The sequence below is a fragment of the Bubalus kerabau genome, chromosome 2 (assembly GCF_029407905.1).
Source record: "Bubalus kerabau isolate K-KA32 ecotype Philippines breed swamp buffalo chromosome 2, PCC_UOA_SB_1v2, whole genome shotgun sequence".
Taxonomy (NCBI): domain Eukaryota; kingdom Metazoa; phylum Chordata; class Mammalia; order Artiodactyla; family Bovidae; genus Bubalus; species Bubalus kerabau.
The window spans coordinates 203,356,240-203,475,789 of record NC_073625.1 but is presented as its reverse complement, the minus strand read 5'-3'; the positions used below and the strand labels follow the sequence as shown (position 1 = coordinate 203,475,789).

General features: G+C 44.3%; 1 protein-coding gene and 1 long non-coding RNA gene across 2 annotated transcripts; both read left to right on the top strand.

Annotated features, from left to right (window-relative positions):
* Nucleotides 1-404: 404 nt before the first annotated feature.
* EFHB (EF-hand domain family member B) lies at nt 405-64,660 on the top strand. The gene is made up of 13 exons (XM_055570029.1): nt 405-1,325; nt 17,118-17,180; nt 18,414-18,557; nt 19,562-19,742; nt 22,081-22,191; nt 28,370-28,499; nt 40,525-40,608; nt 41,201-41,268; nt 46,261-46,415; nt 54,271-54,478; nt 57,321-57,533; nt 59,315-59,496; nt 64,296-64,660. The coding sequence occupies exons 1-13, from the start codon at nt 405-407 to the stop codon at nt 64,467-64,469; spliced, it is 2,634 nt and encodes an 877-aa protein (XP_055426004.1). The 3' UTR covers nt 64,470-64,660.
* A 42,652-nt stretch (nt 64,661-107,312) lies between these two features.
* On the top strand, nt 107,313-111,097 carry LOC129645067 (uncharacterized). Its single transcript, XR_008711160.1, has 3 exons — nt 107,313-107,390; nt 108,712-108,752; nt 110,852-111,097. It is a non-coding gene; the product is annotated as an uncharacterized LOC129645067 (long non-coding RNA).
* Nucleotides 111,098-119,550: the final 8,453 nt, after the last annotated feature.

Sequence of the window (119,550 nt, the reverse complement as noted above, 5' to 3'; positions counted from 1 at the left end):
AGACAGAGGGCTGTTCATTCCTCGAACAGGCCCTGTTAACAGTGAAGTCAACAGGCCCGCAGCGGGGAGGAGACCCCTGGCTGAACCCGCCCTGAGGGGACCGCCTTCTGAGAAGTTGGGCATCATTTGCTCTAGAGCCCAGAACCACATATTTCAAGTAATTTTCTTGCCCTCCAGTCTACTAAAGAGGGGTGGAAGGAGAGGGTAAGAGAGGAGGCAAGGATAAGGAAGCAAGAATGAGGAGAGATGGGGGAGAGAGAGGAGGGAAGAGAAGGGCGTGGCTCGCGCACAGAGCTGCGCTCCAAGCCCCGCCCCCGTTTCCCAGGTAACCGGGTAAACAGACCTTGTCTCCTCTTCCCTGCGAACCCCGCTAGGTGTTGAACGGGCAGGGACCCAGGGTGGAGATGTGCTCTTTTCTGAGAGTGCCGTCCCCCAAAGGGATGGAGCCCTCCAAGGGGTTAGGAGCTCCCCTCCAGCCCGGTACAGCTTATCCCTCAGAGATGAGTGCCCTTGGACCGGGAATGACGGTGTCTGGGAGGAAATCTCCCCTGAGCATGGAGGTGGGACTCGCCCTGGAAGGAAAGGATGACTTAGAAGAGAGGAGAGTCTTCATGGGAACAACATCTCCCACGGAGCTGGGGCTCAGAGTGGGCTTAGGAAAAGATTTCCCATGTAGTAAGACATATGAAAAGAGGATGGCATCACCAGAAATAAGATCTCCATCAAGCAAGGGGCTTGAACTGAGATTGAAAAGACAGAATATTTCTAGGACCTTCATGGATGGGAGTAATTTAGGAGTCCACAGGGTCTCAGCCTCACAGGAAACAAAACCTCCTCTGAGTGCGTTGCCCGGAAGAGTGGGTTTAGAAAAGGAGCGTTTTCTGGCAGGGTATTGTCCAGGAAGGGTAACACAGCCTCCACTGGGCCAGGCGTGTGAAAGTCCACAGGCTTCAGGGGGCAGGAGATGTCCTATGACTGGTGACCCTGAAGGGTTCGGGGCGTCAGTGAGCAAGCTACCTGCTTTGGGGATGGAGTGTAGAGGGGAACTGGGAGGAGAGTCCACCTGTGTGGTGATGAAGCCCAGCGCAGAGACAGAGCCTCCTGTGGAGGTGGACATGGGGCTCACCCGCCCAGAGGAGCTGGCTGAAATGGAGTTTCCAGAGCCCCAAATGGGCTTGGTGATAGAACCTTCTGCATGCCAGTTGGCCCAACAACCTGAGGAGCAAAGGGAAGCTGAGAACACTGAACCAGGAGTAGAACCTCCGGATCGCATCAGACCCATATACTCTGGGAAATGTTTTGATCGGATGCCTTGCTGGCCAAGTGTAAGTTTTTTTCCTAACACTTTCCCCCTTTCTTCTTTGACTTGCATTCCATCCCTCAGTCTGCACCTTCTCAATCTTCTTTCTCCAGAACATGTTGTATCCGAGTATTCACGTAGCTTTTTTCAGAAACATTTTTCTTTTTCCATTCATTATTCTGTGACTTATTTGTTCTTTCAGATAAGACTTGTGACCATTATGCTGGGTCCAGGGCACTAACAAATGAAAAGCATGTGGTCCCTACCCTGTGGGTTTAGGTTGTCACTCCAGTGATGAAGACGATAACTAAACAAATATTATGTAGATGTCTATATGAATAGAAAACAAATGTGATTCTTCCTTAATAGAGGTTCACTGTAAACATGGAGCTCAATGGAAAATTTGGACAGTTTTGTTTGCAGGAGATGGGAAAGCCTTTACAGAGCCAGGAGTACTGGAGCTCATTTAGAAAGGGGCTTCCTTGGCCGTCCAGTGGTTAAGACTGCGACCCCAGTGCAGGGTCACGGGTTCAATCCCAGGTTGGGGAATTAAGATCCTGCATGGACTGTAAGGAGACCCAACTAGTCCCTCCTAAAGGAAATCAGTCCTGAATATTCTTTGGAAGGACTGATGCTGAAGCTGAAACTCCAATACTTTGGCCACCTGATGCGAAGAACTGACTCATTTGAAAAGACTCTGATGCTGGGAAAGATAGAAGGCGGGAGGAGAAGGTGACTACAAAGGATGAGATGGTTGGATGGCATCACTAACTCAATGGACATGAGTTTGAGTAAACTCCAGGAGTTGGTGATGGACAGGGAAGTCAGGCATGCTGCAGTCCATGGGGTCACAGTTGGACATGACTGAGTGCCTGAACTGAGTCCTTAAAAAAATGTGTCAGTATTTGTCATTTGGGAAAAAGGGTTGAGGCACCTTGAGCCAAGAACGGCATATAGCATGGCCAAAACTTCTTGAGTCGGGAGGTATAAACAATTCTGTTTAGCCAGCATAGCGGTAGGAGATGAAGAAGAAATCGAAAGGTCCACAACGCAGGAGTAAAACGCGTGGGAGAGAGCAATGGTGGGTCTTCACGAGGGAGGAAATAAATACAGTTTGCTTTTTGTAAAGATATATGTGTTATCAATAATAATGGTGGACTGGAAGGGAAAGATATTGGATAGTTAGGCTATTTCAAGGTAATGATGGCCTGAAATGAATGCAGAGTTAGAAAGAATGGATAGGAAAGAGCCATTCTGAGAAGCTTTCAGGAGATGGTATTGTTAAGAACTGCCATCCGGTTGTGGATCTATGTGGTGAAAGACAGGGAAGTGGATGGACAACTTAGGAGTTTCTCTGTTGATAATGAGACATTTTCCGGTTTGGTGGCCCATGAGTATCTGGTGAACACCTGGAGCTTGCAGTCCTGAGTGTGAGACGTCTGCAGGGTGCCAGATGAAACAGCCAGGGAGACCAGCTGGAGCCGTGGGTGGGGGTGGGATGAGAAGGTCTGGGCAGGAACCTTGGGGAACATGTGAGACTGTCAGAAGAAGGAATGTCAGCTAGGTAATTATTTTATTTTCTTATTTTTTAAACATTTTGGCCTTGCCATGTGGCATGTGGGATCTTAGTTCCCCTACCAGGGATCAAACCTGCTCCTCCAGTGGAAGCGTGGAGTCTTAACCACTGAATCACCAGAGACGTCCCAACTACATGAGTTCTTGAGGACAAGGATTTTCTCATATTTATCGCATAGCTTCATGCATATCACAATGCCCAGCTTATAGTGGCCATTCAGTAAATATATGTTTGATAAATAGGAGGAGGGCTGGATGAGTGAGTGGGATAGAAGGAAAAGACAAGTTGAAGAGGGTGGTATTGAGGAACAGAAAGGGAGCACCCTTAAAATGTTCCGGGAATAAAGGAGAGATAGGAGAACACAGTTTCGCTGAACTGGTCACAGGGATTCTGCAGAATTTTCTCTTTCTGCATCTGCAGACTTCTGTTCCCCTTGGGGCTCAGGGCGTTCTTTTGCCTCGGACCCCTTTACTCTCTGCTTCCTTCGTTGGGTTTCCCCAGCCACTCTCTTCTCACTTGGCCGTGCCTGCTTCTCCTTTCTGGATGGGTTCTGCAGTCTAAGGCTTCAGACCTGACCTCACGTAGGAGCGGAGACCAGCTTCCGGTTTCAGAAACAGGCAATTCTAAAACCCCTGCTTCCCCCTACCTTTCACATCCTCCTTTCTAATTGTGAAAGGATAGGGACGAGAGCTTCAAGGAGAAAGTGACCAGCAGTGTTAAAAACGTCTGTGATAGGGGAAATAGAATAAAGATAAACCAGCTTTGGACATTAAGGGAACTAGTGACATTGTTAGAATTCAGATTCCAGTATACTGAAGAGTGAAATTAGAATTAGAGAAAAGTATTGTGAATTTTTTCTCCCTTGAAGAAGTGTGACAGTGAAGGGAATGGAGTAAAGATTCCGTTTAGGGATACATTTGTTTAGTGGATCGGGAGGGGAGTTTGAGATAACTCCAAGGAGGTGATGAGCCTACCCTAGGTAGGCAGGAGGGAGTGAAAATGGGATCACAGGCAAGAGGAGAGATGAGTTAAGACTAGAAATGAGACTCCTTTAAAAATACATGTGTAAATATTAAAATATCCAGGGTTTCCTTGGTGGTCCAGTGGTTAAGACTTTGCCTTCCAATATAGGGGGTGTGGGTTCCATCCCTGGTCAGGGAGCTGAGATCTCACATGCCTTGTGGCCAAAAAAGCCAAAACATAAAACAGAAACAGTACTGTAACAAATCAATAAAGACTTAAAAATGGTCCACATCAAAAAAATCTTAAAAAAATTGAAATACCTGCTTTCAGTATAAAACAAAGATAATAACACGGAATATTGAGAAAACAGGAATGGAAACACACATAAGCTCACTACCGTAACACTGTGCCTACTGGCGGAGAAGGCGATGGCACCCACTCCAGTACTCTTACTTAGAAAATCCCATGGATGGAGGAGCCTGGTGGGCTGCAGTCCATGGGGTCGCTAAGAGTCGGACACGACTGAGCGACTTGGCAGTAGCAGCAGCGTACCTACTGGCACTTCATTGCATTCACATTATCAGATCAGATCAGATCAGTCGCTCAGTCGTGTCCCACTCTTTGCGACCCCGTGAATCGCAGCACGCCAGGCCTCCCTGTCCATCACCAACTCCCGGAGTTCACTCAGACTCACGTCCATCGCGTCAGTGATGCCATCCAGCCATCTCATTCTCTGTCGTCCCCCTCTCCTCCTGCCCCCAATCCCTCCCAGCATCAGAGTTTTTTCCAATGAGTCAACTCTTTGCATGAGGTGGCCAAAGTATTGGAGTTTTAGCCTTAGCATCATTCCTTCCAAAGAAATCCCAGGGTTGATCTCCTTCAGAATGGACTGGCTGGGTCTCCTTGCAGTCCAAGGGACTCTCAAGAGTCTTCTCCAACACCACAGTTCAAAAGCATCAGTTTTTCGGTGCTCAGCTTTCTTCACAGTCCAACTCTCACATCCATACCTGACCACTGGAAAAACCCTAGCCTTTACTAGATGGACCTTTGTTGGCAAAGTAATGTCTCTGCTTTTCAATATGCTATCTAAGTTGGTCATAACTTTTCTTCCAAGGAGTAAGCATCTTTTAATTTCATGGCTGCAGTCACCATCTGCAGTGATTTTGGAGCCCCAAAAAATAAAGTCTGACACTGTTTCCACTGTTTCCCCATCTATTTCCCATGAAGCGATGGGACCAGATGGCATAATCTTTGTTTTCTGAATATTGAGCTTTAAGCCAACTTTTTCACTCTCCTCTTTCACTTTCATCAAGAGGCTCTTTAGGTCCTCTTCACTTTCTGCCATAAGGGTGGTGTCATCTGCATATCTGAGGTTATTGATATTTCTCCCAGCAATCTTGATTCCAGCTTGTGCTTCTTCCAGCCCAGTGTTTCTCATGATGTACTTTGCATAGAAGTTAAATAAGCAGGGTGACAATATACAGCCTTGACGAACTCCTTTTCCTATTTGGAACCAGTCTGTTGTTCCATGTCCAGTTCTAACTGTTGCTTCCTGACCTGCAGGATTATTTCCCCACTATTTTTCTGTAAAAATAGTCTATGAAATTCTTTAGGTATTATATGTCTTAGAATATTTCCTTAGGATAGAGTCTCAGGAGAAGTCAAAGGATGAATCTTTTTCTGGTTCTTATTGCCAAATCACTTCCTGTAAGATTGTAGCACTGAATTTTAAAAATTAATAATGATTTGTAAGGCATTGTTTTAATTCAAATTTATTTGATTTATAACAAGACTAAAAGCTGTTTCGTATGGTTGTTTTCATTTTTTTAAAAAATCCTTACATCTGTTCATCTTGCTGAGCTCTAATTGGTCTTTATTGCTTCCTGTTTCTTTTGGATTTACTGGGCAGACGATCATATTGATGCTGTGGCCTTTCCTTCTTTGATGTTTACAATTCTCACTTTAATTTCCTATCTCACTACACTTCCTATGATCAATAATACAATATAGAAAGTCTCTTTTCAGACTTTAATGGGAATGATTCTAATGGTTCACCATTAAGTATTATATTTGTAATATCCATCCCCAGTTTGCTAAGTATGTTTAAAAATCAGGAATAGAACTTGAGCTATGAAGAGCCTTCTCTGTGTTTGTTGAAATACATCTTTTCTGAATTAGCATGGTTAATTTTCTAATAGTGAACCATCTTCATATATTTAGGCTGAGCCCTACTTGGTTGTGATATATTATTATTATTATATACTCTTGGATTTTATTTCCCAGATATTTACTAGGATTTTTGTATCAGTTTTTGTTCAGTTGCTAAGTCATGTCTGACTTTGCGACCCCATGGACTGCAGCACGCGAGGCCTCTCTGTCCATCGCCAACTCCCAGAGCTTACTCAAACCCTTGTCCATCGAGTTGGTGATGCCATCCAACCATTTCATCCTCTGGTGTCCCCTTCTCCTCCTGCCCTTAATCTTTCCCAGCATCAGGGTCTTTTCAAATGAGTCAGCTCTTCGCATCAGGTGGCTATAGTATTGGAGCTTCAGCTTCAGCATCAGTCCTTCCAATGAAAATTCAAGGTTGATTTCCTTTAGGATGGACTGGTTTGATCTTGCAGTCCAATTGGACAGAGTTTTCCTTTTTGTGTTATCTTTCTCTAAGTTTGGTGTTAAGGTAATGCTAATATGTGAAAAGGATTGGGAAGCCTTCCATATTTTCATTTTCTTTATACTTGCAACAGTTTAGATATTATGCATATTGTCTACTTCTTGTAGACTTTGTAGAACTCATGTAGCTGAAAGGAAAAGAACAGGGGATCCCCAGTGTGCTCCCCGAGGGGTGGGATAGGGAAGCATTTGACGCCCTTGAGTTCATCCAGCCTCAGAGGAGGGAGGAAGTGCATGTGGATGGGGTCAAAACCCATGTTCAAGTTTGGCAGTGAGGACAGCTCAGATGGAAAAATCTAGCTGCTGAGCCTGCTGAAACCAGTCCCTGAAGACACCTGCTTTCCATCAGGCCATTCCAGTGTCTGGGGGAGGGATGTGTCTCTGTAAGGACTCCCGTCCTGTGGCTGCAGGCGAAGGTCTGCCCTGACGGATTATGAGACTCCCGGGGCCTTCTTGTCCTGAGCGACTAGTACACTGAGCCCTGAAGTACAAAGAGGAGAAAGGAAGGAACGTTACAAAGAAAAGTTTAAAAAAGATTCTGTTGTCTACAATGACTAGACAGCATGTTAGGTGCTGCTGCTGCTAAGTCGCTTCAGTCGTGTCCGACTCTGTGCGACCCCATAGACGGCAGCCCACCAGGCTCCCTGGGATTCTCCAGGCAAGAACACTGGAGTGGGTTGCCATTTCCTTCTCCAGTGCATGAAAGTGAAATGTGAAAGTGAAGTCGCTCAGTCATGTCCGACTCTTCGCGACCCCATGGACTGCAGCCTACCAGGCTCCTCCGTCCATGGGATTTTCCAGGCAAGAGTACTGGAGTGGGGTGCATTGCCTTCTCCTGTTAGGTGCTAGGGCTGTGCAAAGATGAGAAATGATTCAGTACCCGCTTTCAAAACACTCTTACAACCCAGAGTCTTGTGACCAACAAACCAATGATTTTACACTGTGGTAAATGTCATGCAAAGAGATGCCTTTTTTCCCTCCTTGTTCTACACTAAGAGAAAGTGAAAGTGTTACTTGCTTAGTCATGTCTGACTCTGCGATCCCAGGAATTGTAGCCTGCCAGGCTCCTCTGTCCATGGAACCCTTCAGGCAAGAACACTGGAGGGGGTAGCCTTGCCCTTCTCCAGAGGATCTTCCTGACCCAGAGATTGAACCTGGGTCTCACGTGTTGTAGGCAGATTCTTTACCATGTGAGCCACAAGCGGAGCCCCTGATGGCTATTCAGGGAGTGGGTAGAGGCAAAGGGGTTACCCATTCTAAATCTTATGAGAACCTGATAATTGTGCAAACCCTGGTACTCAAAAACAAGTCACAGGGCTTCTCTGGTTGCTCAGTGGTAAAAGAGTCTGCCTGCCAATGCAGGAGACACAGGTTCAATCCCTGGTCCGGGAGGATCCCATATGCCAAGGAGCAAGTAAGCCCACGAGCCACAACTATTGGGCCTGTGCTCTGGGGCCCGGGAACTGCAGCCACTGAGCCCACGTCCAGCAAGCACTGAAGGCCCAGCCCAGACGCCGTTCACTGCAACGAGAGAGGCCACTGCAGTGAGAAGTCTGCACCGCAGCTAGAGAGTAACGCCTCTCACTGCACCTAGAGGAAAGCCCAGCACAGCCAAAAATAAATACATAAATAAAAATTTTTTTTGAACTCCTAATTTTTGTCTGAATTTGCAAAGAGCCAATTTGGGCAGAATTCTCAGACGTGGATGGTTTCATTTGCATGATGGGTTCAGGGTCTAATGGGCAGAAAGATTGATGCTCTCACTCCTCTTTTTTGATGAGATGTTCAGAGTTAGGGACAGTGATCTATGGTAAGACAGTTATCTTGACCAAGGGAGAGATGGAACCCTTGTATTAGCCTACCCTGCATTAGGAGAGTGGACGACTATGGGCTGGTGGATCTTTCACAGCTGAAAATGGTCTTGTATCAACCTTCCTGAGTTGACCTGAATCTTGGGAACCAATGACGTGAAGTGACGGGGGACTTGGTCCCTGAAACCTGTGTTTTGAGGGCTGACTGACGAGGTGGCCAAGTGAGGTGGCCCGGGTGTGGCAAGGACGGAGTGCGGAGCTGGTCAGCGGGCTGGGAGTTTGTTTGCGCACAGAGAGCCTGAGCAGGCAGGCAAAGACAGGATGGTAGGAGCCAGGCTTCTTACTGGCAGAGAAAAAAGTCACAAATACAAAAATGAGAAGGTGGAAGGAATCCTGCTGTGTGACTTGTAATTGGAGGTATCAGTGGAAACTCATGGTGTATCTGCCTATCTATATCTAGATAGCTTTACATTTATAGAGCTTTATTTATTTATAGGGCTTCCCTGGTAGCTCAGCTGGTAAAGAATCCGCCTGCAATGCAGGAGACCCTGGTTTGATTCCTGGGTCAGGAAGCTCCCCTGGGGAAACGATAAGCTACCCGCTCCAGTATTCATGGGCTTCCCCAGTGGCTCAGATGGTGAAGAATCTACCTGCAATGTGGAAGATCTGGGTTTGATCCCTGGGTTTGGAAGATCCCCTGGAGGAGGGCATGACAACCCACTCTAGTATTCTTGCCTGGAGAATCCCCATGGACAGAGGAGCCTGGTGGGCTACGGTCCATGGGGTCACAGAGTCGGACATGACTGAGCAACTAACCACACATTACGGTTATATCTATAGCTATGTCTATATTCTTGTCAATGTCTAAGCTAGATACATTTAATTAAATAGAATATTGTAGAACTGATATAGCTGCGAGTGTGTGGGGGCGTGCATATATCACCCATTTCCTAACTTCATCCTCTAAGAGGATCTAGAAGTAATGTTTATCTCGTAGCAATGAGCACACCAGAACCTGGATCTTGATTTCTAAACATCATTCTCTATTAAAGGGAATCAGGACTCTGGGGGAATGAGGACTCTAGGGCTGGTGTATTATAATATGAACTTGGAACACTTTTGAGAACCAAAAAGTAAGAAAATGCTCAAAGAATATTGCAGATATGTCAAAGTGGTGCAGAAACAAGTCTGAAAGGGCTCCTGGAGGGGTTCCACCAAACTATTATACTTTGAGCATTCAATACCATTGCCACTGAATAAAGGGGAAGGGGGGAGGGATAACTTCGGAGTATGGAATTCAGATACACACAATGCCAGGCATAAAACAGACAAACAAGGACCTGCTGATAGCACAGCCAACTGTAGTCAATGCCCTGGGACAACCTATTATGGAAAACAATGAAGTGAAATTTATATATAAAAAGGAATTTATGGAAAATTTCTTCATGAATTGAACATTCATAAGCATTTTATGAATTGAAAATAGTTAATATATATACATAAACTGAATCACTTTGCTGTAACACAATATTGTAAATCAACTACTTCAATTAAAAATTGCCATTGAATAAAATAGAAATCCAGGTACTTAATACGGATATAAAAACATGAATGATTAAATAAATAGTAAGGAAAGAGAGTCTCCTTTCAGTTTAATTCCAGTTAATAAATGTAGATGAAATGATGGAATTAAAAAATGACACTTTGGCAACCATCACATAGTAATGGTTTAGACAAGACTTATCAGCAGGTGTTGGAACAGCAGGTAACAGTTTAGGGACTTCCCTGGCGATCCAGTGGTTAAGAAGCTGCCCTTCCACTGCGGGGGTGGCCAGGCGGGGCTGGCGAGGGGGCAAGTTCGATCCCTGGTTGGGGAACTAAGATCCCACATGCCGAGTGTCGTGCCAGGTTTAGTGAGGGACTGGATATTTACAAAGAATATTTTTTTTAATTTGTAGTAGATTCACAGTGTGTTAATTTCTGCTTTATTGCAAATTTACTCAGTTATAAATGTATGCAGTCTTCTTTATATTCTCTTCCATTGTGGATTATCACAGGATATCGAGTACAGGTCCCTGTGCCATAGAGTAGGGCCTTGTTTATCCGTTCTACGGGATAATTATTGATGACAAACTTTACCGAGGAAAAACCTAGCAGGCTTTACTTCTTTAGGGAGCAAGGCTGACCCCACCAGCCAGCGGACAAATTGACCGCGTTTGCTCCCTAATGAAAAACACAGCGTTCTTTCTCTGATGTCCCTGACAAACATGTATAACTTTAATCATAAGAGAACACTAGTCAAACCCAAACTGAGGCACAACGAAGAAAATAACTGGCCTATACTCAATGTCAAGGTCACAAAAGACAAGAGAACATTAGGAACCGTTCCCAGCCGAAGAAGACAGAGGAGACGTGAGACGTAAAGGCCGTGCGTGTGTGCTGGGCGCTGTGGCCCCGGGGCCTGACCGCCTGGGGCCCACTGGGCAGCGGACGTAGGGGCAGGGGCGCCGGCTGACCGCCTTGCCCCGGGTGGCCTGCGGCGTTCCTTCTGCAGGCTGCGCTCCCGGTGACACAGCCTGGCAGGGGCCCTAGATCAGAGCCAGTTTGCCCAACGCAGACCCCTGGGACCACGCCCTGGCCTTGCCCGAGTGTTCCCAGAGCCGTGCTGTGATCCAAGGCTCTTCCTTCCTAACGCCTCCCCCTGCCCTCCCTTCACAGGGAACCTCCCTGCCCACCCTGCGCCCCCCGCTCCCCCCATCTGTCACAGATGTTCTGCTTCTCAGAGGAACGAACCAACCAGTCATCACTCTGCGCCCCTGGGTTTGCTCCCTCTGCTGGGAAGGGCAGCACTGGGGCCCCTGGTGTTTGAATGAGGTCTTTACAGTAAATACTCTCCTGAGTTTTGTGGCCTGTAGTATTTTTTTTTTAAGATAATAAACCACGAGGAAAAAGAAAATAAAAGAGGAGACAGCAGTTTTAAAATTATCAACATGTTTTGGAAAATAGGAAGATGGCGATATGGCCACTGATTTTGCATGCGGAGGTGAAATCTGCCAGAAATCAGGTAGTCATTTCTACCTGAAATGATCCTATTTGCCCGGAAAAAGCCCCGAGAAGCTCAGCCCGCGCAATCAGATGTAGTAAAGCTGGTCCCCTCCTTCGCCCCCGTCTCCCACGATTCCCACCTCTCCGCACCAGCTCGTGCTCCCTGCTACCGGAACCGTGGATTTATTTTCCCAGAGTGGCTTTTGGCATCAAAAGACACCAAGATGAAGATAAGGCAGGGGCCAGAAAGGAAACGCGCACCTTCTGTCTGCGGTTTCCCCAGCGCAGCCCGGGCGGCCAGAGGCAGGGTGGGGACCACCCTCTCAGCCGCAGGCAGGGTGGAGAGACGGGGCATAGCGGATCAGAGGAGAGACCTGCTTGGGTTCAATATCTGCCGGTATGTGAGCCGTGTAACCCTGTCGCTCAGCCTCACTGTGCCTCCGTTTGCTCACGACGGGGCTGATAATAGCACCTACCTCCTGGAAATCATCCTGAAGTGAACTAACACACAGGCAGCCCTGAGAACAGCGTCCAACATAGATGCTGTGCTTTACAATCGGATTACCACCGTTACTCTTCTCTGGAAATTCTGAACAACCTAGAGGAAAAAAAAGACATTGGGGACTCTACTGAGATAAAGGCAGCCTCATCATCTGATCACTTTACAGGAAAGTCCAAGACTCAACAAGCCCTGTAACACAGTCATCTCTGGGGAGCCGGAAACCGGGTGAGGATCAGAGGCCAGCTTGAAGGGAGGGGCCAAAACAAGCAAACAGAAAACCCAGACAGAACAGGGAAAAGTAAGCCCACAGGAAAGTTAGTCCAGAAATAAAAGAGGTTGCACTTGTAAGACAAGATTGGAACTTTTAAAAGAACAGCCAAGGAAGAAGGAAGAACATTTTAGAACATAATATAAGGTATTTGGATAGTCTAAATAAACATTTAGCAGAGGATTGGAGGATGCAGTCAAAGACATCTCCTAGACATGAAAGCAAATGCCCTGGAGGCAAAAGGGAGAGACTCAAAGTGGATCATTGTCCCATTTCTCAGGTTGGGGGGTCACTAGTACCAGCTGAGCACCCCCCCCCCAAGACTTTAGAGCTGGGGAGGAGAACTTAAGGTGGCCATCACAGCTGCTCCTGTTTTTTAGTCTGTTTTTGGCTGCCCCGGGTCTCCGTGGCTGCACGAAGGCGTTCTCTGCTGCAGTGAGCGGGGCTGCTCTCTGGCCGTGGTGCAGCTCCTTGCCGGGAGCACGGGCCCTGGGCGTGTGGCTGCGCAGCTGAGGTGCCCGGCTCCACCGCTCCAAGGCGCCTGGGATCTTCCTGAGCCAGGGCTCCAATCTGTGTCTCTGGCATTGGCAGGTGGATTAGCAAACACGGAACCACCAGGGAAGTTCCTGCTCCTGTGTTCTGGCCTGGTTCTGCATACACTTGAGGCTCATTTTTATTTCTAGTGCTCTTGTAGCTGTTTCCCTTCTATTTGACATTGTTTATAGACTTTTTGATAACCCCTCATTGCTTTCTTTTGCTTAATAAAGCAATACATATTAAAATATTGAGAAAACAACACAGAAGAAAATAAAAGCACGTGTAAGTTCAGCACTGCAGCCATGAAATGAAGACACTTGCTCCTTAAAAGGAAAGCTATGACAAATCTAGACAGTGTATTAAAAAACAGAGACCTCACTTTGCTGACAAAGGTCTGTCTAGTCAAAGCTACGGTTTTTCCAGTGGTCATGTATGGATGTGAGAGTTGGACCATAAAGAAGGCTGAGCACCAAAGAAAGCACCGAAAGCACCAAATACTTTCGAATTTTGGTGTTGGAGAAGACTCTTGAGAGTCCCTTGGACTGCAAGGAGATCCAACCAGTCCATCCTAAAGGAGATCAGTCCTGAATAATTATTGGAAAGACTGGTGCTGAAACTGAAACTCCAATATTTTTGCCACCTGATGCGAAGAATTGATCCATTGGAAACGACCCTGATGGTGGGAAAGATTGAAAGCAAAAGGGGAAGGGACGACAGAGGATGAGGTGGTTAGATAGCATCACCAACTCAATGGACATGAGTTGGAGCAAACTCCGGGAGATCATGAAGGACAGAGGAGCCTGGTGTGCTGCAGTCCACGGGGGTCATGAGATCAGACATGACTGAGTGACTCAACAACAACAACAACAAAGGTCACCACTCAGAAATGGCAATCACAGCTCACAACTTGTTGTCTCTGCATTATGTGCGTATTGCCAACAGAGATGTGAGTCTGTGAATTTGTACAAAACAAATTTATATCTCTGTTTTAAATTCATGTTGTCTCATGAGCATTTAAAATGGTTTATATACATGGTTATATACATGGAATGGTTTAAACCATTCCATGATAGCATATCATTTGAAAGTAACATATTTTATTTAACCATTTGCCTATTGTTGCATATTTAGCAGTTTACCTATACAGTTAAGACAGAAGCTCATTTTGTTTGTCTCTTACTGTACCACATGAGAAATTACACAACAGATTTTCACCAAACTTGGGGAGCATGTTTGGGATTCGCTCAAATACACAGATTCAAAATGTAGGCTATGAAGAAAAGAGTATATTCATGTCTTGGAACTTGACAGAGAAACGATAGGGAAGGGAAAATAATTTTCCTTCTACCTTTCTGAGTTCTAGGCTAGAACCTTCTGTGATGAAAGACATTAACAAGAGAAAGACAAACATGTTTATTAACATGTATGCCTCATGTGTACACAGGAAAACTGAGTAAGCCCAAGATGGCTCAGGCCACCACTTTAAGTACCATTTAGCTAAGACAAAAAAAAGATGTTAACAGAGAACTATTTCAGTATCCTGTGATAAAGCATAATGGAAAAGAATATTTTAATATATATATATAACAGTAATTTTGCTGTACAGCAGAAATTAACACAACATTGTAAATCAACTATACTTCAATTTAAAAAAAAAGCTCATGTAACTATGAGAAAAACAAAAAAAGAATTGGTGCAAAAAGAAGGCCAGCTGTGGCAGGTTACCAGGGAAAGTGTGGTAAGCAAGGGGAAGGTTTATTCCACAGTTTACACTGGTATCTTCTCCATTGATAAGAGTTTCTGGACATTTAGATTCAAACTTCTCTTCCTCATACAGGGGAGGAGACATGTTTACAGTGATGTCTTTTGTAAAATTCATGCAATCCTTACAAAAGGGCAACTTCTACTCCATTTTCAGAGCTTCTCTCATGTCTGCTATTTATTAAAGTGATTGGTTCAATATAATCCTTATGCCAAAGAGGCATATTTGGGGGTGGCGAGTTCTGCATCCTTCATACCTCAAGCTGATGAGCGGTCATCCTTGAGAACAACTGAAATAAGAAGAGCTCTGTGACTGGAGGAGATGGACACATGTATTATGACGCCTCCACAGGCGGGAATCAGATATGATGGCCTCCATCTTTGTGCCCCTGATCAAATGACCTGAGGACATCCAAACCTGATTATAGCCACTGATTTGGAGTCAAACTGCTTTCCAAGTGGGCAGCTCTGGGAGGAATATCAAGGGTATTTCTGTCCAATAAAATGTTTGCATGATGGAAACCTGGAATATCTGCTGTCAAACACTCGAAGGGAAGTGGATGAGGGACAAGCAGACTCAGGCCATGGACGGATGGACCTGTCAGTCCAGCCGTCCTTCCTTCTGTCTCTCTAATCGTCTGTCATCTGGACAGTAGCTGCCCTGGGTATCCCCAGCTTTATGAAGTAATCTTTCCATTAAATATTTAAAAGAATGGTTGGCACTTATGTAACATGTATTGTAAGAGAAACTTTATGTTCCCTGATACTGCTGGGATTTCTTATAATTCCCAGCTGAATTAAAAAATTACTTGTATCTCAAAATTAAAGGAAATGGAAAAGGTCACATATGTCTCCTCTCTCTTTCCCACCCTCTTCAGCTCGAGTTAGAGCACAGTCCCTCTCCCTTTTCACACAGGACTCTTCTACCTTTGTGCAGTTATAAGTAGAATTTACTCCAGGTCTGGCATTAAGGCTGGGCTGCGTGTCACTGGCCAGTTCTCATCCTGGGTCCCTGGCTCTGACCTCACTGTTTCATCTTTCCCTCCACTCACTTTTTGCTCAATTTTTCTTTTCTTTCTTCCTATTTTATTTTATTTTTTGTGCCATACCATGCAGCATGAAGGATCTTAGTGTCCCAACAAGGGATCACACTTGTGCCCCTGCGTTGGGAGCACAGAGCCCTGACCAGTGGACCATCAGGCAAGTCTCCTCTCAATCTGACTAGTCATCTCCCTTAACCCTTCCTTAGTCTGTCCCATCAGGAGCTCCTGCTTGCTTTGTTGTTGTTGCTTTAGTCGCTCAGGTGTGTCCAACACTTTTGCAACCCCACAGACTGTAGCCTGCAAGGCAAGAGTACTGGAGTGGGTTGCCATTTCTTTCTCCAGGGGTTCTTCCTGACCCAGGGATAGAATCTGCCTCTGCTGCATTGGCAGGCAAATTCTTAACCACTGAGCCAGGAGGGAAGCCCCATTCTTTGGCAAAGCAGTTAAATTCTCTGTCTGAGCATGTCTGTGGGCACCCTCTTTTACACTCAGATGTCATCAAGATACTCTCTTAATCTTGTTGGTTCTCCCTCTAAGAGGAATTCTGCAGTTAACGTTCATCTTCATAAAAAACTCCCACCTATTCATCTGTATCCATCTGTCTATGTTGTCACCCAGCCATCCCTCATTTATCTAATCAGTCTACTCCTGTACAGTCATCCCTCCACCCAACTCTCAGCCTCTCTGCTTTTCACCTATTCTTCCCAGCCGCCTCCAGAAACCTAGAACACTCTTACGGGAAGTTTCTTTCTCTCGGTTTTTTAAAGAGAAACTTATGCTTTGCAAAAATAGCTATCAGCTGCCTTGACATGATAAAGGGGAAATAGATACGAGATGCATGGCTGGGAACGAGCAATTATAATCTTTGCTTGGGCAAGAGAAGGACAGATAAGACCCAGATTAGAAATAAGTGAACAAAGCCAAGTGAGGTTAGGACCATTCATAGAAGGAGCTTGGCCAGGGGGGACACGTTCCCATATATCAAAAGCTAGGGTGTTGGCGGAAATATACCCGTAATGCAAACACACGCATGCACACTCAGAAATGCTTATCGTTTGTGTTTAGCTTGAATTCAGTCACAGTCCCTCTGTACTGATGATAATAAAGTGAAAGTGAAGTCGCTCAGTCGTGTCCGACTCTTTGCGATCCCATGGACTGTAGCCTACCAGGCTCCTCCGTCCATGGGATTTTTCCAGGCAAGAGTACTGGAGTGGGTTGCCATTTCCTTCCCCAAGGGATTTTCCTGAGCCAGGGACTGAACCCAGGTCTCCTGCATTGCAGGCAGACGGTTTACGCTCTGAGGCACCAGGGAAGCCTGTGATGATAGGACAGCTGATACTTAACCTGTGAACTGTGGCAAGGTATTTCTGAGAGTGGAGTCCCTTAGCAGGTTGCAGAGTTCAGAAACTGCAAAAAAAAAAAAAAAAAAAAAAAGGTAAACTCAAAATATACGTAGCACCTAATGTTTGTATTATACCTTAGGATGGTTTTAGATCTGATATTTGTTTTTCCTGTTTTTCTGTTTGTGTTAAGTAGTTGAAGTGTTAGAAGCGTTGGCCAAATTGGAAATACATTGCTTTCTTCAAAACACCCTCCCTGTACCTTCACAATGACTGATTACTTCTCTTCTCTCCTTAGGCAGGGAAAGTTCTTCCGATTGGATACAGAGCTGCAAACTGCTTGACAGAAAGATTTCCCAGGGTGAGTGTTTTCAACATGCATTTGTGTGAATCTAAGATAAACAACATTCAACATTCCTTATGAGAGTTGCATAACTTTAATGTGGTCCATTTGGATTTTTTTTTTTTTTTACTAGAAGACCTTCTGTTGAGTGTGAATGAGGAAATGAAAATCCCAGGCTTACGATTTCCAGCTCTACGAAAACTACTAGAGTTTTCCATTTATTTAGATTGGAAATAGTCTTTTATGGTCGGAGAAGGCAATGGCACCCCACTCCAGTACTCTTGCCTGGAAAATCCCAGGGATGGAGGAGCCTGGTGGGCTGCAGTCCATGGGGTCGCTAAGAGTCGGACACGACTGAGCGACTTCACTTTCACTTTTCACTTTCATGCATTGGAGAAGGAAATGGCAACCCACGCCAGTGTTCTTGCCTGGAGAATCCCAGGGATGGGGGAGCCTGGTGGGCTGCCGTCTACGGGGTCACACAGAGTCGGACACGACTGAAGCGACTTAGCAGCAGCAGCAGTCTTTTATGGTATTCTTCCTAACTTAAATACTTCCTGGTTGTTTTCTAAATATGACTTATTTTTATTGGAGTATAGCTGATTTATGATGTTCTGTTAGTTTTAGGAATACAGCAAAGTGAATCATTTATATATATATACACCTATATCCACTCTTTCTTAGGTTCTTTTCCCATGAAGGTAGAGTTCCCTGTGCTATACAGTAGGTTCTTACTGGTTACCTATTTCATATATAGCAGTGTGTATACATTAATCCCAAACTCCTAATTTATCCTCCACCTCCTTTCCGCTTTGGTAACCATAATTCTACATCTGTGACTCTATTTCTGCTTTGTAGATAAGTTCATTTTATCATTTTTTTAGATTTCAGATATAAGGCATATCATGAGATCTGTCTTTTTCTGTCTGACTTACTTCACTCAGTGTGATAATCTGGTGTGATATTTTCTAGATGTAAGGCATATCATGATATCTGTCTTTCTCTGACTTACTCAGTGTGACAATTTCCAGGTCTATCCATGCTGCTGCAGCTAAATATAACTTTAAAAATATGCTGTTTATTTCCATTAAACAACTTTCAAGATGCTTTATTATTGGGTGCTGGAGCTCCCCAGGTACTTGTTATACTCATGTAATGAAAGATGTTCCTTGATTGGTATAGATCAGTCTTGCTGATATCAATCAACTGTATTTGATGATTCATTCTATTTTCTTCTCTCACTGTTGACAGCTAATGACCCCACCTGAGGCAAAAAAATTTTTCAACTTCAGATATCCACCCGCTGGAGCCGAAAGAGTATTTTACGGCAGAGCAAATGATCCTCAGATCGCACCTTCCTTGACACACGGAATAAGATCGAAAATTTCGATACCGGTAACTTCTTCTCTGTTTTTCCCTGTATGTTCTTCACTTCCAAGGGGGACAATGCATAAATGAAGTGTTAGTGAAATCATCACTTCCAACCTCCTTCCCACTCTTAATGAAAAAATCCAAGCAGCAGTAGGCAAGACAGTGAGTGCGGGAAAGTCAACGGCGTAAGCTCCAGACTTCGTATTGTCCCCTTGGATGATACAAGCTGAGCCACACTTCATTTTCCCACGGTCAAAAGGGGTGGGCTTCCCTGATAGCTCAGCCGGTAAAGAATCCGCCTGCAATGCAGGAGGCCCCAGTTCGATTCCTGGGTCAGGAAGATCCCCTGGAGAAGGCCTAGGCTACCCACTCCAGTATTCTTGGCTTCCCTGGTGGCTCAGCTGGTAAAGAATCTGCCTACAATATGGGAGACCTGGGTTCGATCCCTGGGTTGGGAAGATCCCCTGGAGAAGGGAAAGGCTACCCACCCAGTGTTCTGGCCTGGAGAATCCCAGTCCAGAGTCGGACACGACTGAGCACTAACACGTGCACTTTCGTGGTGAAGAGAGGTGCTCTCAAGGTTCAGTAAAGCGTGGCGAGGACAGAGGCTGGGTGCCGCTGCTGGAGACCTCAGCGCGCTGGTGCGTGCGCTGTGTGCACGCGGGGTCTCCGTGTTATCTGCTCCGGACTGAACGGACAGACCCTGGGCAGAAGGCCGGCTCTTGCACCTGCAGGGAGCCTGTGGGGCTCTCGTGGCTCTTGTGCTCGTCATTCCCACTCCTCTGGAATATTCGAGCTGCGGAACCAAGGAGCTGCCCTCATAAACACTTTAGCCTCAGTGAAAAGTCACGTTTTGATGCGTTTAAGCTGCACAGTCCCAGTGTGATGGTGGGTTTGAAGGTGAGCCAAGGCAACGATCATGAAATGCTTTTCCACTTTCATATTCTCTGCTCCCTGGCTGTTGAGTTTCAATGTTCAGATTTCTTTCTTTTTGGTTGTTACATCTTTGCTTTGTATGACTTCTTTAGGCAAAGGTATTGATCAACCCACAGCCTATAACAACGTTTCAACAGAAAATGAAAGATAAAAAGGAGTCAGTATATTTTAGCAATCAACGGGCACCGTTAGGAAAATCTCATGATCAGACACCAGGATTGCCTAAAGGCCTGGACATACTCAATACGACATTTGGGACGGCAATCGTCAGAGGTAGTGAAAACAATGGGTGGGATGGAGTGATAAAATGTTTTCTTAGAAAATGGGATTCAGTATCCTGTTGGGGTTTATTTAGTGCTGGTGCAGAAGATGTCAAGAATGAAAAACAGGATCATAGCAAGAAAGTTACTCTTAGACCCAGAGGCCTTCGAGTGTGTCAAGGCCGTGTGTTCAGGCCGTGAGTTCAGGGTTTGGAGAGGAGGTTCAGGGCGCAGAGCAGAGATGGTGCAGATACAGGAAACAGACTCAGGAACGCCGATGCTGGGACCAGCTGTGAGGGCTGCCATCCTTCCTCCTGGGCACCTACTGATGGGTTTTATTTCCACCAAGGCCTCTGATATGCTCGTAACTCTCAACTCTTTTTTAAAATTTTCTTTTTAAATTGAAGAACAGTTGATGTACAAATGTTCTGTTGATTCCTGCTGTACAGCAAGCTGATTCGGTTGTGCATGTATATACATTCTTTTTTGTGTTCTTTTCCATTGTGGTTTACCCCAGGAGCTTGGATATAGCTGCCTGTGCCATGCGACAGGACTCTGTTCCTTATCCACCCTGTTGTAGCAGCTGGCATCTGCTAATCCGAAACTCCCAACGCTTCCCTCCCCCAGACCCCTCACCCTTGTCTGTTCCCTAGGTCTGTGTATAACTCTCAACTCCTTATGAAACTTGGTTTCATACCATAGACCACAGAACAGATAAGTTTGCTGAATGCTGCGTACAACACTCATTCATACCAGTCCACGCTGTGTACCTGCTTCCTAAGCGAACAGGCAGTGTCAGGGCAGACTCCTCTCTTATCTGGAGAGGGGGTGGCGCATGTATTTCCACAGCCGTCTCTCCTCTGCCTCCCTGCCTCTTGTCCCTTGGGTACTTCCTGTAAACCCTCTCACTCTCTGCCTTTTTAGGTCCCTTACCCTCCCCTCCAGATATCATTACAGGGGACCTCAAACTCTGTCTTTTTAGCATCCTGCTGAGAGAGGTGCTTCTCTCTTTGTCTTTCTGCACCTGCTGAGGCTTTGCTCCAGGAACCTTATCTTTCTTACCAAAAGGTCCATTAGGATGTTTTTTCGTTCACATAGTAGTATCTGTTCTGGAGATAAATTATGCCTTTGTCTTTGAAGGCAAAATCTGCAGTCGTACTTTATTATCACATATAAAGTTAAAATTTGTTAATATTTGAAATATTAAAAATGTATTTTAGAAGCGGTAATTTAAAGATGAATAAAAAAGCTGTGTGTAATAAATATATCAGTAGTTTCCAAAATAACTCTATGGTATTGATTTCAATTTTTCAGTAAATTTACAACTTTAGAAACAATAAAAAAAAAACAAAAGATGTAAAATATCTTTTTTCCTTTTAAATAGGTTAAAAATTGTATTTAAGCAGACAGAACATTACGGAATTACAGTACTTATATCATAACTGCTATCTAGGATTAGTTCATTTAATATGAAAAGTAGTCACTTATGTATGTAGTAAAAGGAATGCTCCAGAACACGTGTATGTGCATTAATAGGTGTAATGGTTCCTACATCAAAAGAGAAGTACTGCTTTACAGGATTATTCTGAGCAGGACCACCTTCCAATATTCTTAACGGTTTGTTTACAGACCCGAATTCTTGGCATACAGTCCAAAAGAAAGAAAACACCTCAATATGTTGTTAGGTATAAAGAGAAAACTGCAAATGGAATTATATTTAAAAATCATTCCAGGAAACAATAAAGACAAAATAATTCGCTGTATATAAAGCCAGGAACTACCAGTCCTGGGAAAGCAGCTATTCAACAAAGACCTCCTAGCTCTAGGTTTGGGGCCAGAAGGAAGGAGAGTTTCTTCCCAATGCCAGTGATTTCCCTGGCACCTTGGGCCAGTTCAAAGATGGATATTCACAGCTACAGATTCAGGATGCGCGCTGTAGTCTATAGCTGCCCAAATCTGCATCAAGGCATCCCCACAGGGCACCAGGGCTTATGAAGCTGATTTGTGATTCAAATTTGCCTAGATCATCTTGGAAGTCTGGAGCAAACTAAAACAAAAATTATCCTGTGATTCTCAAAATTGGGAAATTAATTGGGCTTGGCATGTGGCTCAGGACGACCAAAGTGGTTAACATTCTTCAGAACCCTAGGGAGGGAGCCTGTTCCAGTGGGGGTCCCTGAGTCCGTAAGGCCTGGGCTGCGCCCGTCTCGGCATCAGTCTCCGCGCGCTGGTTCCCCGCCCGTGTAGCTTATGCACTCAGCACGCCTAGTTTGTCATGTGCTCTAGTCAATTTAAATGTTACAAAGAGATGAAAAGTAGCTTAAAACTGATTTCATTCATTCTTTCTTCAGAAATGTCCGCTAGAGATATGGTGAATCCACCGAAACCCTATAAAGAGGTATTTGAAGAAGCGCAGGCAGGCCACAATCTGTATGTTGTATCTCACAACGATTATTTTGTGGGTAAGTTTCCTCCGGTGTAAAACAGAAGATGGCACTCAGACTTGTGAAGAGGGAGACGATGAGGCTAAAGATGGAATGCCTGCTTGTGCTGTAGAATAATTCTAGGAATGCATGCTAAGTCGCTTCAGTCCTGTCTGACTCTGTGTGACCCTATGGACTGGGGCCTGCCAAGCTCCTCTCTCTGTCCATGGAGATTCTCCAGGCTAGAAGATCAGAGTGAGAGGCCATGCACTCCTCCAGGGGATCTTCCGACCCAAGGATTGAACCCGCGTCTCCTTTTGTCTCCTGAATCGGCAGGCGGGTTCTTTACCGCTAGCAACATCTGGGAAGCCCAACTTATAAGCTTACAAACACTGATAGCTGGGCACATATACCCTTTTAATATGTATGAAAGTATATATCATTAAAACAACGAAAAGAAGCAGTGAAGATGAAATGTTATGTAGTCTAATCCTGTGTGAGTGGATTTAGGCTTAAAAGAATACCATTCTTATTCAAATATCAAGATTATTCTAAGTGCTTCACTTTATATGAGGAATATTAGTTACTGGTCAAGTGCAGAAATTTTCAGATCATGAAGTTTAAGGCATTGCTTACCACTGATTATCTTTCAGACCTTGAATATTTTACTTATCATCATCTATTTTAAATTTCTTAAATAGGGAGGGATGATAATGTTGTGCAGATGAAGTGAGTGCCTGCAAAATACCAAGCATGGCGTCTGGAGCACAGTTAGGGCTCGGCAATACTACTGTGAGCATCAAGTGATTGTGACTAAAAGTCGCTTATTATTAGAACTGGGGCTTCCCAGGTGCGACAGTGGTAAAGAAAACCTGCCTGCCAATGCCGGAGACATAAGAGACGCGGGTTCGATCCCTGGGTCGGGAAGATCCCCTGGAGGAGGAAATGGTAACACACTCCAGTATTCTTGCCTGGGAAATCCCATGGATGGAGGAGCCTGGTGGGCCCCAGTCCACACAGTCACAAAGAGTCAGACAGGACTGAAGCGACTCAGCTTGCGTTACTAGAATATTCTAGAGCATAACCAAGAGCACTGGGTGCTTAAGTGCTGTAAGTTACAAGTTAATTCTTGACCTGTATGAGCTAAGTAGAATTTTGATCTAACAGAGGATTGAGAATTAGACTCTAATACACGTCCTGAGATCAGCCCTGGGATTTCTTTGGAGGGAATGATGCTGAAGCTGAAACTCCAGTACTTGGGCCACCTCATGTGAAGAGTTGACTCACTGGAAAAGACTCTGATGCTGGGAGGGATTGGGGGCAGGAGGAGAAGGGGATGACAGAGGATGAGCTGGCTGGATGGCATCACTGACTCGATGGACGTGAGTCTGAGTGAACTCCGGGAGTTGGTGATGGACAGGAGGCCTGGAGTGCTGCGATTCATGGGGTCGCAAAGAGTTGGACACGACTGAGCAACTGAACTGAACTGAACACGTCCTGAGAATGGAGAAGGGCATGGCAAGCCCACTCCAGTATTCTTGCCTGGGAAATCCCATGGACAGAGGAGCCTGGTGGGCTCCAGTCCAGGGGGCTGCAAAGAGAGGAACACGACTGAGCAACGGGGCACACTCTCATGTCCTGAGAGGGTGGATGGGTTGCGCCCGATTCACCAACTGGTCAACTGCCGAGGTCCAGCCCCAGCTGATCCAGGGTATTCGAAGGGGAGACGGCTTCGGGGAGTACACTGGCTTTACTTACGTATTAATTAGAAATATAAAGAGTTATAGAATAAGGATAGCTCAGTAGGAAAATTCAGTGGAGAAAAGAGGCTGAGTAGCTTGGTTTACGCGGGAAAGCAATAAAACTTCAAGACAATAAGCTTGCACCACTTACATAGGCTGCAGGCGTCCTTCTGTTCTCCAGAAGGAGAGGAGACACTGAGGCCTCCCTGGTTGGATCTTAGAAGCCCAGGCAAAGTTAGTAAGCTTGGCGGGCTCTGTGCTCCAGATGGAAAGTCAGCCAGAGTTTGAGAGAGAGAGAGAGACATGGGGAGACCACTATTTCGAGGAACTGATCCCAATTCTTTATTTTCCATGGTCTACTTTTATACACTGAGATGTTATGCAAAAGTCACGCAGGGTCAGCAGTCCTGACTTTTATTAAAGTCAGGTGCTTCATACAAATGTATACAGAGGTCTTAGGGGTGTTACATCATCTTCGGGCCAGGTGGGCCTGCTGACAATTTATGACCCTCTCCTTGTGACAGACGTCAGTCAACCAGAACACTTATTTCTCCAGGGGTGATTATTTTTGAAACATACGCCACCTTCCAAAGGTACCAGATAAAGTTACATTCCTATAGGGTGAGGGTGTAGTGGGTTTTAATTAAGGAAAGAATTTGCTTAGCCTAAGGTCCAACGTGATTAATATCAAAGGTTAATACTTATTTCTTCTATATAATCATTAATGTGTATAAGGGCAGGGGATGTGGAGACTTAGCAGTAAACATTGGCTGAACAAATGAAAAACCCTTCACCAATACAATTTCTAATCAGCCCACTATACTTATACGAATAGTTTTCTAACTTCTCTAAAGAACCTGTTTTTAGAAGGTTTAAAGCATCTCGTGCCTCTCACGGTTGGGAGGCTGTGAGCAATCACATGTGGCCGGACAAGCCTGTCAGGCAGGCTAGAGAACCTTCAGAGGAGTTTGTAGGTTAAAACACTCCTGTCACACCCAGGAATTATTATTAACTGGAGTTCTAAGTTAACTTCTTCTCCGAAAGAGGTGGTGGGGGACAGCCCCCCGTAAAGTCAGAGATGTAGGTGAGAGCACAAAGTAGTAAAGTAGGCAGACTCTGGTTTTGGGGGGTAGATGCTTGAGAATTTACAGGGGGACTCCTGAGGCTCAATCCCGCCTTTGCATATGTCGAGCCTCTTTCCTTGTGACCTTTGCCACGGGTGGAGGTCCTCACGCCGGCTCCCTGCAGTCAACCTTAGTTAGAAGCGAGACTCGCCCTTCAGGGCAGTAGGGGCCCCCCTCTCTGTCTTACTTTTCTCCCCACGGCCCTTGGATCCTCTTCCTCTTGAACCTCCCTGACAGCCGGGCTGTCTCCCAGGCCCTCTGCTCCATGCGCAGCTTCTCTTGGTCTCTGCGGGTCGTTACATGGACCCCGGGCCCCGGGTGGGCTCCGTCTTCACTGTGCTCCAGACCCCGGGCACACGTGCTCCGGACCCGGGCCCTGGGCGGGCTCCACCCTCCCGCCCCGCCCCGGCTCCTGGCCTCGAAGGCCTCTCTCCCGCCCGCTGCACCCCCGCTTCCCCGGTTCTCTCTCCTTTTCCTCCCTCTTGTCTTTTGCCTTTATTCTTCCTTCCCTCTATTTATTGTGAAAATATTTTATTGCTTTTTGGAAAAAGTTTAGCATCGATAGTACTGTCTAATCCAATGTCGTTTAATGGTTTTAAAAAGAACCGTATCAATGAATATATATAGAGACAACCTTTCAGAAGACATCTAAAATGCAGAAGATATTAAGAAGAGGTGGCAAGAATACACAGAAGAACTGTACAAAAAAGATCTTCACGATTCAGATAATCACAAAGGTGTGATCACTCACCTAGAGCCAGACATCCTGGAATGTGAAGTCAAGTGGGCCTTAAGGAAGCATCACTATGAACAAACCTAGTGGAGGTGATGGAATTCCAGTTGAGCTATTTCAAATTCTGAAAGATGATGCTGTGAAAGTGCTGCACTCAATATGCCAGCAAATTTGGAAAACTCAGCAGTGGCCACAGGACTGGAAAAGGTCAGTTTTCATTCCAGTCCCAAAGAAAGGCAATGCCAAAGAATGCTCAAACTACTGCACAATTGCACTCATCATCTCACACGCTAGTAAAGTAATGCTCAAAATTCTCCTAGCCAGGCTTCAGCAATACGTGAACCGTGAACTTCCAGATGTTCAAGCTGGTTTTAGAAAAGGCAGAGGAACCAGACATCAAATTGCCAACATCTGCTGGATCATGGGAAAAGCGAGAGAGTTCCAGAAAAACATCTATTTCTGCTTTATTGACTATGCCAAAGCCTTTGACTGTGTGGATCACAATAAACTGGGGAAAATTCTGGAAGAGATGGGAATACCAGACCACCTGCCCTGCCTCTTGAGAAACTTATATACAGGTCAGGAAGCAACAGTTAGAACTGGACATGGAACAACAGACTGGTTCCAAATAGGAAAAGGAGTTCGTCAAGGCTGTATATTGTCACCCTGCTTATTTAACTTCTATGCAGAGTACATCATGAGAAACGCTGGGCTGGAAGAAACACAAGCTGGAATCAAGATTGCTGGGAGAAATATCAATAACCTCAGAGATGCAGATGACACCACCCTTATGGCAGAAAGTGAAGAGGAACTAAAAAGCCTCGTGATGAAAGTGAAAGTGGAGAGTGAAAAAGCTGGTTTAAACTCAACATTCAGAAAATGAAGATCATGGCATCTGGTACCATCACTTCATGGGAAATAGATGGGGAAACAGTGGAAACAGTGTCAGACTATTTTTTTGGGCTCCAAAATCACTGCAGATGGTGACTGCAGCCATGAAATTAAAAGATGCTTACTCCTTGGAAGGAAAGTTATGACCAACCTAGATAGCATATTGAAAAGCAGAGACATTACTTAGCCAACAAATTTCCATCTAGTCAAGGCTATGGTTTTTCCTGTGGTCATGTATGGATGTGAGAGTTGGACTGTGAAGAGGTCTGAGTGCCGAAGAATTGATGCTTTTGAACTGTGGTGTTGGAGAAGACTCTTGAGAGTCCCTTGGATTGCAAGGAGATCCAACCAGTCCATTCTGAAGGAGATCATCCCTGGGATTTCTTTGGAAGGAATGATGCTAAAGCTGAAACTCCAGTACTTTGGCCACCTGATGCGAAGAGCTGACTCATTGGAAAAGACTCTGATGCTGGGATGGATTGGGGGCAGGAGGAGAAGGGGACGACAGAGGATGAGATGGCTGGATGGCCAAAAAATTAAAAAAAAAAAATACAGGCTACATAGAAATGTATAAAATACAAAGAAAATCTTCTAAAATCCCCAGTCACAGATGATAGTTTGATGTATGTTTTTCTTTGCCGTTCAGAGAGGAGTGTATGTGTTTATGTTGTCTTTTCAGGTCAGTTACCAATATTATATTTTTCAGTGTTATAGAAATGTATTGTTCATCTATCTTTGTGAACACGGTTCACTTCTTTAAGACTCAGCCCTAGGTTTCTGAAGCTCTGACTCTCAGAGCCCTGCTGCCCCGCTGAATCGCACCCAGCCTGCCCTCGCCCGCTGCACCCGCTGGGTGTGAGACTCCCATCCCCGCATCCTCCCCAGTGACGAGCTTTGCCAATCTTTAGTTTTTGCTCAACTGAGAGACGAATTGTGACTGCATACTATTTTGCTTCCATCATTTGGGTCACTAGTGACACTGAATAGCTTTTTCCTTATCATTTCATAAGCTTTTGTGTGCATGCATGCTCAGCCGTGTCTGACTCTTTGCAGTTCCGTGGACTGTGGCCTGCCAGGCTGCTCTGACCAGTAACCTTCTAGCTCACCTCTGGTTTCAGTCTTGCTTTCTTATCTATAAATAGAGAACTAACACCACATCATACTTGAAGAAAACACAGTATTAGATCTTAAAGACCTCCCTGCTAGGTTCTCAGCCCTCAATTACCCTTCAAATGTCTCTGCGATTAAGTGATTATAATGAAATGTGAGGGTTGTAATGCAAATCTTAGTGAGAGCAACTCTAAAGTACCAGCCTCTCGGGGCTTCCCCGGTGGTCCAGGCTAAGACTGGGGCTCCCTCTGCGGGAGGTGGGGGCGGGGAACAGGAAAGTAAGATCGACCTCTCAGATCTTGGCGGAGGGCAAAGCACCACTGGGGGCAAGACGCCCCGCAGCACTTCCCCTGAATTCTTCATTTGTATGTCGTTCTCTACATCATCTTTCTCCTTTCCGAGAATCTACTCAAGGAACTCTCGCTCCACCGTCTCCCGGCTCTCGTGGGAGAGTGCCTCTGTCGTCTGTTGGGAGTTCCTGCGCTGTTACAGTTTCCCGTGCTGTTACGGTTTCACTCTTTCTCCCACTGGCATATTCCTTGTTACTGAGAACATCATGTGCCTCTTGCATAAAGCTGTGTTGCTTAAGTCAGAAGTCTTCCCTTTTCTTTTCTTAGGAGAAGCAAAGAACCGGAAGTATGACTCGTCAAGTTTTCATAGATTTAACTTGTATGGGATCCCAACACCACATTTTAATGATGGACGAAATATGGCAAAAACTTTACACTGGCTTCATGAGCTACAAATGTAAGTATGTTGTGTCTTGGAACAAGTGTTAGATAAATGGCATATAGACTTAAAAAGTAATTAAACTTGTCTTTTTAAGGGGTAAGGCATTGACATGGTTCAAACATAAAAATAATATAAAAAGATACACAGTGATGTGTCTTCTAAACTATCCAGTTCCCCCAGAGATCACCATGATACTGGTTTTTTGTTTGTCTGTTTTTGACCATGTGGCTTGCAGGATCTTATTCCCCCACCAGGGATCGAACCCAGGCCCCTTGAGGTGGAAGCACAGAGTTCTAACCACTGGACAGGCAGGGAATTCCTTGTGTGTGATTCTGAAGTTATTTCATGCCTTTTCAGCAGATAAGAGGACTTCCCTGGTGGCTCAGACAGTAAAGCATCTGCCTACAATGCAGGAGACCCAGGTTCAATCCCTGGGTTGGGAAGATCTTCTGGAGAAGGAAGTGGCAACCCACTCCAGTATTTTTGCCTGGAGAATCCCATGGACGGAGGAGCCTGATAGGCTACAGTCCATGGGGTCGCAAAGAGTCAGACGTGACTCAGCAACTTCACTTTTAGCAGATCAGAAGACATACATGAATTTTTTTTATCTATGGGACCCACCCTACTACGTTCCTTAAAGATCGTGGACTTTCGGGTAGATTGTCTCTACAAAGACAGCATGTAATTGACATGTCATCTATCCTTCAGCTTTCTTTAGTAGTTAGGTGGGCACCTGAGCATCTGACTTAACTCTTACAAACTGTGACCTGTTTACACTTGCATTCTACACTTGACTACTTTCCTAAGATATTAAAATAAGTTTCCTTAGTTTTTCATTTCCTGTTTTATATCTAAGGCAACAAACAAAGTAAAATCCTCTATTTCCTACTGTGCTGAAAAATATCAGAGGATTGAAAATGCTGGTGTAGTGGGTTAAATAGTGGCCTTCAAAGATGTCCACGTTCTAATTCCAAGAACCTGTGACGGTTATCTTCTATGGGAAAAGGGTCCTTGTAAATGCAATTCAGTGAAAGCTCTTGAGATCATTTTGGATGATCTGTGCATGTGTGCTAAGTTGCTTTAGTCATGTCTGACTCTTTGCGTACTGCAGCCCTTCAGGCTCCTGTGTCTGTGGGATTCTCCAGGCAAGAATATTGGAGTGGGTTGCTGTGCCCTCCTCCAGGGGATCTTCCCCACCCAGGGATGGAACCTGGGTCTCTCATATCTCCTGCATTGGCAGGTAGGTTCTTAACCACTAGCACCACCTGGGAAGCCCCTGGATGATCTGGGTGGGGCCAAAATCCAGTCGCAAGTGTCCTAATAAGGGAAAGGCTGAGGGAGACCCCACGTCCAAGGTAAGAGAAACCCAAGTAAGACGGTAGGTGTTGCGAGAGGGCATCGGAGGGCAGACACACTGAAACCATAATCACAGAAAACTAGTCAATCTGATCATACGGACCACAGCCTTGTCTAACTCAATGAAACTAACCCATGCTGTGAGGGGCCACCCAAGATGGGTGGGTCATGGTGGAGAGATCTGACAGAATGTGGTCCACTGGAGAAGGGAATGGTAAACCACTTCAGTATTCTTGCCTTGAGAACCCCATGAACAGTATGAAAAGGCAAAAAGATAGGACACTGAAAGAGGAACTCCCCAGGTCGGTAAGTGCCCAATATGCTACTGGAGATCAGTGGAGAAATAACTCCAGAAAGAATGAAGGGATGGAGCCAAAGCAAAAACAATACCCAGTTGTGGATGTGACTGGTGATAGAAGCAAAGTCCAATGCTGTAAAGAGCAATATTGCATAGGAACCTGGAATGTTAGGTCCATGAATCAAGGCAAATTGGAAGTGGTCAGACAGGAGATGGCAAGAGTGAACGTTGACATTCTAGGAATCAGCAAACTAAGATGGACTGGAACGGGTGAATTTAACTCAGATGACCATTATATCTACTACTGTGGGCAGGAATCTCTTAAAAGAAATGGAGTAGCCATCATGGTCAACAAAAGAGTCTGAAATGCAGTACTTGGATGCAATCTCAAAAATGACAGAATGATCTCTGTTCGTTTCCAAGGCAAATCATTCAATATCACAGTAATCCAACTCTAGGCCCCAACCAGTAACGCTGAAGAAGCTGAAGTTGAACGGTTCTATGAAGACCTACAAGACCTTTTAGAACTAACACCCCAAAAAGATGTCCTTTTCATTATAGGGGACTGAAATGCAAAAGTAGGAAGTCAAGAAACACCTGGAGTAACAGGCAAATTTGGCCTTGGAGTATGGAATGAAGCAGGGCAAAGGCTAATGGAGTTTTGCCAAGAGAATGCACTGGTTATAACAAACACCCTCTTCCAACAACACAAGAGAAGACTCTACACATGGACATCACCAGATGGTCAATACCAAAATCAGATTGATTATATTCTTTGCAGCCAAAGATGGAGAAGCTCTATACAGTCAACAAAAACAAGACCGGGAGCTGACTGTGGCTCAGATCATGAACTCCTTATTGCCAAATTCAGACTGAAATTGAAGAAAGTAGGGAAAACCACTAGACCATTCAGGTATGGCCTAAATCAAATCCCTTATGATTATATAGTGGAAGTAAGAAATAGATTTAAGGGCCTAGATCTGATAGATAGAGTTCCTGATGAACTATGGACGGGGGTTCATGACATTGTACAGGAGACAGAGATCTAGACGATCCCCATGGAAAAGAAATGCAAAAAAGCAAAATGGCTGTCTGGGGAGGCCTTACAAATAGCTGTGAAAAGAAGAGAAGTGAAAAGCAAAGGAGAAAATTAAAGATATAAGCATCTGAATGCAGAGTTCCAAAGAATAGCAAGGAGAGATAAGAAAGCCTTCCTCGGTGATCAGTGCAAATAAATACAGGAAAATAACAGAATGGGAAAGACTAGAGATTGCTTCAAGAAAATTAGAGATGCCAAGGGAACATTTCATGCAAAGATGGGCTTGTTAAAGGACAGAAATAGTATGGACCTAACAGAAGCAGAAGATATTAAGAAGAGGTGGCAAGAATACACAGAAGAACTGTACTAAAAAGATCTTCATGACCAAGATAATCACGATGGTGTGATCACTCACCTAGAGCCAGACATCCTGGAATGCAAAGTCAAGTGGGCCTTAGAAAGCATCACTATGAACAAAGCTAGTGGAGGTGATGGAGTTCCAGTTGAGCTATTTCAAATCCTGAAAGATGATGCTGTGAAAGTGCTGCACTCAATATGCCAGCGAATTTGGAAAACTCAGCAGTGGCCACAGGACTGGAAAATGTTAGTTTTCATTCCAATCCTAAAGCAAAGCAATGCCAAAGAATGCTCAAACTACTGCAGAATTGCACTCATCTCACACGCTAGTAAAGTAATGCTCAAAATTCTCCTAGCCAGGCTTCAGCAATACGTGAACCATGAACTTCCAGATGTTCAAGCTGGTTTTAGAAAAGGCAGAGGAACCAGACATCAAATTGCCAACATCTTCTGGATCATCGAAAAAGAAGAGAGTTCCAGAAAAACATCTATTTCTGCTTTATTGACTATGCCAAAGCCTTTGACTGTGTGGATCACAATAAACTGTGGAAAATTCTGAAAGAGATAGGCATACCAGACCACCTGACCTGCCTCTTGAGAAACCTATATGCAGGTCAGGAAGCAACAGTTAGAACTGGACATGGAACAACAGACTGGTTCCAAATAGGAAAAGAGGTACGTCAAGGCTGTATATTGTCACCCTGCTTATTCAACTTCTATGCAGAGTACATCATGGGAAATGCTGGACTGGAAGAAACACAAACTGGAATCAAGATTGCTGGGAGAAATATCAAGAACCTCAGATATGCAGATGACACCACCCTTATGGCAGAAAGTGAAGAGGAACTAAAGAGCCTCTTGATGAAAGTGAAAGAGGAGAGTGAAAAAGTTGGCTTAAAGCTCAACATTCAGAAAACGAAGATCATGGCATCTGGTCCCATCACTTCATGGGAAATAGATGGGGAAACAGTGGAAACAGTGTCAGACTTTATTTTTCTGGGCTCCAAAATCACTGCAGATGGTGACTGCAGCCATGAAATTAAAAGACGCTTACTCCTTGGAAAGAAAGTTATGACCAACCTAGATAGCATATTAAAGAGCAGAGACATTACTGTCCCAACAAAGGTTCGTCTAGTCAAGGCTATGGGTTTTCCAGTAGTCATGTATGGATATGAGAGTTGGACTGTAAAGAAGGCTGAGTGCCGAAGAATTGATGCTTTTGAACTGTGTTGTTGCAGAAGACTCTTGAGAGTCCCTTGGATGGTAAGGAGATCCAAAAGGAGATCCATCCTAAAGGAGATCGGTCCTTGGTGTTCATTGGAAGGATTGATGATAAAGCTGAAACTCCAATACTTTGGCCACCTGATGCGAAGAGTTGACTCATTGGAAAAGACTCTGATGCTGGGAGGGATTGGGGGCAGGAGGAGAAGGGGACAACAGAGGATGAGATGGCTGGATGGCATCACCGACTCGATGGAGATGAGTTTGGGTGGACTCCAGGAGTTGGTGATAATCAGGGAGGCCTGGCGTGCTGCGATTCGTGGGGTTGCAAAGAGTCAGAGACGACTGATTGAGTGAACTGAACAGAGGGAGATTTAAGACAGAAGAAGAGAAGACATATGGAGGAGGACCTGATGTGAAGATGGAAGAGACGAGAATGATGTGGTGTCAAGCCAAGGAAGGTCAAAAAATGCTGGCGGCCTCCAGGTGTTGGAGGAAGCGATGAACAGGTTCTGCCCAGAGCCTTCGGGGGGCATGTGGCCTCGCTGTCACCTCGATCTCAGACTTCTGGCCTCTCGATCTGTGACAGCATACGTTTCTAGTGTTTTAAGCCACAAGCTTGTGGTCATTTGTTCTCGCAACCCCAGGAAATGAATATACTGGACCTGCATTTCTGTACATTCAGTGGTGGGAGGGGATTTGTTTTGCCCTCTGCCCTCTGTTTAAAAAACATCGTTTTTTGTTTATAACTTCTTGACTACTTTTTAGTGGCGTTTTGTTGACTTACAGTCTTGTGTTAGTTTCAGGTGTGAAGCAGGGTGAGTCCGTTACGCGTACACCCACATGTAGGTTCTTGTTTGTTTAAGATCCTTTTCCCGAATAGGTCGTTGGAGAGGGCTGAGTAGAGCTCCCTGCGCTGCAGGGCAGGTCCTTCTCGGTCCTCCAGGTTATAGGCGGTAGTGTGTGCATGTCAGTCCCACCTTTCCAGTTTACCCCCTGCTTTTCCCCTGGTGACGTTCGGTTTGTTTCCTCCATCTGCTTCCCAGGTGGCGCTAGTGGTGAAGAAAGTGAAAATGAAAGTCGCTCAGTCGTGTCAGACTCTTTTCGACCCCATGGACTATACAGTCCATGGAATTCTCCAGACCAGAGTGCTGGAGTGGGTATAGAACCTGCCTACAAATGTAGGAGACATAAGAAATGTGGGTTTGATCCCTGGATCAGGAAGATCCCCTGGAGGAGGGCATGGCAACCCGCTCCAATATTCTTGCCTGGAGAATCCCACTGAAACAGGAGGCTGCGAGCTGCTGTCCATGGGGTCACAGAGAGCCAGACACGACTGGAGCAACGTAGCTCGCAAGCTCCATCTGTGACTCCACTTCTGTTTGGTTGAGTAAGTTCATTTGTACCGTGTTTTCGAGCCTCTCTGCCCTCTTTAAAGAATACACTGCCCTCCTCCAAATTTCCACAGGCCCCGGAGGGCATACACTTGGCCTTCCCGCAGACACCCAATCCGCCTGCTCACTTGCTTGTCTGACGGCTGCGATGGCAGCTCCCAGTTCCGGAGGTGAAGTGCGGGGCGCTTCATGTGTGGTTGGTTTCATCCTGCCAGCAGCTGCAGGACGTAGGTGCGCTGTCGTTTTTAGCCTTTCCATTTTATAGATGAAGAAACTGAGGTGCAGAGAAGCTAAATCCTGTGCCCGAGGTCACGCAGGGAGGTGCCAGGGGTAGGGCTGAAACTGGCAGTGTCTCTCCAGAGGCTGCCCTTACCACTGCCCCGAGGCTGTAGGCACCGACTCTGTGATTGCAGGCCCGAAACTGGGATTCCCATTCTTCCACTCCCTTATTACTTAATATATGAGTTTCTGGCATTTGAATTATTCAAAGCAATAATGGTAAAGCACAAAGAGAAGAAATTCTTTCCTGGGTAGCCTTTCCCTTCTCCAGGGGATCTTCCCGAGCCACAGATCGAACCCTGGTCTCCTGCATGGCAGGCCTTTTATATCATCTGAAGCACCAGGGAAGCGCTTCCATATTTTATAAAAACCATAGGAGACAGTGTTTTTTTTTTTTTTTTTTTAGGATATAGAAGAGCTCCTAAAACAAACATTCATTAATTTATTACTATTAAAGTGGTTAAAACATACATAAAGGAAAACATGAAAAAATTATTTAAATACTTGACTAGATCAGTTCAGTCAGTTCAGTTCAGTCCCTCAGTCATGTCTGACTCTTTGCGACCCCATGCACTGCAGCACGCCAGGCCTCCCTGTCCATCACCAACTCCTGGAGTTTACTCAAACTCATGTCCATTGAGTCGGTGATGCCATCCAACCATCTCATCCTCTGTTGTCCCCTTCTCTTCCTACCCTCAATCTTTCCCAGCATCAGAGTCTTTCCAGTGAGTCAGTTCTTCGCATCAGGTGGGCAAAGTATTGGAGTTTCAGCTTTAGCATCAGTCCTTCCAGTGAATATTCAGGACTGATTTCCTTTAGGATGGACTGGTTGGATCTCCTTGCAGTCCAAGGGACTTCTCCAACACCACAAGAGTCTTCTCCAACACCACACTTCAAAAGCATCAATTTTTTGGCACTCAGCTTTCTTTATGGTCCAACTCTCATATCCATACATGACTACCGGAAAAAGGATAACTTTGGCTATATGGACCTTTGTCTATAAAGTAATGTCTCTACTTTGTAATATGCTGTCTAGGTTGGGCATAGCTTTTTCTTGCAAGGAGTAAGCGTCTTTTAATTTCATGGCTGCAATCACCATCTGCAGTGATTTTACAGCCCAAGAAGATAAAGTCTCTCACTGTTTCCACTGTTTCCCCATCTACTTGCCATGAAGTGATGGGACCGGATGCCATCATCTTAGTTTTTTGAATGTTGAATTTTAAGGCAGCTTTTTCACTCTCCTCTTTCACTCTCATCAAGAGGCTCTTTAGTTCTTCACTTTCTGCCATAAGGGTGGTGTCATCTGTGTATCTGAGGTTATTGATATTTCTCCCGGCCATCTTGATTCCAGCTTGTGCTTGGAGTTAAGCATATTCATTTACAGCTCATTTTTTTGTTTCTACCTTCTTCTTTTTTGTGTCATTTATTTTTAATTGAAGTATAGAAAGAAAGAAAGTGAAACCGCTGAGTCGTATCCAACTCTTTGCGACTTCATGGACTTGTAGCCCGCCAGGCTCCTCGGTCCATGGGATTCTCCAGCAAGAGAACTGGAGTGGGGCGCCAGTGCCTCCTCCAGGGGGTCTTCCTGACCCAGGGATCCAGCCTGGGTCTCCCGCACTGCTGGCAGAGGCTTTGCCGTCTGAGCCCCCGGGGAGCCCAGCTGAAGCATGGTTGGTTCACAGTGTTATCTTAGTCTCAGGTACTCAACAAAGGGACTCAGTGATACATAAATATGTGCACATATAAAATATACATTCTTTCAGACTCTTTTCCATTGTAAGTTATTAGAAGATATGGGGTATAGTTCCCTGTGCTAAACAGGGCCTACAGTATAGCATCAGGAACTATATTACCTGTTATTTTTACTGGTTACCTATTTTAAATATAGTATGTAGTATGTATATGTCAATCCCCAATTCCTCATTTATACCCCCGTTCCCCTTTGGCAACTGTTAAGCTTGTCTTCTATGTCTGTGAGTCTATTTCTATTTTGCTTAAGTCTTAATGTGCTATGCACTATTCAACGTACATTTGCCTTACTCTTAACTTTTAAGAGTTACTGGGGATATATACTTTTTAAGGGATATATTTCCTTCATAAAATTACCTGTATCTATATTCTGCTTATGACCTCTGGTCAGAAGAATCAGTTAGAATCTAGAAATGATAGACTCGTGTGTGTGTGTGTGTGTGTGTGTGACTGTGACGGGCACACAGGCTTGACTGGTGAGGGAATGCGGTGAGGTGTGTCGTGGTTACAGCTGCTGGTTCTCTGACATGCACGGCTGCTCGCAGATAGTTCCTGATTCTCCCAGCAACATGTTCTAGGCAGTGTTAGGCTGAGACGCGAGGGCTGCGTGGCTTAGAATCCTCCTTTTTGCCATCTGGCATGCTCCTAATCAAGCCCTTGGAGCTGGTTTCAGATTGTGAACTTTATACGCTCAAAATATGGCCTTCAAACTGCCTTTGATTTATTCTGACTTTCCCCCATTGTTCTTTTTCTCTCTTTTGAACTAATGGGAAGTAAATAAAGAAATAAGAGATGAATTACGTTATCATTCATCTTCTGTTTCTCCACAGTGTCATTCTTCTGCAGAAGTTTATTTAGCTCTGTATTTCTCCAGCACAGGAAATAGTTTTAAAAGCAAAAGGAGTTTAAGAATTTTAAGTTCACTGTTTTTAGTCTTAGCAGAACAATAGAGGTTTATTAATTTTAATGGTATTAAGTAGTGGTGTTGTAATTTTACAGTTCTCAAAAGAAATTCTTACTCATTTAATCACAGTGGCGGAAGTAGTGAAATTATATTACAGAAAATTAGCAAAATAAAATCGAATCACCCGTAATCCTGTCACCTTAATTCAACCTTTATTATCTTTTTCATTTATTTCTTTCTACTGTGGCTTCCTGTGTTGATTTTTGCATACCTTTTGTTTTGTTTTTGCATAACTTTAATCAGAGTGCAATTCCATTTTATATCCTGTTTTGGCTCTTAACATAAAATAATTTTATATGGCTGTGTATTCTTAATAACCAACATTTAGAATGCACACAGAGTGTGTTCTTGTTAATGTGATGTGATTAATCACCTTCCAGGACTGAACACTCAGATTCTTTTCTTTTTTTCCCCTTATAGTCAGTGAGACTACAAGCATTTTTATAAATATAATTTTTTCAGACTTTTAATTTTGTGGATTATCTCCTTATGATTGGTTTTCAGATGTGGATAAGAGGGTGAATATTTTTATGCTTTTTGAATCATATTGCCAAAATATTTCTAAAAGAATTATCATCGCTTGCACTAGCAATCTGCAAGTGTTTTGCCATACTATTTGCCAATGTTAGATATTCTTTCTTTCTCTCTCTATATATAGATATGTATTTAAATATGTACTATGTTAAACATGATATTTTGTTGTTCTTTTTATTTCTTTTGTTACTGTAGAGTATAAGTTCTCCATATATTTGCTTACTAGTTGTAAGTTGCTTATATCCTTTGGTTATTTATTTCTTTAATGCTTACTTTTCTGTTATAAATCTTAGGAGTTATATGAATGATATTAACACTTTGGTTTTGTTTACTGAAAAATTTGTGTTACCTTTAAATCAAAATTTTGTATTCTGTTACTTATCTTTATAAAGGAATATACATGATAAAAGATTGAACACATAAAGCTTTCTTTTTAGCATATACTTTCTTTTGAAATTGGATTTAGTTTTTGATGATCCAAATGATCATGGCATTTTGCATGATGTACTCTGCGTATGAGTTAAATAAGCAGGGTGACAATATAGAGAGCCTTAACAATATACAATACTCCTTTCCCAATTTGGAACCAGTCTGTTGTTCCATGTCAAGTTCTAACTGTTGCTTTTTGACCTGCATACATATTTCCCAGGAGGCAGGTCAGGTGGTCTGGTATTCCCATCTCTTTAAGAATTTTCCATAGTTTGCTGTGATCCACACAGTCAAAGGCATTTGCATAGTCAATAAAGCAGAAGCAAATATTTTTCTGGAACTCTCGTGCTTTTTCGATGATCCAACTGATGTTGGCAAATTGATCTCTGTTCCTCTGCCTTTTCTAAATCCAGCTTGAACATCTGGAAGTTCACGGTTCATGCACCGTTGAAGCCTGGCTGGGAGAATTTTGAGCATTACTTTACTAGTGTGTGAGATGAGTGCAATTGTGCGGTAGTTTGAGCATTCTTTGGCATTGCCTTGCTTTGGGATTGGAATGAAAACTGACCTTTTCCAGTCCTGTGGCCACTGCTGAGTTTTCCAAATTTGCTGACATATTGAGTGCAGCACTTTCACAGCATCATCTTTTAGGATTTGAAATAGCTCAGCTGGAATTTCATCACCTCCTCTAGCTTTGTTCATAGTGATGCTTCCTAAGGCCCACTTGTCTTCTCATTCCAGGATGTCTGGCTCTAGGTGAGTGATCGCACCATCGTGATTATCTGAATCATGAGGATCTTTTTTGTATAGTTTCTCTGTGTATTCTTGCCATCTCTTCTTAATATCTTCTTCTTCTTCTGTTAGGTCCATACCATTTCTGTCCTTTATTGAGCCCATCTTTGCGTGAAATGTTCCCTTGCTATCTCTAATTTTCCTGAAGAGATCTCAACCACAGTTTTGGCTCCGTCTCTGGGTGCTGGTGTGCACAAGGTTTGTTTGAATCCTCCAAGTGTCTCTGTTGGGTATGGGGTTTGATTCAAAACGTGATTTCACCCCTCCTACTGTCTTGCTGGGGCTTCTCATGTGCTCTTGGATGTGCGGTATCTTTTTTGCTGGGATCCAACATTCTCCTGTCAACGGTTTTTCAGCAGTGAGTTGTAATTTTGGAGTTCTCGCAGGAGATGACTGCATGTCCTTCTACTCCGCCACACCTTTCTGCTCCTTGTTTCCGGCGAGCTGGAGTTTGCTGCTCAGGTTGGACTCAGCCCGGGTTCCGCGTCTCTGGCTGGCCAGGGAGGAGCCTGCAGAGGAGCACTGGTCTGAGCGGGCGGACGTGGGGTCGGCGGGCACCAGGGAAGCAGGGCTCTGGGTTGGATCAGCGCTGCTGCGGAGGGCCGTGCTGGGCTGAAAGTGCCGCGCCAGGAGACCGAGCCGCGCACCACCTCCGACTCGCTCTCCTTCTAAAATGACCAGTTTCACTCTTCAGAGTATGGATGAAGCCAGGCTGGATGAAGCACAAGCTGGGATCAAGATTGCTGGGAGAAATATCAAGAACCTCAGATATGCAGATGACACCACCCTTATGGCAGAAAATGAAGAACTAAAGAACCTCTTGATGAAAGTGAAAGAGGAGATTGAAAAAGTTGGCTTAAGACTCAACATTCAGAAAACTAAGATCATGACATCCAGTCCCATCACTTCATGGCAGATAGATGGGGAAACAGTGAGAGACTTTAATTTTAGGAGCTCCAAAATCACTGCAGATAGTGACTGCAGCCATGAAATTAAAAGACGCATGCTCCTTGGAAGAAAAGCTAGACAGCATATTAAAAAGCAGAGACATTACTTTGCCAACAAAGGTCCGTCTAGTCAAGGCTATGGTTTTTCCAGTGGTCATGTATGGATGTGAAAGTTGGACCACAAAGAAAGCTGAGTGTCGAAAAATTGATGCTTTTGAACTGTGGTGTTGGAGAAGACTCTTGAGAGTCCCTTGGACTGCAAGGAAATCCAACCAGTCCATGCTAAAGGAAATCAGTCCTGAATATTCATTCGAAGGACCGATGTTGAGGCTGAAACTCCAATACTTTGGCCACATGAGGTGAAGAACCGACTCATTGGAAAAGACCCTGATGCTGGGAAAGACTGAAGGCGAGAGGAGCAGGGGATGACAGAGGATGAGATGGGTGGATGGCATCACTGACTCCATAGAAATTAGTTTGAGCAAGCTGCGGGAGTTGGTGATGGACAGGGATGCCTGGCGTGCTGCAGTCCATGGGGTTGCAAAGAGTCAGAGACGACTGCGCGACGGAAATGAGCTGAACTGACCCAAATAAAACTACGGTATTCTTCACTATATGTATATTTGGTAGCCAAGAATACTTTGGGTAATACAAACACCTGACTATTTTCTAATTTTATAGGAAAAGAGGAGCTAAGATTGTATCCAAGAGAGTTGATGATTTCAAAGAAAAGTTTCAACATAGACTTGGAAGAGTTTTAGATCCGTAAGTTCATGAGTAACTTAAAATTGATAATGTTTTTGGATCAAATTTACAAAGTACTCCTGTCATAAATTTTGCTTTGTGTTCTATTAGAGTCTATCTGTTAAATAAGAATCATCCTTTTGTGTTAATCAGGGAACCCTGTTAGCCTCCTAAGAGCTTGGGGTTCCAGAAAAGTACTGAGTCTCCAAAACGGAGAGGGCATTTGGAAAAGAAAGAGGAAGAATTTTATGTAAAGCTTTATTTCTAGGATCTCAGAAATTTAACTTATTGTGTTACATTTTCCTCTCCTCTCTCTCTATAGATAGAGTATGTTTGTATACATGCATGCTTCCATAATTCTACTTTGGGACCATGTTCTGTTTTTTCTTTTTCCATCTGGGCCTTTTCACTGAAAGCCAGTGAAAGCATTCAGCCGTTGCTAATGTGAGTTGGAGATTAGAGAAAAAAATCTGTTGGAGAACTTCTGTTTGATCTTTATAGTTTGGTTATAGGAGAAAATATAGGTGATTAAAAACGTATGGAAAACATATTTTAAATTCCAGGGATGCCATGTGGTGGGAATTTTCACTAAAGAAACTTTTTTCTTTGATAGCATTGCGGAAACAATGAATGTTCTCCCAGACCACACATTTGGGGCTTGTCTCCACCCTGAGGACTACGGTAAATATACAGTTTCTTTTTAAAAAGCAAACAAAGACAAAATCCTGCCCCCCCCCCCACCCCGCCGCCCAAATTATGCAGTGAAGTTCACCATCTCCTTCTCTCAAAGCTTCCAATTTTAAAGGCTTAAAATATATTAACATTAATGAGAACAATTTGTAGCGCAAGAAAGAAGCAACATTGTCCTATTATATTTGAAACAGGCACAGTTTAAAGTCCTGGTAATGAATTCCTTAAGTGTAGTTAAGGCTTAGAACTTTATTTAGAATATAAATAAAGCCTATATTAAACAATCAACAGTGAACTGAGGCAACTTTTTAATGAATTCAAATATTGTACCGGATCCTTGCACTCAAAATGTGGTTGCAGACAGGCAGTGTTGGTGTCCCCGCAAGGCTCTTAGAGATGCAGACTCTCGGGTTCTACCCTCAGACCTCTTGGATCAGAAATGGCATTTTCACAACATTCCCAGATGAATTGTAGGGGCATTCAGGTTCCAGAAAGCACTGTACAACCACACACTGAAGAACCACTCTTCCCACCAGGCGATCAACGAATCAGTCTATGAAGTAGTGGAAGAAACTTACCAGGGTCTTGTCTTTAGTGCTAAGTGATCTCAGTAGCAGCCTTCTCCAGGCAAAACTATTTGAAAGCTTATTAGGGTTAAGCTGTATATTAGTGGTTTTCAAAATATAGTCTGCAGTCTACCTGCATTAAAATCACCCATAGAGTTATAGAGTTTATTAAATATGGATTCCTGGGACCCATGCCAAGATAATTCTGATTCAGTAGGCTCTCAAGTACACACTATGGAGAAGGCAATGGCACCCCACTCCAGTACTCTTGCCTGGAAAATCCCATGGATGGAGGAGCCTGGTAGGCTGCAGTCTATGGGGTCGTTAAGAGTCGAACAAGACTGAGGGACTTCACTTTCACTTTTCACTTTCATGCATTGGAGAAGGAAATGGCACCCGCCCCAGTGTTCTTGCCTGGAAAATCCCAGGGATGGTGGAGCCTGATGGCCTGCTGTCTATGGGGTCGCACAGAGTCGGACACAACTGAAGCGACTTAGCAGCAGCAGCAGCAAGTACACTAAATTTTAGGAACCTCCCAGGTGGTCGGTAAAGAACCCACGTGCCAATGCAGGAGACAGAAGAGACATGGGTTTGATCCCTGGAGGAGGGCACGGCAATCCACCCCAGTATTCTTGCCTGGAGAATCCCATGGACAGAGGAGCCTGGTGGGCTATACAGCTTATAGGGTTGCAAAGAATCAGACACGACTGAAACGACTTAGAACACGCACTGAAAGGGTGTTAGCTAAAGTCTGCTCACTAACAAGTAAAATAAATACTTATTTGCTAATGCAACATGATGTTCTAAGCATGGTGAGTCACCACATTAGGAGATCATACTTTTTTTTAGATCAACTGTTATGTGTTTAATGGATGTCTGCCCATCTTAGAGGCTCTGGTAAGGAGTGATTTAGGAAATCCATCAGTTAGTCTGAAAAACAAGTAGATAATCATGGTCAGCTGCCTACTTGAGGGCAGTTTCATGCTGGGGGTGCCCCAACTTGCTGTCTGTTTGATGCCTGGGGTCTTGTGCACAGTGCGTTGTTTTCCAGGGGTTTATAGCATGAATCAATGAATCCAACACATAGTTTATCATGTTGAGAGTGAAACACAGACAAAGTTTCTAATGCCCTCCTCCAGGAATCGAACCTGTGTCTCTTCTGTCTCCTGCATTGGCACGTGGGTTCTTTACCACTAGGGCCACCTGGGAAGTTCCTAAAATTTAGTGTACATGAGAGCCTACCGAATCAGAATTATCTGGGCATGGATCCCAGGAACCGGCATATCTAATACACTCTATGGGTGATTTTAATGCAGTTGAGCTACGTGATAAATTGAGTGACAAGATAGTGTTATAAAATGAAAGGAAGAACTCTGCCATTAATAGTTTATAAAGTATGCACGTGTCAGCAGCAGCCTTGGCAGCATACGCTGTAACTGGGAAAGAGGACTCTCAGTCCTCTCTAGACTTTTCACGGAGCTCACGGATGCACACAGACTTGACCCTAACTGTCCCTTGTGACTACCGTTAGGTTAATTCACGGTGTCTGTTCTGCCGAAAGCTTGAGGGTCTGCCTGCTTCTGAGGACACGTAGGCTTTTCTACTGGATCTGGATTACTCCCTTCCTCTTGCTTGGGGAAATAAAGGCAACGACACAAAGAATGCCTCATCCCCAGGCCTGGGGTTGTTGGTTCTGTTAATGTGCCTCTGGAAGAGGGCCCGGGCTGCGTGCCGCTCCCAGAATGCACCCGGGCAGGGGTGACTGAGGGGGCACCCAGAGCAGGCGGGCAGCGGGGCATCACGGGAGCTGGTGGCAGGCAGCGGGGCATCACGGGAGCTGGTGGGGCAGGGTGCATCACGGGAGCTGGTCGTGGGCAGGGTGCATCACGGGAGCTGGTCGTGGGCAGGGTGCATCACGGGAGCTGGTGGGGCAGGGTGCATCACGGGAGCTGGTGGGGCAGGGTGCATCACGGGAGCTGGTGGGGCAGGGTGCATCACGGGAGCTGGTGGGGCAGGGTGCATCACGGGAGCTGGTCGCGGGCAGGGTGCATCACGGGAGCTGGTGGGGCAGGGTGCATCACGGGAGCTGGTGGGGCAGGGTGCATCACGGGAGCTGGTGGGGCAGGGTGCATCACGGGAGCTGGTGGGGCAGGGTGCATCACGGGAGCTGGTCGTGGGCAGGGTGCATCACGGGAGCTGGTCGTGGGCAGGGTGCATCACGGGAGCTGGTGGGGCAGGGTGCATCACGGGAGCTGGTGGGGCAGGGTGCATCACGGGAGCTGGTGGGGCAGGGTGCATCACGGGAGCTGGTCGTGGGCAGGGGGCCGCCGCGGAGCTGGCCTGGCTTCTCTCACGTCCTTGGTGTGGTGGGGAAGGCGTTAGTCTCTCCGAGGGCCAGAGCTTGTACTCCCGATTTCAGCTCTTCAGCGATGGGTCTTGAGTAGTCTTCAGTGATTTGCCATGAGCTTCATAAGTATTCTCCCAGGGCCGGGCTGGAAGAGAGGGTCAGCCTGCGTCTCACCCACAGGCTGACCATTCAATAGTTATTTTTGGATGTTAATGTAGATGGAAGGGGTCTCAAGATAAAAACAAAAAACAAAACCGACTCAACCAAGGGCCGTCTTGTGGCAAAGCCGGGGGGCAGGGCTTCCTTGTACAGAACAGCCCCCAGGGCATTGACATCAGGGGAAGAAATGTGAGGGGAAGAGCAGCCATGCTTATTTGTCAGAAATCACCCCTCACCCAATCACTTCACTGCCTCTCCAAGAGCCTTTCTCGGGTTTTGCCCACTTTAGGATGGTCTGATGGACGCTGACTCCATTTCAGATTATCTTCGTCCGAGCACTTGCCCTGTTTCTGGAATCAGCACTGGTAGTAGGCTTTTCACGCATACGAGTAAGGGTCTACCCTTAGAAAGAAGGCTTTTATCAGAATATGCAGGATTAACTCCTAACTTTATAATAAACTTAGAGGTCCTACTAATACCTATTAAAAGAGACCCTCGAGAGACCCTAATAATATAAAGCCTTGCACAAAGTAGGTGTAAATATTAGTTGCTTTGAAGTGCAGGCAAATTTGCAATTTTTTAAGTTTTTAAACATTGAAGTATAGTTGATTTAAAATGTATTCCTGCTGTATAAGCACAGTGATACAATTATGTGTATATACACACACATATATGTATATATTTAAAATTCTCCATTGTGGGTTGTCACAGGGTACTGACCAGACTTCCCTGTGCTGTATAGTAGGGCCTTGTTGTGTATCCACCCTATATATAATAGTTTGCATCTGCCGATCCCACTCCGTCCCTCCCCACCTCCCCGCTGGGCACAGCCAGTCTGTTCTCTCTGTTTGTGATTCTGTATGTTTCATGGGTAGGTTCATTTGTGTCATGTTTTAGATTCCTCATACAAATGGCATCAGACGGGGTTTGTCTTTCTCCTTCTGACTTACTTCACTTAGTATGATAATCTCTGGTTGCATCCATCAGTGTTGCAATCTAAATTAACCTACCCAGGATATCACAGCCAGTGCCAGTAAAAGCAGGAAGGGTGGGGTATAGGCCATGGGGCCCAAGAACAGAGGGAGAGGTTTCTTCTGGTGACATCCGCCAAACCATCATATCTGAAGCAACATGGTCGCCTCTTGTCTGATCTCTGTCACCATAAACATGCCAAGGAATGGGGTTTAGAGGCAGTGTGAATATACTTTGTGTCATAATTCAACAAAGTTCCTTTAAGTCATGAAAGAAAAGTGAAAGCAAGGCTGGGGTCTGGGAGTTGTGGCTGGTGGATTGGAGGGGTTGTTACTGGCGGTTGTGGGTCAGGACTCAGTTAATGGACTGTGGATGGAGGCAGGTCTCCCGTGCTGGTCACAGAGAAGCAGGACTGAGAAGTGGAGACTTGATGAGCAGAGTGAAGGCGGAATGGAAACTCACACTAAGGAGGAGCAGGAAACTCGTGCCCAGCTTTCACAAGGCTTCCCAGGGGTCCAGTGGCCCTAAGGCACACAGAGTGACCGGCACATGGAATCAGCCCCAGCTTTCAGATCTCGGCCTTGTAGACAAATGTTTACATTTGTCTGCCTGTCTCTTTAGACAGGCAAGAGCTTTGCTGTCTTAAGAGAGGACTTGCTAGCTGAGTGGGCTCATGATTCTCTCATAAAATTCATTTATTCAGATTTTTTTCATTGAATGGAGAAGTGGCATATAGCAGAAGTATTCATTTTCATCAATTACTGTGTACACTTTTTTTTTTTTTTTACTACAAAAGGTTTTTCTGTCATGCTACTTAATAGTCTTGGCATTAGGTCTTTTCATTCACAGAAGTTGCTAGGTCTCTCTGTCTTTTAGGATGTGAATAATAGTGACAGACTTTAAATTCAGATAAAAGACTTTTCTTTCCCTCTTCAATAGGAGTTGGTGATCTCATCCACAGAAGGCTTCCAGGGGAGTATCTCCGAGGCAAGGACAGACAGCGAGCCCTCGTAGCGGCAGCGCGGCATCACTTGAAGAAAGTTAACTACCAAAACTTTGACACTCTGCTGGCAGCCTTCAGGCACTATGACAAGGCCAGTAGTGAAGGGGAGATTTTTGGTCTATGCATGGGCTTACAGGTCCAGCAAGCTGGTGTAGATCAGGATCACATTTGCCGTACACCAGAAACTAATACAACATCGTGAATCAACCATTTACATGGGCGTGTAAAACTGTTTACTAAAACAGGTGGTGGTGGACTGGATTTGATCTTGGCTTCCCTGGTGACTCAGATGGTAAAGAATCTGCCTGCAATGTAGGAGACCCAGGTTCAATCCCTAGGTCAGGAAGATCCCCTGGAGAAAGGAATGGCTACCCACTTCATTATTCTTGCCGGGAGAACTCTATGGACAGAGGAGACTGGCGGACTATAGTCCATGAGATTGCAAAGAGTTGGACATGACTGAGTGACTCACACACACACACACACACACACACACACACGTATAGAACATAGTTCCCTGTGCTGTACAGTAAGTCCCTGTTGTTTATCTACTTTCTATATAGTAGCTTGTTAATCCCCAACCCCTAATTTATCCCTCCCCCACCTCCTCTCCGCTTTGGTAGCCATGTTTGTCCTCTTTGTCTGTGAGTCTGTTTCTCTTTGGTGGATAAGTCATTTGTGCCGTATTTTAGACTCCACATATAAGTGGCATCATACTGTATTTGTCTTTTTCTGCCTGACTTACTTTAGTCAGTATGATCATCTCTAGGTCCATCCATGTTGCTGCAAATGCCACTGTTTCATTCTTTTTCCGTGGCTCAGAGGTAGTGCCCTGTACACGCACACCGCATCTTCATCCACTCCTCTGTTGATAGACGCTTAGGTGGTTCCCACGTCCTGGCTGCTGTAAACAGTGCTGTGGTGAACACTGGGGTACATGTATCCTTTTGAATTCGAGTTTTCTCTGGTATATGCCCAGGAGTGGGATTGCTAGAGTACATGCATGTGCCCATGTGTTTTAAGTATTGTCTGTGGCTGATTTTGCAGTTACACATGCAGAGTAGTGCATCAGAGGCTGAACAGACTTTTTGGCCCTTGTCGGAAACGCTTGCTGACCCCTGGATCTGGTCTGTGCTGTCAAATCAGGTTCTTTACCCACCTGCGTTGTTACCTGGGGAGATACTAGAAATGCACTTTCTAAGGCCCGCCTCACACACCCTGAATTAGGAGCTTGGGATTGGGGTCTAGCGATTGTGTTCTAACAAGCTCCTCAGTGATTCTGCTGTGTGTTCAGGTTTGAGAACCACTCTTAAGGATCATTTAACTGGAGTGTGCTGGGAACGTGGGGGATGGACAGTCTCTGCCTCACTCTGAACTTGCACACATGGTACCACCAGTCTGGTCTCAGTCAAGCTTAGAACACGTCTCCCCACGGGAATCAGGTGTGGTTTCAGTGTTTGAGAGAGCAAGGTCATTCCATTTTCAAGCTACTCTAAACATTTTATGCTTTGAGCAAATCAGATGGATGTGGGGCTGTGTAATTGCCCGACATCATCCTAGGCCATTGCAGCGTTTACCAAGCGGCACCGCCTTTGGCTTGCGCTTAGGATCCTGCTACACAATGTGAAACGTGGCAGACTTTGCATTCGCAGGCCCATGCGGCTGTTACTTTCGTCACATACATCCTCCTTAGAAGGAAGCCCAGTCTTTCTAGAGCAAATAAGCGTGCTTTGTCTAAGTATCTGGTTCGTTCTTACCTCTTGTGCAGCATGAATTTTGTACTGATTGTACATAACTTTTTGTCTTGGCCACCAGCAAGCGTAGAGCCAACCCAGAGAAACACGTCTAGTTTGTGAACGAGATCTGACAGCATACATTCTGTGCGCTCTTCTGGCTTCAGGTTTCATCTTATTTCATTCCAAATTTATTTTTCTCTCTGCCCTGATTTCTTCACTTTTTTTTTTTTTTGGCTCTCTTTGTACTTATTTTTCTAGGCAGCTTCAAAACCATTTTAGAACGAGTCTAAAACAGACAAATAAAAGCTCATAAAGAAACCTGTGATGATGTAACAGTTCATCATCTTGACAGAAGAAAAGAAAGAACAGAATGATTTTAGTTTATCTCAAAGGGAAAAGATGATATTCTTATCTCCCTTCTGATGTTGAGTACAGTTTTAGAAAAGTGACACTTCACACTTTTTATCTTATAAAAAAATCTTGATCACTCATTGGCTAATTCATTTTAAGCCCATTCATTTTATTTTAGATTAGGGGGTCTATGTGTCTGTGGTATACTGACGAATAAAACATGGGTTAAATATCTCATTTAAGTTTATACTAATTATGTTGGGACAAATGCCAGTCATCAACAACATTTCTCACAAAGTTGTGTTTAAAGAAAGTATTCAACTGTTTCTCTGATTTTTAATAAAGTCTGATTGCTATCTACAGGTAATTTAAAAAGTATTCTTTAGAATTAAATGCACAAGTAGAAACATATTTTATATGTTTATATGTTTATAGTTGTTTTACAATGTTGTGTTAGTTTCTGCTGTACAGCAAAGTGAATCAGCTATTAATATAATATAATATTATATATATATATATATCTCCCTTCTTTTTTGGATTTCCTTCCCATTTAGGTCACCACAAAGCACTGAGTAGAGTTCCCTGTGCTACACAGTAGGTTCTCATTAGTTATCTATTTTATCCATGGTACCAATAGTGTAAATGTGTCCATCTTAATCTCCCAATTCATCCCCCCTTCCCCTCTGGGTATCGATACGTTTGTCCTCCGTGTCTGTGTCTATATGTCTGCTTTGCAAATAAGTTCATCTGCACTATTTTTCTAGATTCCACATAAAAGCGATATTATACAGTATTTGTTTTTCTCTTTCTGACTTACTTCACTCTGTATGACATCTCTACGTCCATCCACATCTTTGTGAATGGCACTGATTCATTTCTGAACAAGTATATTTTTAACTGTATTCAACTCTGAGGATCTACAGAGATGACACTGGAGAATCCACACGCTAGCGACGTGAATAAGGGGACTTGCAGGATGCGCAGTGCTCTCCTTTCTGAAACTTCTTCATTTTACATGTAATTATAGGCAAGACGATCATCTTAATAGCTGTTGATTATCTTAGTGAACCACCAGGCACATTCCTTATGATAAAATTAAATTAAGCAGGAAGAAAATTACTGAGAATTCTTCAATGCTGATACACCTTTTAAATAGTTAACTGTTAACACGCACGGCATAGAGCTCAGGGTCCTTGAGGAGCTTTTTTCTGCAAGGGTAATAAGATGGGGGTCTTCCTGGTGCAGCTGTAGGATGGTTTTTGATTGTTTGAATCTTATATTGTTGAGTGCCCAGATTTAATTTAATTGAAAAGCAAAACAAAACAGAACAAATAAACTGTGATTTCCTAAATGAATCTTCTTGGCTTAGAGGATTAATACTGTTATTTGCTGAACACTCATAGTACATCAAAAATTATTCCAGATAATGTGCAGGCTTTTTACTCAGGGAATGTAAAATCTAGAAGGGAAGAAAAAAAAAACAACACAAAGACTCATCATGTCCAAGAATGGTCACAGCAGAGTCTTAGATTTTCAAAATTTGTATGTGTCATTCCAACTCCTTTTATTCTAATTATTATCCAGGAAGTAGCTGGGATGGGAAGATTCCTTTTAGGGAACAGTTCCGTCAGTGACAACATAGGTCTACTCAGATGTGTGAGCCAGGAGCTGGGGAGGAAGGGAGATGGCTTTGAGAAGGCAGTCCCAAGGCTCAGCCCTGGGTGCCTGGGGGCAGGGAGGGCTCATTGAGTGTCTGGACTGACGGCTCATCGCAGAGGAGCCTCTGTGCTGCAAGTCGTGCCACCGCCAGGCTGAAAAGGGGCCGGAAGGCAGAGCGCGTGACTCAGATGCACCCCACGGGCCGCGCTTCTGTGACTGGAGCTGGCTCACTGGCCTGAAATAGCGACTCCGTAAGTTGAAGCCGTGTCAGCAGCGACAGGCGCCGCCAGCAGCTCTGGGAGGGCACACAGGTTCACGTCGTCAGTGTGGCCGGAGCGGGGGGCAGTGCCTCTGCGCGGCGCCTCTCTCACCGCGAGACAAACGGGTCCGCTGGCGGCCGGAGTCGCGAGTTCAGCATGTGGTGGCAGCCTCTGCTCGGGCCGGCGGCTTTACGTGGCGCCCAGTCTGAGGGTAACTGTACCGCCATGTCTGGTGCAAGGACGGATCCCGGCAGTGACGGTGGCCCCCTGGGTGGTTCAGGCTCCATCTGAAGCTTGATCCCAGCCATCCTTACAGGAGGATGGACCCTTATCATGGGCAGCTGTATGAATTACTTGGATGGTTCACTCAGCAGCTGTGAATTGTTTCCATGGTTTTCTTTTTTAAAAATTTTTATTGGAGTAAAGTTCATTTATAATGTGTTAGTTTCAGGTGTATAACGTGTTCAGGTTGGAGAAGGAAATGGCAACCCACTCCAGTGTGCTTGCCTGGACAGTGGAGCCTGGCGGGCTACAGTCCACAGGGTCACAAAGAGTCAGACATGACAGAAGTGACTTAGCACACACAGAGTGTGTATATGTCATTCTCAGTCCCCAGTTTATCTCTTTGCCTCCATCACCTGGGAACCAAAAGTTTGTTTTCTACATTCCTGACTCTACTTCTGTTTTGTAAATAAGTTCATTTGTACCTCCTCCTTTTGTTTAGATACCACATATAAGTGATATCATATGATATTTGTCTTTCTGTGTCTGATTCACTTCACTCAGTATGACAATCTCTAGGCCCATCCATGTTGCAACAAACATGGCATTATTTTGTTCTTTTTTGTTGCTGAGTAATATCCCATTGAATATATGTACCATAGCTTCTTTATCCATTCCTCTGTTGATCTATAGATCTCTGACTCGAAAAGAGGTGTCTTTAATCTTCCAATCTGTAGTTTTCCATGTGGCATCCAAAACACTGGCAACAATTCAAGAGTCAGTAAAAATATACAGGTTCAAGGGGAGTGCTGGCTGGACCCATGAAAGTAAACGAGTTCCACCTACCGATGGAGAAGGAAATGGCTACTCACTCCAGTACTCTTGCCTGGAAAATCCCATGAACAGGAGGACCCTGATAGGCTGCAGTCCATGGGGTTGCTAAGAGTCGGACATGACTGAATGACTTCACTTTCACGCATTGGAGAAGGAAATGGCAACCCACTCCAGTGTTCTTGCCTGGAGAATCCCAGGGACAGGGGAGCCTGGTGGGCTGCTGTCTATGGGGTCGCACAGAGTCGGACACGACTGAGGCGACTTAGCAGCAGCAGCAGTCCACCCCCTGAGGAGAGCGACTGCTTGTTTTGGTCCTTCATAGCTCTCACTGAGGTTGAAAGCCACAGCAGACCAGTGAGGACCCTGGGTTTCAGGTTCATGAAACGCTTTTTCATAGAGACTTGCAGTTCAAAGGGTCTCGAGAGCTGTGAGGCCCCCAAAGTCCTAGCTTGTCTCCCTGTGGCTTCTGGTCAGAAGGGCTGGAACATGCCCCAGACGGGTATGGAGAGCAGCAACACAATTATGCATCCAGCAGTGGAAGCCACAGAAATGATGCACCTTGAACTTTCCTTCTCCACTTTGAACAACCCTGCCTAACCCCCACCAGCGGATTCCTGACACCTCTGCTTGTTACAGACTGAGTGGGACGCCAGCTTTGGCACCCACAGCCTATGACGCCATAGCAGTTTGAGTCCCTGCCCCCTGAAGTTGCACAGATACCTCTGGCCCGTAGTCCCCCTGGGGACAAGGGGACTTTGGCTCACACCTAACCCTAACACCTTTGTGTGAGGTGTCACACCTCAATGTCCTCAGTGTTTTTGCTGACTGTATAGAGCTTCTCCATCTTTGGCTGCAAAGGATATAATCACTCTGATTTTGGTGTTGACCATCTGGTGATGTCCACGTGTAGGACTTTGTCCATGTGAGCAGACTTTGGCTCACACCGAGTCAACGTCCTCCTTAGAACAGCTGGGTTTTGAGTGTGGGGGAGAGAGAAATAAAGGATGCAGAGGCAGAAGTGGCTCTGTCCTTGGTAAGAAGCATTTATTTTCATTATCGCCACCATCTATTTTAGTTTGGGGGACCCTTGATTCAACAGCCATCCCCCTTGTCCCCCCATTGCTTTTGTTAGGACTGTGGGGTCTGCATTTTTTGTTGACTTGGGCATACAGCAGAGAATTTAATGAAGCAGTCTGCTTTATCCAGGACATTGCAGCTCCCTGCCAAGATAATATATTTTACATCCTAATTCTGTTTCAACAGGAGGGTTAGGATCCTTATCCAGGCCTGTGGGTCGGGCTGCAGGAATTTATCTAGAATTCATCTGGAATTCACTGGGTCAGTTTCTCATTTTCCAAGGGATTGCCTTCGTGAGCATTGTGACTCCAACTCTGGGCCTAGGAGCCGAATGCTAGTCAGTGAGTCACTCATGGTTTCCCTTGGGAGTTTGTCTATCTCAGGGAAGTCTCTCTAGAGGGCAAAGCTCCCTTGTGGCCCCTGGTAGGGAGGCTTGGACCTTTCACAGTCAGCGGCGGGTGGATTTAAGGTGGGCTTGACAGGCTGCAGCAGGGCTGAGTGGTAAGACGCCCCGCTCTGGCCATTCCTCCTTAGCAAGCATCCCCCGCTCCAGGTCCTCACCCCTCCAAGTGTAGCCAGTTTTGCCTACTACTACTAAGTCACTTCAGTTGTGTCTGACTCTGTGCGACCCCATAGACGGCAGCCCACCAGGCTCCACCGTCCCTGGGATTCTCCAGGCAAGAACATTGGAGTGGGTTGCCATTTTCTTCTCCAATGCATGAAAGTGAAAAGTGAAAGTGAAGTTGCTCAGTCGTGTCCAACCCTCAGCGACCCCATGGACTGCAGCCTTCCAGGCTCCTCTGTCCATGGGATTTTCCAGGCAAGAGTACTGGAGTGGGGTGCCAGTGCCTTCTCCGAGTTCTGCCTACAGCCTTTCTAAATTTCCCTTTCCTGCTTTGCAGCTCACTTTAAGTGCTTCTGTCTTTAACTGTTGTCTGAAACTGGTGGAAACTGCCCCTCTTGCCCAGGGGAGTGTTAATAGCTAGAGTGCGGCGGGATCTTAGATCCTTGACCAGGAATTGAACCCATGTTCCCTTCAGTGGAAGAAGTGTGGAGTCTTAACTGCTCACTGTACCGCCAGGGAGTTCCCCAGAGGCAGCTGTCTTTGAACCCACCTCCCTGTGCTTGGCCTGCATCCACTTGCCACTTTCTCCTCTTTATCAGGCAGTGGCGTGGAGGACCATGGGCTGCCCAGTTGGAACCAGAGGTTTTCAAAGCTTTGGAAGCATGGAAAGTTGTAGGACGTTGTGGGAAGTATATAGTGCTGGTCAAATGAAATGTCAAGCGTGGATCATGCTTGGGCCTATTCCACCAGAGTGTAGGCAGCATGATTTAAAGACAAAGATCCTAAAATGAACAAAGGGTTGAAATTACTGGGTACATATCAGATGGACACAATGAGGACCAATCTCGCTTAAAGACTGACTCTTCTTATGTGAAAAAAAAAAAAAAAACCAAATAGGGGGCTTCCCTGGTGGCTCAGACGGTAAAGCGTCTGCCTGCAATGTGGGAGATCCGTGTTGGATTCCTGGGTTGGGAAGATCCCCTGGAGAAGCAAATGGCAATCCACTCCAGCACTCTTGCCTGGAAAATCCCATGGACGGAGGAGCCTGAGAGGCTACAGTCCATGTGGTCGCAAAGAGTCGGACACGACTGAGCTACTAGCTACTACTATGTGAAAAATAAGACAGATTCTTGGAATTTATGTGATAGACTTTTTTTTTTCTCAAGGAAAATAACAGACATTGCCCACTTCTGCTCTTGAAGACAATGCTCACGTCACCTTTTCTTGCTTTGTGTCTAACAGAAGGGAGATGGGGTGATAGACAAAGCTGAGCTTCAGGAAGCGTGTGACCAGGCCAGCTTGCACTTAGACGAGAAGCTCCTGGACCAGCTATTTGAATACTGTGATGTGGATAAAGACGGGCTGATTAACTACCTCGAATTTGCGAATTTTCTTACCTGGAAAGATAAAACCCCCCTTAAAGAGTATGAAGAGCGGGTCCTCATTAAAGGTATTTAATTTTTGAAGGTTTGCTAAATTCTTAAATGTACTTACATGTTTTCTTTGTCCTGGGAGTTCAACTCTTGTCAACTTTAATATTATGTATTTAAAAATATGCACATATATACATATTTCTTTTTCATGCATAGAGTATAAGTGGAAGGACAGGAAAGAATCTGATAACATTTATTATTTCTGGGGAGGTGAGGTAGGGATAGGTTGCTAAGGGACAGTCTATGTTTTTTTATCTCTTGAGTTTGGAATTATGTATTACTTACTCAAAAGAAAACAATTATGAGCAAAGCAATTTACACAGAAACCCAAAATATGAAAGAGGGTTCTTAAGAAAGATGTTTGAAAACCATATTCTTAGAGAAATTAGCTTCCCTTCCCTGGAAAAGTCAATTGTAAAACAGAATTTGATCTTTTACATTTTTTAAGAAAAGGACAACCCTAATCTTGACTTTTATTCAAACATTTTCATGTTTACATAATATCTTCCTGCATCACTAACCACATATAGATATATACACATGTAGGAATACATTTGTGCAAGCGTGTATGGAAATATTTTAAAATAGCTAAAATCACAGTGAATGTACCATTTTTATTTGGCTTCAAATAAACTTAGGTCTCAAATTTCTATGGAACGAAGAGATACTTTCACGATTTCTGTAAACTTCATTTTCAGTTCCTTCACACTGATGTATTGTAAATTACTAAACCATTTCCTCACTCTCTAAAACTTAGGTTATTTCCAAATATTTCAAGAGTAATATGAGTGACCATATAACGATTATCATCTTTCAGAAGGCTTTCTGTTTCTAATTATATCTCATTTCTTATGAATGTCATTTTTGTCCCAGAAGTAACTGTTTTCATTTTGCCTTTTTCAATGATTGTACCCATTTGCAATTTTATCAGTCAAGACTGTGAGAAGGTTTTACTCTAATCTAGCTACCATTGAGTGTTATTTCAAACATTCTGGTAATTTAGTTGTTATATAATGACACCTCATTTGCTTTAATTTTCAAGTCTGGATTATTAGAGATGATTACCTTTTAAAAGGTTGTTTGCATTTTTATCTGCTCTTGGAATATCTCTTCCTCTAAAAAGTTTTCACTTTTATTTCTGCAAAGCCAATGCCACATTTTGGGCTTTATTGAGGATGGGTGCCCTTACCAGTTTCTGGGACGGTTTTTCTACTCTATCCACTAGAAGGAGAGCAGGAAGATCTTTTCTACCTAATGAAGCTTCTTATAGAAAACAGCTCGCCCCTAGTCCTCTCAGAGATAAGCAGAGGGTGACAGTCTTCTTTCTTGGCACAACTCATGCAGTAGCGGGGAAAGCAGAAGCCTGTTTTCAAACCAGATGGTTCCTCAAATTGCTGCTGGTTTTGGGGTCCTGACTTCAGCAGCCCTTTTCAGTGGAGGTTTTGGGGTTTTTCCTCTTTCCTTTTCTTCTAAGATAGTGGCTGAAGGGTCAGTCAGCAGGGGCTCAGGAATGGTCTCTCCCAGCGCTGTCGGCTAGAGAAAAGGCGTTGAGTTCTTCAAGGAGCTGGCTTTCTGGAAGTTTTCTAAAAACTTGTCATACTTGTTCCGGATTTCTGCCTTTAGGAGAAGCGGCGCGAGAAGGGGATTAGAGGATCTGGAACCCGGGGCCTGACGCTTTCGGGGCCACGGCCGCAGGAGCTGAGGGAGGGACGGGCCTCAGGTGTCTTCCGGTCCCGAGCGGCCGCCGGGCGCCGCCCGCCCTCGCGCCCCGCCCCTCGGCCCCTCCCGCCCCGCCCCTCCCATCGGCTCCTCCCTCCCCGCCCCGCCCCTCGGCCCCTCCCGCCCCGCCCCTCCCCTCGGCCCCTCCCGCCCCGCCCCTCCCCTCGGCCCCTCCCGCCCCGCCCCTCCCCTCGGCCCCTCCCGCCCCGCCCCTCCCCTCGGCTCCTCCCGCCCCGCCCCTCCCCTCGGCTCCTCCCGCCCCGCCCCTCGACCCCTCCCGCCCCGCCCCTCGGCTCCTCCCGCCCCGCCCCTCCCCTCGGCCCCTCCCGCCCCGCCCCTCGGCCCCTCCCGCCCCGCCCCTCGACCCCTCCCGCCCCGCCCCTCGGCCCCTCCCGCCCCTCCCCTCGGCCCCTCCCGCCCCGCCCCTCCCCTCGGCCCCTCCCGCCCCGCCCCTCCCCTCGGCCCCTCCCGCCCCGCCCCTCGGCCCCTCCCGCGGGCGGCCGCGCGCCCCCTGGCGCAGGCGGCGCACTTCCGGTCCGGGAGACGCTGCGTCAGGACTGAGTCCTCGGCCGCGGAGCTGCTTCCGCGGAGCGCGGCTGCGGGAGAGGCCGAGTCTTAGCATGAGAGCCGCACCTCAGGGTTTTCTTTTGTACGCTGACTTGGAGGGGGCTATTTGTAGAAGTGGGCGCGCACAGCGAGTTCTCCTCACTCCTCCAAATGTCGCAGTGCGTGGCGTCCCCCCGCCGCGATCCACTCCAAATACATCTCTTACCTTTCCCAGGGCATAGTCCTAGGAACAGCTCTGGTAATCCTGTGTTCGAGTCAAATATGAAAATGAGCTCTAATTTTAAAAAAAGGAAAGAAAAAATGTTTTCTGTTTTCTTTTGGTGTTTCACACTTAAAAGCTTTAGAGTGAAATGAGCAGGGTGGTGAATAGAAATTTTAGACGTTGTTCACATTTCCTGGTGTATGAACTTGTGCTTCCAGAGCGAGTTCTGGTGTCAGTGAAGTGTCTGCACCAGCTCAGCCTCCCTTTTCACCAGCAAGAAGAGACTAACTGCGAAAACGCACCTTGCTACAGGGCGAGCCCTGGGTTGTAACTTTGTCCTGTACTTTTCCCCCGTTTTCCTTTGTTTGAAGGTAGAAAATCGGATTGTGCAAACCCTGCTGAGGCTAATGTAGAAGAATCTGAACCAGCTCTCCTGTTAAAGCCTGAAGATACTGTCTTAAAAGAACCAGGGAGCTCAGAAAAGACTCTGCGGACACTTCTGAGGCCAAGCGATAAAGTTTCTGATTGCTACAAGACGACTTCTTCCGAGATCAGTGCGGTCGTAGGCGCTGTTCCTTGCACTTGTAAGTTTGTTACCTTATATGCTGAGTTTTAAAAGGAGCAGCAAACGCAGAAGGGTCTGCCCTTGGCTGTCCCCAGCCTCCATTAGGCTCTTACTTTCTCAAAGCCTAGGACCTTTCATTCAACTCTGTGTTCTAAGGACCCAGGGGGGGCTTACTAGATATAGGCTGAATTGAGCTAGTGTTCATGGTGACCCAAGTGAAATGATTGTCTCTGTGATAATGAAATTGAAACCATTATAGCTCAGAACCCCGAATGTTAGATACTGTCAGAATTCAGAATTCAGCAAGTGGTAGGAGACTTTTTTTTTTGGCTGCACCATGAAGCATGTGGGGTTTTAGTTTCCTGACCAGGGGTCACACTGATGCCCCCACATTGAGAGCCTGGAGTCTTAACCACTGGACCACCAGGGGAGTCCCAAGTGGTAGGAGACTTAAATCAAGTGATTCTTAGCTAGAAACAGATTTCCCCTCAACATTTGAGGAGCTGTTGGAGAGCAGCTCCTTCGTTCTCATTCTCCGTCTGTTAACCTGCTAGGCCTGTCGCAGCAAATACCACAAGCTGAATGGTTAGACAGCAGGAATGATCATCTCGTTTTTGGATTTCCTTCCTATTTAGGTCACCACTCAGATTCACTTTGCTGTTGCAGTAGAAACTAACACAGTGTTGTGAAGCAACTGTATTGCAAGAAAAATTAATTTAAATAAAATTTTAAAAAAAGAAAAAAAGAAATGCGTGATTCCACGATGGCCGGAAGTCTGAGATCAGGGTGTTGTCAGGCTGGCTTCCTTCTGAGGCTGTGAGGGGGCCATTTCTCCAGGCCCCATCCTGGCTTCTGGGTGTTTGTTGGCAGTCTTTGGGGCTGCTCGCTTTCTGCTGCGTCACCCCAATCTCTGCCTTCATCTTCATGTGGGTTTCTCCCGTGTGAGTGTCTGTGCCCCCGCGTCCCCTTTTTATAAGAACTCCAGGCATATTGGACCAAGGGTCCGTCCTTCTCCAGTATGACCACATTTTAATTATTCTCGCGGTGACCCTATTTCCAAATAAGGTCACCTCTTGAGGTACTAGGGTTAGGACTTTAACATTAGAGTCTGGGGAGGATACAATTCAACTCATAGACCCCGGAATCTCAGTACCAATCATGATGAATGCTGGTTATTTAGAAAGGCTCTTTTATGTCGGTTAAGATCCCTTTTTTGGAGTAAGGCCATGATTAAGGATTTACACGTTTTTCTTTACTGGATTTCATAGACACACTTTACATTCTGTTGTGATGAGATCTCACTGTTCTCTGTGGAATAGCCCTGTCCAACAGAAATACAATCGTCATCATATGTATTTAAAATTTTTTAGTAGCCACATTAAGAAAAAGAAACAAGTGCAATTAACTTTAATAGTATATTGGGAATTCCCTGGCGGCCCAGTGGCTAGGACTCGGTGCTGTCTCAGCTGTGGCCCAGATTCAATACCTGGTTAGGGAACTAAGATCCTGAGAGCCACATGGAGCAGCCAAAAGTGTTCTTTTAAATAGTACATATTTGTACTATTGTATGTACATATAATACACAATATGTATCTCCAAAGCATTGCCATCTCAACAAGGAATCAATATAAGATGACTAATTAAATGTTCCACATTCTTTCTTTGGGTACTGCCTAAATCTTTGAAATTGTGTGTTTTACACTCACAGCACATCTCAGTTTGGACTGGCCACGTTTCCAGTGCTCAGTGGCAGCTGCTATATTTAGAATGTCTGTTTTTCCCCCTCGATTGATGTCCTAGGTTACCCCACTTTTGGCGTTCCAACCATTCGGTCGGATATTCCTGCCCCCCTAATTCGCCGAGTCAGCGACAGGACCAGTTACGGTGAGGAGGGAAATGCCTACTCACTGCTGCATCCTACCATCTTTGCCCAGAAAGGGGTCTTTGAAAGGGACTTCTTCAAGACCAGATCCAAACAAGAGGTACCGCATGGGATTTCAAAAGGGTTGAAAGAAAGGCCAACTTGACATTGGCACACAAAGATTGAAAGGTTTATTTGTTTGAGCTCTTATATTATAAAAGTCATCAGGAGCCCCTCAAATTAGGATTCCTGAGGATCAAGTGCGATTTGGTTGTGATATTTGGTACAATTCTTCAAGTAGAACTTACTCTGATAAGAGGCATTTCACTCATGTTATATATTCACCATGACCTATGTCTAAAAAGAAAAATGTTTTTCTAACATTCAACATTCTTCTTTGTTGAGTAAAAGCAAAGAGGCCCAGGACTTCTCTGGTGGTCCAGTGGTTAAGAATCCGCCTGCCAATGCAGGGGACATGGGTTCCATCACTGGTGGGGAGATTCCACATGCCAGGAGGCATCTAAGCCTGCACACCGCAGCTACTGGCCCGTGCCCTGGAGCCCACGCTCTATAACGAGAGAAGCCCCCGCACCGCGACTGGAGAGGAGACCTGCCCACTGCACCTGGAGAAAGCCCACATGCAGCAGCGAAGACCCGGCACAGCCAAAGATAATTTTTTTTAAAAAGCAAAGATGCTCAGTCCCTTCCTTGTGTGAGTCTCCCTGTGGTCGTGGGTCTCCAAAAACCACCGAGTACGTGTGAGGAGGGCCCTGTGCCTTCTCTGCGAGCTGCTATCTCAGGTGATCGCAGCAAGCCCTGGCTTAAAATGTTCTGCCCTGTTCTTGTGTGTCCGCCCAACATGCATCTCGTTTTTTTCACTTGGAAAACGTGGTCGTCACACCCCAGGTGATCTTCTTCCTACGCTGGGTTTCAAGCAGGTGCAACCAGCTAGGCCAGAATAGCCACTGGGGTTCTGAGGGCTGAGAAGTAATAGCAGGTCTGGGTCAGAGTAGCCCGTCTGGATCTGCCATTGTGGAAGGCGAGTTGTGATCTAGGGAGCAACGCCTTCTTTGAACTTTCAGATCCAGAGCTGGGAATGATGTGAACAGACCTACGATGCTTTCCAGGACTTCAGATGAAGGGTCCCTCACTTACAAACTCGCAGAATTAGTGATATTCATTGCAGCAATTCATCCCCACTGAAAGGGGCTGGGCAGAAAGACAGGGTGATGCTTGCTGGGTGGTCCCAAGGAAGGGACCCTCGACCCAGCACAGAGATGGTGGAGAGGAGACACCCACAGACTGTATTTTCTCTTCCCTCAGTCACTCTAAAGGGCCTATGAAATAGGCTGTCAGGGCTGACAAAACAAATGAAAATCTCCTGCTTGTTTCCTGATGCTTAAAATTCTTTTAACTAAAAAAAAAAATATTCTTTTAACCAGTAAGTCATTGTTTATCTCATGATTCTAGGTAGAAAGTAAGAACCCAGAGGCTTGCACAAATAGTATTCCAACCAAATGATATTCTAGAAAAGGCAAAGCCATGGAGAAGTAAGAAGAGCAGTGTGCCAGAGGGAAGATGGGGGATAAATGGCTGGAGCACAGAGGATCTTTAAGGCAGTATGATACCATAAAGGGGCTCCCCTAGTAGCTCAGTTGGTAAAGAATCCGCCTGTAATGCAGGAGACCCGGATTTGGTCCCTGGGTCAGGAAGATCCCCTGGAGAAGGAAATGGCAACCCACTCCAGTACTCTTTCTTGCCTGGAGAATTCTATGGACGGAGGAGCCTGGTGGGCTACAGTCCATGGGGTCCTAAAGAGATACCATAATGGTGTGTGCTAAATCGCTTCAGCCGTGTCCGGCTCTGCGACCCTATGCACTGTTGTTCGCCAGACTCCTCTGTCCATGGGATTCTCCAAGCAAGATACTGGAGTGGATTGCTATTCCCTTCTCCAGGGGATCTTCAGGATCCAGGGACCGAACTCGCGCCTCTTTTGTCTCCTGCATTGGCTGGCGAGTTCTTTACTCTACCGCCACCTAATGGTGGATAGACGTCATTACACATCTGTCAATATCCATAGGTTATGCAACAGAGAGTGCGTGAACTGTGGGCTGCAGTTAATAACACTGTATCAATACTGGCTCATCACTTGTAACAAATATACTACACTTAATGCAGTGTTTCTTGTGGTCCTGTGATTAAGCCTCTGTACTCTCAATGCACCAGGGGTTTGATCTCTGTCTGGGAAATAAAATCCCACATGCCATGTGGCATAGCCAGAAGAAGAAAGCAAAAGATATTAATAGGGGCTTCCCTGGTGTTCCAGTGGTTAAGAATCCTGCCAACGCAGGGGACACGGGTTCGATTCCTAGTTCAGGAAGATCCCACATGCGGTGAACAGCTAAGCCCGAGAGCCACGACTACTAAGTCTGTGCTCCCGAGCCTGAGAGACACAGTTACTGAGCCTGTGCTCTGGAGCCTGGGGCTGCACCTACCGGACTCACGTGTCATAGCTACTGAACCCCACGCGCCCTGCAGCCCGAGCTCCACCACAAGAGAGATCCCCTCACTGAGAAGCCAGCACACCGCAAGCAGAGAAAGCCTTTGCACAGCAATGACGACCCAGCACGGCCACAAATAAACAAGCTTTTAAAAAGAATTAGTACATATACACAATGGAGTATTACTCAGCCATTAAAAAGAATACATTTGAATCAGTTCTAATGAGGTGGATGAAACTGGAGCCTATTATACAGAGTGAAGTAAGCCAGAAAGAAAAACACCAATATAGTATACTAACGCATATATATGGAATTTAGAAAGATGGTAACAATAACCGTGTATACGAGACAGCAAAAGAGACACTGATGTATAGAACAGTCTTTTGGACTCTATGGGAGAGGGAGAGGGTGGGAAGATTTGGGAGAATGACATTGAAACATGTATAATATCATGTATGAAACGACTCGCCAGTCCAGGTTTGATGCACGATACTGGATGCTTGAGGCTGGTGCACTGGGACGACCCAGAGGGATGGTATGGGGAGGGAGGAGGGAGGAGGGTTCAGGATGGGGAACACATGTATACCTGTGGCGGATTCATTTCAATATTTGGCAAAACCAATACAATTTTGTAAAGTTTAAAAAAAAAAAGAATTAGTAATAAGGGAAATGGGGGTGCAAGTGATGGGGCATATGGGAGCTCTCTGTAGTTTCTGCAATTTTTCTAGAAACCTAAACTGCTGTAAGAAAAGTTTATTAAAAAAAAAAAAAAATGGACCTCGAGGCCTGGTTGGAGAACAGCATCACCCTGAGAATAGATGTGTGTGCTCAGTCGCTCAGCTCAGTTGTGTCCGACTCTTTGTGACCCCATGGACTGTAGCCTGCCAGACTCCTGTGTCCATGGGATTCTCCAGGCAAGAATACTGGAGCCGGTTGCCAGCCCCTTCTCCAGGGGATCTTCCCGACCTGGGGATGGAACCTGAGTCTCCTGCCTCTCCGGCATTGGCAGGCAGATTCTTTACCACTAGCGCCACCTGGGAAGCCCTTAGCATAGATGGGTTTCTGTTGGCTTATCAATACACAGGATGGAGTAGAAATGCCTCCCAAGGAGCAGAGGAGGAAGCCGGGGCGGAGGTCTGGGATGCCCAAGACCCCTCCTAGGCGCACTCTGCAGGGACATCCCTTCCCCGCCGCTGGGTGGGAACAGAACCTCTGCTGTAGCTGCCGCTGCTGGCAGCCCTGCTCTTCTGAATCTCGAGTGTGGTTGATTTTACTGCTAATTTCCCACAAGACACATCACGTCCATGGGACCTTTTAGTTGTTAGGGTTCCGTTCAGGAGGTGTGTGCAGCAGCGGGGCCATTTCCTTGGGTTTCCTGTTCACCGTCTAACCGTTCTTTCCGTCTCCTTCTTTGCTTCCCTCCTGTGTGCTTTCTAGTAAATGCTTTTCCTCTCTTAGTTTCATTTCCCCCCAGATCTTTTCTCCTCTCCACTCATTCTAATGTTTCTTCCCACTACTTGTTCTTCTCTCTCTCTTCTTTATTTTCCCTGGACCATATAAACCCTGTTTCTCCCCTTCCCTTCTCCCTTTTCCTGTCTGTCACTGCAGAGAGATGACTAGTAAAGTTTCCCAGTTTTCAGTATACTCAGGTTTTTCTTTTTTTGGCCATGCTCCATGCCTTGTGGGATCTCAGTCCCCAGACCAGGGATGGAACCCAGGCCTGAGTCTAAGCACTGGACTGCCAGGGAACTCCAACATGCTCAGGTTTCAGTCTGCTCAGTTGCTCAAGTTTGCTCTCTCTCTCTGACATTTGCATGCCCACAAGTATGGTTAAAGTTTACACAGGCCAGTTAGAGATGTTTCATAAATGTTCTTATTTTTAAAAAAGAGAAACTAATATGCTAGGGGTTTAGATAACACATAAGGGGTTACGGGGATAAAGGTCAAATCTAGTGAGGCTGCCATCTTTAACTCTTTTACTCTTTCTCCTTGAATTTGGCTGTCTTTATTTAAAATTTTTTAAATTTATTTTTTACTTATCTGTGGATCGAACCCACACCCCCTGCGTTGGAAGCTCAGAGTCTTGACCACTGGCATGCCCGAGAAGTCCCTGGCTGCCTCCCTTTAACATGATCAGAAACACTGGACTTGAAAGGAGCTTTGTTATCGGCTAGTACAGCTGAGCACCCTCATATTCATTCATATTTACAAAATGATTCCTGAACTGACGGGCCTGGAATTTTGGTATGTGCTTATCATATGCAATAAGCGCACACACAAACTCATATCCACACACACACATCCACACACTTTTTAAGGGATGAACGTCCATAGTCTTAGATATTACCAAGATATTTTAAAGAATACAGACTAAAATACCCATAAATCTTGGTCTGACTTCAATGTTTTCCCCCTCTAGATTTCAGAGATATTATGTAACATTGGTGTCAAGCTTTCTGAGGATGAATTTGAAAACGTATGGAATCTTGCATCAAAAAAACACCACAGAGGAGAAGTTTGTGTTGAGAACATCAGAAATGTCCTGGATGAGTTACAACATGCAGACCGAGCCAAGTGCAAAGCGGCCACGTGATCTTTGTGGAGTTCATTTAGATCGAAGAATTGCTACATCTGTGTTCACCTAATGTGTTCTGTCCATTCTGATTTTAGATACTATAATTCAGCAATCACAGTGGTGGGGCTCATATGCCTGGATGCATTGCTAATAAATTCGATTTTGAATTTTAAAATTTATTTTCTTGTTTCCTATAAAGCACCAAAGAACTTGACAAGCACCAGGAGTTAACCTTAACTGCACCCAGGGTGTAGCTCTTCTAGAATATATTGGAAGTTTGTCCGTGTTCAGTGTGCTTGAGGATTCTCAGCATTCTGGTGGGTGCTCCGAGATTCAAAGTCTGGTTTGTGACACCAGGTTCACGAGATTTTGCCTTCCGAATTTTGCTGTTTTTCTCTGTAGGCATCACTATGACACAGCTGAAGCTTGATGGGCTTTTATGTCTCTGTCAGCATCTGAGGAAAACAGATTTAATTACAAGGAGCGGATTCAGGGAGAAAAAACTTGACTTCAAAAAGACAATGGCTGGTGGCTTTTCACATCTATGTCCAGAAAAGCATACTCTCCTTGAAGTATCTGAAGAGGACACAGCTGACCACAGCGTTAGATATGTAGTTCTAGAGAGCTGTTAGTAGCCAACTGCGCAGAATCATTCCCTCCCTTATGCCTCATCTCCTTTTAAATTTTAATCTATCAATTAGTGTTTGGTGGGGCTGGGTCTTCGTTGCTCTGCACGGGCTTTCTCCAGCTGTGATCGAGGGCGGCCCTCTAGTTGCGTGCGTGCGGCCTCTTTGCAGTGAGAGGGATCTAGAGTGCTCTCATGGGCCCTGTCGTTGGCAGCGGTGGGTCCCAGAGTGCGTGCTCAGGGGTGATGGCCCAAGGGCTTAGCTGCTACTGGCGTATCGAATCTTCCTGGACCAGGGACTGAACCTGCGTCCCCTGGACTGGCAGCCGGATTCTTATTCACTGCGGCACCAGAGCTGTTCGCTTTGGCTGTCTGATGTGCAGATGTGATGTGGGAGCCTGGATGAGCTCCAGGTGGTGATGGGAGTGTGATCTAGGCTGGCTGTGCTCTCTGCATCAGGAGAGCACCAGGGTGGGTTGAACCCATGACAGAGGCTTTCTCAGTAATATCACTTGATGAGTTGAATGATAGATAACATGTATTCTACCTTGACCTTTTGTTGCTTGCTTTTTTGTCTGTTAGTCTAAAACATGACTCTTTAACTTAGATATTGTGGATATGCTGTAGTCTGTTGTTGCTGTTCAGTCACTCAGTCGTCATGGACTCTTTGCAACCCCATGGACTGTGTGTGCATGCCAGGCTTCCCTGTCCTCCGCTATCTCCTGGAGTTTGCTCAAATTCTTGTCCATTGAGTTGGTGATGCTACCTGACCATCTCATCCTCTGTCACCCTCTTTTCCTTCTGCCCTCAATCTTTCCCAGCGTCAGGGTCTTTTCCAGTGAATCAGCTCTTCACACCAGGTGACCAAAGTAGTGGAGCTTCAGCTTCAGCATCAGTCCTTCCAATGGATATTCAGGGTTGATTTCCTTTACAATTGACTGGTTTGATCTCCTTGCAGTTCAAGGGACTCTGAAGAGTCTTCTCTAGTTCAAAAGCATCAATTCTTCAGCACCCAGCCTTCTTTATTGTCCAGCTCTCACATCTGTACGTGACTCCTGGAAAGACCATAGCTTTGACTCTACAGACCTTTGTCAGCACAGTGACGTCTTTGCCCTTTAACACCCTGCCTACGTTTGTTCATAGCTTTTCTTTCAAGGAGCAATTGTCTTCTAGTTTCATGGCTGCAGCACCATGTGCAGGGATGGTGAGCTACATTTCTTACCTTTGGCTATAATCAGAAGGTATGAAGAACTGTAACCTCAATCAAGTCTCATGCCTTCGTGATTTCTAATTCATTGTTAATGTCTTTTCTGCCTTTTGCCACAGTGACACCTTTTTCCTAAATTGTATCGCATCGGGGATTGAGAGCTGATTTCTTGATTCCCATTTGCAGAGATCGTGGTCCCTAGTGTGACCTACTCTTCACGTCCTTATGCTTCTCTGACTACAAAGTGTTTTATTTGTTTTTAAAGCTTTATTTTTATGTATTTATTTATCTTTGCCTGTGCCGGGTTTCCATTGCTGAGCCAGGGCCGCTCTTTGTTGTGGTGTGCGGGCTTCTCATCGTGGTGGCCTCTCTTGCGGAGCGCAGGCTCTAGGTGCTTGGGCCTCAGTGGTCGCAGCCCCTGGGCCCCAGAGTGCAGGGTTTGTTGCTCCGCAGCACGTGGGATCTTCCTGGAGGAGGGATCATACCCGGGTCTTCTGCCTTGGCAGGCAGATTCTTCACCACTGAGCCACCGGGGAAGTCCTGAAAAGTGTTTTCAGTCAGTTCAGTCGCTCAGTTGTGTTCGACTCTTTGCGACCCCATGAATCTCAGCACGCCAGGCCTCCCTGTCCATCACCAACTCCTGGAGTTCACTCAGACTCACGTCCATCAAGTCAGTGATGCCATCCAGCCATCTCATCCTCTGTCGTCCCCTTCTCCTCTTGCCCCCAATCCCTCCCAGCATCAGAGTCTTTTCCAATGAGTCAACTCTTCGCATCAGGTGGCCAAAGTATTGGAGTTTCAGCTTTAGCATCATTCCTTCCAAAGAAATCCCAGGGCTGATCTCCTTCAGAATGGACTGGTTGGATCTCCTTGCAGTCCAAGGGACTCTCAAGAGTCTTCTCCAAAACCACAGTTCAAAAGCATCAATTCTTCGGTGCTCAGCTTTCTTCACAGTCCAACTCTCACATCCATACATGACCACTGGAAAAACCATAGCCTTGATTAAACGAACCTTTGAATATGCTATCTAGGTTGGTCATAACTTTTTTTCCAAGGAGTAAGCATCTTTTAATTTCATGGCTGCAGTCACCATCTGCAGTGATTTTGGAGCCCCAAAAAATAAAGTCTGACACTGTTTCCACTGTTTCCCCATCTATTTCCCACGAAATGATGGGACCAGATGCCATAATCTTCGTTTTCTGAATGTTGAGTTTTAAGCCAACTTTTTCACTCTCCTCTTTCACCTTCATCAAGAGGCTTTTTAGTTCATCACTGCAGCCATGAAAAGTGTTTTAAAGCTTAGCAATTTTGGCTCATCAATCATTCCCCTTCTGAGGAGCAAATTGGGAGTGTTAGACATGATTGGTGTGAATAATAAGTCTGTCATCCACTGCATCTGTGACTGGAAGACTCCGACCCTTACGAAGCTGTGGTGTCTTACTCACAAAAGGGAAGTAACAAAGGGCTTCCCTACCAGCCTGTAAGCTGGTTTCGATGGTTATGGAGCTTGTAGGCACCGCTGTAGCTCAGGAAATACCATCGGAAGGCCTGCGTTTAGGTTGTAGCTCATCTCACCTGCTCCTAAGCAGCCCTCTGTCCCCACCTGCTCACGGGATCCTTACGGCGGCCTCTTGGCTTTGTCCGCATCCTCACGATTTTCGTTTTCCTTAACTAGGTGTCCGTGGTTGATTTTTTTTTTTTTGGTATTTTTTGTTTTCTTATTGATTTATTTTTTATTGAAGGATGATTTGATTTTGGCAGATTCAACAATTCCCCTTGGCCTACTGCTCTAGGTAATTCAGAGTACCTATCACGGCCAGTCTGTCTCTTTACTATATGCTTTGAGCAGAGCACCTCATTCTATTTTTTTTTTTTTTTAATATGCACACTCATACAGTCTGCTGGGATTTTTTTGTTGTGAACATATTGATTCTAAAGATTAACTGGGAGAACTGACATTTCAATAATGTTGTGACTTCCAAACAATAAATATGGTCCATCATGCATTTATTTAGCTTTTGTTTATTTTGGTAAACACTTTTTAGCTCTCCATTTTCTTAGATTTTTTTATTTTAATTTTTTATTAAAATTTTTAAAGAATTTATAAAAGTAAAAAACCCTATATACCTATGTTGTAGATTAAAATATTTTTAACACTTTGATAGTTTTATTCCATCTATTCCCTCTATCATTTCATGGTTTTAGTTTTTCATGATAATGTTGTGACTTCCAAACAATAAATATGGTATATCCATGCATTTACTAAGCTTTTCTTTATCTCAGTTAACACTTTTCAGTTTTTCATATATATGCTTTGCGGGGGCACACCGTGAAACTTGTGGGATCTGAGTTCCCCAACCAGGAATTGAGCCCAGACCCTGGCAGTGAAAGCAACAAACTCCAGCCTTCCACGTTGAGCTGTTTTACATCTTCTGTCAGATTTGTTTCTGTGGTTTTTGTTTTACTACTGTGATAAATTCTATCAGCTTTTAAATAGATTTGTTGACATGTATTTATGTGCATTAAAATCTACTCTTTTAAAGTCTGCAAGTCTGTGCGTGTTGACAAACGCATGGGGGTGTGCAACGAGCAGCACAAACAGAACGTAGGAGCGTAGTGCCACTTCTCAGAATGCTGTCCTTCCCCTTCCTCCTCGGCCCTACAACAGCTGGTCTGCCTTTTGTCCTGTAGTTTCACCTTTTCCAAAATGTCCTATTGGTGGACTCATGGAGATTGTAGCCAGCCCTATGAGAGCAGCTTGCTTCACTTAGTACAATGCTTCTGAGATCCATCCGCATCGCTGCGTGGATCAGCACTGCATTCTTCTTAGCCCTGAGTGGTTTTCCACAGTGTGGATAGGCTATAATTTGTCTATCCATTCACCAGTTAAAGACATGTCTTGAGTTGTTTCCAGTTTTTGGCAAGTCTGAAAAAAGCTGCCATGAATAGTCATATACAGGTTATCTTTGTACATGCACAAAGATAAGTTTTCATTCCTCTTGGAGAAATACCTGTGGTAAGTGTATGTTTAATTTTATGAGAAGCTGAAAATCTGTTTTCCAGGATGGCTGCAGCAGCGTGTGTTATCACCAGCAGTTTAAGGAGTTTTAGTGCACCCTAGCCTTGTCAGTTTAGTGCACCCTAGCCTTGTCAGTTTAGTGCACCCTAGCCTTGTCAGTTTTCTTCTTTGTAAGTTTAGTCATCCTGTTTGGTGCATAGTAACAGCACATTGTGGTTTTAGTCTGCGTTTCTGTGATAACGATGTTAAGCATCTTTCACCCTCATTGTTCGTGCCAATACCTTCTTTGGTGAAGTGTCTATTCCAATATGTTGCCTTTTTTTTATTTAAAAATTGACTTGTTTTCTTATTATTAAATTTTGAGAGTTTAAAAAATGTATTCTGGATACAAGTTCCTTATCAGCTTTGTGTTTTGAAGATATTTTTAAATTTAAAAGGAAGTTTTAAATTCTGATGAAGTCCAGTTTTATCAATAACATACTAAAGCTGCCAGCATTCTTGAAATTGCAGATTATAAACGTGAGGTGAGATCGGGCACTCAGTCTTGTGTTTGTGCTCAGTTAGTTTCTTCAACCGCTGAACTTCAGATCTGAAGTAAGCGGAGCTCTGGATTTATCGAGGGTAGGAATTTCACCGGGTGAGTAAGATGGTGGGAGGATAAAGGAGCTGAGTGCATGCAAGGGTGTGATTGTAGTGACCACCTTGTGGAAACTAAGGCGGGTAAAGAGGATGCTCAGAAATGAAAGGGTAGTGAAAAACGGCAGAGTCAACGGGTCGGACCATTCTAGCGGGTCGAATAATTGTGGAGAAGTATCACACACACACACACACACACTCTAGAAAAATAGGCGATGGGGATCCGAGAGTGGAACGCTTGCATCTGAGATCCTGGAGGTGGTGGAGTTGTTGGTAATGTTTGGGATGTGACAGTGGGCATGGGTGGCTGATGTTGGTGGAGAATAAGATTGTTGAAGGAGAAGAGCTCAAAATGTGAGAAGTCTGGAGTTAAGTAGGAGGACCACCTACAGGAATGTTGATGTTACCAAAGAAGGAGCAAGGAAGGTGGCAGAGAGAGAGTGACGCTGGTTACATGTACCTTTGAAATCACGATGAAAGCGCCACACTCTCATTTTATTTTCAAAAGCCTTTTTATTTTGTATTGGAGTATAGCCAATTAAAAATGTGGTAATTTCAGGTGGACAGCAAAGGGACTCAGACATACATACACATGTATCCATTCTCCCCACAAACCCCCTTCCATCCAGGCTGGCACATTATGGTTGAGCAGAGTTCCATGTGGTATACAATAGGTCCTTGCTGGTTATCCGTTTTTGCAACCCTAACTTGACTTTCCCAAACTCCCTAACTATTCCTTCCCCCAACAACCATAAGCTCATTTTCTAAGCCTGTGAGCCTCTACGTTCATTTTTATTATTTCTTTTTAGAGTCCGCATATAAGGGATGCCATATGATATTTCTCTTTCTCTGTCTGGCTTACTTCACTCGGTATGACAATCTGTTCGTCCATCCATGTTGCTGCAAATGGAATTATTTCATTTGTTTTAATGGCTAATACTCCATTATATGTAATTTCCATATATATATATATTATATACATATGGCACATCTTTCCCCATGCATCTGTCGACTGTCATTTAGGTTGCTCCCATGTCTTGGCTACTCTAAGTAGCGCTGAGTGAGCACGGGGTGCACAGGAGCAGTTTAGAGACGTGCAGATACACACACGCTTTTGGTTGTGTAATATTCAACCCCCTCATGGGTGGATACCTAAGCCAGGTTGAACATTAAAGTAGCTCTGCTCCAAAATCTTAACCTTATCCTCAGGGTGATTGTCTCTCCCTCCCTCCGTCTGGTCCTCCTTCGTCCCTTCGTTCCGTCCTTCCGCCTGACTAACCACCACTCCTCTGACCTTGGGTTAAGTGCCTTTGAGAGTCCTGCCTCCGAACGAAGAGCGAAGAGCGTGCTGCCGCGCCGGCAGCGGCAGGGGGCGCCCTGGCATTTCCAAGCCTGGCGCCGAGGCTCAGCGCGCAGCTCAGCCACGCTTGCAGAAACTCAGCTACGCTTGCAGAAAAAAGGTTTCGCCGGAGGGAGCAGGCTGTGACTCCTGCACTTTCTGAAATCCAGGGTGGCCCGTCGAGTGTCTCCTTTTCTTATTTAGTGGCAGCAGTTAGACTGTAAAGGAACATTTTCAATAGTAAGCTAGCGGGGAGGTCTGTTTGAATTGTGAGTGCCATCTCAGCGAGGCAGTACAGCAGGACGCAACACTCAGGTGAGGTATAAATAAATATCCAGAGCCTGGTGGGCTGCGTCTATGGGGTTGCACAGAGTCAGACGCGACTGAAGTGACGCAGCAGCAGCAGATTCTCACCTAAAGCACGTTTCTAGAGTTCAGGATGCTCTTGTTAATAGTACAGTATGTTTAACTCGTGAAAGCTTTAGAAAGCCAGTTTCCTAGCCCAAATAAACTCAATAGATTTTCCTCACAAAATAGCTGTTAATAACACACGGAGAAACGTGTTGAAAATATTGTGTGGACCAATAAAAGGTGATTTTGTTTTATGTAGTAACCTCTGATGAAAACTCGCTGGGGCTTGATGTGAAGAGCTGGGCTGCTTGGAGGTTAACACCCTGGTCGTAAAGCAACAAGGAGGGTGAACCTGAAGGGCGTTCCTTCTATTATGAAACATTTACAATACTAACCTTGTAAAACATAATGGGGTCTTTTTAAAGCTGATTTATTTCCTGGCTAAGTGGCAATTTCCCATCACTCAAAATGCTAATACTTACTCCTGAAACACTAGGGATAATCCAATTCATGTATGTTTGGGGAAAAAAAATCTGGTTAAAATAAGCAGGTGATTCTGTTTTAATAATATCTGTCCTGCCAGCAATAAGACAGTCTCAGGTGCAAATAAATACATCAACAAACAGATTTTCTTCAAAGCACATGGGGTCTCATATCATTTCCAAATTAGCCAATTAGCATGATGCTATTGGAAGAGCTAATTAAAAAGTGCATTTAGACTCAGAAAATGTTTCCTGAGAGTAATCTAGAGCTTACAGTCCTTATTTCACTTTAATTACCTGATTGTCTACTCTGTAGATAGAGGTGAATACACCTTCATCTGGGCAGCGGGAACATTTATTTCTTTTTCTCCTGGGTTTGTTTGTTTTAGCAGCTAAGTCATTTCAGACTCTTTGTGACCTCCATGGACTGTAGCCCACCAGGCTCCTCTGTCCATGGGATTTCCTAGGCAAGAACACTGGAGTGGATTGCCATTTCCTTCTCCAGGGGATCTTCCAGACCCAGGGATAGAACCTGCGTCTCCTGCAGTGGAGGTGGATTCTTTACCACTGAGCCACCAGGGGGGTAAGTTTACATTTATTAATACCAATACTTCAAACTGATCAATAAACACTTACCTTTTAAAAAAAAGAGCTCCCCACACTAACTCTCCCAACTGTTTGAGGGATAATTAACTAGTACAAAATTTAACTTAAGACTAAAAGCGCTGTCTGGAAATCCAGGCTGTAATTTGTCCTGTTAGAAATATTTCACAATTAGAATCCCTGGTAAGTTCATCAGGTTTTTTTAAAATATATTTTTAATTGGAGGACACTTGCTTTACAATACCGTGTTGGGTTCTGTGGCACATCAGCATGGATTAGCCGCAGGGGGACATATGTCCCCTCCCTCTGGAAGGCTCACCTCCCACCCCATCTCATCTCTAGTTTGTCACAGAACGCTAGTGTGAGCTCCTCGTGAGTTCATCAGCTTTTGTAGTTAAGTGATGTCTATCATAAAAACTGAATTATTGAACTGTATGAGAGCACTTATATGTAGAATCTGAAAAAGACCACAAACCAGTGAATGGAACAAGAAAGAGGCAGACTCATATATGTAGAGAACAAGCTGGTGGGTACCAGTGCGTGGGGCAGTGTCAGAGTGGGGGGCAGTGTGCAAACTCTTGGGTGTAAGTCAGGCTTCATACAACATGGGGAATGTAATCAATATTTGGTAATAACAGTAAATAAGAAATAATCTTTAAAAATTGTATAACAAATGTATTTTATTTTTAATTAATTTATGGCCACCCTGGGTCTTTGCTGCTGCATGGGCTCTCTCCAGTTGCAGGGAGCAGGGCTGATCTCCTGTTGTGGTGGTTTCCTTTGCGGTGGTGTGCACAGGCTCTCTCTCCAGTTGCAGGGAGCAGGGCTGATCTCTGGGTGTGGTGGTTCCCTTGCGGTGGTGTGCAGGCAGTAGGCTCTTCTTGGGCTCTGCAGTTCAGTGCACAGGCTTCGTTGCCCTGGGACATGTGGGATCTCCTCAGACTAGGGATGGAATCTGTGTCCTCTGCACTGGCACATAGATTCTTCACTGCTGAACCACCAGGGAAATGCCTAAAAATCTTGAGAAAGTTAAAAAGATAAAAATAAAAGAAAAAAGAAAAACTGAATTATTGAGATTTATAGATAGAAGAATTTTGCTGGGGTGGAGTTTGGGGAGGACAGAAGATGAATAGGCAATCCATGTTTGATGGTCACTGAACTAACTAGTGCCTTTAAAATTTTAATGTGCATATGAATCACCCATATAGAGCTTGTTAAAGTGCAAATTCTTTTTGTAGGTAGGTTGGGATGGGTTTGAGACTCTGCATTTCTAATGTTTCCAGGTGCTACAGTGTTGCTGGTTAGCGATCACTCTTGGAATGACAGGGCTTTAAGCCTCCTGTAATCCCTGGCTCGATGCAGACCAGTTCTTCCATTAGTCACCCTCGCTGTTGGTATCGCTCTGACTGCTCTCTTATCAGGCGTGCGTGCGTTCCCTCTCTCTGGGTAGCAATCACCAGTTTTAAAAATAACATTTTAATTTTAGAACCGTTTTAGGTTTACAGAAAAATTAAGATAGTCCCTCCACACTGTTTCCCTTATTATTAACTTCTTAAAAATTAAGAACCATTACAAGAAATTACAAGGTCTGACAAACCTCCTGCTGCTGCTGCTGCTGCTAAGTCGCTTCATTCGTGTCCGACTCTGTGTGAGCCTACCAGGCTCCCCCATCCCTGGGATTCTCCAGGCAAGAACACTGGAGTGGGTTGCCATTTCCTTCTCCAAGGCATGAAAGTGAAAAGTGAAAGTGAAGTTGTTCAGTTGTGTCCGACTCATAGCGACCCCATGGACTGCAGCCCACCAGGCTCCTCCATCCATGGGATTTTCCAGGCAAGAGTACTGGAGGGGGGTACCATTGCCTTCTAGACAGTGTATTTAAAAGAGCAGAGACATCACTTTACTGACAAAGGTCCATAGTCAAATGCCGGGAGCCAGCGTGAGGAACTCCACCTGTGGCAAAGGTCATGAGGAAGGAGGCTCGGCATATGCAAAGGCGGGATCGAGCCTCAGGAGTCCCCCTGGAAATTCTCAAGCATCTACCCCCAAAACCAGAGTCTGCCTACTTTATTGCTTTGTGCTCTCACCTACACCTCTGACTTTACGGGGGGCGTCCCCCACTACCTCTCTCTGAAAAAAGAGTTAACTTATAGCTCTAGTTAATAAAGTTCCTGGGTGTGATAGTGTTTCAACCTACAAACTCCTTTGGAAGTCCTCTAACCTGCCTGAATAGGTTTTTCCGGCCACATGTGATTGTTCAGAGCCTCCCAACTGTGAGAGGCATGAGATGTTCGAAACTGTCTAAATACAGATTCCTTTGAGCAGTTAAAAGATTGATTAGAAATTGTGTTGGTGAAGGGTTTTTCACTTGTTGGGCCAATGTTTGCTGCTAAGTCTCCATATCCCTTACCTGCTGTGTCCCTGGCAGTGTATTGATTAATATAATTGGTGTAAGTAGTAGCTTTAATGTTTGTAACCTTGGACCCTTGAGTTAATTCTTTTTCTTGTTATAGCCTACCACACCTTTGCCCTATAGGAATGCAACTTTAATGCTTTTGGAGGGTGGCGCCTGATTAATCACCTTTAGAGAAAAATAAGTTTTCTGAAGAAAGGGTCTTAAAATGTTAACAGGCCTCCGGGCCAGAAGATGATGCAAATCACCTAAACTTTTGCATATGATAAGTTTGCAGGAAGAAAGCCTGGCTTACTGCATGACGCTACCCCTTCCCCCATTATCCCCTATGCACAACTTAAGGTATAAAAACTACTTTGGAAAATAAAGTGCGGGCCTTGTTCACCGAAGCTTGGTCTCCCCATGTTGTTCTTTTTCTCACCTTCTGGCTGAATTATTCAGCCTCTTTTCTCCACTGAATTTCCTCACTGAGCTATCTGTATTTAACCACTCTTTATATCTTTAATTAACATTTAAATAAGCTGTTGTTTCCTGATTGCAGATGCCGAATTCCCTGGATCCACCGGGGCTGGACCCCGGCAGTCAAAGCCATGGTTTTCCTGGTAATAATTTACAAATGTAAGAGTTGAACCATAAAGAAGGCCAAAGAATTGATGCTTTTGAACTGTGGTGTTGGACAAGACTCTTGAGAGTCCCTTGGACTGCAAGGAGATCCAACCAGTCCATCCTAAAGGAGATCAGTCCTGGGTGTTCATTGTAAGGACTGATGTTGAAGCTGAAGCTCCATTACTTTGGCCACCTGATGCGAAGAGCTGACTCATTGGAAAAGACCCTGATGCTGGGAAAGATTGAAGGCGGGAGAAGGGGATGACAAAGGATGAGCTGGTTAGACGGCATCACGGACTCAGTGGACATGAATCTGAGCAAACTCTAGGAGACAGTGAAGGACAGGGAAGCCTGGTGTGCTGCAGTTCACGCGGTCAGAAAGAGTCGGATATGACTTAGCAGCTGAACAACAGCAACAGCAGTTACAAGGAATGAACCAACACTGACACTGTTATTAACCAAAGCCCCCACTTTGTTCAGATCTCCTTGTTCAGTCGCTCAGTTGTGTCCGACTTTTTGCCACCCCAAATCTCCTTAGTCTTCACCTGATGCCCTTTCTCTGCCCCCAGACTCCACCCAGGACACCACATTCCATTTAGCTGTCATGTATCCGTAGGGTCTTCTTGGCTAAGATAGTTTCCCAGACAGGACCTTGTTTCTGATAACGACAGTTTTGAGGAGTGCTGGTCAGGTATTTTGTAGAATATCCCTCAATTGAGAACTGTCTGATTTTTTCCCCTTGTGATTAAATGTTATGGGAATTATATGTTCTTGGGGGGAAGACCACAGGAGGTAAAGGTTTATCCCCATCACATCTAAGGACCGTACTGTTAAGATTATTTATTACTGTTGTTGGCCTGGATTACTTGGCTAAGGCAGTTTTCAAATTTCTCTTCTGTTAAGTTCCTGTTTTTCCACCTTCTCCATACTGTTGTCTATGGCAGGCAGTCACCATGTGCAGCCCACACTTAAAAGTTATATTCTACCTCTCTGAGGGTGGGGTGTGTCCATAAATTATTTTCAGTTCTGCATGGGAGATTTGCATATTTCCCCCATTTATATGTTTATTTCATCATTTATTTATATCATATTTATACTCTGGGTTATAACCTCATACAACTTAATTCTGTCATTCAAGTTTTCCAAGTGTTTTTTTTTTTTTTTAGCATTTTTAAGTTTTCTGGCACTATAGGATGCTCTGGGCTCATATTGTATATTTTCTTTTTCTTTTTTTTTTTTTTAAAGTCGTTTATCTTTGGATGCCCTGGGTCTTCACTGTTGGGCTCAGGCTTTCTCTAGTTGCCGGGGGTGGGGCTCCTCTGGTTGTTGGGAGTGGATTCCCACTGCGGTGGCTTCTCTTGCAGAGGTGGGTTCCAGACTCACCGGCTTCAGTCGCTGTGGCTCCCAGGCTGTACAGCGTGGGCTCAGGCACCCCTTGACACATGGGATCTTCCCCGACTGGGGCTCAAACCCACGTCCCCTCCAATGGCAGGCAGTCTTAACCACTGGACCACCAAGGAAGTCCCTCATCTCATCTATTTTCTGCCCCTGTCATAGAATAAGCCATTTCTCCAAAGAGCCCTAACGAGCTCTCCTAATAGAGAACGCTACCAGAAACTGACTTCTGGGCCCTAATTATGCTAGCTGCTGGGGGTACCTTTGCTTCTCTGCCCTCTTAGCTGATGCAGCAGGCATGCATATTAACCTGTGTATATACACACATCCACAAGTGTTTCTGTGTGTAAATATTTACGTCTATGTCAAGCTAAGCTTGAGTTTGTATTGATGTCTCGGATGCTAATCCATTATGGATCATTCTAGACTCTGTTCCTTGCTTGTTTGTAACCACCCATGCCACAGTGCAAACCGAGGCTCCAGCCTTCTGCCTCCACCGAGGTCCTGCCCCATGCGGTGACTGAGGGCCTGTTGGTGGGTGGGCCAGGTTTCTACGAGGCTGTCTGCCTGTCCCAGAGCGCCGTGAGGCTCGCGCTGGTTTGCGGGGGGGCGAGTACGCCTCTGGCACCAACAGGCTGGATGGAGTCGTCCAAAACGGCACGTGCGGTGCTGCGGTTGTCCCCGTAGGAGGAGGTCCCTGACGCGCCTGCCCCCAGCGTCGGCAGCCGCAGGGCAGGTCCCGGTTGCCTCCCGTCTCTGCGGCGGGATCTCCGAGGTCAGCAGGTGGGTCTGACCCAGGCTTCTTCCCAGTTACCGTCTCGGCCTGGGGACTCAGAGCACGTGAGGTTCTGCACGTGTGTCCTGTAGCCCTCGGCTCCCAAACGAGCCCTGCTAGTTTGCAAAAGTAGATTTTTTTTTTTTTTTTTGGCTGCACAGCATGTGGGGTCTTTTGTTTTAAATATATATTTTTTCGCCAAGCGGCATGTGGGATCTTAATTCCCTGACCAGGAATTGAACCCTTGCAGTGAAATGTGGAGTCTTAACCACTGGACAACCAGGGAATTCCTTAAGCCCTGCTGCTGCTGCTAAGTCGCTTCAGTCGTGTCCGACTCTGTGTGACCCCATAGACAGCAGCCCACCAGGCTGCCCCGTCCCTGGGATTCTCCAGGCAAGAACACTGGAGTGGGCTGCCATTTCCTTCTCCAATAAGCCCTACTAGTTTTCAAAACCAGGTTTTCTGGGGGCCTCTCTTCCTGGTGCAGGACCCCAGCCAGGGAGCCCAGAGTGAGGCCATGACTCCTTGCTTCTCGGGGAGAACCTCCGCAGTTGTGCTGTTCCTGTTTTGGGGTTACCAGCTCAGGGGGTGCATCCCACTACACTGTGTCTCTGCATCAGCTCCCACCCCCGTCACCTCACTGAGTGAGGTTCCTCCATAATAGCTTTACTTTTGGGAAATCTTTCCTGCTAGCACTCAGGTTGTTCTCATAGACAGTTGCTCTCTAAGCTGTAATTTTGCTGTGCCCGTGGGAGGAAATGAGTTCAGGGTCTTCCTACTCTGCTGTCTTGGGCATACCCTCAATCTCGTTTTATTTTCAGTCACACATTTTCGTTGGATGTGGACGCTTTCTTGACAATTTGATAATCATTGTCACTCAGCAAGTTGGCAGGATTCACTGTACTTCCGTTTACATCGTTCCTTTAGAAACAGCTGCCTTCTGACTAATTATTGTTTATCTGTGTGCCGTATGTCTTTTCTCTCTGCTTGCTTTCAAGACTTCCTCGTAGTTTTTGTGACTCTATTTTGCTTAAAATTTATCTGTTCTTTTTATTTGGATTCACTTTTGACAAGCGAACTAAAAAGAAAGCCCAAGAGTTTCATTCACTTTATTCTCTCAAGTTACAAAATTAAGAATAAACTGATTTAAATTTTGGTGGAGATTTTTGCCAGATCAGACTGAAGTTTCAGAGATAAGGAACAGGGTTGAAATCCAGTGTGGGGCGTGAAGACTGGACTGACACTGTTTTTCATCCACTGCTGAAAGATGAAATACGAGAACAGCAACAAGATGAAGTCAGCTTAGAGATGGAGATCACGGGTGCTTCACGTAAAGGTCATCTGAAGTCAGAGAAGCACGTTTGCAGCACGCTATCCCGATAACCTGGGCCTGTGTAGGGTACATTCAGAAGTGAAGCTTGTGCCCCCAGCCAGGGCCCTGGCAGATTTTATTTTCCAAAGATGGCCCCAACTATCACCCCACAGAGAACAGGCTTGCGGACACAGGGGCTGCGGGTGGCGGGGGGGAGGAGAGGGTGGGAGGCACGGAGAGGGTCACGTGGAGACACACGCACGACCACCTGTGGGATAGAGAGCCAGCGGAAGTTTGCTCTATGCCCCGGGGGGCTCGACTGGGGCTTGGTGAGAGCCTAGAGGGGTGGAATGAGCTGGGAGGTGCGAGGGACGTTCAGGAAGCAGGGGACATGTGTATCCCTATGGCTGATTCACGTTGATGTGTGGCAGAGACCAACACAACATTGTCAAGCAATTATTCTTCAATAAAAATAAATAAAAGAAAAGACGACTCCTCCATCTGCATGGCTTTGTGGACGTGCCCCCTCCTTCGTCACAGGCAGAGTCTGGTTCCTCTTCCCTCGAGCCTCTTCTGTCTCACGTGTAACTGACAGGACTGGCCAGTGGAAGTGATGCTGTGCGCTCTCCCCGTCTTGGTCAGAAAATGGAATGCCTGTTGTTACCTGTTTGTTGGAGCACTCTCTCTGGGGGCCTGTTGCCAGGGAAGCCACATGCCCTGAGGCCACTGTGCCACGAAGCAGCCCAGTTATCCCAGGTGGACAGACCGTAGGAGCTGCACCGAGAGGGACCCTGGCGCCCATCCACTCCTCCTCCTCTGCCTTCCGCCCCATTCCAGCTCCAGTCACCTGGCACCCCAACCTCTTGAGCCCTCCTGTGTCGGAACCGCCCAACAGGGCCAGCCTGAAGTTTCTGACCCATGGAATCCACGATATAATAAAATGATCATTTATGTTATTTTAAGCCACTTAAAATTTAGCAATTTGTTATGCAGCGTTAATGACACTGAACAGCTGTTCTCTTAGTGAAGAAGACTAAAGGAATCCTTCCTACAGAGCCGCAGATGTGTCTGGAGATGTCTCATGTCTGGAGACTGGGCAAATAGTCTCTTTTGGGAAATTAAAGTCAGAAGAGAGCTCTAACCTTTTGAGTTTGTAAGGAGTGAAGACAATTTAAATATGTACTGTTGGTGATTTTTTTCATTACATGAAAGTGAAAGTGAAAATGAAGTTGCTCGGTCGTGTCCGACTCTTTGCGGCCCCATGGACTGTAGCCCACCAGCCTCCTCCGTCCATGGGATTTTCCAGGCAAGAGTGCTGGAGCGGGCTGCCATTTCCTTCTCCAGGGGATAGGAAATAAAGCTAACATAGAATCACATAGAGCCAAGAGTTAGCGAGAGAGCCCTAGATCCAGTATTTGAGCACCGAGATCCGCCTGTGCCCGCTCACAGTCACAGCACTCGATTTGTTTTGCTTTTGCTTCAGTTTCTGAGCCAAGTTTTGGTTATGTTAATTAAAAGTATCGTGCCTATTACAGCAACAGTCTTTTGGACTAGTTCATATTCAAAGAGATGAAGGGGAAGCAAGTTAGCCAGTGGGGCAGGTGATACACAGTGGCTTAAATGAACCCCATCTCCTGCATTCATGTTCTCTGTTTCCCCCCGACAGTGAGCCTGGGTTTGACCATATGGCTACCATGAGTGTTTGCATTTTGGGGCTGGTCCTCTTGCATTTCTCTCTTCTGAAACCCAACTGCCAAGCTGACTGTCCAGGATACACTGCTGCAGTTGAGAGTCCATTTGGAGAATGCCCAGAGGAGGAGATATCTCACTGAGTGATAAAGCTTGTGGAGGAGCATCAAGGCAGCGCAGCCCAGCTCCTAGCCGAAAGCAGTCACATGAGTGAGCCAGCTGAGAGCACGTGAAGCAGAAAAACCTCCCAGCTGAGCTTAGTCAACCCACAGAATCATGAGGAAAAATGCACTGTTAATTTTTTTTTACCAACCAAGTTTTTGAGTAACTTATTAGCAAAAGAGAACCGAAATAGGAACAAGATGGTGGAGGAGGAATAGGTGGACATGGAGTACATCTCTCTCCACAGATACATCAGGAACACACCCTCAGACACAGAAGTGCATGCAGAACACCAGCTGAGAGCAGACAGGGGGACCTGACCAGCGGAAAGGAATATATAGACCCACGCAAAACTCTGTAGGACAAAGGAGCTGGGGGAAAAACAGGAGTGTTTGTAGGACTGGACCTGCCCTTGGCAGGTGGGGGAACTGAAGGAAGGGTCTGATCCCCACATGGGGGCAATTGTCTGAGTCAGAGGAGGAGAAACATTCAAGGCTGAGAGTGAAACAGCTGAGCTGTGGCAGCCTAAATGGAAGGAGAATGAGACACTCCTTGCCGCAGCCATACGTACCCCGGACAGGAATATGGGTCTCCTGGAAGGTGCAGCGGCTGGGAACTGGAGTTTGGGGATTGTGGAGCAATCCCAGGGCGAGGGCTGGTGTTTGGCTGTGGAGGGATGGATTGAGGGGATGTGAGGGTGGAGATTGCCGTGGGAAATGCCTGTGGAGGGAAGCCAGGCAGCCATGGAAGCAAGGCGATACTGCTGAGTCACGTGCAGGGGGTGGGGCCATCACCATAGCCTCTCTCTCCCCACACGCCAGCGTCGGCAGCTGAACAGTAGACAGGCTGGCCCATCAAACGCGGACGCACTGAACCACAAAGCAGAACCACCCCCAGGGAGCCCCTTTAAGTGGCGGATGCACCGATCTACAGAGAAGGACCCCGGGCAAGGGAGCCCTCTAAGTGCCTGGATGGATGGAGCTACAGAGAAACTGGCAAAAAAGGCCATCTGATCACCAGCTACAAGAGGCTCGGAAAAAAGACTCTGATAGGGACATAACCCGCGCGGTGGAGGCAGCCCATGTCCCTGCACACTTGGTGCCACCAGGGTCCCCACAAGCCAAGCTGCTGTGCCAGCTTCACACTCCACCCTCACAGGGGCAGAGCTGCCACAGGCAAAAGAAGTCCTGCGTCTGGGCACGCAGGGTCCCTTCGGGCGTGTCCAACTCTTTGCGACCCCGTGGCCTGTGGCCTGCCAGTCTTCTGTCAGGGAGGGGCTCTCCAGGAAAGAACACTGGAGCGTGTTGGCCAGTATTCTTGCCACGCCCTTCTAGAGCACTGTGTTTCCCGCTGCCCCAGCCGCCAACTCCCCTGAGTCCCTGGTGCTGCCAGAGCCCCCGTGGCCCCAGCAGCTGCCCCGCCTCCACACCTAGCCCTCACGGGGGCAAACCCAAGTCCCCCAGGGCAGCCTCAGGAGCAAACCCCAGTGGACGACCCAGATGCAGAGGTGGAAATAAAACCACAGCTGAAACCCAGGGGCAGTGTGACTAAGGAAGAAGACCCCAAACCTTTCCACCAGCTGTACAAGCTGCAGATTAAATCCACACACTCAGCTAGCAGACTCTGTATCTGTGGAATATATAAAAGGCCATTGAGAACTCCCACAAAAGAAAACGCACCAGTTCTGGTAGCTGTGAACATTGGAGGCAAGAACACAGAGGCGTGGGACCAGATCAGAATCTGAGCTGCCCCCACCGCAGGTCCAGAGACCAGCACAGCGTGGAGGGCACCCTAGGGAGGCGAGGGGACTGGGACGCCCAGCGTGGGAAAGGACTCTCACAGCAGTGACTCAGGAAAAACCTTTACTATTCTTATCTTTTGACTTGTTCTGTAGATTCTTTTGGATTTTTTTTTCCTTTTCTTTTTTTCCTGCCTGCCCCCACCCCCCACCCCACCCCGTTGTAGTTGTTATGGATTTTACTGGCACTATGAAATCTAATTAAGCTACTGAGCTTTTTTTTCTCAGTCGCCATGTTTTATTGTTATAAACCTCTGCCTCTACACTGGGCTTTTGCAGTTTTGTGGAGTTTTCCTTTAAAAAAATTTTTTTTTTCTTTTTTAATTTTAACTTTTTAAGTAATTATTATTTTTCTACATGTATTCCTTTGTTTGCTTTTCCTGTTGTTCTTTGCCCCTTCCAGTTAATCTTTAATGTATATAAATCTGCTTTATCTACCTCTATTTAACTTTGCATATCTATTCTTTCTTTCTTTTCTTTCTTTCCTTTCCTCTCAACATATTTGTTAGTTTTGTTTTCATTGCTTTATTCTGCACTTGGCACCTTGCTTTAGTTTTGTTTTCTAGTTTGTTCTTTAGTTAGTTTTGTTCTTAACTGATGGATATAATTTTTGGTTTCTTTTGTTCACTGGGTCTATTGTACCTTATTTTTGTTGGGCTGTTTCGGTTTTGCTTATGGGTGTTTATGTCTATGTGTATATTCCATTATTTTGATTATTATTATTTGCCTGATTTTGTAACTGCCATTTGTCTGGGGTTCATCTTTGGTTTCTTATTTTCAGGTGTTTGTTTTAATCTCACTCAATGCCATAATAAACCACCTGTGGAGTCTTTGTTCCTGACAAGAGATCAAGACCTGAGCCTTTGGAGTGGGAGAGCTGACTCCAAGACCGTAGACAACCAGAGAACTAACCGTAGGGGGAATCAAATAGTGAGAACTCACACAAAGGAAACTACTTGAATACAAGATCCGACATCACCCAACCACCAGTAGCACCCTGTGCAGGATGCCTCATCTAAACAACAAAAAAACACAAAAATACAAACCCAGCCATCAGCAGACAGGATTACCACCTTACTCAGCCTTGCCCATCAGAGGAAAAACAAACAAACAAACAAAATCTAAGCTTCCTAGGAAGCTTACACAAATCACTTGACCAAGCTTAGAAAGGCAGAAACCAAAAAGAAGAAAGAATGCAAGCTAGCAATCTGTGAAAAGGAGACCTCAAACACAGTGAGTTAAAAAAGTAATGAAAAGGCAGAGAAATACTACAAAAATGAGGGAACAAGCTAGAAATACAGAGTCCAAATAAATGAAGAGGAAATAGGCAAACTACCTGAAAAAGAATTCAGAATAATAATAGTAAAGATGATCAAAAACCTTGAAAACAGAATGGAGAAAATGCAAGAATCAATTAACAAAGACCTAGAAGAATTAAAGAATAAACATACAGAGACAAAACAATTACTGAAATTAAAAATACTCTAAGTAAGTGAGTGAAGTTGCTTAGTCGTGTCCGACTTTTTGCGACCCCGTGGACTGTATCCTACCAGGCTCCTCTGTCCATGGGATTCTCCGGGCAAGAATACTGGAGTGGGTTACCATTTCCTTTTCCAGGGGATCTTCCCGACCCAGGGATTGAACCCTGGTCTCCTGCATTGGAGGCAGACGCTTTAACCTCTGAGCCACCATAAAAATACTCTAGAAGGAATCAATAGCAGGATATCTGAAGGAGAAGAATGAATCAGTGAGCTGGAAGATAAAATGGTGGAAATAACTTCTGAAGAGCAGAATAAAGTAAAAAGAATGAAAAGAACTGAAGATAGTCTCAGAGACCTCTGAGACAATATCAAACACACCAACATTCGAATTATAGGGGCCCCAGAAGAAGAAGAGAAAAAGAAAGGGTATGAGAAAACTTTTGAAGAGATTATAGTTGAAAATTTCCCCAACGTGGAAAAGGAAATAGTCAATTAAGTCCAAGAGGCCCAAAGAGTCCCATACAGGACAAACCCAAGGAGAAACATGCCAAGACACATACTAATCAAACTAACAAAGACTAAACGCAAAGAAAAAATATTAAAAGCAGCAAGGAAAAAGCAACAAGTAACATACAAGGGAAACTCCATACCTTTAACAGCTGATCTTTCGACAGAAACTCTGCAGGTCAGAAGGGAATGGCAGGGTATATTTACAGTACTGAAAGGGAAAACTCTGCAACCAAGATTACTGTGCCCGGCAAGGATCACATTCAAAACTGATGGATAAATCAAAAGTTTTTCAGACAAGCAAACTTTAAGAGAATTCATCACCACCAAACCAGCTTTACAACAAATGTTAAAGGGACTTATATAGTTAAGAAATACAAGAGAAGAAGAAGATCTACATGATGAAACCCCAAACAATTAAGAAAATGGCAATAGGGACATATATATCAATAATAACTTTAAATACAAATGGATTAAATGCTCCAACCAAAAGACACAGATTGGCTGACTGGATACAAAAACAAGACCCATATATATGCTGTCTACAAGAAACCCACTTCAGACCTAAAGACATCTATAGACTGAAAGTGAGAAGATGGAAAAATATATCCCATGCAAATGGGAAGCAAAAGAAAGCTGGAGTAGCAATCCTCATATCAGACAAAATAGACCTTAAAATAAATAATACTACTAGAGATAAGGAAGGACACTACATAATGATCAAGGGATCAGTCCAAGAGGAAGACATAACAATTGTAAATATCTATGCACCCAACATAGGAGCACCTCAGTACATAAGACAAACACTAACAGACATAAAAGGAGAAACTGACAGCAACATAATAATAGTAGGAGACTTTAACACCCCACTCACGCCAATGGACAGATCATCAAAACAGAAAATTAATAAGAAAACACAAGTCTTAAATGATACATTAGATGCCATGGATCTCATTGATATCTGCAGGATATTCTATCCAAATGCAGAAGAATACACCTTCTCCTCAAGTGCACATGGAACGTTCTCCAGGATAGACCACATCTTGGGTCACAAATCAAACCTCAGTAAATTTAAGAAAATTGAAACTGTATCAGGCATCTTCTCTGACCACAATGCTGTGAGACTAGATATCAATTACAAGAAAAAAACTGTAAAAAACACAAACACATGGAGATTAAACAATACATTTCTAAGTAACCAACAGATTACCGAAGAAATCAAAAGGGAAATAAAAAAATTTCTAGAAACAAATGACAATGAAAACACGCCAGCTCAAAATCTATGGGATGCAGCCAAAGCAATTCTAAGAGAGAACACAATCCTACCTCAAGTAACAGGAAAAACATCGAATAGACAACCTAACTTTACACCTAAAGCAACTGGAAAAAGAAGAACACCTCCCCCCCCCCCCCAAATTAGCAGAAGGAAAGAAATCATAAAGATCAGAAGAAAAATAAATGAAAAAGAAATGAAAGAAACATAATAAAGATTAATAAAACTAAAAGCTGGTTCTTTGAAAAGATAAACAAAATTGACAAACCTTTAGCCAGACTTATCAAGAAAAAAAGAGAGAAGAATCAAATCAACAAAATTAGAAATGAAAAAGGAGAGGTTACAACAGACAATGCATAAATGCAAAGGATTATAAGAGATTATTATGGACAACTATATGGCAATAAATGGGAATCCAAGACCACCTGACCTGCCTCTTGAGAAATCTGTATGCAGGTCAGGAAGCAACAGTTAGAACTGGACATGGAACAACAGACTGGTTCCAAATAGGAAAAGGAGTACGTCAAGGCTGTATATTGTCACCCTGCTTATTTAACTTATACACAGAGTACATCATGAGAAACGCTAGGCTGGAGGAAGCACAAGCTGGAATCAAGAGTGCTGGGAGAAATATCAATAACCTCAGATATGCAGATGACACCACCCTTATGGCAGAAAGTGAAGAGGAACTAAAAAGCCTCTTGATGAAAGTGAAAGAGGAGAGTGAAAAAGTTGGCCTAAAGCTCAACATTCAGAAAACGATGATCATGGCATCTGGTCCCATCACTTCATGGGAAATAGATGGGGAAACAGTGGAAACAGTGTCAGACTTTATCTTTTTGGGCTCCAAAATCACTACAGATGGTGATTGCAGCCATAAATTAAAAGACGCTTACTCCTTGGAAGGAAAGTTATGACCAACCTAGACAGCATATTCAAAAGCAGAGACATTACTTTGCCAACAAAGGTCTGTCTAGTCAAGGCTATGGTTTTTCCAGTGGTCATGTATGGATGTGAGAGTTGGACTGTGAAGAAAGCTGAGCGCCGAAGAGTTGATGCTTTTGAACTGTGGTGTTGGAGAAGACTCTTGCTAGTCCCTTGGACTGCAAGGAGATCCAACCAGTCCATTCTAAAGGAAATCAGTCCTGAATATTCATTGAAAGTACTGATGCTGAGGCTGAAACTCCAATACTTTGACCACCTCATGTGAAGAGTTGACTCAATTGGAAAAGACCCTGATGCTGAGAGGGATTAGGGGCAGGAGAAGAAGGGGATGACAGAGGATGAGATGGCTGGATGGCATCACCAACTCGATGGCCATGAGTTTGGGTAATCTCCGGGAGTTGGTGATGGACAGGGAGGCCTGGCGTGCTGCAATTCATGGGGTGGCAAAGAGTCGGACACGACTGAGTGACTAAACTGAACTGAACTGATATGGCAATAAAATGGATAACCTGGAAGAAATGGACAGGTTCTTAGAAAAGTTCAATCTTCCAAGACTGAACCAGGAAGAAATAGAAATTATGAACAACCCAATTACAAGCTCTGAAATTGAAGCTGTGATCAGAATTCTCCCAAAAGACAAAAGCCCAGGGCCAGATGGCTTCACAGGAGAAGCATTTAGAGAAGAGCTAATGCCTATCCTTCTAAAACTCTTTCAAAAATTTGCAGAGGAAAGAATACTTCCAAACTCTTTCTACAAGGCCACCATCACCCTGATACCAAAACCAGACAAAGACAACACAAAAAAAGAAAACTACAGGCCAGTATTACTGATGAACATAGATACAAAAATCCTCAACAAAATTTTAGCAAACAGAATTCAGCAACACATCAAAAACTCATACACCATGATCAAGTTGGGTTATTCCAGGGATGCAATGATTCTTAAATATATGCAAATCTATCACTGTGATACACCATATTAAGGAAATGAAAGATAAAAACCATATGATAATCTCAATAGATGCAGAAAAAGCCTTTGACAAAATTCGGCACCCATTTATGATTAAAACTCTTCAAAAAATGGGCATAGAAGGAACCTACCTCAACATAGTAAAGGCCATATATGATAAGCCTACAGCAAACATTATTCTCAATGGTGAAAAACTGAAAGCATTCCCCCTAAGATCAGGAACAAGTCAAGAGTGTCCACTTTCTCCACTATTATTCAACATAGTTTTGGAAGTCCTAGTTACAGCAATCAGAGAAGAAAAAGAAATAAAAGGAGTCCAGATCAGAAAAGAAGAGGTAAAGCTCTCATTGTTTGCTGATGACATGATACTGTACATAGAAAACCATAAAGATAGAATCAGAAAGTTACTAGAGCTAATCAGTGAATTTAGCAAAGTTGCAGAGAAATCACTTGCAGTTCTATATACTAACAATGAAAATATGGAATTTTCACTAACAATGAGAAACAACAGAAATATAGACCAATGAAACAAGAGGGAAAGCCCAGAAATAAACCCATGCATCTATGGGTACGTTGTTTTTGACAAAGGAAGCAAGAATATATAATGGGGCAAAGATAAACTCAAAATGGGCTAGAGACCTAAATGTAAGACCAGAAACTCTAAAACTCCTAGGGGAAAACGTAAACAGAACACTCTCTGACATAAATCACAGCAAGATCCTCTATGACCCACCTCCTAGAGTAATGGAAATAAAAACAAAAGTGAATAAATGGGACCTGAGTAAACTTAAAAGCTTTTGCACAGCAAAGGAAACTGTAAGCAAGGTGAAAAGACAACCCTCAGAATGGGAGAAAATAATAGCAAATAAAACAACTGACAAAGGATTAATTTCCAAAATATACAAGCAGCTTATACAACTCAACACCAGAAAAACAAACAACCCAATCAAAAAGTGGGAAAAAGACATTTCTCCAAAGAAGACTATGCTAACAAACATATGAAAAGATGCTCAACGTCACTCATTACTAGAGAAATGCAAATCAAAACTACAATGAGATATCACCTCACACCAGTCAGAATGGCCATCATCAAAAAGTCTACAAACAATAAATGCTGAAGACGGTGTGGAGAAAAGGAACCCTCTTGCACTGTTGCTGGGACTGTAAATTGATACAACCACTATGGAGGATGGTATGGAGATTCCTTAAAAAACTAGGGAAAAAACCACAATATGACCCAGCAATCCCACTCTTAGGCATATACCCTGAGGAAGCCAAACTTGAAACAGATACACGTATCCCCCTGTTCATTGCAGCACTATTTACAGTAGCTAGAACATGGAAGCAACCTACATGTCCATGGACAGATGAGTGGATAAAGAAGTAGTGGTACATACACACAACGGAATATTACTCAGCCATAAAAAGGAGTGCATTTGAGTCAGTCCCAATGAGGTAGATGAACCTAGAGCCTATTATACAGAGTGAAATAAGTCAGAAAGGGAAAGATAAATATCATGTACTAACACATATATATGGAATCTAGAAAAATAGTTCTGAAGAATTTATTTACAGGGCAGCAATGAAGAAACAGACATAGAGAGCAAACTTATGGAAAAGGGGAAAGGGGAAGAGAGGGTGAGATGTATGGAGAGAGTAACATGGAAACTTACATTACCACATGTAAAATAGACAGCCAACGGGAATTTGCTGTACGTCTCAGGAAACTCAAACAGGGGCTCTGTATCAACCTAGAGGGGTGGGGTGGGGGAGGGAGGTTCAAAGAGGAAGGGATGTATGTATATATGTGGCTGATTCATGTTAAGTTTGACAGAAAACAACACAATTTTGTAAAGCAATTATTCTTCAATTAAAAAATAAGTAAATTAAAAAAAAGAGAACTGAAATAGCCAAGGATCAAAAGACCCAGTCAGGGTGGCTCTTACTCAATTGCCCAAGACAGAGAATCCATGATATCCTTTCATCTACGAATCTATCTATCCATCCACCCATCACCATTCATCCATCCATCATCTCTCCATCCATCCAATCAGTGCAGCATTTAGTATATAGCAGCATCTACTATATACTGCTGCTGCTGCTGCTAAGTTGCTTCAGTCGTGTCCAACTTTTGTGTGACCCCATAGATGGCAGCCACCAGGCTCCCCCGTCCCTGGGATTCTCCAGGCAAGAACACTGGAGTGGGTTGCCATTTCCTTCTCCAATGCATGAAAGTGAAAAGTGAAAGTGAAGTTGCTCAGTCGTGTCCGACTCTTAGCGACCCCATGGACTGCAGCCCACCAGGCTCCTCTGTCCATGGGATTTTCCAGGCAAGAGTACTGGAGTGGGGTGCCATCGCCTTCTCCGCATCTACTATATACTGGCCAATAAAAAATTATAAAAAAAATCCACAAATGATAAGTAAATATACATAGTCACTATGTAAATAAAGGACTTTAGAATTGGATGTTTATCTTTTTCAGAATATTTCAAATGATCTTGACTGTGAAGGAAATGACTTCTGACTAATCAATACTGACAACTAAATTTTCCAGCATATAAATGGAGGTAGAAGTTAGGTTTTAAGGCCACATCCTCCCAAGGTGTGTCACAATTACCCACATTTATGAGTTCAGTTCAGTTCAGTTCAGTTGCTCAGTCGTGTCCGACTCTTTGCGACCCCATGGACTGCAGCACATCAGGCCTCCCTGTCCATCACCAACTCCCGGAGTTTACTCAGACTCATGTCCATTGAGTTGGCAATGCCATCCAATTGTTTCATCCTCTGTTGTCCCCTTCTCCTCCCGCCTTCAATCTTTCCCAACATCAGGGTCTTTTCAAATGAGTCAGTTCTTCACATCAGGTGGCCAAAGTATTGGAGTTTCAGCTTCAGCATCAGTACTTTCAATGAATATTCAGGACTGATTTCCTTTAGAATGGATTGGTTGGATCTCCTTGCAGTCCAAGGGACTAGCAAGAGTCTTCTCCAACACCACAGTTCAAAAGCATCAATTCTTTGGTGCTCAGCCTTCTTCACAGTCCAACTCTCACATCCATACATGACCACAGGAAAAACCATAGCCTTGACCAGATGGACCTTTGTTGGCAAAGTAATGTCTCTGCTTTTTAATATGCTGTCTAGGTTGGTCATAGCTTTTCTTCCAAGGAGTCGGTGTCTTTTAATTTCAAAGCTGCGGTCACCATCTGCAGTGATTTTGAAGCCCCCCAAAATAAAATCTGTCTCTGTTTCCCCACCTATTTGCCATGAAGTGATAGGACCAAATGATCTTAGTTTTCTGAATGTTGAGCTTTAAGCCAACTTTTTCACTTTCCTCTTTCACTTTCATCAAGAGGCTCTTTAGTTCTTCTTCACTTTCTGCCATAAAGGTGGTGTCATTTGCATGTCTGAGGTTATTGATATTTCTCCTGGCAATCTTGATTCCAGCTTGTGCTTCATCCAGCCCAGCGTTTCTCATGATGTACTCTGCATATATGTTAAATAAACAGGGTGACAATATACAGGCTTGACATACTCCTTTCCCTATTTGGAACCAGTCTGTTGTTCCATGTCCAGTTCTAACTGTTGCTTCTTGACCTGCATACAGATTTCTCAAGAGGCAGGTCAGGTGGTCTGGTATTCCCATCTCTTTCAGAATTTTTCACAGTTTCTGGTGATTCACATAGTTAAAGGCTTTGGCATAGTCAATAAAGCAGAAACAGATGTTTTTCCTGGAACTCTCTTACTGTTTTGATAATCCAATGGATGTTGGCAGTTTGATTTCTGGTTCCTCTGCCTTTTCTAAATCCAGCTTGAACATCTGGAAGTTCATGGTTCACGTACTGTTGAATCCTGGCTTGGAGAATTTTGAGTGTTACTTTACTAGCATGTGAAATGAGTGCAATTGTGGAATAGTTTGAACATTCTTTGGCATTGTCTTTCTATGGGATTGGAATGAAAACTGACCTTTTCCAGTCCTGTGGCCCCTGCTGAGTTTTCCAAATTTGCTGACATACTGAGTGCAGCACTTTCACAGCATCATCTTTTAGGATTTGAAATATCTCAACTGGAATTCAACTGGAAGGCAGAGGAACCAGAGATCAAAATGCCAACATCCGCTGGATCATGGAAAAAGCAAGAGAGTTTCAGAAAAACATCTATTTCTGCTTTATTGACTATGCCAAAGCCTTTGACTGTGTGGATCACAATAAACTGTGGAAAATTCTGAAAGAGATGGGAATACCAGACCACCTGACCTGCCTCTTGAGAAATCTGTATGCAGGTCAGGAAGCAATAGTTAGAACTGGACATGGAACAACAGACTGGTTCCAAATAGGAAAAGGAATATGTCAAGGCTGTATATTGTCACCCTGTTTATTTAACATATATGCAGAGTACATCATGAGAAACTCTGGACTGGAAGAAACAAGCTGGAATCAAGATTGCCGGGAGAAATATCAATAACCTCAGATATGCAGATGACACCACCCTTATGGCAGAAAGTGAAGAGGAACTAAAAAGCCTCTTGATGAAAGTGAAAGTGGAGAGTGAAAAAGTTGGCTTAAAGCTCAACATTCAGAAAACGAAGATCATGGCATCTGGTCCCATCACTTCATGGGAAATAGATGGGGAAACAGTGGAAACAGTGTCAGACTTTATTTTTTTGGGCTCTAAAATCACTGCAGATGGTGACTGCAGCCATGAAATTAAAAGATGCTTACTCCTTGGAAGGAAAGTTATGACCAACCTAGATAGCATATTGAAAAGCAGAGACATTACTCAGCCAACAAAGGTTCGTCTAGTCAAGGCTATGGTTTTTCCTGTGGTCATGTATGGATGTGAGAGTTGGACTGTGAAGAGGTCTGAGTGCCGAAGAATTGATGCTTTTGAACTGTGGTGTTGGAGAAGACTCTTGAGAGTCCCTTGGACTGCAAGGAGATCCAACCAGTCCATTCTGAAGGAGATCAGCCCTGGGATTTCTTTGGAAGGAATGATGCTAAAGCTGAAACTCCAGTACTTTGGCCACCTGATGCGAAGAGCTGACTCATTGGAAAAGACTCTGATGCTGGGATGGATTGGGGGCAGGAGGAGAAGGGGACGACAGAGGATGAGATGGCTGGATGGCATCACTGACTCAATGGAAGTGAGTCTGAGTGAACTCCGGGAGTTGGTGATGGACAGGGAGGCCTGGCGTGCTGTGATTCATGAGGTCGCAAAGAGTCAGACACTACTGAGCCACTGAACTGAACTGAACTGTAATTCCATCATCTCCACTAGCTTTGTTCATAGATGATTTGTGGAACATCAACTCTGCCCTAAGAACCCCATTTGCTTTTCTTTATTTGAAAGGAAGTGGTAGTCATCTTTACTTCCTGAGGAACAACTAGTAAATCAATCCTTATTAGTTTTAACTAACTTCATCCTTCCTTTTCAGTCCATGCTTTGGGTATTAATGATTTTAGTAAATAATGTTAACATGAAAAAATGCACTAATGTATTACGTGATTTTTATACCCATAGGCGTTACCCTACCATAAGATGCCTGAGGAGTTGTTACGATATCTGATGGTGGGGTGGGAAGGGCAGAAATGACACTGGGGTGAGCACAGTGGTCCACAGAGGGAAGTTAAGGGTGGTGTCAGGACCCGTGCAGGACGCCGGCTAAGCTGTCATGGGGAGGGACTTCCCTGGTGTCCAGTGGTTAAGACTGTGCTCCCAATGCTCAGGACTTGGGTTTGATCCCTAGTCAGGGAACTAGATCCACATGCCACAACTAAGACCCAGCAAAGTCAAGAAAAAAAATATTAAAAATAGATATTAAAATGTTGTTGGGAAATGATAGTCTTCCTTGACTTTGGAAATTGGGCCTGAAGACAGCTTTGGTTGAGACCATGGTTTGTATTTTATTGATACTGATAAAATAAAATAAAATTGATAAATAAATAAAAATTGATACCTGATAGCTCAGTAGGTAAAGAATCTGCCTGCAATGCAGGAGACTCCAGTTTGATTCCTGAGTTGGGAAGATCTGCTAGAGAAGGGATAGGCTACCCACTGCAGTATTCTTGGTCTGGAGAATTCCATGGACTAAAGAGTCGGACACGACTGAGCGAGTTTCACTTTCACTTTATGCCTTTTAAATCAGAAGTGGTGTTCTTTGTGATAGAACTTTGGTGCTGAAGGTGGTAGGATTGGATATCTGAGTAGGGCTGAGTCATGGGAACTAAAGAGTCAAAGGGGAAAGAGTGATGCTTATGAGCTGCCAACTAAGCAGGTGGGATATCAGAGAAGGGTGGTGGGCTTCCTGAGAATCCTGTTAGGCATGAGCTGTGAGGGTGCAGGCAGGAGGGTACAGCAGATAATGGGGATGTTCGGGAGCTGGTGACTCCTGGACGCCGGGGAGGCAGATCAACAGCAGTGCCAAGTGTTGTATGGGTTGCAGGTAACACTGTCTCCATTGCGGCCTCCAGACCTGGAGTCTAAGGTGCAAAGTAGGCACTGGAGCTCAGGACAAGTCAGAAACACAGTGAAAAACGAGACAAAGCAAAACCCAAAGAAACAGGGCCTCAGAGCCAGAGGCCAGCGACCTCAAAGTCAGGTTGTCGGGAGTCTGCTTTGCTTAACACTTTATACACCATGAGGTAGCTGTTGCCTTTATGTATCTACGTGGAAACAGACACAGGGAGATTAAGGACTTTGCCCAAGACCACACAGAGGCAGAGCAAGAATTCTAACGTACTTTACCTGGCTCCAAATCCAAGGCTCTTAGCCACAATGCCTTGTTTGTGGTCCCTGGGCACAGAGAGCTTAGAGTATGGAGAAAAATATTCTCACAACTAAAAATAGTACAGTGGGATTTGTCTGCTTGGTGAGCGATGGTGGAACTGGGGACCCCAGAGACTGAGAAACCTGGATCTCACTCTGGTCTTGGATGGGTGAGAGACTGCTGCTCATTTGGGTGTTCAGCACAGGACTCTTGACTGCTCCCTGCTCCTTACCCCAAATAAATAAATGGCATCCTGATAGGGAAAACCAGAGAATGTGGCTGGTGAGCTGAGTCTTGGCAGATCAGTACTGATGGATGTCTGTGGTTCACGGTGGGTGGGAGCAGGGCATTCCAGCTAAATGGCTGGGGTAGAGAATTAGAGAAGGGGTGGGTGGGGAGAGGCAGGAAGCGGCCTGAGAGGTAAAAGAGGAATGATGCAGACATCTGAAGGATGTGGATGGCCTGGGAGGAGTGTGCTGCTTCTCAGGAGTGGATTCCTAGTAACTGCGGCACTAAATATGGAAGATCCTGGGTCTGCCTGACTCAGAAAGGTAATGAGCCAAGAGGGCCATGACCTTGACAGCATGCCCATTAGTTGTGCTGCAAAGGAGCTACCTCATTCATCCATCCTTCCACCGACCTATGAGTTAATTCATTCAGTTAGTATTAACTGGGCACCTAGTATTCAACCAAGCTCTGTACAAAGCTCTGGAATTGCAATGATGTTAAAAAAAAAGTCCCATGTCCCAGTCTTTATAGTCTAGTGAGGGAGACAGATTTAGTCACACGTAGAGACAAAGCAGAAACTACACTGTGACCAGTGGGAAAACTGGAGCTGTATAGAATACTAAGAAAGTCTCTGTATTTCATCAAAACATAGAGGCAGTATTTATACAATGCATTGCTATTCTAGTGTTTCCCTGGTGGCTCAGTGATCAAGAATCTGCCTGCCAATGCAGGAGACACAGGTTCAATCCCTGGATCAGGAAGATTACCTGGAGAAGGAAATGGCAACCCACTCCAGTATTATTGCCTGGAAAATCCCGTGGACAGAGGAGCTTGGTGGGCCACCGTCCATGGGGTTGCAGACAGGTGGACATGACTGAGCGACTGAGCACACGGGCACAGGCAGCCTAAATGTTTTTGAAGGGAGAGTTTGAGAGAATCATATTTGTGTTTTAGAAGCAATGATTTTGGCTGCAGTAACAAAGGTGCATGCAGGGTGGATGGAAGCTTGGTGGATGGTGCTGCAGTCTAGCCTATGACTTTACTTCTTGGCAGGAAGGATAACCTGGAAAGACTGAGGCCCACTTTGGACCTAACTGATGAAAGGGGATAGTCTTCAGACCTGGTGAGCTCAGACAGCATCACCCGTGCTGAGAGGTCCCTGGGTGATGGAGGGTCCTGGAAAAGGTTCTGGTGGCCTCTGAAGGTGTGGTCTGGCTCTCGTATCTTATAGCATATTACTCGCCACTTTATGTTGGTGTTGTTCTCAAGTGAGCTACCAAGAAGCTGTAACTTTTTCGAAAGAGATTTTCACAGCACAGATGATAATGTTTTCCTTAAATTCTCACCTGTCTTATTTTTTTAATGAGAATCTCCTACAATTCAGTAACTTGGGACTGGTTCTACGCTCAGAGAAAGGCAGAATGTATAGTCTCAGTGGGTAAATTTGCTGTGGTTGGTCTTTCTGCAGATGCCCTAGCTATGGCTTTTTATTAAGAGTATTTTATTTTTGAACTCTCAAGATAGTGTTAGGAGAGAGCAATTTCCAACACTTTAAAGAGATTTAAAATTTGTTATTGTTTTACAATTTCACTTTATAAATAAGCATATGATTATATAAACAGGCATTAGTGGGATCATATCACACATACTGGGATTTTATTTAGTGAAATTGTATTTTTCCTGTTTCCTTTTTCATTTGCTTTTCTGCATGACCTATCCTTCCTGGTCCATAACTCTGTAACCACCTGCTGCCCAGTAACCCACGAAATTTATTTTTATTTGTTTAAGGAAAACTTATCTTAAGAGGATATGGGCATGTTTTAAGCACTTGAAGAACTTTAGGAATCTGGTGAACCCCGTGAGTTTCTTTTCATAATAATGCTCTTAAATACATAAAACAAAATGCATAGGAATATGAAGTAAACCAATTCTACCAATTCTACTGAAATATAGTTATTAAATCTTAAAGAAAACACTGTGATACAAAATATCATATTATTTAATAAAAAGATTCAGTGTCAGGTCAAATAGCTGGTATATTTCTAAAATAATGATGAGCATAAATAACATTTTTGAGATACCGCCAACACCTCTGAAGTGATATGAAAATATTTGTAATTGTATTTTTAACACAGCCACAGGCACTGTGAATAATCCTGCAGCTTGTTGCCTACATTCATACTTGGAGGAAGTGCTAAACTTCAGTTGGATGTTGCGAAAATAATTTTTCTATTCTAATTTGTGCCCCTACTGCAGGTCAGAATGACACCTTTTGGTGGAGGAATTCCTTTTCTGCTAAATGAACACAGTATCTTGTATTCTGTCTTCAGAGCTCATAAGAAGGTAGTTTGGTATCCAGAGGAATCAAAGTTTATGTTTGCCATGTTGGTGGAGGAACACATGGGAATTGCTTTTGTGCTGAATCTTAAAAAATGATACAAATGAAAGCATTTACAAAACAGAAATAGACTCACAGGCATAGAAAGCAATTTATGGTTACCAAAGGGAAAGGGGGTGGGGAGGAATGAAATAGGAATTTGGGATTAACAGATACTCACTACTTAAATTTTTTAAAAAATGAATTAATTTATTTTAATTGGAGGCTAATTACTTTACAATATTGTGGTGGTTTTGTCACACATTGACATGAATCTGCCACAGGTGTACATGAATTCCCCATCCTGAACCCCCTCCCCCTCCCTCCCCATCCCATCCCTCTGGGTCATAGCAGTGCACCAGCCCCGAGCATCTTGCATCATGCATCGAACCTGGACTGGAGATCCATTTCACATATGATAATATACATGTTTCAATGCCATTCTCCCAAATCACCCCATGCTTGCCCTCTCCCACCGACTCCAAAAGACTGTTCTTTACATCTGTGTCTTTTTTGCTGTCTCTCCTATAGGGTCATCGTTACCATCTTTCTAAATTCCATATACATGTGTTAATATACTGTATTGGTGTTTTTCTTTCTGACTTACTTCACTCTGTATAATAGGCTCCAGATTCATCCACCTCATTAGAACTGACTCAAATGCATTCTTTTTAATGGCTGAGTAATACTCCATTGTATATATGTACCGTAGCTTTCTTATCCATTCGTCTGCTGATGGACATCTAGGTTGCTTCCATGTCCTGGCTATTATAAACAGTGCTGCGATGAACATTGGGGTACACGTGTCTCTTTCCCTTCTGGTTTCCTCAGTGTGTATGCCCAACAGTGGGACTGCTGTGTTGTATGACAGTTTTCTTTCCAGTTTTTTAAGGAATCTCCACACTGTTCTCCATAGTGGCTGTACCAGTTTGCATTCCCACCAACAGTGTAAGAGGTTCCCTTTTCTCCACACCCTCTCCAGTATTTATTGCTTGTAGACTTTTGAATCGCAGCCATTTTGACTGGTGTGAAATGGTACCTCATTGTGGTTTTGATTTGCACTTCTCTGATAATGAGTGATGTTGAGCATCTTTTCATGTGTTTGTTAGCCATCTGTGTGTCTTCTTTGAAGAAATGTCTGTTGAGTTCTTTGGCCCATTTTTTGATTGGGTCATTTATTTTTATGGTATTGAGTTGAATGAGCTGCTTGTATATTTTTGATTAATTCTTTGTCAGTTGCTTCGTTTGCTATCATTTTGATAGCATTCTGATTTGATAGCATTTTGATATCCCATTCTGAAGGCTGTCTTTTTACCTTGCTTATAGTTTCCTTCATTGTGCAAAAGCTTTTAAGTTTAATTAGATCCCATTTGTTTATTTTTCTTTTATTCCATTACTCTGGGAGGTGGGTCATAGAGGATCTTGCTGTGATTTATGTCAGAGAGTGTTCTGCCTATGTTTTCCTCTAGGAGTTTAATAGTTTCTGGTCTTACATTTAGATCTTTAATCCATTTTGAGTTTATTTTTGTGTATAGTGATAGAAAGTGTTCTAGTTTCATTCTTTTACAGGTGGTTGACCAGTTTTCCCAGCACCACTTGTTAAAGAGATTGTCTTTTCTCCATTGTATGTTCTTGCCTCCTTTGTCAAATATAAGTTGTCCATAGGTGTGTGGATTTATCTCTGGACTTTCCATTTTGTTCCATTGATCTATATTTCTGTCTTTGTGCCAGTACCGTACTGTCTTGATGGCTGTAGCTTTGTAATATAGTCTGAAGTCAGGCAGGTTGTTTCTCCAGTTCCATTCTTCTTTTTCAAGATTGCTTTGGCTATTCGAGGTTTTCTGTGTTTCTATACAAATTGTGAAACTGTTTGTTCTAGTTCTGTGAAAAATACCATTGGTAGCTTGATAGGGATTGTATTGAATCTATATATTGCTTTGGGTATTATACTCATTTTCACTATATTGATTCTTCCAACCCATGATCATGGTATATTTCTCCATCTATTTGTGTCATCTTTGATTTCATTCATCAGTGTTTTATAGTTTTCTATATATAGGTCTCTGGTTTCTTTAGGTAAATTTATTCCTAAGTATTTTATTCTTTTCGTTGCAGTGGTGAATGGAATTGTTTCCTTAATTTCTTTTTCTGTTTTCTCATTGTTAGTGTATAGGAATGCAAGGGATTTATGTGTATCAATTTTTTATCCTTCAACTTTACTTTATTCATTGTTAGCTCTGGTAATTTTCTGGTGGACTCTTTAGGGTTTTCTATGTAGAGGATCATGTCATCTGCAAACAGTGAGAGTTTTATTTCTTCTTTTCCAATCTGGATTCCTTTTATTTCTTTTTCTTTTCTGATTGCTGTGGCTTAAACTTCCAAAGCTGTGTTGAATGGTAGTGGTGAGAGTGGGCACCCTTGTCTTGTTCCTGACTTTAGGGGAAATGCTTTCAATTTTTTGCCATTGAGGATAATGTTTGCTGTGGGCTTATCATATATGGCTTTTATTATGTTGAGGTATATTCCTTCTATGCCTGCTTTCTGGAGAGGTTTTTTTTTATTTATTATAAAGTGGTATTGAATTTTGTCAAAGGCTTTCTCTGCATCTATTGAGATAATCATATGGCTTTTATCTTTCAATTTGTTAATGTGGTGTATCACATTGATAGACTTGCAAATATTGAAGAATCCTTGCATCCCTGGGATAAACCCAACTTGATCATGATGTATGATTTTTTTAATATGTTGTTTGATTCTGTTTTCTAGAATTTTGTTAAGGATTTTGCATCTATATTCATCAGTGATATTGGCCTGTACTTTTCTTTTTTGTGGCATTTTTGTCTAGTTTTGGTATTAGAGTGATGGTGGCCTCATAAAATGAGTTTGGGAGTTTTCCTTCCTCTGCAATTTTCTGGAAGAGTTTGAGTAGGATAGATGTTAGCTCTTTAAATTTTTGGTAGAATTCACCTGTGAAGCCATCTGGTCCTGGGCTTTTGTTTGTTGAAATATTTTTGGTTACAGTTTCAATTTCCGTGCTTGTGATGGGTCTGTTAAGATTTTCTGTTTCTTCCTGGTTCAGCTTTGGAAGGTTATACTTTTCTAAGAATTCGTGTCTTTCTTCCACGTTGTCCGTTTTATTGGCACGTAGTTGCTGATGTTAGTCTCTTATGATCCTTTGTATTTCTGTGTTGTTTGTTGTGATCTCTCCATCTTCATTTCTGATTTTGTTGATTTGATCCTTCTCCCTTTTTTTCTTGATAAGCCTGGCTAGTGGTTTATCTATTTTATTTATCTTCTCAAAGAACCAGATTTTAGTTTTGTTGATTTTTGCTATAGTCTCCTTTGTTTCTTTTTCATTTATTTCTGCCCTAATTTTTATGATTTCTTTGCTTCTACTAACTCTGGGGTTCTTTATTTCTTCTTTTTCTAGTTGCCTTAGGTGTAAAGTTGGTTTATTTATTTGGTTTTTCTCTTGTTTCTTGAGGTAAGCTTATATTGCTATGAACCTTCCTCTTAGCACTACTTTTACTGAATCCCATAGGTTTTGGGTTGTCGAGTTTTCATTTTCATTCATTTCTATGCATATTTTAATTTCCTTTTTGATTTCTTCCATGCTTTTTTGGTTATTCAGAAGCGTGTTGTTTAGCTTCCATATGTTTGTATTTTTAATAGTTTTTTTTTTCTGTAGTTGATATCTAATCTTACTGCATTGTGATCAGAAAAGATGCTTGAAATGATTTCAGTTTTTTTGAATTGACCAAGGCTAGATTTATGGCCAGGGATGTGATCTATCCTGGAGAATGTTCCATGTGAGAAAAAGGCGAAATTCATTGTTTTGGGGTGAAATGTCCTATAGATATCAATTAGGTCTAACTGGTCTATTGTATCATTTAAAGTTTGTGTTTCCTTGTTAATTTTCTGTTTAGTTGATCTATCCATAGGTGTGAGTTGGGTATTAAAGTCCCCCACTATTATGGTATTACTGTTAATTTCCCCTTTCATACTTGTTAGCATTTGTCTTACATATTGAGGTGCTTATAGATTTATAATTGTTATATCTTCTTCTTGGACTGATCCTTTGATCATCATGCAGTTTCCTCCTTTGTCTCTTTTCCAGCCTTTATTTTAAAATCTATTTTATCTGCTATGAGTATTGCTACTCCTGCTTTAGTTTGGTCCCTATTTGCATGGAAGATCTTTTTCCGGCCCTTCACTTTCAGTCTGTATGTGTCCCTTGCTTTGAGGTGGGTCTCCTGTAGACAGCATATACAGGGGTCTTGTTTTTGCATCCATTCAGCCAGTCTTTGTCTTAGGTTGGGGCATTCAACCCATTTACATTTAAGGTAATTATTGATTTGTATGATCCTGTTGCCATTTACTTTGTTGTTTTGGATTTGATTTTATAAACCTTTTCTCTGTTTCCTGTCTAGAGAAGATCCTTTAGCATTTGTTGAAGAGCTGTTTGGTGGTGCTGAATTCAGCTTTTGTTTGTCTGTAAAGCTTTTGATTTCTCCTTCATACCTGAATGAGATACTCACTACTATATAGATGAACAACGAGGCCCAACTGTGTAACATAGGGAGCTACATCCTGTACTGTGTAATAATCTGTAGTGGAGAAGAATCTGAAAAATATTATGTATATATAATGTATACTATATATGTATATATAAAAACTGCATCACTTTGCTGTACATTTGAAACTAACACAACATCGTAAATCAACTACAGTCCAATAAAAGAGAATCTCAGGTTTGAAGCAGACCCCTGCACATGGCGTCTGAAAGGGCAGCTGGATGCATTTGAAGGAGTTCTGTGGTTTCTCATCTCCTGTTCTTTTCTCTGACGAATTCCTTCCCGAACTCAGTAAGGGCCATCCAATTATAAAATCCACTCACTCAATTGTAGAAACCTTTTACCCAACTGTGAAACTGTAAAAATGAGAAACCAAGAATCACCTTTAGCTTCCTCCTTTCCCTCATCCTCATATCCAGCCCATCACCAGGGGCCACCAGCTTTCTCTCTGAAAGTTCTCTCCAATCATCCATGTCTCTCTGTCTCCACTGCCATCTCCTAATCCAATCCCCATCATCTCTGACTTAGTCTCTTGGATTCCAATTTTCCTTCTCTGTAACTTGTTCTCCATAATGATTTTATAACCCATTAAATTAATTATGATCAATTAATCTTTGACAAAAGAGGCAAGAATATACAATGGACAAAATACAATGGACAGTCTCTTCAATAAGTGGTGCTGGGAAAACTGGACAGATACATGGAAAAGAATGAAATTAGAACATTCTTTAACACCATACACAAAATGACCTCAAAATGGAATAACAACCTATATGTAAGATCTGAAGCCATACAACTCCTAGAAGAAAGCATAGGTAAAATACTTTTTGACATATATTGTAGCAATAATTTTTTGTCTTCCAAGGAAAAGGAAACAAAAGCAAGAAAAAGACATATGGGATCTAATTAGACTTAAAAGTGTTTTTTTTTTTTTAACAAAAAAGGGAACCATCAGCAATATGAAAAGACCACCTACTGAATGGGAGAAAATATTTGCAAATAGTATGATTGATAGGGCTAATATCTAAAATCTATAGACAGTTCATACAACTCAACATCAAAAAACCAAACAACCCCATTAAGAAATGGGCAGAAGAAATGAATAGACATTTTTTTCCAAAGAAGACATACAGGTGTCCAATAGGCATGTGAAAAGATGCTAATCATCAGATAAATGCAAGAGAAGTACAAATACTGTAGATTACTTATATGTGGAATCTAAAAATGAAACAAACTAGTGAATACAGCAAAGAAGAAACAGACTCACAGATACAGAGAACAAACTAGTCATTACCAGTGGGGAGAGGGAAGGAGGAGGGGCAAGATGGGGGAATTAAGAAGTACGAACCACTATGTACAAAACAAATAAGCCACAAGATATACTGTACAACACAGGGAATACAGCCAATATTTTATGATAACTTTAAATGGAGTATAACCTTTAAAAATTGTGATTCAGTATGTTGTACACCTGAAATGTACATAATATTGTAAATCAACTATATGTCGATAAAACAAACAAACAAAACCCCACTTCAAACAAAAAGCACCTTCATGGATTACTGCCTTGTCATGACAAGGGGCTTGCATAACTCAGTAAAGCTATGAGCCAGGCCGTGCAGGGCCACCCAAAATGGACAGGTCATAGCAGAGAGTTCTGACAAAACATGATCCACTGGAGGAGGGAATGGCAAACACCCCAGTGTACTTCTGTGAGAACCTCATGAACCGTATAAAAGGCTAGAAAGATATGACACCAAAAGATGAGTCCCCCAGGTCTGAAGGTGTCCAGTGTGCTACTGGGGAAGAGTGGAGTAGAATTACCAATAGTCCCAGAGTGAATGAAGTGGCTGGGCCAAAGTGGATAGGACGCTCAGTTGGTGCGTCTGGTGATGAAAGTAAAATCTGATGCTGCAAAGCACAGTATTGTATAAGAACCTGGAATGTTATGAATCAAGGAAAATTGGACATGGTCAAGCAGGAGATGATAAGAATAAGTATCGACATCCCAGGAATCAGAGAACTAAAATGGATGGGAATGGGTGAATTTAATTCAGGTGACCATTATATCTACTACTGTGGACAAGAATCCCATAGAAGAAAGAGAGTAGCCTTCACAATCAACGAAAGAGTCTGAAATACAGTACTTGGGTCCAACCTCAGAAATGACAGACTAATCTCAGTTCATTTCCAAGGCAAGCCATTCAACATCAGAGTAATCCGAGTCTATGCCCCTACCACCGATGCTGAAGAAGGTGGAGTTGATCAGTTCTATGAAGACCTAGAAGACCTCTTAGAACTAACACCTAAAAAGATGTTCTATTCACCATCATGGATTGGAATGCAAAAATAGGAAGTCAAGACATATCTGGAGTAACAGGCAAGTTTGGCCTTGGAGAACAAAATGAAGTAGGACAAAGGCTAACTGAATTTTGCCAAGAGAATGCACTAGTCATAGCAAATACTCTTTTCCAACAGCGCAGGAGATGACTTTACACATGGACATCACCAAATGGCCAATACCAAAATCAAATCAATTACATTCTTTGTAGCTGAAGATGGAGAAGCTCTATATAGCCAGCAAAAACAAGACCTGGAGCTGACTGTGGCTCAGATCATCAGTTTCTTATAGCAAAATTCAGGTTTAAACTAAAGAATACCAGGAAAAACACTAGGCCAGCCAGGTATGACTTAAATCAAATCCCGTATGAATTCATAGTAGAGGTAGCGAATAGATTTAAAGGACTGGATTAGATAACTGTGTGCCTGAAGAACTATGGACAGAGGTCCATAATATTGTACAGGAGGCAGCGAAGGAAACCATCCCAAAGAAAAAGAAAAGCAAGAAGGCAAACTGGTTATCAGAAGAGGCTTTACGAATAGGGAAAAATGAAGAGAAGCGAAAAGCAAGGGAGAGAGGGAAAGGTACATCCAGTTAAACATGGAGTTTTCAAAGAATAGCCAGAAGGGACAAGAAGGCCTCCTTCAATGAGCAGTGTTTAATAATAGAAGAAAACTACAAAAAAGGAAAGACTAGAGATCTCTTCAGGAAAACTGGAAACATCAAGGGAGCTTTCCACCCGAAGATGGGCACAATAAAGGATAAATAGGGTAGAGACTTAGTAGATGCTGAAGAGATCAAGAAGAGATGGGAAGAATACACAGAAGAACTTTATAAAAAAGATCTTAATGAAACAGATTATTATGATGGTGTGGTTAGTCACCCAGAGCCAGACATTCTGGAGTGTGAAATCAAGTGGGCATTAAGAAGCAGTGCTGTTAATAAAGCTAGCGGATGTGATAAAATTCCAGCAGAACTATTCAAATCCCTAAAGGAGGATGCCATCAAGGTTTTGCATTCATTATGTGAGCAAATCTGGAAGACTCAGCAGTGGCCACAAGACTGGAAAAGGTCAATCCTCATCCCAATTCCCAAGAAGGGTAGTAGCAAAGAATGTGCTAACCATCAGACATGCTAGTAAGGTCATGCTTAAAATCTTGCATGCTAGGCTTCAGCATTATGTGAACCAAGAACTTCCAGATGTCTAAGCTGGGTTTAGAAAAGGAAGAGGAAATAGAGATCAAATTGCCAACATTCGCTGAATTATAGCAAAAGCAAGGGAATTTCAGGAAAACATCTATCTCTGTTTTATTGATTACGCTAATGCCTTTGACTGTGTAGATCACGACAAACTCTGGAAAGCTCTTAGAAAGATGTGAATACCAGATCACCTTACCCGTCTCCCGAGAAACCTGTATGTGGGTCAAGAAGCAACAGTTTGAACCCTGTATGAACAACTGACTGGTTCAAGATTGAGAAAGGAGGACGACAGGGCTGCCTGCTGTCCCCCTGTTTGTTTAATCTATACGCTGAGCACATCATGAGAAATGCTGGGCTGGATGAGTTACAAGCCAGAATCAAGATAGGAGGGAGAAACATCAACAGCCTCAGATATGTGGACTCTAATGGCAGAAAGTGAAGAGCCTCTTGATGAGGGTGAAGGAGGAGAGTGAAAGAGCCAGCTTAAGACTAAATGTTAAAAAAGCTAAGACCCTGGCATCTGGCCTCATTACTGCATGGCAAATAGAAGGGGAAAAGCTGGAAGTAATGACAGATTTCCTCTTCTGGGGCTCCAAAAAAATCACTGCGGATGGTGACTGCAGCCATGAAACCAGAAGACGATTGCTTCTCGGCAGGAAAGCGATGATAAACCTAGAAGGTGTATTGAAAAGCAGACATTACTCTGCCGACAAAGGTCCATATAGCCAAGGCTGTGGTCTTCCCAGTGGTCACGTACAGTTGTGAGAGCTGGACTGTAAAGAAGGCAGAACACCAAAGAATTGATGCCTTTGAACTCTGGTGCTCGAGAAAACTCCTGAACATCCCTTGGACTACAAGGAGATCAAACCAGTCAATCTAAAGGGAGATCAGTCCTGAATATTCACTGGAAGTACTGATGCTGAAGCTGAAGCTCCAGGATTTTGGTCATCTGATGTGCACTGATGACTTTTTGGAAAAGTCCCTGATGCTGGGGAAGATTGAGGGCAGAAGGAGAAGAGGGCGTCAGAGGATGAGATGGCTGGACAGCATCACCAATGCAATGAACGTGAACTTGAGTAAACTCCGGGAGTTGGTGATAGACAGGGAGGCCTGGCGTGTTGCAGTCCATGGGGTCACAAAGAGTCAGACACAACTGGGTGACTGAACAGCAACAGCAATGTTGTATACCTGAAATGTATATAATATTGTAAATCAACTAAATGTCAGTAAAACAAACAAACAAAAACCCACTTCAGGGTCATCCTCAACATTGCTCATTATTAAAGAAATGCAAATCAAAACTACAATGAGGTATCATCTCATCCTGCTCAGAATGGCCATCATCAAAAAGTCTACAAACAATAAAAGCTGGGTAGGATGTGGAGGAAAGGGCACTTGCCCTATTGGTGGGAATGTAAGTTGATGCAGCCAGTATGGAGAACAATATGGAGATTCCTTAAAAAACCAGGAGTAAAACTCCCAGCAATCCCACTACTGGGCATATACCCTGAGGAAACCATAACTGAAAAACACACACACACCCCAATGTTCATGGCAGCATTGTATTTACAATAGCTAGGACATGTAAGCAACCCAGATGTCCACTGATGGCTGCGTGGATAAATTGTGGTACATACGCACAGTGGATTATTACTCAGCCATGAAAAGGAAAACATTTGATTCAGTTCTAATAAAGTGGATGAAACTAGAGCCTATTATACAGAGTGAAGTAAGTCAGAAGGAGAAAAACAAGTATCATCTATTAACACGTATATGTGGAGTCCGTTAACAGAAAGGTGGTACTGATGAAGCTATTCGCAGGGCAGCAGTGGAGATGCAGCCGGAGAGGACAGACTTGTGCACACAGCTGGTGAGTGGGGTGAATTGCGAGAGCAGCGCTGAAACCGACGTGCTACCATATAGAAGATCAGATGGCCAGTGGACATTTACTGCATGATGCAGGGAGCTGAAATCCGGTGCTCTGTGGTCACGTAGAGGGGTGGGATGGGGCTGGAGGTGGGAAGGAAGTTCAAGAGGGAGGGGACGTACATACGCCTATGGCTGATTCACGCTGAATATATGGCAGACACCAGCACAACATTGTAAACCGATTATCCTCCAACTAAACATGAAGAAATTTAAAAAATAGAATAAAATCTAAACTTTTTTGTTTACAAAACTTTATTTGCCTGTTCACAGTTGCTCTGGGTTGTCACTGCTGTGCGTGGGCTTTCTCTAGTTGCAGCCAATGGCTTGCCACCGTGACGGCTCCTTTCACCGCAGAGCACAGGCTCCAGGGCACAGGGCCCGTAGCCGTGCTGCATGGGCTTAGCTGCTCCCTGGCACATGGGATATTGCCAGACCAGTGACTGAACCTCTGTCCCCTGCCTTGGCAGGCATATTCTTAACCACTGGACCACTACAGAAGTCTCAAACCCTTTGCTGCTGCTAAGTCGCTTCAGTCGTGTCCGACTCTGCACAACCCCATAGATGCAGCCCACCAGGCTCCGCCATCCCTGGGATTCTCCAGGCAAGCACACTGGAGTGGGTTGCCATTTCCTTCTCCAAACCCTTTAACACTGCGTAAATGCCCCACGCGGTCTGGCTCTTCCCTGCCTTTCAGATCTGAGTGCTTCTTGCTCGCTCTTGCTTGGCTTCCCCAGCCGTACTGGCTTCCCTTCCAGTTCTCCAGCATGCCAGTCCTTGCGATGCCCCAGGCCTTTCGCATGCTGTCTCCTCTGCCCAAATAGAACATGCTTTCCCTAGATCTTTGCATCCCAAGAGCCTTCTCAATCTTTGGGTCTTAGCTCAGATATTACCCTCTGATGATGGCTTTACCAAACTGCTCTGATGCGATCTCCACTTTTTCAGTTTTCAACCATGATTCCTCTTAGACTTTAACATGCACACCTAAATGTATTGTTCTAATATGTAGAGTTAAGTAGTATTTCTATAGCCTTCTTTTAAATAATGTGAAAAATATAGTATGTTTTTTGTCTTCTTCTTCCTTCCTTTTTTGTCTCCAATCTTGATTTCAACTAGAATTTTAGTTTCAGATCATTTTGAATATCTTAACAAACAAAAAAATTTAAAAAGTCTACTTTATTTAGACTTAAGAATATTTTCTGTAATATTTATACAAGTATCTATTCCTCTGGGTTTCACTTTATTTTATTTTTTTATTCTTTCAGCATGGATCTGTGGGTAATAAATTGAGTTCTTGGATAAAAAGGTGGGTATATATACATTTGCTAAAACTCATCAAACTGTATATTTTACATTTTTACTTTTCACTGTATGTAAGTTAGAGATATAGTATTGGAAAAATTTAATAGGTGAGCCAGTGGATACTGGTGAGAACTCAAGCTAAAGAAATAAAGAAATGGGAAGCAGGAATATGAATTCAGGAGAGAGAGAAGAGGGAGAGTACATATTTAGAAGGTGTGACACTAAAGTAGTGGCAGTTTTAGGAGGAAAGGCAGTCTCTGGGAATGAGAACTGAAAGGAAGGACGCTGCTGGTGGTGGTGGTTTAGTCACTAAGTCGTGTCTGACTCTTGTGACCCCATGGACTGTAGCCCGCCAGGCTCCTCTGACTGTGGGATTTCCCAGGCAAGGATACCAGAGTGAGTTGCCAGTTCCTCCTCCAGAGGATCTTTCTGATCCAGGAATTGAACCTGTGTCTGCTGCGTTGCAGGCAGATTCTTTACAGCTGAACCACCTGGGAAGGATATACTCAGAAAAATAAAGGAAATTATCTAGAACAGAAGACAGATAGCAAAAGCCAACTGAGCAATATAATAATATTCATATTTTGGGACTTTGCTGTTGGCTCAGATGGTAAAGAATCTGCCTGCATTGCAGGAGACCCGGGTTTGATCCCTGTTTCGGGAAGAACCCCTGGAGTAGGAAATGGTAGCTATTCTTATAAAAGTCCAGTATTCTTGCCTGGAGAACTCCATGGACAGAGTGCTTGGCAGGCTACAGTCCATGGGATTGCAGAGTCTGACACGACTGAGCAACTAACACACACACATCCGCATTTAGGCACACGGCGGTTATTAAAGTTAAGAACACAGGTTAGGCGTCAGACCTGGCTTTACTCCCTGGACAGTGTAATACGGGCCGTGTGTTCAACACAAACTTTTGAGCATTTCCTGTGCACCAGGCATTGTGTCGGATACCTCGTGATTTAGAGACATGTGAGAGAAAGAGACTCTTTGTCTAGAAGGAGCAGTGGACACGTCGTTGGATAACTGCGCCTCTGACAGACAGCACACCGGCGCATGCGCACGCAGGGCTCAGCGCCTGATCAGGCTGATAGACAGCACACCTGCGCATGCGCACACAGGGCTCAGCGCCTGATCAGGCTGACAGACAGCACACCGGCGCATGCGCACGCAGGGCTCAGCGCCTGATCAGGCTGACAGGCAGCACACCTGCGCATGCGCACGCAGGGCTCAGCGCCTGATCAGGCTGACAGGCAGCACACCGGCGCATGCGCACGCAGGGCTCAGCGCCTGATCAGGCTGATAGACAGCACACCGGCGCATGCGCACGCAGGGCTCAGCGCCTGATCAGGCTGATAGACAGCACACCTGCGCATGCGCACACAGGGCTCAGCGCCTGATCAGGCTGACAGACAGCACACCGGCGCATGCGCACACAGGGATCAGCGCCTGATCAGGCTGACAGCACACCGGCGCATGCGCACGCAGGGCTCAGCGCCTGATCAGGCTGACAGGCAGCACACCTGCGCATGCGCACGCAGGGCTCAGCGCCTGATCAGGCTGACAGGCAGCACACCGGCGCATGCGCACGCAGGGCTCAGCGCCGGGGGTTAATCAGCCTGGTTACCGAGACCAGTGTTCGATCAGACTGAAGTGAGAAGCCTCGAGAGAAAAAATAACATGCAAAGGATTTTTCTTTCCAGAATACAGTCTTTAAATTGCTTTAGTAATAAGGTGTGGGCGTGACAGCCTGGCCGCAGGGAAATCACAGGTGTGGCGTGCGTTGCCTGCAGTCTAGTTACTCAGGTTGATGTGAGGCCCAAGTGGGCTTAGAAAGCTTTCAATCACAGGCAAGCCTGAGAGTGACCACAGACAAAGGGAACACACCTAAATCTCTCTGGCTTTCAGCTGTACTTGTGAAGGAAAAAGGGAGGGACCAAAGGATTTACATAGAATTTTCAGGGAAGAATACTTTCATTTTTATTTTAAAATTGAAGTGCAGTTGATTTACAATGTTGTATTAATTTCTGGTGTACAGCAAAATGATTCAATTTATATGTGTGTCTGTGTATATATATATATCTTTGGTCACTTGATGCAAAGAGCTGATTCATGGGAAAAGACCCTGATGCTGGGCAAGATTGAAGGCGGGAGGAGAAGGGGACGACAGAGGATGAGATGGCTGGATGGCATCACAGACTCGATGGACATAAGTTTGAGCAAGCTCTAGGAGACAGTGAAGGACAGGGAAGCCTGGCGTGTTGCAGTCCATGGGGTCGCAAGAGGCAGACATGAACACCAACAACAATACATACACTGCTTATGTGTACATACGAGCATTCGGATTCTTTTCCATTGTATGTTATTATGTGACACCGAATAGTTCCTGTGCCATACAGTAGGCCCCTGTTGTTTATCTACTTTAATAAATATTTATAAATATATATATATGGTAGTGTGTGTCTGTTAATCCCAAACTCCCCCTCTTCTTCCCCCTTTGGTAAAGGTAAGTTTGTTTTCTGTGTCTGAGTTATTTGTTTAGAATACATTATTTCTTAATAGAATGCTTGGACTTAATGTTTTATGGCTTCTGTCCTCAAAAGGGATAGAGTTTGGTAATATACGTGGAAAATCCTTTTGTGGCTTAAATCTGTAAGATGATGTTTAGCTAAACTTTTCTTTGTTATTTAGCAGTTGATTTCTCAAAAAAAGATAACACTGGTACTGAAGGTAATTTCAAGTTTCATAAAATAATTTAGCTGGAGACCAATATCCCTAAATCTATTCATGCAAGGAGCCAGAGAGCATAGCTGAGTACACAGCAGAGTCTGGATGAAATGGAAACAAGACTCGCTCCTGGCTGCAGCTTCTTACATAGACCCTAGAAACACTGGCTGTGTCGGGCCTCCCAGGTGGTGCTAGTGGTCAAAGAATCCACTTGCAATGCAGGAGACCTGGGTTCAATTCCTGGGTCGGGACGATCCCCTGGAGAAGGGACTGGCCACCCACTCCAGCATTCCTGCAGGGAAAATCCCATGGACAGAGGTGCCTGGCAGGTTACAATCCATAGGGTTGCAAAGAGTCAGACACGACTGAGTGACTAACATCACTCCTTAGGCTTGTGAGAAAATGCTGAACGGAATTGGGTGTCTTGAATTCTACCTTCTCAACATGGGTTCCCATGGTGGTTCCATAGTGACGTGGTGGAATGAGAGGGTATAATAAGCTGGTGGAGGGTTGTACCTTCATGGTCCAATCTGATTTCAGAAAGAAAATGCACAGGTGATTTTTATTAGCGTAAATACACTTCTAGCATTTCATCTTGTGGCATTTAGGACTGAAATAGAGGGCTGCTTGTTTTCTATCTTAGGCCGTTTGATGCCAAGGTCTGTGTTTTATATCCACGCTCCGTCTCCCTAGGAGGCTCCCATCTTGAAATCTGTACTGTATTAGCCATTTCCACCTTATGAAGGATAAGTTGCTTATTTTGTCTAGTTTAGAAAACACAAAAGGGACCATCATGTGACAGCGGACAGGTAAGTTTGTTATGAAGTAGGAGTGCAGGATACAAACATGAGATAATTCTTTGGGAAATAAGGAGCAAAATCGTGAAATTTACGTTTTAGTCTGACCTCCTCTTTCTGAACACACAATCCTTCTTCCCACAGTCAGCACACTCTGGAATCGCATGCTGCTGAATTTCTGATCCGTTAACTTATACAAATGAGTAGCAATGTGCTTTCCTTCCTAAAAGCATATTTGCCTTTAGTAACAAGTTATTTTTTTTAACTCAAGAAATGCATTCCTAATAGGGCCATTGAAATCTACAGGGAAAGAGTCATTTGAAGGACATTTGGGGAAGATCAGCCGTAGAAACTTCAGCTGGAGTCCCCAGGTTGGTAGAAGGTAGTTCAAAAGGAAAGGGAAGCTGTGTGGGGTGAGGGGAGGGATTGATAAGTAGGAACGGAAAAGATAAAAATGAGGGATGACACCAATGGATGCAAGTGGGGAAAAGGCAAACCAGGGGAATGATGTTGGAAAAATAATTACATTTAGCTCTGGAGACTGTTTAATAACTTGTATCTTCACACTTCTGAAGGACAGGGTCACCCTCTTCCAGATTTGTGATGTTTGGCATAGATTTCAGAGAGGACTCATCCCAGGGCTGGAGAAATGTTGACATCAATTTTTTGGTCGTGTGTTTAAAATATTAATATTTAATTAGTGTTAAAATACTTTTCTTAGTGGAGTTGACCTTTGTTACAGTCTAGAATAAGAGTAGGGACAGAAAGCTTTGTGGTTCCCTGGAGTTGGTGGTGGGGATGGAGATGAGCACAAACCGCAAGAGATTTATGTTTGGAAGGATGGAAATGTTCTGAATTCTGGGGATGGTTGTACAATTCCGTAATTCAATAAAAACTATTGAGTTGTACATATACAGTGAGGGGATTCTGTGATATGTAAATTATCCCTCAATAAAGCTGTTTTGGGACTTCCCTGATAGCTCAGTTGGTAGAGAATCTGCCTGCAATGCAGGAGACCCCGGTTCGATTCCTGGGTCAGGAAGATCCCCTGGAGAAGGGATGGCTACCTACTCCAGTATTCTTGGGCTTCCCTGGTGACTGAGCTGGTAAAGAATCTGCCTGCAGTGTGGGAGACCTGGGTGAGATCCCTGGGTTGGGAAGATCCCCCTGTATAGTCCATGGATTCACAAATGACTTTCACTTTCAAAGCTGTTTTACAAAAGAAAAAAAGTCATAGCCATTTTAATAATCAAATATATAGGAGTGGGAGTAGAATGGATGATTATAGTTTACATGTATTAAGTTCCGTGTGCAGGACTCTGTATGAAGCATTCTGTATCGTGCTCTGTCATCCTTTCATCATCTAATCATCTAGGCATAGCTGAAATGGGGAAACTGAAACTCCAAGAGGCACAATAAATTGCCAAAGATCACGTAGCTAGGAAGTGATGTAACTAAGATACAGTTTTTTTTTCTACCTATTTTGGATCTCGTATTCTTAACCACTGTATACAAATGCCTCACCTCTACAACGCATTTGACTTTGGAAAATAGACCCACCCTTGCATGTGTGAAATAATTCTTTTGCATAAGGCTATGTATTTTGTTGTTTGTGCTGTGCTGGGCTCAGTTGCTCAGTCGTGTCTGCCTCTTTATGGCCCCATGGACTGTAGCCCGCCAGGCTCTTCTTGTCCATGGAATTTCCCAGGCAAGAACACTGGAGTGGGTTGCCACTTTCTACTCCAGGGGATTCTGTTGTTTAGTGCCCTTAAATAAATTCCCTGTTGACTGAGAATCTGGGGGTGGAAGGAGTATTGGCTTTGAAGTCATACAGCTTTAGGTTAGTTAGGCATACTGTTCCATCACTTTCTGGAAGGAGACTGGTTGAGACTCCAGCTCTGAGTCTCCATGTTCTCATCAGGTCCTGGGAAGATGACATAAGACACCTGAGAGCCTACAGTAGCTCGCTCTAAGGAGCTGGAGCCCAGTATACGTCAGTACCCTGGCTGTAGTCCCTCTCCTTCCATCTCCTCCCTCTCACCATGAGTGTGCTTCCTCCTCCTCTCCCACCGTCTCTATTCTCTCTCCTTCCCTCTCCTCCCTCTCACCATGAGTGTGCTTTCTCCTCCTCTCCCACCGTCTCTATTCTCTCTCCTTCCCTCTCCTCCCTCTCACCATGAGTGTGCTTCCTCCTCCTCTCCCACCGTCTCTATTCTCTCTCCTTCCCTCTCCTCCCTCTTACCATGAGTGTGCTTCCTCCTCCTCTCCCACCGTCTCTATTCTCTCTCCTTCCCTCTCCTCCCTCTCACCATGAGTGTGCTTTCTCCTCCTCTCCCACCATCTCTATTCTCTCTCCTTCCCTCTCCTCCCTCTCACCATGAGTGTGCTTCCTCCTCCTCTCCCACCGTCTCTATTCTCTCTCCTTCCATCTCCTCCCTCTCACCATGAGTGTGCTTTCTCCTCCTCTCCTACCGTCTCTTCTCCATACTACATTGTTCAGTCGCTAAGTCGTGTCTGACTCTTTGAGACCCCATGGACTGTAGCCCACCAGGCTCCTCTGTCCCTGGGACTTTTAGGGCAAGAATCCTGGAGTGGGTTGCCAGTTCCTTCTCCAGGGGATCTTCCTGACCCAGGGATTGAAAATGCATATCCTGCATTGCAGGCAGATTCTTCATCACTGAGTCATCAAGGAAGCTGCATGCCACTTAGTCAAGGTTATATTTATATCCATATACCCAAGGTTTGCTCACTTAGGATTTTTTGGGATTTAATTTCTTCTACTTTACTTTCTCCTATATACATTTATATGGTGACCCAGATGGTAAAGAATCTTCCTGCAATGAAGGAGACCTGGGTTTGATCCCTGGGTCGGGAAGATCCCCTGGAGAAGGGACTGGAAACCCACACCAGTATTCTTGCCTATGCAATCCTATGGACCCAGGAGCCTGGTGGGCTACAGTCCATGGCATTGCAAAGAGTCGGACGCAACTGAGTGACTAACACTTTCTGTCATACACATTTAATAATGCTCAAGTTTGGCTATTACCTTGTTTTAATTCTCAGTGCATTTTAAAATGTAAATTACCTATTTTAGATGGCTGGATGACATCACTGACTCAATGGACATGAATTTGAGAAATCATTGGGAGATGGTGAAGGACAGGGAAGCCTGGCGTGCTGCATGTGACCATGGGGTCACAAAGAGTTGGACAGGACTGAGCAACTGAACAACACCCATCTACTTTAGGTAGCCTTTCAGAAATTTGGAAGGTCTACAAATGACCTCTCTCATCATCCAGCCTCGCATTCTCCCCGGGGTTATGAAGTGGTGTGTCCTGCATGCATCCAGCCTCGCGTTCTCCCGGGTTATGAAGTGGTGTGTCCTGCATGAGCCATGACACATTTTTGTCATTGTTGTGTTGTCAATTTCAATTAAGGCTGAGATCATCCGATGAATAGACGGGGGTGGTCAGGGGAGGGTCAGATAGGCTGATGGTCTCTTTGGCAGCCTGGCATATTCTTCAAACCAATTTACAAGGCTGTTTTAATTACCTTGGCAACTCTCCTTGAAACCCTCTCCAAGTTCTTCACATTCAAGTCTTCTCATCAGCAACAACCCAAATTATCAGTGATTAAAATGTCATAAACCTCCCAGTTCTCTGCTGGGCTCATCATATGGATGAACTCTAAGGTTTTCATAGTCTGAGATGTCAAGCTGATTCTCTGGTTGCCATTGGAAACAGTTTGGCTCTTTTAAAAACACCGAATCAACTCTCCAGGTCAATTCATATTCATATTGTGAATACTGAATAAATCAAATTGGATTAAAGAACCTTTTATGGAGAATTAAAAGGGGCTTTTTGTCAGAAATTGGTACATTATTAGTTGGCTCTGAGAGATTTATCATAAGAGGTAGACATCTTGGTTGTATTACTCAAGTATATATAGAATTAAATGTCATTTTGACTTGATTGAGACCTAGGGGATATAAATAAAAATTAGTATGTGCTTACAGATATACATGCACAAATTTCCAGATCTTCCCTATGCCCCCCAAAAATCATATGTAAATTGTGTTTTTAGGATCTTTGAAGTAAGATTCAAGCTGGTTATGATAGTGGACTTAGCAGGAGACAGAAGTATTGCAAAATAAAGCAAAAATGGGGGAAATTCCTAGAGGTTTGTCTGAGGCAAGGCAGAGTAGAAACGGGACAAAGCTGGCTTGGGAGACACGCGCAGGAAGCAAGTCTGCGGCCCGTTTTGGCTCCAGGGAGCTTTTTTCTACCTGGCGTCCTTTCCTGGCTTCCTTAACAGACCCAGACTGATGAGACCTGAAGGCAGTTGAGTAATGGAGACAAGGGGGTAGGGGAAAGAGATGGCTTATGAGGCCGCTGCACAAGTCTGCCCCCAAACTAGTGCCTTAAAGCAACACCATTCACTGTGTAAAATTCTGTGGGTCAGGAAATCCCGGCAGGACTCAGGAGACCGCGTATCTCCACTCTGCACACCGTTGGCTGAGCTCCCTCGCGCACCTGCGCCCGTCCGGGCTGGAGAGGCGCTGACACCCAAGGTGGCTTCACTCACACCTTGCAAGGCTTGGTGCTGCCTGTCGGCTGGGTTGCTTGTTTGCCTCCATTTTTGCCTTTCTCTTTTTAAATTGAAGTACGGCTGACTTATACTATGTTAAAATGTACAGTATAGCGCTCCAATACTTTTATAGAATATGCTCCACTTATAAAATAGTGGCTATATTCCCTGTGCTCTAACATATATTCTTATGGCTTATTCATTTGCAGTAATGTTTTGTGTCTCTTCGTCGCCTGCTCCTCTCATGCCCTTGCTTGGCCGCTCTCCCTCCTGGTGACCACTAGTTTGTTCTCTGCCCCTGTGAGTCCACTTCTCTTTTGTATAATCATTTGCTTGTTTTATGTTTTGGATTCCTCATGAGTGATAGTGTTAGTTACTCGGTCATGTCCGACTCTTTGCGACCCCATGAACTAGCTTCTCTGACCATGGGGTTTTCCAGGCAAGAGTGCTGGAGTGGGTGGCCATTTCCTTCTCCAGGGGATCGTCCTGACCCAGGGATTGAGCCCGGCTGTCCTGCATCGCAGGCAGACTCTTTACTGTCTGCACCACCAGGGAAGCCCCACGTATGAGTGGTATCATACAGTATTTGTCTTTGACTTATTCCACTAAGCCTGATACCCTTTGGTCCATCTGTGTTGTTGCAAATGGCAAAATTTTGCTCTTTTTTATGGCTGAGTAGGATTACACTGTTTATCTAACCATCTCATCCTCGTCCTTTCATCTGTTGGTGGACACTTCAGGCTGCTTCCATGACTTGGCCATTGTGAGCAATACTGCTAGGAACACTAGGCTACAAATATCTTTTCAAACTAGTGTTTTCCTTTTGTTTGGGTATGTACCCAAGAGTGGGATTGCTGGATCATATGGTAGTTGTATTTTCAGTTTTTTGAAAAACCTCCATGTTATTTTCCATAGCAGCTGAGCCAATTTCCAACAGTGTATTTCACCACATTTGTTATTTATGACCTTTTTATTGATAGTTATTCTGACAAGAGTGAGATGATATCTCACTGTGGCTCTGATTTGCATCTCCCTGACGATTAGCTAGATGGAGCATGTTTCACGTGGCTGTTGGCATCTGCATTTCCTCTTCGGAAAACTGTCTATGCAGGTCTTCTGCCTATTTTCTAATCTGGGTTTTATTTTTTATATTGAGTTGTTTATACATTTGGATATTAGCCCCTTATCAATCACATCATTTACAAATATTTTCTCCCATTTAGTAAGTTGTCTTTTTGTTTTGTTGATAGTTTCCTTGGCTGTGCAAAAACTTTTAAGTTTAATTAGTTCCTGTTTGGGTTTTTTTTTGCCTTTATTTCCATTACTTTAGGAGATACATCCAGGAGATATTACTCTGATTTATTTCAGAGTGTTCTGCCTATTCTTCTAGGAGTTTTATGGCTTCCAGCCTTACATTTAGTTCTTTAATCCATTTTGAGTTCATTTTCATATATAGCATGAGACAATGTTCTATTTTCTCCCTTTCACATAGAGCTGTCCAGTTTTCCCAGCACCAGTTCCTGAAGAGACTGTCTTTTCTCCATTGTGTATTCTGGCCTCCTTTGTCATAGGTTAGTTGGCCATAATGGTGTGGATTTATTTCTGGGCTGTCCATCCTGTCCATTGGTCTGTGTGTCTGTTTTTGTGCCAGTTTTCCATACTGTTGTTTTTTTTTTAACAGTTGTTTTCTGTTTTTGTTTCTCCATTGCTTTCTTTACTTATTTTGGCTGTTATTTGGGTCTTCACTGCTGTGTGGGCTTTTGTGTAGCTGTGGCGAGCAGGGGCCACTCTCTCGTTGTGGAGCAGGGGCTTCTCTTGTGGATCATGGGCTCTAGGACGCATGGGCTTCAGCAGTTGCTGCGAGAGGCTCAGTGGTTACAGACTGAGGGATCTAGAGCTCTGGCTCAGTAGTTGTAGTGCATGGGCTTAGTTGCTTCGTGCCATGTGGGGTCTTCCCTGACCTGGGATCACACCCGTGTCTCCTGCATTGGTGGGTGGATTCTTTATTATTGAGCTGCCAGGAAAGCCCCCATGCTGTTTTGATTACTGTAGCTTTGTAGTATAGTCTGAAGTCAGGGAGTGTGATTCCTCTTATTCTGTACTTATTTCTCAAGATTGTTTTGGCTATGTGGGTTTTGGGGTTTTTTTTTTTGGTGTATGTGTTTCCATAAAATTTTAAAGTGTTTTGTTTTAGTTCTGTGAAAAATGCCATTAATATTTTAAGGGTTGTATTGAATCTATAGATTGTCTTGGGCAGTATCATCATTTTCAAAACCTTTTTATTTTAGGCTGTACTGGGTCCTCACCTTTTCCTAGTTCCAGTGAATGGGGACTCCTCTTCACTGGGGTACACAGGCTTCTCATTGTTAAGCCCTAGAGTGTGTGGGTTTGGTAGTTGTGGCCTATGGCTTAGTTGCTCCAAGGCATGTGGGATCTTCTCAGACCAGGAGTCGAACCTACACTGTGTCCTCGACATTGGCAGGTGGATTCTTAACCTCTAGACCACCAGGGAAGTCCAGTATGGTCATTTTAACATTTATTTTTCCAGTCCATGAACATATATCTTTGCATCTGTGTTGTCTTCAGTTTCTTTCATCAGCGTCTTTTCCTAAAATTGTAGCTGGTTTGCCGTGCTGTGTTACTTTCTGATGTACAGCAAGGTGGTTCAGTTCATATATGTATATGTTCTTT

Coding starts and splice junctions, on each gene's coding strand:
- EFHB (XM_055570029.1), top strand. CDS start 405: ATGTGCTCTTTTCTGAGAGTGCCGTCCCCCAAAGGGATGGAGCCCTCC. Junction 40,609..41,200: donor CTTGGAAGAGTTTTAGATCC/GTAAGTTCATGA, acceptor TTTCTTTGATAG/CATTGCGGAAACAATGAATG. Junction 41,269..46,260: donor TCTCCACCCTGAGGACTACG/GTAAATATACAG, acceptor CCTCTTCAATAG/GAGTTGGTGATCTCATCCAC.